The following is a 144,179-nucleotide window of genomic DNA, read 5'->3' as shown; positions in this document are numbered from 1 at the left end:
TACCTGTACTTGATCCCAAATAAGATATAATTACCCCTTACTGGGGCAGAACAGCCCTATTGGGTTTATTTCATGGTTAAATGATTCCCTTTTCTCTGTAATAATAAAACAGTACCTGTACTTGATCCCAAATAAGATATAATTACCCCTTATTGGGGGCAGAACAGCCCTTTTGGGTTTATTTAATGGTTAAATGATTCCCTTTTCTCTGTAATAATAAAACAGTACCTGTACTTGATCCCAAATAAGATATAATTACCCCTTATTGGGGGCAGAACAGCCCTTTTGGGTTTATTTAATGGTTAAATGATTCCCTTTTCTCTGTAATAATAAAACAGTACCTGTACTTGATCCCAACTAAGATATAATTACCCCTTACTGGGGCAGAACAGCCCTATTGGGTTTATTTCATGGTTAAATGATTCCCTTTTCTCTGTAATAATAAAACAGTACCTGTACTTGATCCCAACTAAGATATAATTACCCCTTATTGGGGCAGAACAGCCCTATTGGGTTTATTTAATGGTTAAATGATTCCCTTTTCTCTGTAATAATAAAACAGTACCTGTACTTGATCCCAACTAAGATATAATTACCCCTTATTGGGGCAGAACAGCCCTATTGGGTTTATTTAATGGTTAAATGATTCCCTTTTCTCTGTAATAATAAAACAGTACCTGTACTTGATCCCAAATAAGATATAATTACCCCTTATTGGGGGCAGAACAGCCCTTTTGGGTTTATTTAATGGTTAAATGATTCCCTTTTCTCTGTAATAATAAAACAGTACCTGTACTTGATCCCAACTAAGATATAATTACCCCTTACTGGGGCAGAACAGCCCTATTGGGTTTATTTCATGGTTAAATGATTCCCTTTTCTCTGTAATAATAAAACAGTACCTGTACTTGATCCCAACTAAGATATAATTACCCCTTATTGGGGCAGAACAGCCCTATTGGGTTTATTTAATGGTTAAATGATTCCCTTTTCTCTGTAATAATAAAACAGTACCTGTACTTTATCCCAACTAAGATATAATTACCCCTTATTGGGGCAGAACAGCCCTATTGGGTTTATTTCATGGTTAAATGATTCCCTTTTCTCTGTAATAATAAAACAGTACCTGTACTTGATCCCAACTAAGATATAATTACCCCTTATTGGGGGCAGAACAGCCCTATTGGGTTTATTCAATAGTTAAATGATTTTTAGCAGACTTAAGTTATGGAGATCCAAATTACCCCTTATCCAGAAAACCCTAGGTCCCGCCATTCTGGATAACTGGTCCTATACCTGTAAAGGAGAGAGAAAGTCAAAGTTTTTAGACCCTTAAAAACGTTCCACTCATGGTGGTTGAAACACATGCCGCCATCATGTTTAGGTTTATGTATAGAAATGAGCTACCATGGTTGGAGGAAAAGCTCAGTAACCTCGAGAGATGTCTGATATTTTTGGACACCTCTCTATTTGGGTATCTCTCTAGCTACCATGGCTAGAGGCAGTGACCTTGAGAGACACAGGGTGGGGGTAAAAGTAGGGGTACATTAGAAGTCATGAAGATGAAGTTGCTTGTCTACAGGAAATAGCAATTCATACAATGCTAGCATGGAATTCTGAAGGAAAGTGTCACAAATGTAGTCAGTAGGAAGATCTGCAGTGGCACCATGGATATGTTGAACTTTGCATTAGAAACTTTAGGGCAGGGTTTCAACTTCAATTTCAACTTAACTGACCATCAAGCTGGGCTTCCATGAATATCCAGAAAAGCCACCAGGCATTCTGCTCAAATCTCACCTTAGCTAACCATCAAGTTGGGCTTCCATCAGTGTCCAGAACAGCCACCAAGGGTTCTACCCAAACCTCACCTTACCTAACCATCAAGTTGGGCTTCCATCAGTGTCCAGAACAGCCACCAGGCATTCTGCTCAAATCTCACCTTAACTGAGCATGAAGCTGGGCTTCCATGAGTATCTAAAAGAGCTAATGAAATCTCACCTAAACTGACCATCAAGTTGGGCTTCCATGAGTATCTAAAAGAGCCACCAGGCATTCTAATCAAATCTAACCTTAACTGACCATCAAGTTGGGCTTCCATGAGTATCTAATAGAGCCACCAGGCATTCTAATCAAATCTCACCTTAACTGACCATCAAGTTGGGCTTCCATGAGTATCTAAAAGAGCCACCAGGCATTCTAATCAAATCTCACCTTAACTGACCATCAAGTTGGGCTTCCATGAGTATCTAATAGAGCCACCAGGCATTCTAATCAAATCTCACCTTAACTGACCATCAAGTTGGGCTTCCATGAGTATCTAAAAGAGCCACCAGGCATTCTAATCAAATCTCACCTTAACTGACCATCAAGTTGGGCTTCCATGAGTATCTAAAAGAGCCACCAGGCATTCTAATCAAATCTCACCTTAACTGACCATCAAGTTGGGCTTCCATGAGTATCTAAAAGAGCCACCAGGCATTCTAATCAAATCTCACCTTAACTGACCATCAAGTTGGGCTTCCATGAGTATCTAAAAGAGCCACCAGGCATTCTAATCAAATCTCACCTTAACTGACCATCAAGTTGGGCTTCCATGAGTATCTAAAAGAGCCACCAGGCATTCTAATCAAATCTAACCTTAACTGACCATCAAGTTGGGCTTCCATGAGTATCTAAAAGAGCCACCAGGCATTCTAATCAAATCTCACCTTAACTGACCATCAAGTTGGGCTTCCATGAGTATCTAAAAGAGCCACCAGGCATTCTAATCAAATCTAACCTTAACTGACCATCAAGTTGGGCTTCCATGAGTATCTAAAAGAGCCACCAGGCATTCTAATCAAATCTCACCTTAACTGACCATCAAGTTGGGCTTCCATGAGTATCTAAAAGAGCCACCAGGCATTCTAATCAAATCTAACCTTAACTGACCATCAAGTTGGGCTTCCATGAGTATCTAATAGAGCCACCAGGCATTCTAATCAAATCTCACCTTAACTGACCATCAAGTTGGGCTTCCATGAGTATCTAAAAGAGCCACCAGGCATTCTAATCAAATCTCACCTTAACTGACCATCAAGTTGGGCTTCCATGAGTATCTAAAAGAGCCACCAGGCATTCTAATCAAATCTCACCTTAACTGACCATCAAGTTGGGCTTCCATGAGTATCTAAAAGAGCCACCAGGCATTCTAATCAAATCTCACCTTAACTGACCATCAAGTTGGGCTTCCATGAGTATCTAAAAGAGCCACCAGGCATTCTAATCAAATCTAACCTTAACTGACCATCAAGTTGGGCTTCCATGAGTATCTAAAAGAGCCACCAGGCATTCTAATCAAATCTCACCTTAACTGACCATCAAGTTGGGCTTCCATGAGTATCTAAAAGAGCCACCAGGCATTCTAATCAAATCTAACCTTAACTGACCATCAAGTTGGGCTTCCTTGAGTTTCTAAAAGAGCGACCAGGCATTCTACTTGAATCTCACCTTAACCACTAACCATTAAGCTGGACTTCCATCAGTGTTCAGAAGAGCCACCAGGCATTCTACTCAAATTTCATCCTAAATAAACATTGTTGAGTATCCAGAATAGCCTACCAAGCTTTCTACTCAAATCTCACCTCAGATGGCCTTTAGGCTGCTATCACGTTTGCCTTGAAACCAGTGACCAGTAAATAATAATTGGTTGCTATGCGTTACTAGACCTGGCATGACTTTTGCTCCATCATTTCTTTTACCTTTATGTCTGTTATCTTTTCATTTTGAATTTTGTACGTGCAAATGTCATCATGAATGCATCCACGTTGTATCCATTCATTTGTATTGGTAATGATTATATTTCATAACACCTATGATGAATTAAGATGAAATATTCCCTTGACTTCAAAAGATAATGCGAGTTCCACGCAAACAAGCCTTGTACAGGGAACTACGTTACAATGGTAAGTAACAATCAGAGTGCAAAGAAGCAGAAAGGGAGCAGATGGAAAACAGGAGGAAAGCAGCTGGAAGTGTGTTTGTCTTAGAACTGTTATAACAGCCTGCACACAAATACAGCCCCGGCACCGCAGAGATAAAAATAAAACATAAATATTTAAAAGGCTACTGGTGAAAGGGACAACACAAACGGAAATGCTGCCTCTCCATAGTCCAACAAGCAAGTCTTAGAAAGTCAATTATTGATAATATACTAGTCCTTTACTATGGTACAGGTATGGGACCCATTATACAGAATGCTGGGGTTTTCCGGATAAGGGGTCTTTCTGTAATTCGGCTCTTCTACCTTAGGACTATTCTGCCCCCAATAAGGGGTAATTTTATCTTAGTTGGGATCAAGTACAGGTACTGTTTTATTATTACAGAGAAAAGGGAATCATTTAACCATTAAATAAACCCAATAGGGCTGTTCTGCCCCCAATAAGGGGTAATTATATCTTAGTTGGGATCAAGTACAGGTACTGTTTTATTATTACAGAGAAAAGGGAATCATTTAACCATGAAATAAACCCAATAGGGCTGTTCTGCCCCCAATAAGGGGTAATTATATCTTAGTTGGGATCAAGTACAGGTACTGTTTTATTATTACAGAGAAAAGGGAATCATTTAACCATTAAATAAACCCAATAGGGCTGTTCTGCCCCAATAAGGGGTAATTATATCTTAGTTGGGATCAAGTACAGGTACTGTTTTATTATTACAGAGAAAAGGGAATCATTTAACCATTAAATAAAGCCAATAGGACTGTTCTGCCCCAATAAGGGGTAATTATATCTTAGTTGGGATCAAGTACAAGGTACTGTTTTATTATTAGAGAGAAAAAGGAAATAATTTATTTATAATTATTTGTTTAAAATTAAGTCTATGGGAGCTGGCCTTTCCGTAATTCAGAACTTTCTGGATAATGGGTTTCCGGATAAGGGGTCCCATACCTGTATATGGTTTGTCAAAGGGCAGCAATAGCTAGTTGGGTTATCCCGTATGCCACTATTATTCTATATGATATGCCATTGCCTGTAGCAGATAGTTGGTCCATTATGCCTGTCTTTAAAATGCTCTGTGATATATCAAAGCATTGGTTCATCATTTGTTCCTTTATTATGTCCTCTGGTAGCCCAATGCCTTCCAACAGCTGATTGGCTAATCATGTACACCTTTATTATTTCCTATGGTATGCCAATGCCCTACAATAGTTAGTTGAATAGCATATGTTTGTAGAGTGTAAGCTCTTTTGGGCAGGGCTCCCTTCCCCTCCTGTATCGGTTACTGATTGCTTTATATGTTACTCTGTATGTCCAATGTATGTAACCCACTTATTGTACAGCGCTGCGGAATATGTTGGCGCTTTATAAATAAATGTTAATAGTAATAATAATAATAATAATATGTTGGATCTGGCCCTTCAAGGTATTTTTATGGCCCCTGTCTACTGATGGAATCCATGGCCTGCTGTGTATTACATCATCATTTCGATAAGGTTCATGAACATGTAAAAGGGTGCAAGAGTAAACCTCGTTTCGTACGATATTTGGTGCGTGTATGGCAAGTCGGCGAGTCAACCAATATCATAGGAAGCTGCTGATATCGGTCGACTCGCCGATCAGGCGGGTTAAAAGATCTTGATCGGGCACCATAGAAGGCGCCTGATCAAAATCTGCCTTCAGGGCTGAATCGGCAGAAGGAGGTAGAAATCCTATTGTTTCTACCTCCTTGTCTGCCGTTTCAGCCCTGAACGTTAGGGTGGATTGGAGCAATCTTTGGTGGGACCGATGGTCGCACGAAAGATCAAAATTCAGCACGTGTGTGGCCACCTTAAGAACCGTAGTGCCCGTAGAACTGTCATTTTGGATGAAAAATCCAGTGCTCAGTGCAGAGGGTCGCTATAGAACATGCCCGGGCCGGCAATAAGGATAGGGCCCCAATGCAGGTTGCATGTCCCGTCAGTCCCTACCTTGTGTGTTCCAGTAAAAGTAGTATGGGGGTGAGGGGGTTCCTATGTGCCTTCTTCCATCCGACTTTCTTGGATTCCAACTCAATGAGGGCTGGATCCAAAGAGCTTATGCTCTTGCAGATGAGGCCCATTGTATATCCGCTAATTGGCCCACTGTATGGGGAAAGTTAGATAGCGCTTCTCTGTTGCCTTGATATTCTTATGGACTACAACTGCTAGCTGGTTTATCTACTGAGGGATACATACTAGACATATTAGACTGACCTCTCTCATTAACAGAAACAAATTACTGGGACTTATCTGTTTCAAATGATTTGAAGTGAAAAGGAGAATGAGAGAACGAGGGAGAAATATTAAACCTCAAGCCAAATTGTGCCCTGATTTTTAGCAAAGTGAAACAAGATTGAACACATTTCTAAGCTTTGTATCATTTCACCATTTACTGCATAAAGATAAAGAAGGAAATGCATAAGCGAATGCTTTTTAGATAACCCAGCCAGACACAAAAGAGAAAAACAAGGATATTGGCATTTGTGGTTTAGTGACTCAAAAGTCTGGATCATCAGGTTCAACAGCACATTATCTCCATCACACAAAGGAAAATGATCTTGTTATTTGTGAAGGATAGAAAAGAAAGGAGAGAATCATCACTGCATTAAATAAAATGGGCCACTGAAATATCCTGTGTAACAGTGTGCCTAATATTTATGTCATTGTAAAGGTAGCGATGGTGCCATAATAAGGTAATAGTGGGCCCCGAGCACAATCATTTTAGAACCCTCAAACATGATCTCTGGTCCTCTATTCTACTGGGTCCCAGCACATCCACAATGCCTTCTCCCCTGTTTCCATGCTCCTGTCCCTGTCTCTTTGGTTGGGATCAAACCCATCTTAACTCACTTACCTGCTGATGGTGGTCAGGCAAACCTGGGACCTTCTGCAATAGTATTCAGAGAAACTAGTCAAAGTCGTATATTGCTTCCACCTAAACGGGTCCAAGGAATATGTTCTTGTGGATTCAACTTGGAAATATATCAGCACACATATAAGTTAAAACCATAAACCTTATCTAAAATAAAAGATAAAAGGCCACCTATAGACTATGTAAACTTGACAACCTTCATGACATTGGAGGTATAACGAATTGCCAAGTTCTTCAGTTCTCCACCCAAGAACTCTTTAACAAGACCCTAGTAATGCTGCTTCCCCATATCAGGAACAAATCCAAGACTTGTTCCTTTAAAATCTCTAAAATCTCTAAAGTTCCACTCAGAACAAAGGAACCCATATATTTTCCAGTTGTCTGTAGAGAAAATCACTTGGGTCTCCTATTGCCTTTACATGACTGGCGTGCTATCATGGTGCAAAGGCAAATTTATAGGACACTTAGTGTTTCTCAGCTGAGTGGCTTCCACTGTACACAAAAGGGTTCTACGCCTATTTTCAGTGACCTAGACATGTTTCTCACCAACCATTTGAATGTTGCTCTCAGTGCCCCCAAACCAGGGAGTTATTTTTGAATTCCTGACTTGGGGGCAAGTTTTGGTTGAATAAAAACAAGATTTCCTACCAAATAAAGCCCCTGTAAGCTGATAGTGTGCATAGAGGCTGCCTAATAGCCAATCACAGCCCTTATTTGGCTCCTCCATGAACTTTTATGGTGCTTGTGTTGCTCTCCAAGTCTTTTTAGATTTGACTGTGACAGTAAGAAACGTTGGGGGCCCCTGTTCTACGTTGAGGGCCTGCATAGGCCTTTATAATGATTGGTGGTCTAAGGTCCAAAGATCAAATAATCCCAATTTGGCCCAGCAAGTGAGTGGCCATCATTAAAAGACACAAAAAGTAACTGAAAAATTATCCAGCTGATCCAAGCGAGTGGATCTTGATCTGATTTAGCCACCCAAGTGGTTGCCCAAGTTGGGCTTACCTACCAGCTATTGATTGGGACAGGTCTGATTCTGGCAAATGCCAGAGGGGCTGCTGTAAGATGCAATAGGCAGTCACTATTTATTGGGCTGCTGGGGGGCTGATTTGACCTCTGTTTGGAATTCCAGTCAAGGCTTGGATTGAGAGTAAACTACTGGCTCGTTCACTAGTGGCTGATCCGGCAGCCAATGCCACTCCGCGTATGACCAGTTTAAAATTACAAAAGAACAGGTAGGACAGATATTAACAGAAGCAGGACGTATGTTGAACACGGGTGTATATCCAACAATCCAGCTACAATCCTCAGTGTTGCTGGGAATAACAGTTCAGCAGCTGAAGGGCCAGAGGTTAGATATCAAAGATACAGATATTCCGGTGTGCTCGGTTATAATGAGTTATTGAATCCCAAAAGACCTGCCAAAACACAACAGGGAAAAGTGCTTTTAGCCAAGCACACCGTGCATAGGAAGGGGTCTCCGGGCATCTAGCGCTTAACAAATACTAATTACATGGCCTAGACATCTTGCCATTGATGTGCAGCACGGGTCACACATACAATACAACATGGCTTCCCGTAGAGTTAAAGGGTTTGTTACACAGACGTCGCATGTATTCCAGCATGAGTCACGTATACATTTTTTTCCATGCCTCTGTTCTCTGTAAAATAACAACAATACAAAAGGCGAGTGGAAAGAAAAGCCAAACGCGTTGCTCCTTGTAGTCTCGATAATTGGGATCAGAGCCCTATATCCAGGTGACAGAAAGAAAACGGTCCCCTGCCAAGCACACCGTCGCCATTGTACAGTGGGCCAGTCAAAGAAACTGACCCATAGGGCATCTTGATCTTAGCCCGCGGTGATGGTAATGATGGGAAATAGAATCTTCAGTGGCCAAGTATGGCACAATACAAACAAGAAGAAACTTGCCTTGTACAATATACTTTTTAAGTTGAGACAACCGCTCCGCTCTATGCCGATCAAAAAAAAAAAAAACCAAGTTGGTCAGAAGTGGAACAATTAAGTTTTATCAGACTATCTATGCCCGTCGCGTTCTTTATGCTTGACTTGGCTTAAAGGCCACATTCTATTAAAGACGCTGAGGACTTAAGTCATGTGGAGTGGGCTCATTTAAAATTCCTCTAGGAGATAAATGACCAGTTCTTTAAGCCCTTCCATTCGTTTCATCAGGTTCACCAATTAAAGCAAAAAGCTTTGATGGGCCATAATAGAATGGACAGGCTTCTTGGGATGCGTGTGGAATTCAAAGAACCGCTGAACACAAAGTCACAGTTCATCGCTATAAACTCCCAAACGGTGGAAACTGACCCACTGTTTTACATGAAAGACCCGGAACATGTAAAAACATTTATCTCTTCATCTTATACATATATATATTTTCTTTTACATTTGTTTCCGAAACCCGTTAGATAAAAGTACCAGGGCACTCCGGCCCCGCACTATTTAAGAATGCCGCCACATCTTAAGGCCCCCTCGCGGCTCTAAGAATGTGACCTTACGGAGGTGGGACTCTATTCGTAAAAGCACCGCGTGTTCTCCTGATTGATAATCGGCCCCATTGTGTAATGTCATAAAAATACAGAAGCACAACAGGGCACAGAAGTCACACAATTATATTTCTCAGATGTGATGGGAAGCAAGAAATCAATGTTCAATTTGAGGGCAATAATATGCTCCCCAGAGTTTATTGTTGCTTTTATACAATTGTTTTTTTTTTTTTTAATCTATCTTTCACCTTCTATCCCTGAAAGCTTTTTTGAAGCTGAAATTCAATCACCGAATGACTTGATTGGGGGGGGGAAATTGTTTATGATGTTATGGCGCTCTAATGGATTTTTTAGTCCTTATTGTCATTATTTCAGAGAAATTAGGACGTACGCTGGATATAGGGTTTCCTAATGGATCAGGCACGGCAACAACAAACACCACTGGAAGAAGGGCCCCGACGGCATCAAAACTTTCACAATTGCCGTTAGTTTGATATCCAATCTTCCCAAATGTGTAAATAACATTCTTGTCCTTTCATGCATTATTCTTCAATTGCTCCTTGCCGGTTCCCCCTCCCGCGGTGAAGGCTGCAAATTAAATTAGAATCCTCTCTTGACCTTTGTTTTAATACCGTCATTGGTAAGGAATATTTAGCCAAACAATGATAATACAATAAAAGGGATAGCTGTAGAGCCGTAGAACAGTTTTGTAGGGAGAGGAGTATTATTATTAATATTATTGGTGACTGTATTATTTTTATAAACACTGCCTACATAGCTCAAAGTTATTTAATGAGAACGTAATTATCCGCATCAGTTTCTGCCTATGGAGCTTACAAGCTAATTTCCGTATCCCATACATATTAATACACAATTAGGGTAAGCCCAAACTGGACCATTTTGGTGGAGCCCCCCAGTCTGGCTGGCAGGTTATGGGACTCTGGGTAACTGTGCCTATGTCTTCCTCTCTCCTACTGATGGAACTCAATGGACTGTTCCATGGACCCCAAGAATTTAATGACACACTGTAACCCCCAGCATTTGGCAATGTGGCCCTTAAGCATTTCATAGCATACTGTGACCCCTCCCCAAGCATTTCATAACACACTGTGGTCCCCAAACTTTCCATACAGATACAGTAACATTCCACCACCCCAAGCTCTGCATAGACTAAGGGCTCTGGCGCCCGCGACAAATCTCCCTTGTTGCGGGCGACTAATCTCCCTCGTGTGCCAGAGCCCTAAAGCTGGTCATGCATTATAAGGTCTGTTTATCTGGGGAGGTCACCAAACAAGCAGATTTCTCTCCAATATACTCACTTAAGGTGGGTGATATTGGACTGATCCAATCATTTGGCCTTAGGGCCAAACAATTCAATCACAATGACAGGGATACGGGCCATCACGGTCCTTGAACCAACAGGAAAATCAAACCTGCCTGATTGACACCTGGGCAAACTGCAGCTAGATATCAGTTGGGTAGGCCCATCGGAGGGCCCCATACATGGGCAGATAAGCTACGGAATCATTCTGAAGGGGCTGAATCAACGGCTTAGATCTACCCATCTAAGGCCATCTTTAAGCATCAGTTCCAGGCCTTTCCTACCAAGCGGCTGTGGGTGTGGTTTATATATTAATGGATGTCACATACTCATCTCGAGTGACAAACACTGTGAAGGGGGCAGAATATACTGGGAAGTATGCCACTATGTGGGGTCCCTGCCATGTGTGCCAAGTCCAATAGGCTGAATCGGCATAAAACCACCCTTGTGCACCACTCTGCCCCCCCCCCAAGCTAATGACTGCACCGCAGCTGCTTTATCTACACAGATGGCAGCCCATAGACCAGCAATAAAACAGGTGAGAAGTGGTAATTTATGTGAAAAAAAGCCATAGGAAGAAGACGAGGACAAACGTTGGCAGTGGGAGGAGAAACGTAGATATAGGCCCTCACAGAGGTTACATAGTTTCAAAAACAATTAAAAACAGATACTTTTTGCACTACTTTAATATAAATTACCAGAAAACCTTGCTAGCACCAGGCAGCCTCTTGGTTGCTCCTCCAGGCTGTGATTGGCCACCCACATCCTACTGTGCTTCTGGGAAGGTACCATTAGAACATCCTCACCATTCGTTTATAACACAGACAGCAGCCAGAAAGGACCCATGGGAATCTCCAATAAAACAATAGGTGTCATTTTTTTAAAGTTCATGATCCTTTTTAGCCCAGATTGATATAAGGCACCATGTATAATTAATTATTGTCCTGCTCTGTGCTTTCATTGGGTGCCCAACGACTCTCCCCACTTACTATTAAAGTAAATGAGCAGCAATCTGGCATTGAGTGGCTACAGCTTGACCCCCACAAGGAGCAGCAATGCCATTTGGGCCCTAAAGGTCCCCATACATGGGCCGATAGTAGTTGCCGATTTGGCAGCTTATCGGCCCGTGTAGGGCAGAACCGAGGCCGACCGATATCTGGCCTGAAATTGGACAGATATCAATTGGCCAGGTTAGAAAATCCAGTCAGATCGAGGACCGCATCGGCTCGTTGATGCGGTCCCTGAACCGACTGCCCCATTACCGCCCACATAATCCGATTGAATTATTTTTTTTTCACCTAAATGCTCCTCGATATCGCCCACCCGTAGGTGGGGATATCGGGTGAAGATCCGCTCGACATCGCCTAGTGTATGGCCACCTTAAGGCTGATGGGATATGGACATTTTGACTGCTTCTGTGCTCAAGCAGAAAACAATGCCCATGACTGCTACATATACAGATGTATAGAAAAGGCTTTAACCAGAGTTGGGTCAAGAAGTACTGCTGCCCAATGAAATATTGCTTGGCCAGACACCCTAAACTGCCCCCTAATCAGTTCACATGCCCCCCCAACACCCCTCGTCTGCTCAACCCACATGAAATCTCCCCTCTCACACCCCCCCTCCTCTATTTTCCTCCCACCCTGAGGCACATACCTTATCTGTCTACCCATAGTTCTGCTCATCACTCTCCAACTCTGAGCAGTGGTCTGTCTGTGACCACCAATGACTCCCAAAGGGAGAGCATCTTTCATACACCCTTATAGGAAAGGGGAATTACCCCTTGCTTACTGCCCCTAAGCCTATGGGAAATGGCACATGGGGCAGTAAGCATTTGCTTAGCGTTCTATGGCACCGGCTTTTTGGGTAATAGGAAATGTGTTACTCTGCATTCAGGCAATGAGCTAGAAACTAATACATGAAGGAGGTGGAATGAATACATTTCTATATTATCCAAACTGGCTACAACGCAATATAAATGTGTTTTTTTAATAGGACAATGTTTTCAGGTGTAAATATCGCTTTAAACTGGATCACCGGCCTGGAAAATAAAATAAAAAAACCTGAAATAAAGTAGAAAAATAATGAATTAAATGCAAGATGCCCCTGTTTGTCTTATGAAACCGTGTCTCCTTCTTGTCAGGTAGTTTTTTCTGGGGATTATGTGCATTAAATCTAATCCGGCCTTCAATCTTGTTCTACATAAACAATCTCAGGCTGAGCAAGATAAGGAGCATTTTTCATCAGACGCATTGTCACTGGTTCTTACGCACAGCTCCTTCCCTAAGTCCAAACAGAGCAGAATGCCAGGTACCAGCAATTAATTCTCACTTGCCGTGTATTTCCGAGGGTTTGTTTGACAACTCCAACGACTTCAGGTCTCACTTCATTCTTAAAAGCATATGGCTGTCATGGCTTTATTTTGTAGACATTTCTATAGCACTTTGTTATTTAGGGTCATGTTACGCCTTGGCCATTGCCACACACAGCACTTTTCAGATGGTGAATTTCCAAAATGGCCCTTGACTGCCGGCGGCTTCCATTGAATGGGGAATGGACATATGAACATATGCTTTGGTGAGGCCATAGAAGCCAAATTGCCTATAATGAACCATAAATCTTATATTTTACCATTCTCATAGCAAAACTAGATGACTGGCCCAGTTAGGGATAGTGTCATAAATATAAATGATATAAAAAGAAAGATTAATGCCTTCTTTGAGCTTATTGCTAGCAGCTTTGCCATAAAGCAAGACGCGACTGCGGCTGGTTTCATAGAAATAAAAGTACAGGTTTCCTGGCAGGAGAGAAGGAGTCAGGAAATAGGCAAGAGGTGGGGCCCAGTGGCCTGGAGAACATTAACTGACATATATATATCAGTAAATATTGTTATATTGTTATATTGTTTACATCCTTTCCCTTGAGCCGCCATTTAGTGATGGGCTGTGTGCTCCCTCAGAGATCAGCTGACAGGAAGTAATGCAGCTCTAACTGTAACAGGAAGTAGTGTGGGAGCAAAAGGCAGAACTCTGTCCATTCATTGGCTGATGGGGCCTAGCATGTATGTGTGCCTTGGCTTGTTTGTGTGCACTGTGAATTGTATTATCCCAGGGGCGGCCCTTAGTACATAAAATGACAGTTTTCTATTTAGGATTACCCAATGGCACATACTACTAAAAAAGTATATTTTTATGAAAATGGTTTATTTAGCTGAAGCAGGATTTATATATGAGCTGTTTTATGTGATATATTTTTATAGAGACCTACATTGTTTAGGGTTTTGTATGAGTTCAACAGCAGTGTGGTGTGGGCCTCCGGTTTATTTAATACTAAGTGCGATACAAGTTTCCTAGAATTGTGACGGTGGTGTGTGTCATCCGGCCAAGTATCCCAAGAGGCCACAGGACACAGCGTTACATGTGGGAGTCGGAATAATGCTCCTTGTATCAATGGGTTGCCCAGCAATAGAATGAGACTCGTTTTTATAGGCCTTATGGCGTATCAGATGGCGTAACAGAGCTATAGAATTATTACTGCTATGTACTTAACTAAGCATAGCTGCAATAAAATATAAAGACTATGACATAAAGCAATGAACGTACATTACTGACTAATAATCAGCCAGAGATAAAAGCCTTTGCCCTGCAGATAAGAATGGGAATGAATAGGTGCATATACTGGGCGTGAAATGATCGGCAGGTGCAGTCGGTATCTCAGTGGCCTCGCTAAAGAGGGTCCGTAATGTGCCAAATGGGTATAATCAATGCATGTTATAGACAGTTACACTTATATGGCTACCTTCACCTGAAAGCACCTGAATAGTTCCAAAGCCCGGCTGCTGTATGAGCCCCCAGCCACCCCATGCAATCTCCCTTGAGCAGAACAATGGAGTGAAGGAGGCCCAAACCTGGATCCTGTTGTATTGATGGAAACCACCAGGGTTTTCAGCTCTAATCACTGGTTCCTTGGCAGGAATTGGGGGCTTCTCCACCAGTAGAGAACAGGGTCGGACTGGGCTGGCTGGGAAAAAACCCCACGGCCCCGCTGACCACCCCTTTCCAATCACTATATTACAGTATGACGGAAAGTGGTCACCAAACCTATGGGCCAATAATACACTCATGCTAATATGCAATACTAGATACATAGGCTTCTGCCTAGTAATTCAAATAGGAAGTGTAGGGATTTAAATCCATAGGGGCTATTAACTCTATGGGTCCCTACACATACTTATATGTGTATATAAATTATACCATTTTTATTAAAATATATAAAATGATATAAAAGCAGAGATATTCCAGTAGTCACACACATTATATCTATAAAGGGTTGGCAATGTAATGCTGCCCCTCCTAACTTGTTTTATTATGATACTGGGCCTTCTGGTCGCAGGCAGGGGCATCACATGGGGCGGGGAAATGGGTAGAGTGGGTGGGGAAATAAGTGGAAAATGGGCGGATCTGGCCTTATAAGGGTAATCCATTAACGGAAAAGGGTCAGGGAAGGGAGGGATTTGTAGGGTTTAAGAAATTTATAACTGGTGGGGTCAGTCAAATACTAGCTGGGTAGTAACCCTAGATGGAAGGACAACTCATTGCCTCCCTCTGAAGGAAATGCTCAAAAATTCAGGCCCAGACTGGCAATCTGTGTGCTCTGGCAAATGCCAAAGGGGCTGCTGTAAGGTGCCATAGGCAGTCACTATTCATTTGGGCCTATGGGGGGCTGTTTGGGCCTCTGTGTAACTAAAATGCAAGGGCCTATTTTAAATCTCAGTCCTGACCAGTATTAAGGCCCCCATACACGGGCCGATTCTAGCTGCCAACATCGACCCCTTAGACAGTTTGGCAGCTAATCGGCCCATGTATGGGCACTACCGACGGGCCTGCCCTGAAATCGCCCAGATCTCGATCGGGCAGGTTAAAAAATCTAGTCGGCTCGTTGATGCGGTCCCCGGACCAACTTTGCCTATACCCGTCGTTATATTTTGATCGTTTGGCCCCAGAGCCAAACGATCGAATTAGCCTGGATTCTCCCGATATCGCCCCCCCCCCTTCCCGTAGGTGGGGATATTGGGAGAAGATCTGCTCGCTTGGTGACATTGCCAAGCAAGCAGATCTGAAGGTGTATGGGCACCTTTATGGTGAAGCTACTTAGTAGCAGCTACTTGTCACGGCTATTAAACGCCAGAATATCCCCTGCCATAGACAATACTGAGAATTGCCTCTGCTAAAACACACGTAGAGACAATTATCAGTGAATGAACAGCATTGTCTATTTTTGTAGCTGCTACTAGTAGCTCTGTGTGTCTTCTCCCCATAGGGAGCTGCTGGAATTTGTTTCATGTGCAAGGCAGGGTGCAAAGTGCAAAAAGTATGGCAGATAGTGCACCTCCCCTGCACATAATAATATCTACTATGATTGTCAGTTGTTTTTAAGCACATACAGACCCCCCCACACAGCTTTAGGAAAGAAACACAAGACCAAAAACTGAAGTATTCCAATAGGCAAAAGATTTTAATTGTAGGGACTCTGCCCAATGTAAAAGTTAAGCCATAATGGGGCAAATAAGCAGATAATGAATAAGAGTTATGTTTCTCAAATGATACGGCGCAAGCTCCGCGCTGCTCATTATGGATTAAATGTGTGTCTAATGCTTGTTTAGAAGAATCTCCATTTGTGCATGGACCATTGACCACCCCAGCTGGAAACCCTGGGCGATGACTGGTGGAAGCGAATAGGTTAATTGCCGGCCCGCTGGGAGGCTGAGGCTGAGGAAGGGGAAGATCCATTTGATGTGGATTGTTTCTGCCGCTAAATGAGAATTTCTTTGTGGAGAGCTCATTCGGAACATGCTGGAAGGGCATTAGTTCACAGTCACTTTCCGTGGAATTACCAGATCTGCTCGGGAAGCCTTCATTAGGATATTAAACAAGACTTAATAAGGGAAAGTGATTTGCATGGCTGATAATCGTGCGCATTAATCAAGCCAGCTTGTGGCTCCTAATGCAATATGTTTCATGTTCCGCCGAAAAGCCTCTTTAATTCTGCCGGGGCTTCTTACAAAAGGGAAACGTTACGTTCAGAAAGCCATTTTGAAAATGATTTACTTAGCAAAGATCCCCATAAATAATGTCGAAGTCACTTTTCAGATTTGTGCATCAGTGTAATTAATGCTGGAGGGTTTGCGTTACGGATAGGGGAGCAGATGTGTTCCCATTAGCGGACTTACTCGCCACTTACGCTAATACGCCGGCAAGTTTGGGAACCAAATGACTGCACTTTGCTTATTATTCAGATCACGGTTTTTAGGTTAAGATCTAGTTTTTTTTATTGAAGGTCTATTTGTGACTGGGTATTTAAAAATAACAGCCGGCATTTAAAGGATTGCCAGTCACAAGAGGGAATACGGAAGGAAATCTGTGCCAATGAGGCTTTGCTCAGGGCTTACCCAGAGGACTTATTGGCATTGTGTCGGGGATCAAATTCCCATATTGATACAGGCCAATACAGTAGACATCATCATCATCATCACAGTGACATCATTGCTTTATTATTACAGGTATAGGACCCGTTATCCAGGGGTAATTATATCTTAGTTGGGATCAAGTACAGGTACTGTTTTATTATTACAGAGAAAAGGGAATCATTTAACCATTAAATAAACCCAATAGGGCTGTTCTGCCCCCAATAAGGGGTAATTATATCTTAGTTGGGATCAAGTACAGGTACTGTTTTATTATTACAGAGAAAAGGGAATCATTTAACCATTAAATAAACCCAATAGGGCTGTTCTGCCCCCAATAAGGGGTAATTATATCTTAGTTGGGATCAAGTACAGGTACTGTTTTATTATTACAGAGAAAAGGGAATCATTTAACCATTAAATAAACCCAATAGGGCTGTTCTGCCCCCAATAAGGGGTAATTATATCTTGGGATCAATTACAGGTACTGTTTTATTTCTACAGAGAAAAAGGGAATCAGTTTTAAAATTCTGAATTATTTTATTAAAATGGAGTCTATGGGAGACGGCCTTTCCGTAACTCGCTTTCTGGATAATGGGTTTCCGGATAAGGGATCCCATACCTGTACCAGTGATGTAATATTGAGTCCTCCAGTGTCAGACTGGGATGCCAGGGGCCCACCAGAAAACCTTAGACCATGGGCCCACACTCCAAATTATTTTTCATTCTCTTCTTACTCAGTCTCTATATTTTTTTTTATCTTTACATACAATAATGTATTCTTCTTTATATATTTAGTTGCTTTGTTCCCATAGCAATATAAGTAATGACCATGAATTAGGCCAAATGGCTAGAAGCAGGAGGGCCCACCGGGAATTTTCCTGGTATCCCTGTGGGCCAGTCCGACACTGGAGCCCTCCATCAGATCTGGTACCTGTGGAATATCCGCAAGGCGGTCAGGATTTGGGTGGAAAGTCCCTGATTCCCTGACCAAGTGGGTAGTCCAAAGGTACCCTGCTTGGGCACACAGCTCAAGTGGGGAAGTATTCCCGCCCTCCCACTTCCTGCTATTTCTTACTCTTGATCCGCCTCCAGAGTGACGTCACTTTTGGTCCATGGTGACATCACTTCCAGTTTTGTGGGTCACAGGGTAGGAAGGTTAGTTACCCCATTGTGGGTCTGGGAAGTGGGCATAGAAGGATGGCTGGTGAGGGTCAGGTTGTGGGTCGGGTCCAACCGAACCCATGCAGGTAATAGGTTAAAAAATTTGGTACTTGCTCACAAGGTGACATTTTTTTCCAGTGTCAAATGACAAGGAATATAGATAAAAAAGTCTGATAACCACTGATTTAGACAAACTTTCCCTATGGCCACTTGACTACCTTCCTTTTACTGCCAATAGTGTAACTAACAGGGGTGCAGGGGGTGCACATAGGGCCACACCCCACTTGGGGCCCTTGGGAGACACAGTGTTTTAATGATGTAAGGTGAAGGTATGTGCATGGGTGTTCATTTAAAGGGTGGGGGGTCGTCCAGAGGGTGGAGGTCACCCCTACAGGTGGGTGGGCCTGTGCGCTAACATGCTATTTAGACCCCTGCAGTAGAGAATACCCTCACAGATCTGAGACAGATGAGCATTGGGCAATGTTTAGAGGTGACAGCAATTGACTCTCAGGCTTCCAAAGGGTTAACCCATAGTATGTATGATATCCCAAGCCCAACCTGTAAGATTTCTTCCTAAAGGTGCCGAGAAACAGACACGGCAGGTTTATGGCAGCATTAAAATTCCGACAGGTTGTTGTGCAGCGAGTTGCATCTGCTTCTCACTCTCGCTCCCGAGCAGACGTTCTTTTCCAGCTTGGCAAAGGGAAACTAAAACCTTCTGGGGATGAGTAAGTGTGACATGTTCCACATGGTGCTGTAGTCATAGTCACCTCATATCAACAGCACCCAGCACCAAGCCTGCACCTTTAACCCCTTGCAGAGTAAATTCCAAGGATGTAAATCAACATTTGGGTTCTTATGGCTAAATAAATGCTACAATACTTTGTTTTATCATTTCTTTCATTGCTTCTATTGATATGGGAACTCTGACTTTCTGGTTTCTAAGTAGTTAATCACATAAATGTATAACCACAAACGTGTGCAGCCAGCTTGCTTTTATTTAGGGTTGGGAAACCCAAGCCCAGGAAGAGTCCCATCAGCCTATACGTATGTATGCATAATCTATAATTACAGTTATTGATGTTAGAGTCGGACCAGTGAGTCAGGGTGTCTAATGGGCCCTAGAAGCAAAGCATAAAGTTGGATGAGCTTGTTGGGTAGGAGGGATTGGTGTAGGCCAGTTATCCCAAACCAGTGGCTCGGGGACAACATGTTGCTCCCCAACCCCTTGGATGTTGCTCTCAGTGCCCCCAAACCAGGGAGTTATTTTTGAATTCCTGACTTGGGGGCAAGTTTTGGTTGAATAAAAACAAGATTTCCTACCAAATAAAGCCCTTGTAAGCTGATAGGGTGCATAGAGGCTGCCTAATAGCCAATCACAGCCCTTATTTGGCTCCTCCATGAACTTTTATGGTGCTTGTGTTGCTCCCCAAGTCTTTTTATATTTGACTGTGGCTCATGAGTAAGAAAGGCTGGGGAGCCCTGGTGTAGGCTGTGGCTGGGGTATTAGCAACATGGGGCATGTCTGGGGTGGATAAGGGGCATGGTTGTGATGATTGTGATGGTATGATAATGAACATTCCGGAAAGGAAAAGAATGAAAAAACCTAAAATGACTTAGGATGTTGGCGTGACCACAAACTTAAATCTTTTGCATTTGGATGGTGAGACTCCTCCATAAAAAAAACCCAGCCAGCAGGGGATAATTGGCTGAGGAGCACTGTGCTGCCATTCCTGCTCCCAGGAATTCCTTGAATGAGTATAATGATGCCTCAATGATGTGTCAAACCCTAAAGAAAAATGGCGGCACTGTGTTCCCTAGCTAAGAGCCTCGGTCCTTCATTTTTCTTATAGAAGGGTTCCACCATGGGCAGATTTTAGCTGCTGATATGGCTCCTTCAGTTCAGAGTCAGCATCTTATCTGCCCATGTATGGGGCCCTCCGATGGGCCTACCTGACTGATACGAGGCAGACATTGATTACAATACAAATGGGTTACTGAGGGATATTTACACATGCAAAGGAGTGCAAAAAAGGCCCCAGTATCACAGGAGAACCACAACAAAAAGAGCACTCCAAAAATAAGATAAAAACTGTAAGGTTCCTGACTGCCGTCTGTAAATTTAGTAATCCGTGGGAGCCCTCCTGCCAGGACAAAGACGTAATTACGGGAACAAGAAGGATGCAACCAAATGGTTGTGTCAATTTATTGTTAAGTGATCATCACTTTTCTAACCTTCGGTGCACACGGAACTACATAAGGGTGTGTTATAGCAAATAAGAAAAAGACTATTGTTGCTTCAAAGATGGCCTTCAAGGATGGCTAATGCGGGACAGGAATTTTAAGGAGGACACAAGGAGTAGAAGAGGCGTTAGTGCACAGATAAGATTAAGTTGTTTCTCAAGGCTTATATTTCGTAAGGTGCAAGCTGTGCCAGGGTACTATTTGGGAAAAACAACTATTATGGGATGTTCAAACCTTGCTGTTTGCTGTTACAAAATGGAGATACATTTCTAAAATGGAGTATGATATCCTAAGCATCAAAGTGTATCAAAGTATCAAAATACATGCAGATATGAATATGAGAATATAGGATATTATATCAAACCTTACAAAAACCAGCTTTATTTACCCATCATATAAAATATACAAACCCCAAGCTCCTTGGCCGTGCCCATATGGCACCTAATCATAGGCAGATATTGATCATACAGGCTCTTCATCGGCTTGTTGATGCAGTCCTTGTGCGATGGCCTGTATTCCAATGACTGTGATCCAATCATCCGGTCCCTATCGCCAGTGTCGGACTGGCCCACCAGGATACCAGGAAAACTCCCGGTGGGCCAAGGTGCCAGTGGGCCCTCCTGCTTCTAACTATTTGGCCAAATGCATGGTCATTCCCTATTTCTATGGTAAAAAAAAGATGGAAGGATAGAGAACAGAGACTTGGATAATAAAGAGGTTAAAGTAGGAGAGGAAGAATAATAGTTAGAAAGTAGGCCTATGGTCCTAGGTTTTCTGGTGGGCCCCTGGCATCTCAGTCCAACACTGCCTATCGCCCATTTCAAGGGGGGCATATCAAGAAACGATCATTTGCTGACCTTGCCAAACAAGCAGTAGGCCGGCTTTCCACCACTGCCTACCACCGATGGTGCCCTAACAAATTGCCACCTACGTGTATATGAACCTCCATATCCGAATCCCTTATAAATAAATAATTAGTGCCCCTTGATGTGAGGAATCAAGGTTGAAATAATGACTTCTTTTATTGGAGGGGGGGGGGGCTTTCTGCCTGCACAAGATGTAGAACAGATCTGCGAGCCGGGGGAACAATAAAATCTATTATTGATTAAAAGTCAACTTCATGTTTAATGCAAGACGTTCTTATGCCGACGACTCAACCAAAGATCCCCCCCCCCTTTTCTTTTGGCTCTTAAATAAAGTTTCCCGACCTTTGGAGGAACCACTCGCTCGCAGCTATGTATTAAATGCGAGGAAACGCTCCTTCCTCTGCCGCGTGAAGATTCCGCTCTCTGCCTATGAAGGAGGCACCACGGTGGTTTATGACCGTCATAAAAGGCGACAAATCCTTTTGAGGTTCAGCGACTCAGCGAATTCAGAGAAACTTTGAAATTCAAAAAGAAAAAATAATGTACGTTTGTGAAGGACACGCGTTGCTGTAGGTGATCCCGTTAATTAAAAACGATTGCCTGCTAGGAGGCCGCTCTTTACTAAAAAAAGAATGAGGGGGGGGGGATGGAAGAAGTTTTGCGAGTTTATTAGAACGCTTGAGGTATTTTCGGAAGTATTTTTCCGTACAACTTCTGAGATTTTTTAATTTTTTTTTTTGTTCCCAAGTGTTTAAGCAGATTGGACAGGGCTGTTAGGCGCTGGTATTAATTCCGACTAATTGCGTGATGTGAGAGAAGATGTTAATGAAGCCGCAAGTCTGCCAGGTGAATCTGTTGCTTGATATGATGGGCTGCTAAGTTGTAGCTTTTACTATTGACAGCTAAACATCTGCTCTATAGGCAGCGGGAGGGATTGGCCTTGGTTTAACGTTCTGCAGAGAAGAGTAAAAATGCAACTAGATTGTCAGCTCTAGCGAACCAGTCTTCTGAATGTATTTATGGTCTGTCGATACAGGTATGGGACCCATTATCCAGAAGGCTCAGGACCTGGGGTCTACTAAGTCTACTAAGAAATTATTCAAACAGTAATTAAACCCAGTAGGATGGTTCTCACTCCAATAAGGGGTAATTATATCTTAGTTGGGATCAAGTACAGGTACTGTTTTATTATTACAGAGAAAAGGGAATCATTTAACCATTAAATAAACCCAATAGGGCTGTTCTGCCCCAATAAGGGGTAATTATATCTTAGTTGGGATCAAGTACAGGTACTGTTTTATTATTACAGAGAAAAGGGAATCATTTAACCATTAAATAAACCCAATAGGGCTGTTCTGCCCCAATAAGGGGTAATTATATCTTAGTTGGGATCAAGTACAGGTACTGTTTTATTATTACAGAGAAAAGGGAATCATTTAACCATTAAATAAACCCAATAGGGCTGTTCTGCCCCCAATAAGGGGTAATTATATCTTAGTTGGGATCAAGTACAGGTACTGTTTTATTATTACAGAGAAAAGGGAATCATTTAACCATGAAATAAACCCAATAGGGCTGTTCTGCCCCCAATAAGGGGTAATTATATCTTAGTTGGGATCAAGTACAGGTACTGTTTTATTATTACAGAGAAAAGGGAATCATTTAACCATTAAATAAACCCAATAGGGCTGTTCTGCCCCCAATAAGGGGTAATTATATCTTAGTTGGGATCAAGTACAGGTACTGTTTTATTATTACAGATCATTTTTAAAAATGTGAATTATTTTGATTAAAATGGAGTCTATGGGAGACAGGCTTTCCATAATTTGGATCTTTCAGGATAATGAGTTTCCAGATAAGGGGTCCAATACCTGTACCAGGGTTTTCTTATTGCCCAAATTCCACTTGCAACTGAGCTTCATGACCCAAAAGAGTTGGTTTAGAATTAATCATCATTTAATTATTACTCAGTAGAAAAGTTCAACTAAAGGGTGACATAGGGACCCAGTTTTGGATCTTGAACCCAAGGTTACAGGGTATCTGTCAGTGGAGGTGCAGGCTGCAGCAGTTGGGGCAAAATATAGTATTGGGACCAGGAAATGCTTTTATTAACTTAAGGAGCCAAAATTCAGATTTCTTCTGTTGCTGAGAGTGCTATTGCCCCCTCTGACACGAAAAAGCTAAGCGTGTGTGGGGGGAGGGACGGCATCAACATGGCCGCCTCAGGCAGCGCCGCTGCTACCCCTACCAGGATAAGGTTACCCTCAGTTACCTCATTTTAGGGGGACTGACCCTGTTTCAGATTCAAAATCTGAAAAATTCACCCCTTCCTCTCAAAGCTGTCCCTGGCTTTCCTCAGCCAGGGTCGGACTGGGGGGTGCAGGGCCCACCCGAAGGTGCCCCCGCCGGCCGCGTCCCTTAACCTCCCCCCACCTGCAGGGGCCACCCTAACCCCCCGCAGGGTCCCTGACCCGACTTCCTCTCCTGAGCGCGCGTAAATATAATGCGTTAGGGGAGGAACGGTCAGGCAGGGGGACGCCGGCAATGGTCAGGTCTGGGCCACCGGGGCCCACTGGAATTTTTCCTGGTGTCCCGGCGGCCCAGTCCACCCTGTCCCCAGCTGTTCCCATGGCAACAGGACCAACCCCCCAGCCAAATGCTGCTATTTCAGGACATAAGTAAAGTGATCTTCTGTCACCAGACCCTTATCCCTCCGATCCAATCTTCCCAAGCCAGCTTTTCCGTTACTAAAGGAAGGGAAATACTGTATATTAAGATTAGAATATGTGGTAATGATGCTGAAATGGAGTGGCCAACAAGTGGGCGTGGCAATTAAAAATTTGTGTGGTGAGCTGTGTGCACTGCAACCCCTTCTTGTCTCTGGTACTCGGGTAGCCTTACGCCAGAAGGGAGCCCCTGGGGCCAAATGAATTATAACAACGGTAATGGACGCAGTCGGTTCGGGGTCCGCATCAACGAGCCCATGCAGTCCCCGATCCGACTACATTTTTTAACCTGCCTGATCGATATCTGGCCGATTTCAGGCTAGATGTCGGTCGGGCAGGCCCATCATTAGTGCCCATACATGGGCCAATTAGCTGCCAAATTGGTCTAAGGGACTATCAGCAGCTAGAATTGGCCCGTGTACCTTTAAGAATCAATTTTGGTTGTTGCCTACTGAGCATGCTCAGTTCTTCTCAGGTTCCCAAATATACCCTCCAGTCTAGCACCCAAAAAAGGAACGGCACTGCCAGTTTCCATAGAAACTCTGCTCTAGCTGTGCACTTTGCTGGAGAAACATGGTTTTTTCTCCTAACCTCCTGTCCTGAGCTCACCTTAACCATTACAGTACTCAATCCAAGCAGGACTTTTTATCAAAGTAAGTTCTGCCTGTGTAAGCCTGCATTCTTCATTGCATGAACTTTACAGTGTACTGTTTGCAGATGTAAATGTCACTGAGGGTGTGTCAAAGGGAAAGTGACTGCCGGGTGAAAACTGCTACTTGTTTTAGGAAAATAATCTATGCAGTACAAATGGTTTGGGTGGGGGAGATGTGCCCAACTTTTATACATGATAAATGTAGGGTTTACATGTTTTTCCACCTTGCACCATGGCGGAAGACTTTAAAAGTTGATTCAATCATAAACTTAGTCCTGGAATAACTTGTCTAATTTCATGGCAATCAGTCGGGCTCAGGGTGGGATCCCTCTATGGCGTAAATGCCTCATTAGAGCCCCCAGCACAGTGTTTTAGATATCATTCATTGCAAGAACAGTTCCGCCATCCCAATTCCATTCTGAAATGTCACCTTTATAAACCCAACTTCAGTCAAGGGAAAGGCATTGACTAAAGCAGAATGGCGTCTCGTACAAACCGCGACGTTATTAGCGACAAGTATAAATGGCGCTGCGAGAGCTGTAATTAACCTCCCATCCGAGACCTCCCACTTTATCTCTCTCTGCATTCTTCTGCTGAAAAGCCACCGGCGTCTCGTGTAACTCTCTTTCTGCTGTTGACGGGCGAGGTGATTATTCCCCCATTCATCAGAATTTCTAACTGTTATTGATATTCGCGCAGGGAATTATAGGCTAGGATACGGTTAAATAAAGGGGTTCCTAATTTTTGATAGCAGGTTTTGATAGCAAAGTTACCATTTAAGGCCGCGGCGGATTCGTTCCACTTGGGGATATTCATTTCTTCATTGCGGAATTCAAAGGAAGGTGGGGCGTCTCTTGAGAGATAGACAGGACTTTTGTTGGAGAGATGCATAAAGTACGTGATTATGGTGTCTGTTAAGGTGGAATGCTAAAAAAAAAAATCAAAATACGTGGTAAATCCAGAAAAGCGGAAGGCTTAGGTTGATGGTAGGTTCAGTGGGGTCTGGCAATGCCTATCAGAACAGATAATTATGTTTAAATTTTATTAATATTTTATATTATAACTTGGAAGTGGCCTGAACTGGAAGTAAACTGTAGCCAATCAGAGCATTAGATTATTCCCAGGGCAAAAGCTTGCTTGCTTCACAAACCCTACTATAGTTTATATAAATACCCCGCTGTGTAGCCCCGGGGGCAGCCGTTCCTGCACTGGTACAGCTGGGGTGTTTGCTACAGAAACCCTACTATAGTTTATATAAATACCCCGCTGTGTAGCCCCGGGGGCAGCCATTCCTGCACTGGTACAGCTGGGGTGTTTGCTACAGAAACCCTACTATAGTTTATATAAATACCCCGCTGTGTAGCCCCGGGGGCAGCCATTCCTGCACTGGTACAGCTGGGGTGTTTGCTACAGAAACCCTACTATAGTTTATATAAATACCCCGCTGTGTAGCCCCGGGGGCAGCCGTTCCTGCACTGGTACAGCTGGGGTGTTTGCTACAGAAACCCTACTATAGTTTATATAAATACCCCACTGTGTAGCCCCGGGGGCAGCCATTCCTGCACCGGTACAGTTGGGGTGTTTTTTACAGAAACCCTACTATAGTTTATATAAATAAACTGTGTTTTAGTTATTTTTATAGAGAGAGAGAGGCAGTAGGTACTGACCCCCCAGGCACATTATATACAGTGAGAAGCCGTCTGTATTTACAAAACCAGCACATTATATGCAGAGAGATGCAGTGGGTACTGAGGCAGATATTCACAACAACAACAAAAAATATATAAAAGCACAAATTAGCTTTTTCAGGGGGAAAGTGTGACTTTAGGACTGGAGCAGGGGTGATAGAGATATTATCAGTTACACGTCCCCATTGCTATGGTGGAATCACATTCAGATTCTGCAGAGCAACAAATATGATGATTGGACATCACACTCAGCACAATGGGGACTTGTGTCAACTCCACTTCCTATTCTATCACTTCCCCGGGAACTCTGGTGTCTTTTAGTTAGAAAAACGGAGTTGGCAAAAATCTTTGCTCTACAGATGAAAATGTTCCTGCAGCTCTTAAAAAATGTAAAAAAAAAATAATAATAATTTATTTTTTCCAAAGTGCTTTGTGGTTTGACACAAACTTGGCAGGGCGCACGAAACGCGCAGCAGGTGCTACAGAGAATGGAGGGCGCGAAAATAGATTTCCATTCTACAGACTTGTTACGTCTGATTGCAACAAGGCGAGGACTGCGCTGCTCTCAAGCACTTTCACGTTTGCCCAATTAAAAATAAATGCATTTAATTTTGTGCTTCATTTTGTTATAGACACAGACTGGGGGCCTCGTTATAGTCTTATAAAACAGGGAACTCCTGTCTGCCAATCGGATATATTTCCAGGTCAAAATGTAGTGGGACACGTTTCGTTTATATCATTACTTATAGGTTTAAAAACAAGTGCAAGAGCTCCCTTCTTAGTTCTCATTGTAAAAACACTGGGATCTGCTTGTGCTCTGTTCCTGCCTGTATCCACTGGAGCTCACTAAATTATACATTTGAGAGACGTGCAAGGTACAGGGCAAGTAGTGAGCTAGAGGGAGGGCATGTCTATCTGCCTCCAGAAACTCACCCAGAGCCAGGCCAAAGTGACAGGGCGCCCTAGGCAACCCAGCTGGCTACCTCGGTGGGGGAACCAGGGCACAGACCAGGGCTAGGCGAAGGAAGAGGTACAGTACATGCCCAGAGTGTCCCCCCATCATTGAGCCCTAGACATCTGCCTCTTCTACCTACCCCTAGTTTCAGCCCTGTGCTCAACCATGAATACAGGGCTGCAAAACACACAGAGCTTTTATTTATATTTATATCCCTGTGCTCCATTTTGGAGGTGCAAGTCAGGGTTCAAAGTGCAAAAAACACGGTGAATTGCTCCATTTTTCTTTGCACTTTGCTCATAATAAATGACAATAGTTCTGGAGCCTAACATCTTCCAGCTCAATAATGTAGGCGTAGTACAAAGGGATACCAGAACTGATTTATGGTATCTCTCGGGTGAAAACCTAGGCCAGTGATCCCCAACCAGTGACTCGGAAGTAACATGTTGCTCCCCACCCCCTTGGATGTTGCTCCCAGTGGCCACACAAAGTAGGTGCCATTTTTACATTTCTGGCTTGGAGACAAGTTTTGGAAGCCCAGAGACACAGTTTTACCCCAAGCAGAGCCTTCTGCAGGCCAGTAGGCCCCATGGGGCTACCAAATAGCCAATCACAGCCTTTATTTTGCATGATTGTGTTGCTCTCCAACTCTTTTTAAAGTTGAATGTGGCTCAGAGGACAAAAAGGTTGGGGAGCCCTGCCCTAGGGCATTGTACCTGCAATAAAGAGTTTCAATTAGGATCTTGTTTGGCTGTATAGGCACCCAATGGCATCACAAGGACTGCAAGACCACAGCCCATTCTAGCTTCTTGTAATGTGATTATAAACACAATTGGCTCCTTGTGGGAGATGTAAAAGAACTACCAATAGTGCCTAGGCAAGGGTAAAACTGCAGGTAAAGTCAGCAATGCTTTTAGATTGGAAATAATACCTGTAGTCCCTACTATTCCCATTAGATTGGGAAAAAAGTGTATGAGTACTTTTGCAATTTACTTTCATTTTCTGTTTTAGTGGTTTCTTGTTACCACACTAAGGGGCACATTTACTAATCCACGAATCTGAATCCCGAATGGGAAAAAAATCGGATTGGAAACGAAAATTTTGCGACTTTTTCGTCGCCGTTGTGTTTTTTTCGTATGTCCCGTGTTTTTTTCATCGCCATCACGACTTTATCGTATTTTGCGTGACTTTTTCGTCGCCGGCGCGATATTTGCGTATTGAGCAATTGTAAACGGTGGAAAAAGCAATCCGATTTTTTTTGCGGCAGCGACGAAAAAGTCACGGAAAATATACGATAAAGTCGTAACGGCGACAAAAAAATCGCGGGACATACGAAAAAGACGCGACGGCGACGAAAAAGTCGCAAAAATACCAATCATGCCCTTAGGGGCAGATTTACTAATCCACGAACGGACCGGAAGCGTCCGAACGCGTTTTTCCGTAATGATCGGTATTTTGCAATTTTTTCGTATGTCCCGCGATTTTTTCGTCGCCGTTACGACTTTATCGTTTATTTTCCTCGACTTTTTCGTCGTCGTCGCGAAAAATCCGGATAGCTTTTTCCGCCGTTTACAATTGCGCAATACGAAAAAATTGTCACGACGGTGATGAAAAAGTCGCGCAAAATACGAAAAACCCGTGACAGCGACGAAAAAGTCGCAACATTTTCGTTTCCAATCCGATTTTTTCCCATTCGGGATTCGGATTCGTGGATTAGTAAATGAGCCCCTTAGACTGCCCAGAGATAGGATCTATAGGGAGCTCCAATAAAGCGGCCATTTTTACAGATAATATTAATCTTTAGCCCAAAGTGAAACCAGCCCTGTATATTATTCATAATTCACGGTTTTTTAATGTATCCTATACTGTATGTCTCCTTTAAAGCAGATATGTTGTTCCTGAGGGCTAATGCATGCCTGAACGCTGACGGTTAAGATTCTCCTCTCAGTCAGAGGAACCATTGCCAAGATTTGCGGCACATCTTATCCGTGTATACATAGAGCTTCTCTCTGCATGGCACTTGTCACAACATGAATGGCGCCCCCTCCCCTCGCCAAGGCTCTGCGCTAGTCCCAATCTTCATAACAACATTTGCTGTGTAGGACTTCGCCACTCTTCATTCCTTCTTGGGTTCCAAGCTGGCACGGGCGTTTGGACGCGGTGCCATTCTCCAGGCAAATCTTCAAGCTCCACAGAATTATTCAGCTTTGGCACTCGAGCGCTTGGCAATTTGAAACTCATGAAGGCTAAATTGGTTCTAAAAACCTTCCAATAACAATTCTCATAAGAGTATTTATCGTATTAACTTTGCTGACTTTTAAACGCTCCGGTCCCTTCATTATCGGGTTATTAATTAATAGCCGCTGAGGGCATGGAAAGACTCCCTTTCATTGGCTGGCAGGGGTTTGTTTTAGAAGATAACCTCTACAAAGATGCCATCATGCCCATAAGTATACTTTAATATTTCCAAATTTCGCTGGAACCCCTGCTCCCAAAGCCTCCCTGGCCATTTATCTCAAGATAATTTCAGCTGTATCCCCGCCAGTGATTTGATATGCTACTAAACTTCACATTATTTGATAACGCAAGAAAATTGCTTCTCTCGTATAAATACGGTCTCAAGAAAACACTTCAGGAGCCAAAGCTTAATGGTAACTTCTCTGCTAGTAATGGACCATATAAAATGATTTGTCTGATTGAGTAGCGACTGCAGGAAGCGGATGGCGGGGAAAGATAAGCCATCATGTTAATTACCTTTGATTGTTTCCAAGGCGTAAACAAAAACATCTCAATTCAGCTTAATTATAGCGGCATGTTGATATAGACACTATTGTTGGTAATATACAACATACTGCACCCAAGGGCATACAAGAGTTTTGAAGGTTTTGGTCAAGCACAAAACTGGGGTGCGGCCCCCCAGTCTTTATCCATCCCAAGGAAAGACTCTTTCCAGCTTTCAAATGGGGGGTCACTGACCCCGGCAGCAAAAAACTTTTGCTCAGTGAGTCTCCAATTTTATTGTTATTGTTACTTTTTATTATTTATCTTTCTATTTAGGCCCTCCCCTATTCATATTTAGGGATGTAGCGAACCTCAAAAAAAAAGTTCGCGAACGCGTTCGCGAACTTATGCCAAAAAGCGCAAATATTCGCGAACTTTGCGAACCCCATAGACTTCAATGGGAAGGCGAACTTTAAAACCTAGAAAAGACATTTCTGGCCAGAAAACTGATTTTAAAGTTGTTTAAACGGTGCCACGACCTGGGCAGTGACATGCAGGAGGGGGATCAAGGGCAAAAATTTCTCTGAAAAATACTTTGTTGACACAGCGTTGCGTAAAAACGGGCAGACCTAGCGGAAATACGCGGCGTTTTTTGCTATTTCGCGCTATTAGCACCATGGAAACGGGATTTGCTTACACCAGTACTAGGCTGAAAAACGCCATGTGTGGTTGTGCGGCATTTTTAGGCTGAGAAAAAACGCAGCGGAAAAAAAAACGCGGCAAACCCAAATTTTCGCGAACTTCCGAACTTGCGAACACCCGATGTTCGCGCGAATTAGTTCGCCGGCGAACAGTTTGCTACATCTCTATTCATATTCCTGTCTCTCTTTCAAACCTCTGCATGTTGCTAGGTTAAACTGGACCCTAGCAACCAGATGGATGCTGAACTTTCAAACTGGTGATAAACCCCTTTAAGGTGACCGGAGAAGCCCAGACCAAATAAAAACCACCATAAGCTTTTATTTCATCCCAGCCAGAAATATACTTCTATGGAGATCTGCAGCAGCCTATTTAATACAATTTACTCCAGAGAGAATTTCCACCAAATGCCAAGGGCACAAGCGTTTGGTTGAGGCCTTTATTTTTTGGGGGACAACTTTTATTAACAACATCCTTGCAATGGAAGGATAAAGGGATTATTTAATGAATGTTTCCAGGTCTAAGAAAGCCTAATGGATGCTCCAAAATGTTCTCTTGGGATTGTTAAAGGGTGGTTCATCTTCAGGTTATTTTTAGTATATAGAATGGCCTATGTTTCAGCAATGTCTTCATTATTTATTTGTTATCGTTTCTGAATTATTTGCCTTCTTCTATTTCCAGCTCTCAAATGGGGGTCACTGACCCCAGAAGTGAAAAAAAACTATTGCTCTGTGAAGCTACAATTTTATGGTTATTGTTACTTTTATAAATTATCTTTCTATTCAGGCCCTCCTTTATTCATATGTCTGTCTCTCTTTCAAACCACTGCCTGGTTGCTATGTTAAATTAGACCCCAGCAACCAGATAGCAGCTTAAATACCAAAATGGAGAGCTGCTGAACAGAACAGGGTAAATAAATAAAAAAAAAAAAAACCTCAAATAATGAAAAAGAGCAATGGTCTGCAAATAGCACTCTGTAAATTAATCGTTAATTGAAGTACAGTCCTGAGTGTTGTTTTGGAATTGCCATGGGAATTCCAGGTACTTTCTATAAACTGTCACGGCAAGAATTGTACCTAATTTGTGCCAAAAAGAGGGCACATAAATCTATGAAAAACAGTTTACAGACTGATATTTAGTGGTTTATTTAGATAAAAGTAACTTGCCTGTTTCATGGGGCAGGAAATGAACTAGCGCCTCAGTGGAATCTTTTGTCTGTCCGCACCAGTCTTATTGTATTTGGGAATATACGTCACACGTTGGACTAGATTCTACCCAAAGGGCTTATCCACTCACAGCGGCCATTTGTATACCTGCTCCCACCTTCCTTCCTATAAGGAAACTCATCCTATTGTCTTTCATTCCCCAGATCTCCAACTTCAAAGCATGACCTTGTGCCCAGGCCTTCTTCTTTCCCAAGCGAGTTTCCATGTCACCGGAGTGAGCTGCCAAGCTAATAAATATATAAATACTGTATATAAGTGATACCATACATACACATACACACACACATACACTGACGGCATGCAATAAAAGAATATGAATTATCCTACCGTAACAAGGTTCTTCTATGTACGTACTAGAATTCTGTATATTAAAGGAGAAGGAACAAAATGTACTTTACCCCCCCCCCCCCCAATGATTAGAATCACTTACCTGATACCTTGGCCAGGGCCCCTGTTAGAAAACTGCCCGACTTCTGTGCGACACCACAGAGCCATCTTCTCTTCTTTGCGTTGGGTGCACAGGGGAGATAGACTAAAAGTCAAATGTGTCAACCCAGGGCCAAAGAAGAAGAAAGAAGCAGGAAAGGGAAATCACTCCGAGTGCTCGCACAGATACTAGTACCCCGGGATAGTGCAGTTTTTTGCTAATAGTAGAACCAGCCCGGGGTATCAAGTAAGTGATTATATACACTGGTTGGTATTTACCCTTTGACAGCCCCAGTGATTTCAAATTGCACCTATGTCAACATAAATGAATCATTGAATGAATTCAAATGCTGCTAAATACTTGTCTCAAAAACATTTTAGTACAAAAATAAACACAGCAAAAGGTCCAATATGGCCAAACCAGGCGCGTCCATATACAGTGGCATAGCTAGAAGTTACCAGGAGAATATTTTTGGATCACCTGTAACGTTTGGGAAGATGGCAGATGTAGATGTATGACCCACCACCAACAATCTTAATTTGAAAATTAAGGGAGAAGAGAGGCTGGGGGGGTCTACTATACAGCAGCCCCATGGTGTGGCAGATGTTTGCTGATATGTAATTAACCATGGCACATTAGTCAAGACTCAACTGGGCCCTCTACGCTCTTGGGCCTCCTAGGAGTGAACAGAAAGGAGAATATTATTCTTTATTACACAAAAGTGATACTCGGAGGTCTCTTACCTATAAGACTTGTCTGTTCAACTTATAATACCCTTGGGTAATGGCTCATCATCACATGGTCACTGGCTGGCAGCCATTGTTGATCAAGTGGGTCAGTTACACCTTTCCTGAATAATATCTGACTGGGGCTCATTCAAATATTGAACAAGTCAGGTGGAACTGGCAGACAATCAAATTGGACTGCTGAAGAGTTTATAGGTTGGAGGGTCTGAACAAGTTCCTCCATGTGTTTTGGTTGTTGATCAGATGGTTCCCTTTAGTTGGCCAAATCTGGTAAAGATCCACTGTTTGGAGACTAGGCCAAAGAGCTCACCTACCTGCATAAAGCCATCTTTAGCAACTTCATCTCCCCGTGCCTTTCATACCAAAAAGGCTACAGGAACTGCAGGAATCATTTAAATATATATTTATCCCATAATCCATTAGTCAATTACTGTCAATAAAAATCTCCTACAGACAGGGAAGTCGAGGAAGGCTGGACTGATTAGTTGTACATATACAGTGTTACAAGCCCTTCTCTTTTCTACAAAGGAATTTCTCTCTTCCTATGAAGAGCACATTTTGGAATCATCTGTCCGACTGTCTTGTTGCTTCCTTTCTACAGTATATCCGAACTGAGCAGCGGGGGTCGGGGGAAATAACCTATTTGGATTTTGTCAATGACTGCTTCCTGTCCAGGCTACCTCGGCCAATCATTATATTTTTAAGGAGTCGCTTCATCTGTGCCGTGAAAGGTGCTTCCTTTGGAGAGTAAATACCTGGCGAGGTCTTTTGTTCTTCTGACTTTGGAGGAATCATCTCTGTTATCACCCCTGGCTTGGGTTGCCTGGGTCATAAATATATCCTTTCTCACAAAGCACAAAGTCCAACTTGTTGTTTTTTTTTAATGTTTTCCCAATGACCGTAAGGGTTGTGAAATGTGTTCCAGTCCCTGGTTGCTCACTAATCTGTCATTGCTGATTGTGAAGATCTTCCTTCTGCAGATGCACCTTTGTTGGCGGAAAAAGGGTCACCCTGAGAATGTTCCCAGAAGAAAAGTAAAAACATTTGACTCATCCGGCCAAACACTTCTCCGCTCTGTTATTTCAAAGCTAACAATTTATTTAAGGATGAAGGGAGGTACAACCGTTAAACTATCAGTGCCTGGTAAACTAAAACTCTCATATTCCAACCTGTTTTTTGGAGGACTGCAAGTTGGATCAGGTGCAGTGGGGTATTAAGATGTTATGAAGGAATACTGGGCCTTTGGAAATCCTGAAATGTAGAGATAGAATAGGAAAAGGGGCAATTATTATGGGAGGTGAACTTAACTTAACGCTAAAGAAGACCCCAAGGTCCACAACAGTACCCCCATTAGTTCCTACAGCCACCCCCCCCCCCCCCCCCCACCCTTAGGTTACAGATATAGGAAACTGATGTATCAGCCACAGGTCCAAAAATATCATCAGAAATACATTTTCACCCCAAATCTCACCATAATTGACCTTAAAGTTGGGCTTTCGGGTGTATGTAGAAGAGCAAGAGGCCCTCATCCCACATCTTATTCTACCTGGCATTGAGCCCCCCAGTCACTGCTCCAAGTTCTTCTAACCTGGGGAAAGGGCATCCCAACAGTTTGGGAACCACTGTTCTGTAGCTTAATTCTTATTAATTAAGTTGTAAAACTCAGTCACTGCATTTTTTGATTAGCTCTCAGCTATAAACCAGTTTCACCCCTACTGGGGTTCTTCAGTGTGATCCCTTACTGGGGTTCTTTAGTGTGACCCCCTACTGGGGTTCTTTAGTGTGACCCCCCTACTGGGGTTCTTCAGTGTGACCCCCCTACTGGGGTTCTTTAGTGTGGCCCCCTACTGGGGTTCTTCAGTGTGACCCCCCCTACTTGGGTTCTTCAATGTGACCCCCTACTGGGGTTCTTCAGTGTGACCCCTTACTGGGTTCTTTAGTGTGGTCCCCTACTGGGATTCTTCAGTGTGACCCCCCTACTGGGATTCTTCAGTGTGACCCCCTACTGGGATTCTTCAGTGTGACCCCCCTACTGGGATTCTTCAGTGTGACCCCCCTACTGGGGTTCTTCTGTGTGACCCCCTACTGGGATTCTTCAGTGTGACCCCCCTACTGGGATTCTTCAGTGTGACCCCCTACTGGGATTCTTCAGTGTGACCCCCTACTGGGATTCTTCAGTGTGACCCCCCTACTGGGATTCTTCAGTGTGACCCCCCTACTGGGGTTCTTCAGTGTGACCCCCTACTGGAGTTCTTCAGTGTGACCCCCTACTGGAGTTCTTCAGTGTGACCCCTTACTGGGGTTCTTTAGTGTGACCCCTATTGAGGTTCTTCAGTGTGACCCCTATTGGGGTTCTTCAGTGTGACACCCTATTGAGGTTCTTCAGTGTGACCCCTACTGGGGTTCTTCAGTGTGGCAAAGAGTTTTCTCAGGATATATAGAGTCAGAGAAGTTGATAATTGCCCAGTTGAGCTTTTTTACTCGTTGGCCATTTTGTTGCTGTTACACTTGACTGTGATTTAGTAGCCACATATCTAGGGCAGCTGGTTAAAAATTGACAAGAAAATCCTAGCTCCGTGACTCCATTATCAATATATCCATTCCTGCAGCAGAAATGTGGGAAATGTGCAAATGGGTCAGTATTGGGCTTTGCCTTCTCCATTACATGGGATGATGTGTACACGGTACGTAGGAAATGAAGTCATGATGAGGAAGCGATTGGTTCTTTTGACCCCATAACTGAGTTTTTGGAGAACGTGCAAATCATTTGTTTAATTCAGATGATTATTTTTATTTGGAATTTATTCTCTCCCCTGTGATTCACAGAGAGTTCACATACTTGATAGTACTCCGTGTGGGTGGACGGAATATGTGAGTCCAGGTTTTTTAGGAGCTTGGCCTCCTTTCCGGCCGGCGTGATTCACAACCAAATCATCCTTCTTCAAGGGGCCTTCAATGAACATTTCTACAGTCGAATTCACTTATTATAAATGACTAACACTCCTGAGCACTACTACTACTACACTACCTACTATGAATATCAGAGGGACTTCAACTCCCAGAATCCATCACTTTGCAATGGAACAAGGTAAGGAAAGGGTTGCATTACACTGGGAGCCTAAAGGCAGTGGGTAGTGATGAGCGAATCTGTCCCATTTCGCTTCGCCGAAGGGCGAAAATGTTGCACGTCAAAAAAAATTTGTCACCCGCGACTATTCTTTTGCCGTGCGACTATTTATTTTGACGCAAGACTATTCTTTTGACACCCACGACTATTTATTTTGACGCAAGACTATTCTTTTGACGCCTGCGACTCTGTATTTTGACGCAAGACTATTCTTTTGACGCAAGACTATTTATTTTGACGCGAGACTATTCTTTTGACACCCACGACTATTTATTTTGACGCAAGACTATTCTTTTGACGCCTGCAACTCTGTATTTTGACGCAAGACTATTCTTTTGACACCCACGACTATTTATTTTGACGCAAGACTATTCTTTTGACGCCTGCGACTATGTATTTTGACGCAAGACTATTCTTTTGACGCAAGACTATTTATTTTGACGCGAGACTATTCTTTTGACACCCAGGACTATTTATTTTGACGCAAGACTATTCTTTTGACGCCTGCGACTATGTATTTTGACGCAAGACTATTCTTTTGACGCAAGACTATTTATTTTGACGCGAGACTATTCTTTTGACACCCACGACTATTTATTTTGACGCAAGACTATTCTTTTGACGCCTGCGACTATGTATTTTGACGCAAGACTATTCTTTTGACGCAAGACTATTTATTTTGACGCGAGACTATTCTTTTGACACCCACGACTATTTATTTTGACGCAAGACTATTCTTTTGACGCCTGCGACTATGTATTTTGACGCAAGACTATTCTTTGACGCAAGACTATTTATTTTGACGCGACTATCTTTGACGCAAGACTATTTATTTTGACGCGAGACTATTCTTTTGACACCCACGACTATTTATTTTGACGCAAGACTATTCTTTTGACGCCTGCGACTATGTATTTTGACGCAAGACTATTCTTTTGACGCAAGACTATTTATTTTGACGCGAGACTATTCTTTTGACACCCACGACTATTTATTTTGACGCAAGACTATTCTTTTGACGCCTGTGACTATGTATTTTGACGCAAGACTATTCTTTTGCCGTGCGACTATTTATTTTGACGCGAGACTATTCTTTTGACGCAAGACTATTCTTTTGCCGTGCGACTATTTATTTTGACGCAAGACTATTCTTTTGACGCCCGCGACTATTTATTTTGACATGAGACTATTCTTTTGACACCCACGACTATTTATTTTGACGCAAGACTATTCTTTTGACGCAAGACTATTTATTTTGACGCAAGACTATTCTTTTGATGCCTGCAACTATTTATTTTGACATGAGACTATTCTTTTGACGCCCGCGACTATTTATTTTGACGCAAGACTATTCTTTTGACGCCCGCGACTATTTATTTTGACATGAGACTATTCTTTTGACACCCACGACTATTTATTTTGACGCAAGACTATTCTTTTGACGCCCGCGACTATTTATTTTGACATGAGACTATTCTTTTGACACCCACGACTATTTATTTTGACGCAAGACTATTCTTTTGACGCAAGACTATTTATTTTGACGCAAGACTATTCTTTTGATGCCTGCAACTATTTATTTTGACATGAGACTATTCTTTTGACGCCCGCGACTATTTATTTTGACGCAAGACTATTCTTTTGACGCCCGCGACTATTTATTTTGACGCAAGACTATTCTTTTGACACCCACGACTATTTATTTTGTCGCAAGACTATTCTTTTGACGCCCGCGACTATTTATTTTGACGCAAGACTATTCTTCTGACTCCCGTGACTATTCTTTTGACGTGGGCGACAATTTTTGTACACGCAGCAAATTTTTTCCGTTTCGCAAAACAATCCGCCAATGGTGAAACGCGGAAATTCGCAGCGAATCCATGCCTGCCAAAACATTTCGCTCATCACTAGCGGTGGGAAACTGGTCCCAATGAGCACAGAGATAAACTTACATTGTTTCCTTTCAGTCTGTGGAATCAGGTATATCTGTGTAACTAGTCCGTAACTAGTCCGTAACTAGTCTGTAACTAGTCCAAGTGAGGACAATAATTTAATTTATAATATGTGCATGTTTATTTTGTGCACCTATTACATATAGGTGACTGAATTAAGCCTTAATGTGCCAGAAGACCTGCAGAGAAGGCTCCTATCAGTTAATACCCTGCTGAGCTATGTAACTGTGAAGGTACCTTTATTGAGTTACCCCTATGCAATAAACAGACATTTAATAAGCTAATCATATTTGTAGAGTAAAACAAAGGACAATGTTAGTTACCCTTTTATGATTAGGACATAGTAGGGGGGGTATCACTGTGTAATGAAATGACGGATTTCCAAAGTGACTGGTACAGTTGTCAATCAATTCCAGCCACTACATCTGAACCATGGCTGAAGTTGAGTCAATAAGCAGTGGCCAAAAGTCTCCAAAATGGAGCCACTACCAGTCATATCAACGGCACAAATGATGACAAACTGCATGGAGGTTTGGAATTGAAACTTGGCAATCAACCAGCATTTACCATTACAGCAAAAAATACCAATACATCTATGAAGGCTTGTTTTTGAATATGTGATGTCGTTTTTGCTTTTCTTGGATGTGGGGAATATGTTCCCTAATCCGGTCTTTGCTGCACGCTCTGTCATTCCTCTCTGGCCGTTCAGTTGGAGTTTTCAGAAATGCAATTTGAAAGCAACTACTGGCAGTGATATGTGGGCTAGAGATGGGCAAGAAATACAACTCTGAGGCACTGCCAAGTCCTAGCCAAGCCAAGAAGTAGATGAGCCAGATCAAACATTCAGTGATTACAGATCAGTTGAGTAAAATACTGCATTGCAGAAGCCCCCACTGCAGATCGGAGGGGGGAAAGACTTTTAACACTTTCTGTACCACTTCGGCACCTTGGCCATGTTAAAAAGACGTCAAGCATTGAGCATCGTCTCGCTCTCCATCAGTAGCGGCTGTCTTTGCAGCTAATATGGTTGTTATTCTGATAATCTCAGTGTAGTGCAATGATATTCACTGATGGTCTCTGCCCTTGGAATGCTGAGGTTTGTATGCCAGGAGTCTCTGGGGGTTGAAGATCAATACTCTAGTGCAGAGGTTTCTGGACTTTCTGGTGTTCAAGTCCTCCTTTTGTAGCCAGTTATTTTCTCAGCACATGTTTTAGCTCATAATAATATTATATACTGTATAAATACGCTATATGCTATAGCTAAAGGGAATCCTGAATCAGGACTATGCAGCTGTTTAGGATTTTGTATGTCCCCCCCCCCAACACTGACCACTGCTGGCTTAGAGAAAAGTAGGGATGCAGCGAACCCACTTTTTTGGGATCGTCCGAACCCCCGAACCCACACTGAAGGATTCGGCCGAATCCCAAACCGAATCTGGAAGGGGTAAAAAAAAATTTCACTTGGCAATTTAACCCTTTCTGAATGCTAATCCCTAGAGAAAAGTGCCTACAGGTATCTAACTTATAAAGATGATGAACCAGTATGGATCCTGAGTTACTTAAACAACTAGGGCCGGTTTTAGGCTAGGTCAATAAAAGGGCATTTGCCATGTCCCCCCACCTCCACCCAGCATGAAAGTACCCCTGGGGGTCAGGGAAAAAAAGAATATATATAAAAAGCAACTGATATTGTTGATATTTTCTGTATCTGCATCATGGAGGTCCTTGAGCCCTAAAGCTGCCCAATACGTTGGTTACCAAGGCTAGAAGAAGTATAAGAACCTATGGGAGAGGGGTGATTAGTAAGTCATGTTTGGGGAGAGCAAGCGTAATGGAGGCTGCTCAGTACAGGGTCGGACTGGGCTGCCGGGACACCGGGAAAAATCCCGGTGGGCCCCAGCGGCCCAGTCTGACCTTTGCCGGCGCTCCCCCTACTGACTGTTCCTCCCCTGACGCGTTCAATTTATACGTGCTCGGGGAGGACGTCAGGCGGGGGCCCTGCGGGGGGGGTTAGGGGGGCCCCTGGGGGGGTTAGGGGATGCGGCTGGGGCACCTGCAGGGCCCCTGGGGCAGGAGCCCCGGTGGGCCCTGCACCCCCCAGTCCGACACTGGCTCAGTATGACTTTAGGGGGTGTTGGGATGGAAGCTGGGGCAATTGGAGGCAAATGTATGTACTGGCTGAGCAGTATCTCATTCACAGCTGCCTGGCCTACACTCATAGCCCCTCACTAACTGACAAGGGGACAAGTCTCAGCCCTAGGCCTACTCATAGCTTATATCTATCATTTAACAAAAGAAGAAGAGCTATATCATTATATGTAGTTTCATTTCCCTGTAGGGTTTGTGTCCCCATTGAGTAAAAGTAAATGGCTCTTTAAAAATAAAAAATTGCTGAGGTCATGTGACCAATCTTTCCGACACAAGACGGCTGTTTTTGTTATTTTAAAACAGTGATCCCCAACCCCTTGGATGTTGTTCCCAGTGCCAGGGAGTTATTTTTGAATTCCTGACTTGGGGGCAAGTTTTGGTTGAATAAAAACAAGATTTCCTACCAAATAAAGCCCCCTGTAAGCTGATAGGGTGCATAGAGGCTGCCTAATAGCCAATCACAGCCCTTATTTGGCTCCTCCATGAACTTTTATGGTGCTTGTGTTGCTCTCCAAGTCTTTTTACATTTGACTGTGGCTCCCGAGTAAGAAAGGTTGGGGATCCCTGGTCTAAACAAACCAGTCAGCAGTTCCCAGTCCTCAGATGCCTTGATAACCAAGTATAAAGGGTTGGGTTGCTATAGTAAAAATGATGCTTGATGCCAATTTTACTCATAGGGTTTTTTTTCCAGAATAGGTAAACAATAACCTTTGGAGGTCCTTGCACTGAACCCTGGAGGCAGACTGCCCCCAACCTGGGGGTACCAATTACTACACCCTGCCCCTTGCTCAATGGGGGTCCCAATAAATCAGCCAATCAATCCACATCTATGTAAGGCTGACTCTCTTTACCTGCAAATCTTTTCCCCAGTACCCCAAGCCATAGAATTCCCTTGGAAATATCCAAATTTTGCAACAGAAAACGACATTTCTTATTGAACTAATAATATACTGAATATCACTGACTGACAGGGGACTCTGGGAGGTGTAGGCCATCAAAATCAAGTAAGCCTTTGGTTCCAAATGTCCTATTTATCTCTAACTCCCAACTTAAAGGTCAGGTTCCGCTAAAATAAGCATTTATTCTGCTGTCATTTTAAAGAACAACATCAGTGTTTAGCTGAAGTCTATTCTTAACATAACATACGGTATATTACCAGCTAAGAAGTTAACAGACCTCCTCCTCATATCTTCTAGATTATATAGACTGTAAGCTCTACGGGGCAGGGACCTCCATCCTTTTGTGTCTTTGGCTCTTACCCTCCCATATAGATTGTAAGCTCTACAGGGCAGGGACCTCCATCCTCTTGTGTCTTTGGCTCTTACCCTCCCATATAGATTGTAAGCTCTACGGGGCAGGGACCTCCATCCTCTTGTGCCTTTGGCTCTTACCCTCCCATATAGATTGTAAGCTCTACGGGGCAGGGACCTCCATCCTCTTGTGTCTTTGGCTCTTACCCTCCCATATAGATTGTAAGCTCTACGGGGCAGGGACCTCCATCCTCTTGTGTCTTTGGCTCTTACCCTCCCATATAGATTGTAAGCTCTACGGGGCAGGGACTTCCATCCTCTTGTGTCTTTGGCTCTTACCCTCCCATATAGATTGTAAGCTCTACGGGGCAGGGACCTCCATCCTCTTGTGTCTTTGACTCTTAACTTATTGCAACTGTATCTTGTATTTATTTGTATTTATTGTTATACTGTGTATTTATCTATTATTATCTTAATAACCCCCTGTTTGTATTAATGTATTCTACTGTACAGCGCTGCGTACATAAGTAGCACTTTATAAATAAACATATACATGCATACATCTTCTCATATCATGGACAATCCCATGGTCCCTGCCCTCGCTGTTCGGTTCCTATCACGCCACTAGGTGACACTGTATGATAATAAGAAATCAGACAGAATTCCAGTTTAGTGACAGATGTTGCCTGCTCTATAATTTGCTTTAAAGCTTTTTCTTCTGTCATTATTTGAATTTTTTTTATAGAACGCCAACATCATTTGCGCACCTTACAAAGATTATACATCAGTCACATCTTGTGGATTTTCAGTCGTGAGGGCCCTTTGACTGTCTTGTAAAGAATAAATCCTGTTCAAGTCTAGGCATGTAGACCCTTGTTCAACCCACAACAAGCATTTTTATCTGCCCAAACCTGCTGCCCAATCCAACCTGCAAAAGATTTATCCACAACCAGACCCGCTATCCGACAGACAACCAGAGATCCTCATAAAGCCAGAAGCAGCATCATCCAAGGAAAGGTGGGACGTAAGACTTGAGACCCTCACCTGCATTTCATACCAGCAACCAGTACAGGTATCGGACCCCTTATCTGGAAACCCATTATCCAGAAAGTTCAGAATTAGGGAAAGGCCATCTCCCATAGACTCAATTTTAATCAAATGATTCACATTTTTAAAAATGGTTTCCTTTTTCTCTGTAATAATAAAACAGTACCTGTACTTGATCCCAACTAAGATATAATTACCCCTTATTGGGGCAGAACAGCCCTATTGGGTTTATTTAATGGTTAAATGATTCCCTTTTCTCTGTAATAATAAAACAGTACCTGTACTTGATCCCAACTAAGATATAATTACCCCTTATTGGGGGCAGAACAGTCCTATTGGGTTTATTTAATGGTTAAATGATTCCCTTTTCTCTGTAATAATAAAACAGTACCTGTACATGATCCCAACTAAGATATAATTACCCCTTATTGGGGGCAGAACAGCCCTATTGGGTTTATTTAATGGTTAAATGATTCCCTTTTCTCTGTAATAATAAAACAGTACCTGTACTTGATCCCAACTAAGATATAATTACCCCTTATTGGGGGCAGAACAGCCCTATTGGGTTTATTTAATGGTTAAATGATTCCCTTTTCTCTGTAATAATAAAACAGTACCTGTACTTGATCCCAACTAAGATATAATTACCCCTTATTGGGGGCAAAACAGCCATATAGGGTTTATTTAATGGTTAAATGATTCCCTTTTCTCTGTAATAATAAAACAGTACCTGTACTTGATCCCAACTAAGATATAATTACCCCTTATTGGGGGCAAAACAGCCCTATTGGGTTTATTTAATGGTTAAATGATTCCCTTTTCTCTGTAATAATAAAACAGTACCTGTACTTGATCCCAACTAAGATATAATTACCCCTTATTGGGGGCAGAACAGCCCTATTGGGTTTATTTAATGGTTAAATGATTCCCTTTTCTCTGTAATAATAAAACAGTACCTGTACTTGATCCCAACTAAGATATAATTACCCCTTATTGGGGCAGAACAGCCCTATTGGGTTTATTTCATGGTTAAATGATTCCCTTTTCTCTGTAATAATAAAACAGTACCTGTACTTGATCCCAACTAAGATATAATTAATCCTTATTGGAGCCAAAACAATCCTATTGGGTTTAATTACTGTTTAAATAATTTTTTTAGCAGACTTAAGGTAGGAGATCTGAATTACGGAAAGACCCCTTATCCGGAAAACCCAAGTCCCGAGGATTCTGGATAACGGGTCCCATACCTGTACTCCATTTACCAACCTGCTGCAGGAGTAGAACATCAAGGGAGTCAGTAGCAGTTTGCTGGGTGCCAGGCCTAAAATATGTCAGTATGTCAGGTTTTTGAAGGTTCCCATAAAGCAAGGACTAAATAAATAAATGCCCTATCCCATGAATGTCTTATTGTTGTCTTTGCTTTTCCATTGTAAGAGTTTCCTAACCTGAGGCCTTTACAAGCATCACACCATAAACTTTATTAGCTGTTTATGGGACTGAACCCAGCTTGTTTACATTGAGTAAATGTACAATTCCGGACCCCATATATTCTGTATTTCTTGATGCCTGTGTCTGAATGTAGGTTTCTGCCTGCAGAATTGCTGGTTGCTCCTAGGAACAGGGAAAGCCCAGCACTCCATGAACAAGCACCAAGGAGGACTCAAACCAAAGCCAAAGGTTCAATGTAAAAAAAGAAATTACCCATTACCCATAATGCAGCATTTCCCCCATAATTCCAGTGTCATTGCAGCTGTGTTCTGTGTATCCAGGGTCGGACTGGGCCGCCGGGACACTGGGAAAAGTCCCGGTGGGCACCAACGGCCCAGAACCGAAAAGTCCTGGTGGGCCCCTGCCCAACCATTCCTCCACTGATGCCTTAAACTTACACACTCTCTGGGGAGGACGTCGAGTGGGGGGACCCTGCGGGGGGGGTTAGGGGATGCAGCCGGTGGGGGCACCTGAAGGGCCCCTGGGGCGAGAGCCCGGGTGGACCCTGCATTCCCCAGCCCGACCCTGTGTGTATCTGTAGTGACACAGAATTCCATCATTTCTGGTGTTCAGTGTTTAAAATGGCCTGAAAGTGTGATTGTTTGGGCTCGTATGTGCTTGGCACAACCTGGTGTGGGAACCCTGGAATTCAGGGAGGAAGCAGCTCCAAGGATTTTACAGGGTCAGTAGGTGCATTTGTGCGCAAATCAGCAGATAACACAGGACAAACACAATGGTATTTGGTATAATTATATCAAAGCACAAGATGTGCATTTGGAAACAAGTACATTTAATGAACAGTCTTGAGACTCTATAGCAGGGATCCCCAACCTTTTATACCTGTGAGCCGCAATTAAATGGAAAAAGTCTTGGGGAGCAACACAAGCATGGAAAAGGTTCCTGGGGGTGCCAATAAGAGCTATAATTGGCTACTTACTAGCCTCTATGTGGACTAGCAGCCTATAGAAGGCTCTGTTTGGCATTATACTTGGGTTTTATGCAACCAAAACTTACCTCCTTACCAGAAATTCTGCTTTGAGGCTACGGGGAGCAACATCCAAGGGGTTTGGGAGCAACATGTTGAGCCACTGGTTGGGGATCACTGCTCTATAGCATTGGTGTTTAGATTTCCTTCTTCTTGAACCTTCTATATATACAGTATATATATATAATATACTTAATCATGCCTCACAAAATAAACTACTTAAGGATGTTTTATGGACATGTAAACTATGGACATTAAATATAAATAAATAAATTTAAATAAAAACACTTGTTTTTATATTCACAGAGCCCATATTTCCTGATTGATGGCAATCCACTCCCCCGGGCTGTAGGTTTGGGGCATAACAGCCAAAACCAATGTTTCTAGTGGTCAGTGTTCTCTATACAGTACCCCTGTGGTTTATTATTTTTCTTGTTTGCTCAAATATTTGGCACACTATTTAGAAAGCAGGATATTTATATTGGAGTATATAGGTATCTTTTGCTGGGAAGTCATTGGCCTTGGGACCAAAGGATCAGATAAGCCTGATTTTGCCCAATGAAATTAACTATCAAGACTTTGTTTAAAGGTGGCTGAACACCCCTGAGCTAAAAAGGACACAAAAAGTACAGGATAATTGGCTTATCATATCCCTATATTTTACAGTAGGGGGCACTTTATTCCCTATATATTATAAGGAACTCCTCGGGGGCTTATAATATCCCTATATGTTACAATAGGGGGTACTTTATTCACTATATATTATAAGGAACTCCTCAGTGACTTATAATATCCCTATATGTTACAATAGGGGGTACTTTATTCACTATATATTATAAGGAACTCCTCAGTGACTTATAATATCCCTATATGTTACAATAGGGGGTACTTTATTCCCTATATATTATAAGGAACACCTCTGTAACTTATAATATCCCTATATGTTACAATAGGGGGTACTTTATTCACTATATATTATAAGGAACTCCTCTGTAACTTATAATATCCCTATATGTTACAATAGGGGGTACTTTATTCACTATATATTATAAGGAACTCCTCTGTAACTTATAATATCCCTATATGTTACAATAGGGGGTACTTTATTCAGTATATATTATAAGGAACTCCTCGGGGGCTTATAATATCCCTATATGTTACAATAGGGGGTACTTTATTCACTATATATTATAAGGAACTCCTCGGGGGCTTATAATATCCCTATATGTTACAATAGGGGGTACTTTATTCACTATATATTATAAGGAACTCCTCAGGGGCTTATAATATCCCTATATGTTACAATAGGGGGCACTTTATTCACTATATATTATAAGGAACTCCTCGGGGGCTTATAATATCCCTATATGTTACAATAGGGGGTACTTTATTCCCTATATATTATAAGGAACTCCTCGGGGGCTTATAATATCCCTATATTTTACAGTAGGGGGTACTTTATTCCCTATATATTAGGGATGCACCAAATCCAGAGTTTGGGATTCGGCCAAGATTTTGGTCATGTGAACAAAGAAGTAAAATACATTTTTACACACGTGCTTCTATATAACCCTTCCATGGCCCAGTTTGCACATGCAAATTCGGATTCGGTTCGGTATTCGGCCAAATCTTTTATGTAAGATTCGGGGTTTGGTCGAACCCAAAAATAGTGGATTCGGTACATTCCTAATATATATATATGTAGGAGTTACATCAGTGAATCAAATACAAACATAATGCACTAATTAAAAATAAGCCGTTGTTTTCTCAAGACTGATAACTTTATGGCGGTGCCAACCCAGCAGGATCCCCGAGCCATCGACTCGTGTTCTGAGCTGCTCAGAAGGAACAGTTGCCTCGCTGGTAGTCATGGGCAATTAAATCTTCCGCTCTCGTAGAAATAATTCTCAGCAGCTGAAGACAACAGCCACAATCTGGTGCGTCGCCGTCCCTCTTAGAACCCCGCACATGCTTATTTTCCTAGGTTTATTTTTAACCCTTCACCTGCTCGATTGGCTCGTCGGGTCCAAGAGAGAAATGCACAAGCGAGCAGAACGTAATTATCAATGGGCAGGCTGAGCAGAACGCTTGCCAGATTTGCCTACTATTATAATTGTATTTACGGATGAATTCTGATTCCTTCCAATGTTCTTCGCTGGAACCGGTCCAACTAAAGTAAACAGAATATGCATAGTATGGCAGGGACTTCAACAACAGTAGTAACGAAGTGACTTTTTTTAATTACAGGATGGGATCTCTTTATAAATCGTCAAGATTGGGAGGATGAATAAAGTTTTTTCTTTCTAAAACTTCAACTGTGGTACATTCTGACACCGCCTCATTGCGACTTCAACATCAACCTTTTTCACTTTACCTTCAATGCTGACCAATACTCATCCAAAATATCAATCAGACTTGTTGTTAGGGTCGCTGACCCTGGCATAAATGGGCTGTGAGGTGTAACAGCTCAAATTCCAAGTCAACTGCAACAAAGAAATTCAAAAACCACAAAAAATGAAGTCCTGACTGGCAATTGTTTTAGAACAGTGATCCCCAACCAGTGGCTCCTGAGTAACATGTTGCTCCCCAACCCCTTTGATGTTGCTCCCATTGGCCTCAACGTAGGTGGCCATTTTAAATTTCTTGGAGACAAGTTTTGGAAGCCCAGAGACACAGTTTTACTCCAAGTAGAACCTCCTGCAGGCCAGCAGGCCACATGGGGCTACCGAATAGCCAATCACAGCCCTTATTTGGCCCCCAAAGAACTTTTTCATGCTTGTGTGGCTCCCCAACACTTTTTACATCTGAGTGTGGCTCACGAGTAAAGAAGGGGATCCCTGGTCTACATCCTACTAACAGTTAATATTAATAGTGAAGAGTTGGCAGGTTATTATTGTAGCGTCAGCCTTGACGAGGGCCCTTTGGCCTCCCCGAAGCACATTCATGTCCCCTGCAGTAATGCATTTCTTTCAAGATGTCTTCCTGTTTGTCTCTTCTAAGTGGGAAGCCTCTCCCTCAGCGGAGTCACTCAGCGTGGCTGCCAAACAGATTTCTGTTGTGCGTTTTTTTTACGAGCATTCCAGATAATGTCTTTTTGTGGGGTACAGTGAATCACCTTTCCCTCCTTCCTTCCCATTGCTCATCCCTCTTGCTTGCCCAAACGATTTAACCCTTCGTCTCGGGCTTTCAGCTGCTTTTGGAGAAAAAAAAAGAAAGAAATCGTTTTCTTTGTCTTCTTCATCCGCTTGACAGTCTCATTTTCCTAAAATACCTGGCACCCTGTTTTCCATAACATTGTTCCCCATGTTTCAGGAAAGCATAATTTGAGGAGGCAGCAGAAATACAGTTCCAGGGGCCAGAAGGTGACTTCCTTTCTCACCTGATCTTTATCCGTCATGACTGTTAATTGCTTTTTTTTTTCTTCACTTTCTCAAGCATTGCAACTCCCTTCCTCCCGCACAGGAAGGAGGATTCAATTTCTCTTCTATAAAGCTTTCCGGCGAATCCCCAGATCTTCGGACACCGCTCGCCCCTTGCGCCACCTGTTGTCTCTCTCATGTTTTCTGGCCTTTTGGCCTGACAGTTGCGCCAGTATCTAAGTATTCATTGGTAAAGGCCCACAAAACTCTTTTCAATTCACTTTGGTGCAAGTCTAACAGGTGCATGCACAATGAATATCCTTGCGAAGTGCATAGGGGGGTTATTAACTTTTAGGGGCCCATTTATCATTAATCTGCATTAATGGTACCAAAGCATATCAGTCAGAAAAATAAATATTGATCTTTTTCCTAACAATTGCTGTCTAAATTTCTTAATGAAATTTGCATTGGGGAATAAGGATTCAGAAGGGTGTTAGTACTCTCCTGATTGTCCTAAAAAAAGGCTTCTAAATGGGTACTAAACCCTGCAGCCCTGCACTGCGCAACCAAACGTTACTCAGCTGTTGTTGGACTACAAATCCCAGAACAATGTAACATACAATGAAGGGTGAGGCATGCTGGGAGCTGTAGTCCAGCAACATCAGGGTTGTATTCTTAAAGCAGTATCGCACAATAAAACCTTTCCAAAACATCCCCAAAATCTCCACAGCCTGCGACTGCATTAAAATGCAAGAAATCCTCCAATGAGAATCCCAGCTGATCTGTATAAATCTGGCTCCATGTTCTCTGTTCCTACAAATGGAGTTGGAAACATTAAACACAGTTTCCCAGAATTGAACAAGTCTGTCCCTTTATCCACATGTCTGATTCCAGTGTCATAAAATGAATGGAAAAAATGACATAATTATCTCTATATAGCAGCACAATACTGGGAATCAGCATTCTCACTGGTCAATAGTTTTGCATCTATAATGAAGTTTTTGATCCGTAGAATTCATTGGTGAGTTTTCTTGCATCTATAATTATGTTTTTTGGCAACTTCTATAGCAAAACTCGGGGGCGCAGTGGGACAGCATTATGGTAGGTTTACAACCCCTTTAAATAGGGGATAAGATGGAACTGCTGGAAGTGCTTCCAGTGCCATTGGGGGGGGGGGGGGGCAGTTCCGAGATAGGTTGGAGACAGACCAACCAATTGTGGGAGGCAAAATAAGTAACTGGCAGAGGTGGTAGCTGGGGAGATAGCGACCCCCACCCAGCAGGGGGGCAGCAAGCAGGTAGAAGACAAGGTGCAAGTATTGCCTCAGATTGCATACTAATTGGCCCAGCTTTGGATATAGGTAGGGACTGCCTAAAATATCTGCCAATGCAACATATTAGGGCTCATTCACATCCGCAATCACACTGGGCAACTTGCATCAAAATGAACTCTTTGCACTTCTATATAGTTACACTTGCCGACCCTTGGTCCTTCCTGCCTTCCATTTTGGATTGGGCGCCGCTCCGCCTATTGACGCAGGGGAACCCTGGAGCTACCACCACCTCTGCGCATAGAATACCGAGTCCATATTGGCGAATCAGACGCACGGTGCAATTGTTTTAAAAGAACATTTGTACTCACTTCTGGCAATGTTGCAAATTACAAAGCTTCCGAAGTTATAGGGATATGGAAGCACCAGTCAGTATCGCAGTGTGGAAAAAAAAACACATTATTTCCATAGCATTTTTACTATAACAGTTTGATGAATAGCAAGATATCCACGTGAATTTCTCTCCTTTTGCCTAAAAGAAGCCCTTTTTATTCTCCAACAGGATTTCATAATCAACAGAAAAAGGTGAACTGAACAAAATTTGGCAACTTTTTTTAGTCCCATCATGCACTTCCCTTGAGGGTGGATTTTCCATTTACTTTTATGCAGGAGCAATTTCATTTCCTCACATAACAGTCGCCCTTGGGACACTCTGGGCTAATGGTGCCCATACAGAGGCCGATAATCTGTTTCTGAACCATCGCTGCATTACCATTGGCTGCTCACATTTTCCAACCAGCTTGATGAATAAACTGCCCAATATGCACGGTACAATAATATAGGTCAGTGGGGGGTCCAACCAACATACAAAATTTGAAGATGTGACTTTATTGGTACATGTATGGTCAGATTAAGAACTGAGGAAGGGAAGAAGGCAGAGGCAGTGAATAAATCAGCTTCCTGCTGACTGCAAGTGTGCCCAGTCCTCTGTATGCTTACATGCAGTGCCGGACTGGGACCCCAGGGGCCCACCAGAAACCTTAGACCCTGGGCCCACTTTCTAAACTATTTTTTCTCCTTTCCTCACCCAACCTCTTTATTCTCCTAGTCTCTTTTATTTACATGCTAGCATCTATTCTTCCATCTATTTCTCCTCTTTGTTCCCATTCAGAAATAGGGAATGACCAGGAAGTAGGCCAAATGGTCAGGAGCAGGAGGGCCCACTGACACCTGGGCCCACCGGGAGTTTTCCTGGTATCCTGGTGGGCCAGTCCGACACTGCTTACACAGTCATGTGACTAGTTCCTACTTCCTTTCTAGCAAAGGGCAGCAGTGCTGTCTTGCTTTGTGGTAGGGATTTTTAAAGCACCCCCGCAGGACAGGGGTGGCCAAAACATTGATCGCAGTCGATCCCCCGTGGACTTCTGGTGGGATCTAAGCCAGGGAAATGCGGAACCACAGCGCCTTTATTGGGGATGCGTGCGTAAGCTGCACCGCGTATGTACGCAGGGAGGAGCCAAAGTCAATCGTTGTGCGAAAAAGTCTGGGCACCCCCCGCCCTAGGAAAACAGCCATTGTTGTTTCACAAGACAATTGTTGTTTCCCTTTATCTTTCCCTCTCAATGGCACACATGCCAGGCTACAGTTTGGTCAGCTGAATTACCCTATTAAATACTCACATACTGGCCTAACTATAATGCCTCTTGGAGATGCTTGTAGCATTGTAACCCTCTAATGGGACAATAAAAAGAAGGCAATGCTTTTATGATAACAGTATGACTTTAAAAGGGGATCCCGAGTTCCGTGCAGCAGCAGGGGGGCAGTATTTCCAGCGCACACACAGAGAGAGGGAGTCAGGTAACGGCGGTAGGACCCTGCGGCTCCGGCAGGCTGCCCAGCTGTCTCAGTGTGTGTGTGAGTGAGTGCGGCCCGGCAGGGGGGAAGCATTAATAGACTGTCCCTGGCACAGGCGCACCCCTCTCTGTCATTCTCTCTCTCTGCCCCCCTCCCGCACCATGGGACAGCCCGAGGGTCTGGAGCGGTTCGACAGCCCAGGGAAAGGCCGGGGTCTGAAGGCTACGCGTCCATTCGCGCTGGGGGAGCTGCTGTTCAGCTGCCCGGCCTACACCTACGTACTGACTGTAAACGAACGGGGAAACCACTGCGAGTTCTGCTTCGCCAGGTAACATGGGCAGCAGGGGAAGCGGCTCTGCCCGCTTATATAGAAGAAGGGCCGGCCTGGGCCCGGCGGGGGAGCCGGGGGCGCGGATATTTAAGGCGTTACGGTAGTGCCTTTCTATAGACATGTGGGTTCCGCAGTGGCGCTGGGTCCTAGTGCCTGCTTACAATCATTTGGCTGCTATTGGGTCTGGTTCTAGGTCGGTTTGTGAGAGTATTTAGTGCTGGGGTAATCCTATAAAGGTCCCCATACACGGGCCGGTTCTAGCTGCCAATATAGGTCCCTTAAGGTGCCCATACACTACATCGCCAAGCGAGTGGATCTTCACCCGATATCCACACCTACGGGTGGTCGATATCGGGCAGCAAGTAACTTGAAAAAAAAATAATCCCCAGGGCCAAACGATTGGATTACATTTGTGGTTATGGGGCAGTCGGTTCGGGGACCGCAGCCGAGCAAACGATGCGGTCCCCGATCCGGCCGGATTTTCTAACCTGGCCAATCGAGATCTGGCCAATTTCAGGCCAGATATCGGTCGGCCAGGCCGTTGTGTTCTGCCCATACACGGGCCGATTAGCTGCCAAATCGGTCCAAGGGACCGATATCGGCAGCTATAGTCGGCCCGTGTATGGGAACCTTTAGACTGATTCGGCAGCTAATCGGCCCGTGTATGGGAACTAACGACAGGCCTGCCCCACCGATATCTCGCCTGAAATCGGCCAGATATCAATCGAGCAGGTTAGAAAATCTAGTCGGATCGGGGACCGCGTCAGCTCGTTGATGCAGCCCCCGGACCGACTTTTCCTATACCCGTCGTTATAATTAGCCTGGATTCTCCTGATATCGCCCACCCGTAGGTGGGGGATATCGGGAGGCCAAGCGAGCGGATCTGAAGGTGTATGGGCACCTTAAGAGTATTAAACTATTTTGCAGCACAAATCAGGAGTAATGTCAGTGGGAATATGGGAGTTGTAGTTCAGAAAGAGCCGAGAGGCCTTACTGGTCTGATTAAATGTTCCTTTCAAAGCAGGGCCACAATTTGCAGCGATGCCTGCCCTTGGGGGACCCCTGATTGCCCTTGTCTGGGGGACCCCTGATTGCCCTTGTCTGGGGGACCCCTGATTGCCCTTGTCTGGGGGACCCCTGATTGCCCTTGTCTGGGGGACCCCTGATTGCCCTTGTTTGGGGGACCCCTGATTGCCCTTGCCTGGGGGACTCCTGGAGGCCCTTTAGCTCAGGGGTCCCCAACCACCAGGCCGTGGACCAGTGCCGGGCCATGGGCTGTGCTGAACTGGGCCACCTGATCTCCCATTGATTTTGTATTATGGTGAGCTGTATTATATTTTATAATGTAATAATATCCATAACAATAAAAATAAAGTGCATAATATAAAATGTAATAATGACATTTACATTATATATGTACTAATTAAATTATATACTATAAATTAGTTGTGGGCCCCCCCCCCCCCCCCCCCCCCCCAACCTTGGTCCTTCGAAAAATTGTCTTGCTTGAAACTGGGCCATGGTGCAAAAAAGGTTGGGGGCCATTGCTTTAGCTCCTATAGGCCATGTTACTCTTGAAACATTGTAGCTGAAATCGGTTCTCCTTCTGGTCTGTTAATCAGCTGGCTTCTGCTACATTGTCTATGAAATCATAAGAATGACGATAACAGTCACTGATCCCCGACGACAAAGTAGAATTTTTAGTTGCAGGCCAGAAAAAAAGTCAAGAATAGGAAAGGACTAGTAATTGGGGGGAGAAAAAATCATAAATAATAAAAATGAAGACCAATTGAAAGTTGCTAAATAAGTTGAATGAAAGGTTTCAGCTCTAGGCTTTAGCGGTGATTGGTTGTTGAGAGTTGCAGTTCAACTATAACTGTACTGGCACATGTTAAACCCTAATGTGACCTATGGAGTCATGCAGAAGTACTGGGAGCAGCTGGGTGCTGCTGGTTCCCATGTGTCCAACTGACATAACGCTAGTGGGCTATTTTAAGCCACTCGCAGTTAATTGCTCTGCGCCCATATGAGTCCCAGGGTGGAGCTGTCCAACAGGTGTTGGTTTAACAGTGTTGTACTGATCAGAAAGCAGCCAATCAGGGCTTTGCTTTCACTGTCAACCAAAAAAATATGGGTCCACTCCCATTATTAGTATGATTAAATATTGCTGTTAGATCCTTGTACTTTAGCAATTCATCCAATTGCATTCTGCATGGCAGCATAGAAACCAGTGCAGTCTGCAGCATGAACTAGTTGAACTGAATTGGACACCGGCCCATACGAAGACGCTTCAGATGAATTTTTTTAACAGGCCCCGGCACAACAGGCTGCGCTGGACGCGCAGCCTGTTGTGCCGGGGCCTGTTGAAAAAATTCATCTGACGCGTCCGATGTAAGTCACTAGCCATGCCTGTGTCTATACTGGCCAGAAGAGCTGCCGTTGCTGAACCCAAGGCAGCTTTGATTTGGGAGTCAGAATGTATAAAGGGAAGGATGGCCTCTGGGGAATAGAAACACTGGGAGTGGCAACAGCTGAAGCCGCAAATAAAGCAACGGGGACACCTGGAAAATCATGTAAAGGAATGGCAAAAATATATATATATAGTGTATAAAGTACCCACTATTGTAACATATAGGGATATTATAAGTCCCCGAGGAGTTCCTTATAATATATAGTGAATAAAGTACCCCCTATTGTAACATATAGGGATATTATAAGTCCCCGAGGGGTTCCTTATAATATATAGTGAATAAAGTACCCCCTATTGTAACATATAGGGATATTATAAGTCCCCGAGGAGTTCCTTATAATATATAGTGAATAAAGTACCCCCTATTGTAACATATAGGGATATTATAAGTCCCCGAGGAGTTCCTTATAATATATAGTGAATAAAGTACCCCCTATTGTAACATATAGGGATATTATAAGTCCCCGAGGAGTTCCTTATAATATATAGTGAATAAAGTACCCCCTATTGTAACATATAGGGATATTATAAGTCCCCGAGGAGTTCCTTATAATATATAGTGAATAAAGTGCCCCCTATTGTAACATATAGGGATATTATAAGTCCCCGAGGAGTTCCATGACTATATAAAAGCACGAGGCCGAAGGCCAAGAGCTTTTATGCAGGTCATGGAACTCCGAGGTGACTTCTAATATCCTCATATTTTACAACAGGGGGTACTTTATTTATTATAATATACAAATTGTAGTGAGTCATGTGACAGAAATGACATCACTAAGCTCCGATTATAACTGTATAATATACAGTTTGGTCATTTCCCTATGGGACCAAACTGTAAATTATATCCTTAAAACGATGCTAAGTGATGTCATCAGTTATAATTGGAGCTTAGTGATGTAATTTCTGTCACGTGACTCACTACAACTTGTATATTATAATAACTAAATTACCCCCTGTTGTAAAATATGAGAATATTAGAAGTCATCTCTGAGTTCCATGACCTTTATGCTTTTATATAGTCATGGAACTCCTTGGTGACTTATAATATGCCTATATTTTACAATAGGGGGCACTTTATTCACTATATAATTTACAGTTTGGTCCCATAGAGAAATGACCAAACTGTGTAATTATATATAATATATATATATACATACATTTATGTTCCCATAGCCAGTTAATGGGGGCACATTTTGAAATCTATGTGGGTTTCTAGCCAGATGTTTTTGATTGGTCTAAAGAGTGGGTCGGCTGGTGGTGAGAATGGGCGGGGCTAGGGGCTGTAGAGTGATATGCTAAGTTAAAGGCCGCTCCCATACAGCTGTCTGGGGACTGAACAGCTGATGGTTATAAACATATCAGCAGGCAGAATGGGGCCCCATGTAGCTTGTGCTTTCTTTTTCCCCCTTTCTTACATCTTGGGACCCTCCGCCCATTTATAGAGTATCTCAATGGGCAGATTTGTACCTGGGCAGCAACCCATAGCAACCAATCAGTTGCTATGGGTTACTGCCTAGGTGTAAATTTGCCCGATTATTTTATAATTGCGCCTGAGAAACTTTCCTCTTTCCATCCTTCTATTGGTTAATGGACAGCAGCAGGGAAGTATGTTGCTTTACTGTAAAACAGTGCATATAGTAACTTTATATCTTTTTATTCATGTTAAGGAAACGTAGGCAACCCAGGTCATCCACCTATTGGATGCAGTGCTTTTTTTTTTTGGGGGGGGGGGGAGCTTCAGAACCATCATTGCAGATGTGAGTGGCAGGCAGAGCAATCGGTGGCACTGCTGCAAAATACTGCTCCAGTAGCAACTGCTGGCTGCTAAATAATGTGCTGCTACTGCCAGACCACTGATGTACATGAAGACCCCCATAGCAACTAGCAGGGGGGGGGGGGAATACTGCCTACATTGTATCTAGGTGACTGCCTCTCTTCTGTTGGCCCTTTAGGTCTAGTAACCCTTGGCAACCAGTAAACAATACCTGCAGATTCACTCATAGAAGTTTAAGTGCAGTCTGATCACGTGATTCATTTAAAGACCCGAGATCCACTTTCCTGGGCTATTTCTTATCTTTGCTGTGCCTCGGATAACAAAGGCGCCGAGGTGGCAGAATATTTCCCATCGCTGCTGACACAAACCAGACGTCCCCGCAGGAATCTGGGAAGGCTGTACTGCCATTGCTGATAATGCCTTTAGATATGGGGTATGGGAACTGCTCAGGGAATGCTGCCTGCCCTGTTTGGAACTGCATGGGTATTTCTGGGATGTTAATGCCAGCTGGGTACTTTAGAGAGTAGAGAGTTCCTTGGATGGCACAGCCTGTGTGATTGGTGCCCTAAAGGGGTTGGGGTTGGAGCTTCCTCGATCTAGTGACTTAATTAATGTAAGACCTTCTGGTCTTATATGGTCTTATAAAAACTTCAAGTCCCAGAATCCATCAATTCAGCGATGTTGGGGTTGAAAAACTCTGCCAGCCTAAGGGGGTGGGGAAATGGTCCCTGCGAGTCACAGGCAGACAATCATGGTTTCCTCTGAGGAGATGATATTTATGTGTGTCAGTGTTTATGCACTTTTTCTTTGTAAGCCCAACTGAATGAGCTGATGTTACACAGAGGGTATATTTTCCCTGTAAGGGTGAAGACACACGGAGCTACTTAGTAGCAGCTACTTGTCACGGCTACTAAACGCCAGAAAATCCCCTGCCATAGACAATACTGAGAACTGCCTCTGCTAAAACACACAGAGACAATTATCAGTAAATGATCAGCATTGTCTGTTTTAGTAGCCACGACAATCAGCTGCTACTAAGGGATCCTAAGGGATGCATACATTTGGAAGGCTGCAGATCTGGCATCTCTCCCTTAATGACTTATCTGTAAGACTAAATTCAATTTCTTGCCTTTTTGCTCATTTGCTCTTTCTCATTGTAGGAAGGAAGGTTTATCGAAATGCGGCAAGTGCAAGCAAGCCTTTTACTGCAACGTGGACTGCCAGGTACCACTGTGACTTACAGGGACACTCACACATTCTTCCAAAATTGACAGTATTGTTTTTAGGGATGCACTGAATCCACCATCTGATCCCCAAATCCTTCTGACAATAAAGTCACATGATTTCGAGGATTTGGATTCGATTCAGCCAGAGGCATGGATTCCACCGAATCCGAAACATGCTGAAAAAGGCTGAATTTTGGCCCAATCCGGAACCAAACCCAGGATTCAGTGCGTCCCAAATTGTTTTTATTATTCACGTTTAGGGGTATATTTGGCTTCTCAGCCCCAGCCCAGGCTTGTTGCCACTGCTTTATAAACAATTACAGCCTTGCCCCACCCTCACGTTAGCATGTATTCAGAAAGTACTGTGGAGAGATGTCAAAAGTATTTGACATTTTTGCCTAAGTGCCCTGTCACTTTAAGGGGAAAGAATATTCTGCTTATGTACAGTGTGTATTTCCACTTATTAATTGGCTGTAATTAGATTAAAATATTGTAACACAAGCTGCCACAATGCTTAGCTCAAAGGGGTGTTCTCATTGGACAAATCAGCACCCTATGTACTGCAACAGGGGAGCAATGGTTTGCAAACCAAATCACAGAAACCCCTAATATCCCTATCACTGTAATCTGTCCCTTCAAAAAGTAGGAATAAATACCATTTTTATATGCTGAAATCCAGCTGCAAAACAGTTATTTTCTTTCTGCATCATTTGAAATCCTGGCAGGGGAGGAGGGACTAAAACACTGATGTTACAAATTGTAACAACTTCTCCACAGCTTACAGACAGCATGCAGGAACTACATAACCCACAATGCATTGCACTGGGATGTTCCTTTCCTTATTGGCATCACGTGTGCAGGGAATTGTGGGATTGGGAGGATGCAGGCTGAAGGCAGGTGACTACTGTTACATTTTATTTGAGTCACAAAGTAGCCAGCCAGATCAGCAGGGGAACAGGGGGCGGGGCTTAGGGAACTGTTCCAAACCATATTATTACATTAAAAATCATAAAAAGGCTGCATATTTATTAACTGATGTATACTGCAAAGTTAGCTAAAACATACAAGACAATTATCAGTAAATGATCAGCACTGTCTATATTTGTAGCTGCTACTAGTAGCTCCGTGTGTCTTCACCCTTAGGTGATTTCCCCCTTGGCTTTCCTTTCACGAGTGGGGCTCATTTCTATATGGAGCAGCTGCACCTTTACATAGTTACATAGGGTTGAAAAAAGACCAGTGTCCATCAAGTTCAACCCATCCAAGTAAACCCAGCACCCCTAACCCACACCTACCAATCTATACACTCACATACATAAACTATAAATACAACCACTAGTACTAACTGTAGATATTAGTATCAATGTTGGGGACTAGCCATAGAGCCGGGCATAGCTTTAGCTGGATCAGCCACAACACCAGCACGGTACCAAGCAGTCATACAGCTCTTACTGTATATGGCTCGGACAAGGCCCTGCCTACACTTCATAGAACGACTGAGGCTACTGTTCCCAGCATGCTCAGCTAGCCCCCAGGAAGCACTTATAGTTCTGAGAAGCTGGAGGTTGATAGGTTAAATTATTCCAGACCTTGCGCCTCATTTACACTGAGATCCCTTAGCTGAAATGCCGAGTCCTCCTCATATCCATATCCGATTAGAAATGCCGGTCACTCTATACGGCTCAGTGCGAGCCTGCCGCAGGGTAGGATTTAATTAGCCGTGCCTTGGGGGGGATATCATTGTCCTGCATTGTGCTGCTCTGTATCTTCTTCTTCACAATTAAAACTTTTTGAAGTTCTTTTCTTAAAGGGACAGGTGTGTTTAAAACTCCACGTGGGTATTCTCACTGCATCTGTAGGGTCGGCCCATAGAACTTTAGTAAGGCTCCATTATTAGTGATAGAAGCATTGTGCTCATTCTATGCACCCACACACCCCACTGGGGGCACAGCAATACCTAAAGTGGCCCTGTCGCCCCAGAACTTTCTATTTCACATATCAGTTTTATTCTTTGTATTGATGGAGTAACCAAAAATGCCAGAAACTCCTGTTCCACCAGCCATTGGCTTTAAAGGAGTGGTTCACCTTTAAATTAGCTCTGAATATGTTATAAAAAGGCCAGTTCTAAGCATCTTTTCAATTACTCTTCATTATTTGGTTTTCATAGTTTTTGAGTTATTTGCCTCCTTTTAACTCTTTCAAATGGGGGTCACTGACCCCTGAGCCAAAAAACTATTGCGCCTACAGTTTAATTGTTATTGTTACTTTATATTATTTATTTTTCTGTTCAGGCCCTCTCCTATTCATATATCAGTCTTTCATTTGAGCAACTTCCTGGTTGCTAAGGTCATTTGGATCCTAGCAACCAAATAGCTGCTGAAACTCCAAGCTGGAGAGCAGCTGAACAAAAACTGAAATAATTAGAAAACTACAAATAATAAAAAATGAAGACCAATTGCAAAAGCCACCGCCTGTCTTCACATTGGCTTTTATTGCAGTCATCTGAAATCTTCTGGGTATTTAAAGAAAGATTTAAAAAAGTTTGCCCAGGAGCAGTAACCCATAGCAACCAATCAGCAAGTAACTTTACTGTTCACTTGTTTAAAAGCAAACATTTTATTGGTTGCTATGGGTTACTGCTCCTGGGCAAATCTAGTGCCTTTTATTACTTATGGCAGATAGTGATGTAGAGATTTAGACAGTGGGGATGGAATATTATGGGCCAATGGGGATGTGGATGAGGTAACCTCCATAGCAACCACTGAAACAGCGACCCCTAGGGGGCTTCAGGTGTCTCTCTGACATGGGAGTATCCGTGTTTCTGGGGCACTGCATAGCATGTATAATCCCCCTTAATGTGACATAATGGATACTGTTTGTAACACGCATATCACACGCATGTGTCATTGAAAAATGATCTGCAGAGGAATCCGCATTCATAGGAGAGAGATCCTATTACACAGCAATATCTAACAAATCTCTGGGAGTCATAAGCATAACATGCAGGTTGTGTTTGTTACGCGGGTGCCATCTTTATGTCATCCTTTTTCTAAAGGAAACATATTTTACTTGACCTTTGTATCCAGGCAAGCCAAGTGCATCCTCCTTCCCATGGCCACGCTCATGTTTTTCCTCTTCTCTACCCAACCAGAAAGGAGACTGGCCCATGCACAAGTTGGAATGTTCGGCGATGTGTACTTACGGGCAGAACTGGTGCCCCTCGGAAACCGTCAGGCTTACCGCGAGGATACTGGCCAAACAGGTGAGCCCCCCCGCACATGCGCATGGAAGCAGCTGTGTGTGTATTTATAAACAAAGGTTTATAAGAAACCAATACAATGGTAACACAAACCATCTGTATAGAACAGCAGAGATTCACTTGCTCTTCTTTGTTTAAAGGGGAAATAGACCCCATGTATATGTAGGGTTTGTGCACACCCCTGGCTGCTGTATTGCTTGTCTAAAGGTCCCCATACGTGGGCCGATTCAGCAGCTAATCGGCCCATGTATGGGGACTACCGATGGGCCTGAAATCGGCCAGATCTCGATTGGGCAGGTTAGAAAACCTAGTCGGATCAGGGACGGCATCGACTCGTTGATGCGGACCGACTTTGCCTATACCCTGGGGCCAAACGATCGAATTAGCCTAAATTCACCCGATATCGCCCACCTATAGGTGGGGATATCGGGAGAAGATCCGCTCGCTTGGCGACATCGACTATCCCTTACTTACTGCATCCATGGTAGGGTAGTGTTCCCTGGAGACTGCTTCCCTCTGACACCATCCAAGGCGTGGGCCCAGGCCTTCAACCTGGGTGGTTTAAAGCTGAGGTCGCCAAACGAGTGAATCTCTCCATGGATATGCCCACCCAAGGTAGATGATATAGGATTAATCCGATCATTGGGCTCTTGGGCCAAACCATCAAATTACAGTGGGGGGAATAGGACCTGTCAGAGTGAGGACCACATCAATAAGCTGATGCGGCCCCTGATCCTGATCATTTGGCATGGGGCAATTTTTGGCCAGATATCGGTTGGTAGGCCCATCAGGGGGGCCCCATACACAGGCAGATAAGCTGGGCTATTAGTAGCAGCTACTTTTTCAAGGCTACTAAACTCCAGAAAATCCCCTGCCATAGACAATACTGAGAATTGCCTCTGCTAAAACACATGTAGAGACCGTTATCAGTAAATGATCAGCATTGTCTGTTTTAGTAGCCACGACAAGTAGCTGCTACTAGTAGCTCCGTATGTCTTCACCCTTAAGGGCAGAGGTACACAGGGAGGTGAGTCGCAAAAAAACAAATCTTCGTTGTCACGGAATGCCATCCCACCGGCTAGAATGTATATCACTGGAGGGATGGCATATGCATCGCAGCAATATCCTACAGTCACCCGAAGTTTCCTCTCCAGACTACTTTGGGCGACTGCGGGACATTGCAGCAACGCGTATGCCACCGGCGATTTACATTCTAGCTAGTGGGATGGCATTGCGGGGAGATTAGTCACCTGTGACAACGAAGATTTTGGGGTGACCAAACCCCCCCCCCTCCCCCCATCCCGTGTACCACTGCCCTAAGGACATGAATCAGCAGCTTAAATCTGCCCATGTATTTAGGTGTATGACTACCCCCCCCCAGCAAGTAGATGTTAGAATATTGGGAATTGCCCCTCCATAGACTTTAGTGGTAACTGCTTGCACTCTACCAGTGCGTTATTAGGTGATTATAAATCGAAATTGCTTACTAAACGTAACACTGACTAATTCCATGCAATAAAACACCCACCAATTCTCCAGAACTTTTTGTCAGCTGTGGGTGCCAGCTCTGTGCCCACTGTGCTTGTTAGAGCTCATTCCTACAATCTGGCATTTCCGGCTGGCCTGAATCCCCCCTCCTCCCCCCCCCAGTTCATTTGCCCTTGTAACCAAATAGATACGTTGGATAAAGCGATGAGATTCCCTTTGCTAAATAACCGCGGGCAAGCTGCACGACGGCCTCTAAATGAGATTCTTCTCCAGGAGTCAGACGCGCTAAAAAGGAAACTGCATTCACCTTCCAAAAAAATTAGCCAAACACTAACACCAATTAAGCCTCTCTCCCAGCTCGTTGCAGATCTGTAATTAAAAGGCAGTCGCAAATTACAGTCAAGGTCGCCGCTGTAGGAGAAGTTAAGTGCGGCGGGCGCCATTGATATCCCAGTTCAGCGCCCGAGACGTCTCTTAATTCAATTTTCTTTGAAGCGCGGTCAGATAGCGTTGGGCGCTGGGAGTTGTATTTAACAAAGGGATTGATTTAACCTGCGCCAGTTCTAGCGAAAAAAAAACCCAACAGACAAAGCCAAGGCCGTATAATAAATAGGCAGTTATTAGGAATAAATACAGTATAGACAGATTTAATATGCAGAGGAAGGTTTCATGGGCAGGGACCACCTGCAAAGCCGCGTTTAATGACCAGCGTTACACGGAATAGGCCCCAGGGCGATGTTGGAGCTCTGCGTTTTTGCATTTACATTTAAAAAGAGTTTTTTTACATAAAGGCCACTCATTCTTAGTACTGAAAATGGCAGTTTTCTATTTAGGATTACCCAATAGCACATACTACTGCTTTGCCTTCCTCCGGATCAACTGGCAGTTAGGCAGGTTATATATAGGCATTATGGCTGGACGTGATGGACGTATGTCTTTTTTCAACCTAACTTACTATGTTACTATGTATTCTAATACTGGCTTCTGGCAACGTAATGTGTTGCAAACAGGTCCCGGCCTTGGTAAGGTATGGTTAGATATGGTAGCTGCTCATAACGGCACAGGGGGCATTTTCCAGGTTAGTGGGCAGGCATCAGAACGTTCACTGTCGCCCCCTATTCATTTCTAGGGGAATTGCCTACTATGGGATGTGGCTGCAGGCGTTTCCCATAGGAAGGAATGGGGGATGGTACCGAGGGGGGGGGTATTTAACGCCAGCCTGCTGAGCTGGAAGACTACATACAAACACTGACTGATGCAGGAGGTAAAGAGGACCCTGTGCAATGGAGCTTACACTCTGAAAAAGGTTAGTGTAGAGTGCCATCTTTGTAACGCCCATCTCTTTATTCCGTAGAAAACCCAGACAGAGAGGACGGCATCGGAAAGGTTCCTATCGGTTAAAGATTTTGAATCCCGTATGTATTTTTTATTTAATATTTGTCCAATTGACTGATATTGATAAACAGACTGACCTTCTACTGAGTCTGCACTTGGAACTAGGAAGTAGTGTGGGAGCAAAGGCAGAACTCTGCCCATTCATTGGCTGATGGGGCCTAGCATGTATGTGTGCCTTGGCTTGTTTGTGTGCACTGTGAATCCTATGATCCCAGGGGGCGGCCCTTAATTCTTAAAATGGCAATTGCCTATTTAGGATTACCCAATGGCACATACTACTAAAAGAGTATATTTATATGAAAATGGTTTATTTAGATGGAGCAGGGTTTTACATATGAGCTGGTTTATGCAATATATTTTACATTGTTTGGGGGTATAGTTTTTACAACAGGGATGTCCAGCTGTTTCTATATATTTGACCAAATATCTGAGACTAATATAATATGGCCTTTAAATATTTAAGTCAAGTTGCCATTAGAAGAAGCCTATGGAGCCATAGGGAAGAATTATAAAGGCCGCCAGTCCTCTAGTTACGCAGCAGAAACCAGAAGGGGTGTGGCCAAATGCTATTATCCGCTGTCACTGGGTGTGGCCTGCTGATTGCAGTCTGTCATGGCAGAGAGCAAGCTGAACAGTAACAGCACCGACCCTAAGGGTTTGCTCAGGGATGTGCTTAGATAAAGCATGATATAGCATAGTAAGGGGGCTCTTCGTGAAGTTTTTAATCTTAACCAAATATTTGTGAGTGCAAACTAAATGCCTTCTTTTTATTGCTCCTTCCCGGCAGACCTCAGCAAGCTCGACAACGAGAAGCTCGAGTTAATCCAGAACGACATTGCTGCCTTGCACCGTTTCTACTCCAAGAATTTGCACTATTCCGACAACGCGGCGCAAGTGTTCCTCTTTGCACAGGTAAGTGCCAGGCCTCCTCATTGGCTAGAAAGAAGGGCTCCATTTAGCAGAGAGAACAGGGACCCACCCCCTAGTCAGATATTCCACAACACGTTACTAGGCCGATCATTTATAGGGTACATTTAGTAATGTCGCCCTCATCATCATTAGCAATAATTAATATATGGTAGGAAGTCCGAAGGAATAATTCTCATTTTTGGTGTTGCTGGTCCTTTAAAGGGTGGGGCTTGGTGACATATACCAGCCCCGCCCTCTTAGTTGAGCCCTCAGTTGTGTTGCCAGTATGCTTGGCACAAGAAATCTTTGGAATATGAACTGAATGAATGGGAATCTGCAGGGGTTAAACATATCCTTCATTCCACGGTTTCTCTTCCCTTGGGAGCTCTCTAGTGCACCAATGGTTAAACTATAGCCCTCCCTCTGCTGCTGAACTACATCTCTCTACATCTTGCAGGGACCTTGCCCATGGTTAAAAGGGCTTTGCCGATGCTATAACAGACAATTTTCTTCCTTTAGGTCAACTGCAACGGCTTCACCATTGAAGATGAAGAACTCTCCCATTTGGGATCCGCCATATTCCCAGAGTACGCTCTTCTCCCTCTTCTTTCCTATGTTCTTGTCATCATTGTTTTATTGTAACTGTGTAGCAGTGTTCTGTATCTGTGAGCAGTGGGGTTAATTGCGGCTGTTTGCTTTCCTGCAGTGTTGCACTAATGAATCACAGCTGCTGCCCCAATGTGATCGTCACTTACAAGGGAACGGTGGCCGAAGTCAGAGCCGTGCAAGAGATACACGCCGGAGATGAGGTAAAAATAAACTGCAGTATATGAGCCTCGTGCCCGGTAGGAGCCTGTGCATGTCAAGTGTCGCATTCCTACAGGATCCAATGAATGGCGTGTGGATGTTCAACTTGGCTTTGAAATGCTGGGAGTTGCTTCTCCATAGACTTTCATGGTAATGGACTGGACCCTGGCAGTGCATTGTGGGTGGGGTGATAAGAGCCAGAGTAGCACCCTTATCAAAGGATGAAATAAAGCTCACTGTAGCTCTCTATACCCTCACATGGGCACACTGATCAAAAGATGGAGGAACTTTTATCCCTGTAATGGTAATCTCTGTTTTTGTCATCCTTTGATAAGTTTACCCCAGAGTGCAATCAGTGCTTTGAATCTCCACTCATTGGTCTGTTGATGGCTGTGACACGAGGGCACAAACCTCCAGCCTTCTGTGTCAGGGCCGTTGTAATGGGATCCCCAGTTTTATACTTTGTAACAGGAGGGCCCATTCATTCTAAAACTATATTCGATATTCCTTTTTCTATTCAACCTTAGACTGTCCTGTGATTCCACCTACTGGTTCCCTACAGTAACTACAATCAGCTGGAACACTAAACCGCAATTTGCACCCTCAGTCTCCCAATCAGACAAACCACACATAACATATATATTATATATATACGTAGTATGAGATATATATATATTGGATGATTTATTGAACAAGCATAGTATCCAAGGCTATTGTTATACTAAAATCTACAGTTAGTATTAATGTTGGTATATATGGTTGAGTCAGTATGGGTTTATGTATGTGAGTGGATAGATAGGTCAGTGTGGGTCTGTATGTGAGTGGATAGATAGGTCAGTGTGGGTCTGTATGTGAGTGGATAGATAGGTCAGTATGGGTCTGTATGTGAGTGGATATATAGGTCAGTGTGGGTCTGTATGTGAGTGGATAGGTCAGTGTGGGTCTGTATGTGAGTGGATAGGTCAGTGTGGGTCTGTATGTGAGTGGATAGGTCAGTGTGGGTCTGTATGTGAGTGGATAGATAGGGCAGTATGGGTCTGTATGTGAGTGGATAGATACGTCAGTGTGGGTCTGTATGTGAGTGGATATATAGGTCAGTATGGGTCTGTATGTGAGTGGATAGGTCAGTGTGGGTCTGTATGTGAGTGGATAGATAGGGCAGTATGGGTCTGTATGTGAGTGGATAGATACGTCAGTGTGGGTCTGTATGTGAGTGGATATATAGGTCAGTATGGGTCTGTATGTGAGTGGATAGATAGGTCAGTGTGGGTCTGTATGTGAGTGGATAGGTCAGTGTGGGTCTGTATGTGAGTGGATAGGTCAGTGTGGGTCTGTATGTGAGTGGATAGGTCAGTGTGGGTCTGTATGTGAGTGGATAGATAGGGCAGTATGGGTCTGTATGTGAGTGGATAGATACGTCAGTGTGGGTCTGTATGTGAGTGGATATATAGGTCAGTATGGGTCTGTATGTGAGTGGATAGGTCAGTGTGGGTCTGTATGTGAGTGGATAGATAGGGCAGTATGGGTCTGTATGTGAGTGGATAGATACGTCAGTGTGGGTCTGTATGTGAGTGGATATATAGGTCAGTATGGGTCTGTATGTGAGTGGATAGGTCAGTATGGGTCTGTATGTGAGTGGATAGATAGGTCAGTGTGGGTCTGTATGTGAGTGGATAGATAGGTCAGTATGGGTCTGTATGTGAGTGGATAGATAGGTCAGTATGGGTCTGTATGTGAGTGGATAGATAGGGCAGTGTGGGTCTGTATGTGAGTGGATAGATAGGTCAGTGTGGGTCTGTATGTGAGTGGATAGATAGGTCAGTATGGGTCTGTATGTGAGTGGATAGATAGGTCAGTGTGGGTCTGTATGTGAGTGGATAGGTCAGTGTGGGTCTGTATGTGAGTGGATAGGTCAGTGTGGGTCTGTATGTGAGTGGATAGATAGGTCAGTGTGGGTCTGTATGTGCTGGGTTTACTTGGATGGGTTGAGCTTGATGGACACAACCTCCTCTTATAAGCAGCCATTATGGTTGTCAAATAGCTGGCATGTCACTGCTATCTTTTGATTGTTCCTTCTGAAACAATTTTCCCCCTTTGCCTGTGTATAACACACCAATTTTTATTTTTTTTCCCCAGGTTTTCACCAGTTACATCGACCTGCTCTACCCCACAGAAGATCGAAACGACAGACTGATTGACTCCTATTTCTTTAACTGCGACTGCAGAGAGTGCTCTACTAAACAGAAGGTACAGAGGGGGCTTCCTGAGAAACATATTTCTACATTCCCTGCATTCCTCAGGCAACATAGGGAATAACAGGCATGATCCTGTAGGGTACATACATGATGATGATAATAATAATAGTAATAATACATGTCCTTTTAACATATAGAAAAGGAAAATGGGCCACTGCATACTGAGATAATGGGAAGGGCAATCTGCTAAAATACCTTCTTTTCCTCCCACATTTGCTGTAAAGAACCAAGGAGTATAAACAAATGGGGAGAGGAATAAAGGTCCCTTAGACCGATTTGGCAGCTAATCTGCCCGTGTATGGGCACTACCGACGGGCCTGCACGACCGATATCTGGCCTGAAATCGTCAAGATATTGATTGGGCGGGTTAAAAAAATCTAGTCGGATCGGGGACCGCATCGGCTTGTTGGCGCAGTCCCTGTACCGACTTTGCCTATACCTGTCATTATAATTTAGCCTGGATTCTCCCGATATCACCCACCTGTACGACATTGCCAAGCGAGCGGATCTGAAGGTGTATGGGCACCTTAAAAGGTGCAAACTGTACTACTGGTCTAATCACCTACAGCAGTGCTGTCCAACTGGCGGCCCGCGACCCCCCTCTGTGTGGCCCCCCACCTGTCTGGCTGCTTTGATGGTTTACCCTTGTATAAACTTTAAATGGTATCAGTACTGAGATTAACTGCCCCCCCTGCATGGTTCTCACCTCAGATTCAGGCTGTAATCCCCCTGTATTGTTTAAACATGTAATCCCCTGTACTGTTCACACCTTTTAATCTATGCATTCTTTACCCCCTGCAGTGTTCACACCTCAGGCTCAGGCTGTAATCATCCACATTGTTCAACTGTTCACACCTCAGGTCTGTGTGTAGGCAGCATAGGGTAGGCAGAGTATGGCACATAGGCAGCATGGGGCAGGGAGGGTATGGCACAAACAGGCAGCATACGACAGGGAGGGTCTTGAACACACAGGCAGGGTAGGGCAGAGTGTGGCACACACAGGCAGCATATGGCAGGTAGAGTATGGCACACAGGCAGGGTAGGGCAGAGTATGGCACACACAGGCAGCATATGGCAGACACAGGCATCATGGGGCAGGCAGAGTATGGCACACACAGGTAGCGTAGAGCAGGCAGAGTGCTACCCTATGCTGCCTGTGGGAGGTGAACCTGGCAGGGGTTTGTTCTGGGAGTTTGTTAGCAGTTGGAAATAGCCAGTAAATGTTCCCTAAGGTGTGTAATTATGTACTAGGGGTTGCTGTGCTATCCACAGGGGAAGAGTCATATGGATTTTAGGGTGTGTCTTAATATGACATAATATAATTCTTTCACATATGAATGATGGTTGATATCCCTGCAGTGAGGACCAAGCATTTGGGTTTTTGCTGCACTACCACCATTGTGATAAAATGGGTGTGGTTTGAAGTGGGTGTGGTTTAAAAGGGGGAGTGGCTTCCATTAGCGGCCCTCCAACATGTATGCGCGAGAAATTCCGGCCCTCGGCACCGCAGAAGTTGGACAGCACTGACCTACAGCAAGCAATATGCAGGTAGCATTTACAGGTCACCTGTTCAAAAGCAGACATCTGATTGGTTGCTATGGGTTGTTGCATCTGGGCAAATTTATGCCTTTTATTACATATGGGGGAAGAGTGTTTCACTTTTCCACAATGTTTAATAAGAATGGATATATATTAGTAGCTGTGGTTGGTTCATTCAGAAACCCTTTGGTGCTGTGGTTTTTAAACTTTTAGGGTTCAAGCTCCCCTCTAGAGGTTGCATTTGGTTGGAGTCCTCTTTATCCAGGTTAAATATGTATATAAAATCTTTTGTTCACCCCTAACGTCACTCTAATTTGATCAGGCTGGGGTTCTGGGAGTCTGTAGGAGAGCACGATTTCTCCCAGAATCTCACCTTAATTGTCCTTCAGGCTGGGCCCACTAGGGGGAGCTGCTAATACACTTTGCTGTTGTGTCCTGTTGTTATCAAGCTGCTCTTCATCCTCCCCCTTTCCTAAATGTAACCCCCTTATTCTTTTCTTTACAGGATCCGGCAAAATTGGAAATCCGAAAACTGAGCGACCCTCCGAGCCCTCAAGTTGTGCGAGACATGATCAAATACGCACGCAACGTCGTCGAGGAGTTCCGGAGAGCGAAGCACTATAAGAATATCCTTTTCCCAATGTGTTCTACACTGCAGTGTTTATAACGAACCCTCTGTCATTAGAGAGTCAGTAATTACAGTGACACAAGGAATAATGCCAACGCCCCACCCCAAGTCAAATTTAGATTGAGGGACCGGAACGTCTCTAGATTTGTCTTAAAGGGGAAGTTCACTTTTACATAACTTTCAGTATTTGCAATTGGTTTTTTGTGGTTTTTGAATTATTTAGCTTTCTGTTCAGCGGTTCTACAGCACTGTCAGCAGCTAGTTGCTATGGTCCTGATTACCCTAGTAACCAGGCAATGGTTTGAATGTGAGACTGTAATATGAACAGTAGAGGGTCTGAATAGAAAGATAAGTATGTATATTTTTATTTATAAAGTGCTACTTATGTACGCAGCGCTGTACAGTAGAATACATTAATACAAACAGGGGGTTATTAAGATAATAATAGATAAATACACAGTATAACAATAAACACAAGATACAGTTGCAATAAGTTAAGAGTCAAAGACACAAGAGGATGGAGGTCCCTGCCCCGTAGAGCTTACAATCTATATGGGAGGGTAAGAGTCAAAGACACAAGAGGATGGAGGTCCCTGCCCCGTAGAGCTTACAATCTATATGGGAGGGTAAGAGTCAAAGACACAAGAGGATGGAGGTCCCTGCCCCGTAGAGCTTACAGTCTATATGGGAGGGTAAGAGCCAAAGACACAAGAGGATGGAGGTCCCTGCCCCATAGAGCTTACAGTCTATATGGGAGGGTAAGAGCCAAAGACACAAGAGGATGGAGGTCCCTGCCCCGTAGAGCTTACAATCTATATGGGAGGGTAAGAGCCAAAGGCACAAGAGGATGGAGGTCCCTGCCCCGTAGAGCTTACAATCTATATGGGAGGGTAAGAGCCAAAGACACAAGAGGATGGAGGTCCCTGCCCCGTAGAGCTTACAATCTATATGGGAGGGTAAGAGTCAAATACACAAGAGGATGGAGGTCCCTGCCCCGTAGAGCTTACAATCTATATGGGAGGGTAAGAGCCAAAGACACAAGAGGATGGAGGTCCCTGCCCCGTAGAGCTTACAATCTATATGGGAGGGTAAGAGTCAAATACACAAGAGGATGGAGGGTCCCTGTCCCATAGAGCTTACAATCTATATGGGAGGGTAAGAGCCAAAGACACAAGAGGATGGAGGTCCCTGCCCCATAGAGCTGACAATCTATATGGGAGGGTAAGAGCCAAAGACACAAGAGGATGGAGGTCCCTGCCCCATAGAGCTGACAATCTATATAAGTAATTTATAAATATAAGTAATAAAAAGTAACAATAATACAAAATTGTAGCATCGCAGAGCAATAGTTTTTTGGCTGCCGGGGTCCGTGACCCCCATCGGGCAGCTAGTAAGAGGTTGAAGAAGATGACTAATATTTCAAAAAATAAAGACCAAGTGAAAAGTTGCTAGGAATAGGGGACTCTCTAACGGACTAAATGTTACTTTTAAAGGTAAACAACCCCTTTATGTACAACTCCTAGTATTCTCTTTATGGCTCAGCAAACCACACCCCTTAAGCACTAGACTACACCACATCCATCTTGGGTTACGGAACTGTAGGGCTCTAGGAAGTAATAACAAAACATGTGACCTGTTTCACAGTGGTAGAACAGGGACGGCTAAAAATAGCAGAAATTTCATTAAAAATTCATCCACCTTTAGACAAATAATGGAAAAATAAAGAGCGAAGCTGCAGTGTCCCTTTACTGTATTTATTTCCCTTAACTATTGCACCTCCCAGTGAGCTGCTGGAGATCTGCGAGCTGAGTCTGGAGAAGATGGGCTCCGTGTTTGAGGACAGCAATGTGTACATGCTGCATATGATGTACCAAGCCATGGGGGTCTGCCTCTACATGCAGGACTGGGAAGGGGCCTTGAAGTATGGAGAGAAAATTATCAAACCATACAGGTAATTTGAGATGAAGGCTGACCTTATTGGCTGGAGGGGCTGGGCATTAGTGTGCCTGTTTGTTTGTAAACATAGCTTCTGGGTCTCTCTTGTCTCAACGTCCAGGTGTGTCTTCTTCCATAGACTCTCTCAGGTCAGATTGTGGCCATCAGAAGGCTACAGAGGCAGTCTGATTGAATGTATTATAGTGTATCTGGCGCAGGAGTCAGGCACGTGCAGCCCTCTAAGGAATTGTTAGGATCTCCAGCCTTTCCAAGTGACCCATAGACTTCTTGGAATGGTCATTAAAGGGGAAGGAAAGGCTAGTAAAGAGTTAATCTCAAGCTGCAGGCATACCTACAGTTCTGTAAATAGTGCCCTTAAGTCTCCCCATATTTCTCCCATTCAGAAGCCAAACAGGAAGAAAAAACTCTGAGCTGTGTAAAGAAACTTCCCATAATGCCTCACTCCTGCACCGACACCCAGACCAAGTGAACATGCTCAGTTAGTAAGACTATGAATCAGCTTCCTGCTGATTGGCTCAGATCCACATTCCTAAGGGGGGGGGGAGTAGGAGAGTGGAGAGAGCAGAGAGCTGCGTGTCTCTGGCAGAGAAAAACGGACACAACTAATCTTTTTACAGAGAAGTCAGTGCAGTGTTTCTGTAAATGCTTATGGCTGTATTTACATCGACCTTTCTGATAAAGCTTACCGTATATACTCGAGTATAAGCCGAGTTTTTCAGCACCAATAATGTGCTGAAATAGGCACCCTCGGCTTATACTCGAGTATGTATGCTGGCTCACACCACCCCGCCCCCCCACTTGGAACTATGTTCTGCCCCCGAGCGTGCCATCGCTCGCACCCCTCCTCCCCCTGGCAGTTCATTCTGCGCAAAAGAAAAATAAAAGCAATATCACCTCGCATCGTTGTCACCAGACGCATCCTTCTCCAACCGGCGCGACACGTCTGCGTGCTGGGGCAGCGCACGGGGGAAGTGGTGCGCACGGCGCGACAAAGGGATGCGCCGGATGGGGAGTCAAGGCTTGTGCCTATGTGACGTTCGTGCTGGGGCTGCACACACACGTCGCCGGTTGGAGACTGATGCATCGGGGGTGACCGAGGATGTGAGGTGATATTGCTTTTATTTGTATTTTGCGCATAACGGCCAGGGGGAGGGGGGAGGTGCTAACGATGGCACGCTCTCACATACGCCCCACCAACAATGGTGTCTCTGCTAATGCCTTCAGCACTCACTTCACCTCCTGTCAGTGGGTTCTTCTGTCTGCCAATCAGAACTGTGCCCACCCCAACTTGGCATGTACCTACCCCTACTGCTGGCCAAATGGCTGGTAAAAACGGAGCCATGGCTTATTCTGCACAGAGAGCCTTATTGTGCCCATTGTGTACTGATCAATATGACTAGGAGCTGCCATACTGCTCTGTTGTCAGTGTCGATGCCCAGGGATGTACCCAGGGGCAGACAGGACAGCAAACAGCAGTTATTTACCCCAAATCCGACCCTCCCCATATCCAGTCTGATACCCAACCAGTGGTGCTAACCCCAGAACAGAAAATGTGTTTATTAATATGGTAGTCATGTAAGCACTTGTGAGTGTCCTTTTATTAAATAATTTGATTATTGAAACTTGGCAGTAGCGGCTGTATTTCCCACCCTAGGCTTATACTCGAGTCAATACGTTTTTCCAGTTTTCTTAGGTAAAATTATGTACCTCGGCTTATATTCGGATCGGCTTATACTCGAGTATATACGGTACTTGGTTTTTACCTTTCTTTCTCCTTTAATGTATTTTTTTTTTCTTCTTCCAGTAAGCACTATCCCCCATATTCCCTTAACGTGGCCTCCATGTGGCTGAAGCTGGGCCGCCTGTATATGGGCCTGGAAAAGAAAGCTATTGGGACAAAGGCTCTGAAAAAGGTAAAAATGCCTTCTGCTTAAATTCATATGGACATAAATAACTGTCTACAGTAGTACAGGATGGGCTGTCTCTAGGGTAGTGTATTATGGGTTCTCTCTAGGGCATTTAGATAAATACTAGTAAACATCAGTAATGCTCCAATACAAAAAGCAAAGGGTTTCTGGGGAATAAATGCCAAATTTTCATCACATTGCCCCCTCCCCACCCCCATTCAGCCTTCCCATTCTTATGTTTACATGCATGTCAAACATGGACTTACCGAGGAACAAGGCCTCTGTGTGTTTATCTGCTCTTTAACATTTATTTGTTCTTCTTCCCCCTTAGGCCATAGCTATAATGGACATAGCCCACGGACCTGATCATCATTATATAGCAGAGATCAAAAAGGAATTGGAGCTGTGAGGCACAGATTCTATGCAAGTCCCTTCATAAATGCTTCGGGGAATGGGGATCCAGGACACCGAGACACCACTATCAACTCCTCTGTCTTTCATGATGGGCTGAGAATCATGGGAGTTTTAGTCCAAGGACTACAAGGCTTGACCTCAGTTCCCTGATGGCAACGCTGTGCCTACAGGGGCATTCAGCCTCTTTAGTTGGACTGAAACTCTTAGGGGAACTCTTTGTTCAAGAAAAGTTGGTGGCCTACAGACTAGGGATGGTCCTGGAGTCCTTCTGCGTTATGCAATGAAGCCCAATGGGTTTCTTTTTCATGTGTTTGCTTGTAAAACTCTTAATATTTCTACCACCGCTCACTTGGCCTTTATCCTGAATGAAAGGGCCGTTCTGTATATTTCTCTGAATTCCTTCACCTCGACCGGAGCTGGGATGCCAAACAGGGTTTCCAGAGGAGCCGCCCATAACTTTCACGTCAATTGATTTCTGAGCTTGGTTTACGGTTTGATTGAAACCCGGACGCGGGTTTTACTTTTTATTTAATGCCGTGTTTTTCCGTTGCCTACGAATGGAATGCAACCAAAGTTTGCCTGCTAATTTTATCACCGAGATTGCTGTTTTACACTGCAGTGTGATAATAAAAAACAAAAAACCCCACCGCTGTGGTGTCTCTGTTTGTCTAGGTGACCAAAACCTTCATCTGTTGTACTGGGAGACCAGTAGCCCCATTGTCCCGCCCCTAATGGTTGAATGGTTTCTGCACCAATGAAGGTCAAGGGCAGTCCAGATTTTTTAAAGTTTTTAAAAAGAAAACATAATTTCAAGCAATTTGCAATATATGGCAATTACAAACTCAAATCCAGGATTCGGGATTCGGCCTTTTTCAGCAGGATTTGGCCAAATCCATGATTCTGGATGAACCAAATCGTTAAAATCATGTGACTTTTTGTCACATAAACACGGAAACTGAAACATTTTTGGACATGGTTGTCTTTGTCCCTTCGTTATACTAATTGGTATATACACATCCAAATTTGGATTCAGTTCGGTATTCGGACGAATCTTTCGCAAAGGATTTGGGGTTCAGCCGGATCCTAAAGTAGTAGATTCACTGCATCTCTACAAAATATGCAGCCTTTTCATGATTTGTAATGTAATAATATGGTTTGTAACAGTTCCCTAAGCCCCGCCCCCTGCTGATCCAGCTGACTACTTTGTGACTCAAATAAAATGTAACAGTAGTCCTCAGCCTGCCTTCAGCCTGCATCCTCCCAATCCCACAATTCCCTGCACACCTGATGTCAATAAGCAAAGGAACATCCCAGTGCAATGCATTGTGGGTTATGTAGTTCCTGCATGCTGTCTGTAAGCTGTGGAGAAGTTGTTACAATTTGTAACATCAGTGTTTTAGTCCCTCCTCCCCTGCCAGGATTTCAAATGATGCAGAAAGAGAAGAACTGTTTTGCAGCTGGATTTCAGCATATAAAAATGGTATTTATTCCTACTTTTTGAAGGAACAGATTACAGTGATAGGGATATTAGGGGTTTCTGGTTTGGGTGGGGCTCTTTAACACATTTTGGTTCGGAAGCCGGAGTTCCCCTTTAACATTGCAGTGGGCACCATGAAAAATCCAGCCTCGTTGTGCTGACACATAGCTGCTACGGGACATATCGCCATATCTGTTCTGTTTTAATAGCAAAACCATTAAAAAGAAACTTTTCTAATAGAAACAAATCTTATGTGAAAGGTTTTTATTGAGAAAAAAGGCAGCTGAGTGTTACAGAACTTTATGAACGCAAATATATACATACAAGTTCCCGTAAAAAATATATATAAAATATTACTTTTTTTTTTTTTTTATTTTCAACATCTCAAAGATGTACAAACCATTAAATGTGATGTGAGAATGCAATATTATACATCTGATGTTTGAGTAACAGCTTATATATATATATATATATATATATATATATATATACACAGAATTACTGTCGGAAAGCACAGTGCAAAAATACTGTCCAAAGTAGTCACATTATTACAGCCACGGGGAAAGGTTTGGGCACCTGTGATAAAACTGGATTTTTCCAAGAAACTGTAATTAAATGTAGAGAGGAGAGAACTTTCAGAAGGAGCCAGCGCTACACATTAGAACTGCTTTCAGCTAACCTATTGTTTCTCCTACTCCCATGTAACTGGAGGAGTCCCAAGCCGGACTTGGATTTCTTACTATTGAGTGCTATTCTGATACCTACTGGGAGCTGCTATCTTGCTCCCTTCCCATTGTTCTGCTGATCGGCTGCTGGGGGTGATGGGGGGGGATATCACTCCAACTTGCAGCGCAGCAGTAAAGTGTGCCTGAGTCTGAGCTTTCAGAAGGAGCCAGCGCTACACATTAGAACTGCTTTCAGCTAACCTATTGTTTCTCCTACTCCCATGTAACTGGAGGAGTCCCAAGCCGGACTTGGATTTCTTACTACTGAGTGCTATTCTGATACCTACTGGGAGCTGCTATCTTGCTCCCTTCCCATTTTTCTGCTGATCGGCTGCTGGGGGTGAGAGGGGGGGGGGATATCACTCCAACTTGCAGCGCAGCAGTAAAGTGTGACTGAAGTTTATCAGAGCACAGGTCACAAAGCTGTGGCACCCTGGGAAATGAAGAATATGGCTAGCCTCATGTGACATTTTAAAATCACATATAAAAAAATCTGTACGCGTTTTTGAAAAACAGATTACAATACAGGATTGTGCCGGAGAAGCTCTATTAACTGATGCGGTTTTTGTAATTGGCCCCCACACAAAGGATTTGTCCAAATACTGAAACAGAATCTCAGCCCTTATTAAAATGTGAGATTAGAGCTCACCACAGAAAAATTCACCCACTTCCTATGGGATTTTTAAAAGTGTATTTATTAAGAGTCCACCATTAGATAAATATGTTTCTAGGAATCCCGCAGGAATGAATAGAAAGCGGGGAAGTTTTTCTGTGGTAACATTTTGCTAAATTTGCCCCCTATATAAAATGTGAACAAAACAGGTTCTGAGAAACCAGTAACTGCATTAACTCTGGGACAATTTTAGATGCAGGTATGTAAAATACCGTATATACTCGAGTATAAGCCGATCCGAATATAAGCCGAGGTACCTAATTTTACCTAAGAAAACTGGAAAAACGTATTGACTCGAGTATGAGCCTAGGGTGGGAAATGCAGCCGCTACTGCTAAGTTTCAATAATCAAAATAAATACCCATTAAATTACATTAATTGAGGCATCAGTGGGGTATATGTTTTTCAATATATATTTAAAAAAAAAAAACGTAAACTAGCTCTGTAAACAAATAGGCACTGGAGGGTCTGGTTGCGGGGGGCCTAATTTAAACACAAAGGAGAGAGGGTGCTAGTATGGAGGGACCCATGGCACCCCACTCGAGTATAAGCCGAGGGCGACTTTTTCAGCGCATTTTGGGTGCTTAAAAACTAGGCTTATACTCTAGTATATACAGTAAGCCCATCCCTACTTTTTTTACATATAGAGAACAATACACATACACAAGTCTCTTAGTCCTTTGATTAGAACCTAGGGGCGATAAGGTGGTGATGGGTTCAAGTCAGGGGGCAGGCCCGTGGGGTTGGGGGCAGGGCTATAACATCACATGGTTGCTACTGGGTCAATATTTGCACGTTTCACAACTCTGAAACCCATATAGGATGTTCTGAACCAGACAGACCCTGACAGAGCCCCTCGGCAACCCTGATACAAAGATATTTCACTGTGCTTACTTTCAAGGGGTTTATATTTTGTACGTGCCGCATTGACTTTCATATTATTTTTTTTATTATGTTAAAAGCAGCAGATAAATAGGAATGATGCAAACGAGTTGTGTGTTTAACTGGGTGCCTTGAAACTGTCCCTTTGTCGAAAAATACAGTTTTAACAGATTCGCCCTAATCTTTGCACATAACTGTATGTAGGAAATACAAATTATCTAAGCATATTTACTGATGCCAATGGAAATCTATCACAAAAAAATTCCCACAGATGAATAATAATAAGACTTCTACCATACGGTTAAGCATTGGCCCAATCAGATGAGTTACGTACAAGTAGCGCTACTAAGGGGTGCATACCCTCAGGCAAACTGGGGGTGTTACAGGAGTGCTCACAGCTCCATCTCTTATAGTGGTGCCATTTATTAACTCCATAGAGCAGCTATTGACCAGAGTCCCTTCACTAACAAGCAACTGTAGCCTAGGGAATGCCGCCTGCAGCATTTCCCACCAATTAGTGCTGCATCCATAGGAGAACCCTCCAAGGAGTCTTGGAACTTCCCACGATGAGACCCACCCATGAGTCGTGGAATTTTCCATGCAATTTATGTTGTACTGTTTAGTGTTAATAAGCAGATAGAAGCCAGGAAGTGCCTTCAGGAAAGCAGAAATAAACATAAACCTCACGGAAAGTAAAAAATATTTGATGGCAAGACATTACTAAATCTACGTGATGGCACACAGGGTGTGATTAGGGGAGGAAAGGTAGAATCACTGGTGGGGGGCCAAGTTGTTATGCACTCCAGTTATTTTTGTCATTTACTTCTGACTCTGGCCCGGCACTACTACAAAAGTGCCCCAATGGCCACTGTGTATGTGCATGAAGAGCACAGAAACTGGAGCAAAGGATGCTGGGAGACCAGTAGAGTTGTCACCTGTCTGGTATTCTACTGGCCTGACCAGTGCAAATGATGCTTTATCCCAATGTTATTATCAGGGAAGAAAGATATAGGAATGTTGGTATTTTTATCCAGAAAAGGTGGTAAGCCTGGGTACCGGAAGTGTGTGGGCAAGGCCCTGAGAAGGAAGTGCCCTGGGCCGCTGCATTATCACAAGAAGAGGAGCATCGGGATGGGGTCTAAAGTAACTGACTGAAACCATTAGGGGTTTGCCCCACAACTTTATACCCCCGGTAATTCTACTGTTCTGTGTGCTTTAAATTGCCGTTACCTGCCCCAGATCCCCTCCCATTTACTGCTCGTCGCTACTTGCATTTATATCCCCTGTCAGCGACTGACGGCAAATGTAACAGAGTTTTGTGATTTATTTCCTTGCTGAAGCACATTAGGGCTATCAGGGAAACTACCTTGCCGTTGGGACCTGCAGGAATTGTTTACATGTTTATCCCACCATTTTGTGTGTCACCTGACAGGAAATAATGCAGGTTCTAACTGTTACGACATTTTGTGTGTCACTCCCTGATCACCGGACAGGAAATAATGCAGGTTCTAACTGTTACGCCATTTTGTGTGTCACTCCCTGATCACCTGACAGGAAATAATGCAGGTTCTAACAGTTACGCCATTTTGTGTGTCACCTGACAGGAAATAATGCAGGTTCTAACTGTTACGCCATTTTGTGTGTCACTCACTGATCACCTGACAGGAAATAATGCAGGTTCTAACTGTTACGCCATTTTGTGTGTCACTCCCTGATCACCTGACAGGAAATAATGCAGGTTCTAACAGTTACGCCATTTTGTGTGTCACCTGACAGGAAATAATGCAGGTTCTAACTGTTACGCCATTTTGTGTGTCACTCACTGATCACCTGACAGGAAATAATGCAGGTTCTAACTGTAACGCCATTTTGTGTGTCACTCACTGATCACCTGACAGGAAATAATGCAGGTTCTAACTGTAACACCATTTTGTGTGTCACTCACTGATCACCTGACAGGAAATAATGCAGGTTCTAACTGTTACGCCATTTTGTGTGTCACTCACTGATCACCTGACAGGAAATAATGCAGGTTCTAACTGTAACACCATTTTGTGTGTCACTCACTGATCACCTGACAGGAAATAATGCAGGTTCTAACTGTAACGCCATTTTGTGTGTCACTCACTGATCACCTGACAGGAAATAATGCAGGTTCTAACTGTTACACCATTTTGTGTGTCACTCACTGATCACCTGACAGGAAATAATGCAGGTTCTAACTGTAACACCATTTTGTGTCACTCACTGATCACCTGACAGGAAATAATGCAGGTTCTAACTGTTACGCCATTTTGTGTGTCACTCACTGATCACCTGACAGGAAATAATGCAGGTTCTAACTGTAACGCCATTTTGTGTGTCACTCACTGATCACCTGACAGGAAATAATGCAGGTTCTAACTGTTATGCCATTTTGTGTGTCACTCAATGATCACCTGACAGGAAATAATGCAGGTTCTAACTGTAACGCCATTTTGTGTGTCACTCAATGATCACCTGACAGGAAATAATGCAGGTTCTGGATTTGCTGAAAAAACATTTTTATTTATATCTGCAATCTTTCACTTTAACAGTTGGTCAACTGTTGCTACAACACAACTTCCAGCTAGGGTTGCCATCTTTGCCAACATGCGTGATGACGCTGGCACCGTGCGTCGCTGACATCATCACACAAACTGCCAACCTCATCACATGATGAAACTTTCTGGTCGTGTGATGATACCAGGGGGCGGAGTTATTGTGTCAACCGGATGCAATTCAAAGGGTTTATGCCCCGTTTTCAAAATGGCAGAAGATTTTGACCCGGACAGCCTTTTGAAAACCAGACTGTTTGGGTCAGGACAGGTGGCAATCCTACCCAGCAGCCTCTGCTAAACACCTCATGGGATGCAAGCTTTATTAAAGGAGCTATAGACCCTCAACATATGGCATGGCTAATGCTGATGTGCAGTGGCCCATTGCAGCCAATCAGATATTTGCTTTCATTTTCTGATAGTAAACTGATCAGAACTGCTAGCTGGTTGCTATGGGTAACCACACTGGTGCAATTTAATGTTGGGGGAAGGGGGGCATGATATCCATTGCACAAGGAGTACTGGTTTTGAGTAACAAAATAATACATTTACAAAAAACCTCTTTAGCTTTATTTTGTGTGGTAAATTGAATGCATTTTTTATCCTACAACTGCTCGGCTACCACCATCATGTAAAATAGCCCCACTCACCACTGGGGAAAGAGGCCAACTTGCAACCTGTCACCAACCTAGGCAAGGAACACTCAAACTACCTTCCGCCAACGTACAACTCCCAGCATGCACTGACAGTTGATTTCTTTTGGTTTGCTTTATTAAGCCGTTATTAGCCTAAGCAGCCATTGTCTCACTATGAGGCTTACTTATCACCTCCCAGAGCTTTCCTATTGTGTTATAACCACCTTATGTGTAGTAAGAAACTGTTAAGGTGGCCATACACGTTAAGATCTGCTCGCTTGGTGAGGTTGCCAAGCAAGTGGATGTTCTCCCGATATCCCCACCTAAGGGTGGGCCAAATTATCGAATAAAACGACGGCAATGGGCGCAGTCGGTTCGGGTCCCCGATGAGGTCCCCGATCCGACTAAATTTTTTAACCTGCCCGATCAAGATCTGCTCGATTTCAGGCCAGATGTTGGTCAGGCAGGCCTGTTGTTGGTGCCCCTACACGGGCTGATAAGCTGCCGAATCGGTCTAAGGGACCAATATCGGCAGCTATAATTGGCCTGTGTATGGGGACCTTTAGTGGGCATGGTATGGGCTGAAACCACACCAGAACCGGAACTAGGTTTTCCTATAGCCTGTACCATATGCCTTTACCGGCTTACATATGCCCCTGTACAATTCTGATCTTAAAGGGATGTGATGGACTTAAATAATATTTTTCTTGCATTTACAAGCACATAATAGTTTCCCAGGAACGAAACACACAATAATTAAATATGTATAAAGGTGCACAGAGAACAGAGGAATTGCATAGTTCTTGGCCGCTCGTGAAGCCATGCTGCACAATGTGACGTAAAACAAAACTATGAGCATTAGGGTGCAGTTATACAGGCCGGGGAACTCCAAGGTGACTTCTATTTTAAAGTAAGGGGTACATTTTCATTTAAATACACCCTTCCCATGTCACATGACACACGTGACATCACAACGTGCCTATTATAACCAATGACATCACTAAGCACCGCTTATAAAAAAAATATATTTTACAGTTTATTCACGGCTCATCCTATAGAAATAGTGAATATAAATAGATTTCTCAAAGGCATACTACCAGGCAGGAGAAGTGGAGCTTTGCTTGTTTTGCTTAGTGTTTGAGAGCTTGTTATGTAAAAAAAAACAAAAAGACATGTTTAAATTCAGAATTAAAAAAAGCTAGTGTACACAATGCAGCAGTAAGCAGATTCATTTCATCTGAACATAAATTACTAAAATTCAAGAAAAATAAATAATTTTTTTTACAAATAAAAAAAAAAATTACAATAATTTCAGGAGACTCACAGACAGGGGGCGCTGTGTGTGTTTGTGCCGCTCTAACATGAGAAGAGGAGGAGTCTCCGGGCAGCGTTCAGTCCTGCCCACGAGGAGTCGTGCCGTGACGGCATTTGCCCGTTCCCTGGGCAGAGTTCCCCCCCCACCATTCCACATTCTATCAGATGAGTCTGGAACTTTTCAGGAAGTAAATGAGAACTTGGTAGACAAATGTGTACTGAGCGATGGTTTGGATCATGAACATGCGCTGCTCTCTCAGGTGCCTCAGCATCGCCGGGATCTCAATGTTCTGCCAGAACAGGAGGGAAACAGAACACATCTGGGTCATTCAAAATCCACATTTTCCTATTTATTTTGGTATTATAAAGCATAAATAGATGTACCACCCCCCCACCACCCCTTTTTAGGCACAATAGTTCAAATGATTTAATGAGCTCTGTATAAACAACCTCTTCCTAACACTGCAGCCTCTTTCATATAAGGAGCAGCTCAATATTCAGTGGGCAGGTAACTTGTTTGACACCTAAATAGATGTACCACTCCCCCCCACCCCTTTTTAGGCAGGATAGTTCAAATAATTTAATGAGCTCTGTATAAACAACCTCTTCCTAACACTGCAGCCTCTTTCATATAAGGAGCAGCTCATTATTCAGTGGGCAGGTAACTTGACCACCTACTTGTGTTGGGGTTTACAACTTTTGTTATAAAATATACCGACCAGATGGGAAAAGGGAATGGGATGGCATCAGGAAATGGGTTGTGGCCATAGCTTGAAGGGGAAGATTGGACAGGGATTTTGTTGCTCATGCAGGGTTATGGGGGGAGGGAGCAGGGCAATAAAAGACAATCTGTAAACCAGCTAGGCCAGTGAAATAGTGGGCAGGTGGAATTCTAAAGGTGGCTATACACGGGCCGATTCTAGTTGCCGATAGTTGACCGATTCGGCAGCTAATTGGCCCGTGTAGGGGCACTAACGACGGGCCTGCCCAACCAATATCTGGCCTGAAATCGGGCAGATATTGATCGGACACGTTAAAAAATTTAGTTGGATCGGGGACCGCATCGGCTCGTTGATGTGGTCCCAGAACCGACTGGGCCTATTACCGTCGTTCTAATTCGATTGTTTGGCCCCAGTGAAATATCAAAAATATTTTTTTGTCCAAAAAGGGAGGAAATACAGAGGTTTCTACCACTCACCTGAGCCATGTACATACCCACAATCCCATGCAGCATTTTCATTTCTTACATAGAAATAAATCAGACCCAGCCATTACCTCATTGTTTTCTAAGCAGCGAATCATCAGCTCTGTGAGCACAACCACCCCTGTCCTTCCAACTCCGGCACTGCAGTGTACTACAACGGGGGGGTTACAGAGGCTGCTGGGATTGGCATGGCGGCGCACTGAGCGAATCTCTTCTAGATAGGCTGGGAAACAAGATAGAGAAAGGAAAAATAAATACCAGTCTCAGTGCCGAAGGGCAAAATGGCGAATGATTCACAAAGTCTTACACAAGAAGCCTTGCATTTCATCTGGGCAGCCATGATCCGGCCAATCCGTAAACTGAAGGTGCCACACTGTCCTCTCTTGACCAGTTAAGAGATGCTTGACCTTTAAACCCGTGGTTGCATAGCAACCGGAATCCGTGCGGAAGTTGGTGGTCACTTTGAACTTTCCGTACGTTTCGGAGTTGTGTTTGGTTCCCAGCTTAGGCCAATACCGGTGACTCTTTGCTCTTCCCTCTTCCTGTGGGTTAAAAAATATATAGGAAATTACTTTATCTATCCGCTATGTTTATTGGGCAGTAAATTCATATAAACCAGGGGGGTAACTATAGATTAAGGTGCAACTATGGGGGCCGGGGGGAGGTACAGACTTGCAGTTTTAATATATGTTTATGAATAAATACCTTATAAGCAAAGGCTGTTGGGGGGGAGGTCTAGGTTTGCCCAGGGAGAGGCCCAGTAACATCTAGTACATCCCACCTCCAGCTATTCTATGGGACAGGTTTGAAAATCTCCCCAGGCTAGGACCATATTGGTACGTTTGTGTGTTCCTTACTTTATAGGTTGCTGTAGGCTCAAAGAATGATCTTACTATAAAAGATAAGTCTGATTTGGCCCATTCAATAGGCAAAAATCTGCTCCTTTGCCCGATTTAACCTTTGCCTATTTGGCCAGCTTTAGAAGTAATCCTGCAGTTAAACTAAGCATGCATTCTACAACTTGCCCACCAGAGGTCTCTGTTTAGCCTAAAGGTGAACTCCAGCTCCAGAACCAACATTTGTTACAGAGCCCCACACAACACAGAAACCCCTAGTATACCCATCACTGTAATCTGTTCCTTAAAAAAGTAGGAATAAATACCATTTTTATATGCTGAAATCCAGCTGCAAAACAGTTCTTCTCTTTCTGTATCATTTGAAATCCTGGCAGGGGAGGAGGGACTAAAACTGATGTTACAAATTGTAACAACTTCCCCACAGCTTACAGACAGCATGCAGGAACTACATAACCCACAATGCATTGCTCTGTGATGTTCCTTTGCTTATTGACATCATGTGTGTAGAGAATTGTGGGATTGGGAGGAGGCAAGCTGAAGGCAGGCTGAAGGCAGGCGACTACTGTTACATTTTTATGAGTCTCAAAGTAGCCAGATCCACAGGAGACTAGGGGGCGGGGCTTAGGGAACTGTTACAAACCATATTATTACATTAAAAATCATGAAAAGGCTGCATATTTTTTATCTGATGTAGTTGCTTGAAATGATGTTTACTTCTCAAAAAGCTTCACTTGTGTTTGGGTGACGTTCCCCAAGTGCAAGGTTTGCTCCAGTTCTAGTATCCCAGAGCGACCCATTGGCAAGCAGCATTTGCTGGACTATTTATAAATGCAAGCATTTGATTGGATGTTAGAGGTTACCATACCTAGAGCAAACTGTGGGTATTAACTGCATTAATATACACACAGTGCCAATAAGGCCAATAAGTCGGTGTGTGTGTAGCGGGAGCTCCCATACTGACACTAAGCAGAGCTCAAGTGACTGATATTGTGTTTCCCTGCTGAACACAGCGGGCCCAGAGCTGGGGGAAACAATGGCCTGTTGCACTTGGCACAGGATGAAACATTATATAAGAAAGGAAAGTTGCAGAAGAATAACAAGCGCTGGTGCCGTCACACCCGATAAGGATGCTGGAATGCGAGGCTGGTTGGGACGTGGAGGGAACATGGGATCACTGCACAAAGGACACAATGAAACATGGTGCTTTTGGCTTGCATGGAATGATGCCTGTTGTTTTTGGCAGAGCTTGTGGAAGGCAAATCCTTGCGACAGAATAACAATGGTTACTGCACTTGTTTTTCACATCAACCAGCGCTTAAAGGGGAACCGAAATCCTGAATTTGATTGCCTTTGCCAGAGATGACTGCTCAATGCACTAACTGGTGGTGAAGGGTTTTTGATTCGATGCTCACCCTACGGATGTGTGCCATGCATACTCTTTGGCCCTGAAGAGCAGGTCCGCACGTATACATAGGTTGTGTTGAGTGGCCTGTGGGCTGCTGGCCATAGAAAACTACACAGAAAAACTACACAGCAGCCGGCTACCATTCCGTTCATCACAGAAGGCAGCATTGTGGGAACTGACTGTTTCAGTGCTACACAGAGGTAGGACCAACAGTGCAGAAAAATAGCAAAATACTTATATACTGATCCAAATAAGAATTCCATTTACAAATAACATGAAAAAAAAATTTATATTTAGGTTTCGCAGGCCCTTTAAAGGGATACTGACCCTATCTGAAAAACAAATGACCTAGTATGTCAGTTCAATCCCAGGAGAATGTATGTCTTCTACAAAAAGCTTACTTTTAGGTGGTACATCTACCTGAACTTCATGGTCCGACTCAGTACATCAGACTGAGGATTCTACCATCTCTCCTCTATGTAGATTAGCAGCAACCTGACCCCCTAAGAGCCGAGCCAGGTATTTTACACCACTGACATACCAATAGTTTTTTAAATATGATTAGTATCCCTTTAAAATATATCAACTTTATTCCGGTCTTTACCCCTGAATAGTTTATGCCAAATCGTTTCTCAATTTCTTTTTGTTCTTTTGTGATGGAACAGACTTTGTTCTACTGGACATAAGTGCCATCATTTATATTAACAGGAGAAGAAAGATAAACAGATACATCATTACATTCCTGATTTCCCAGATTCTGTAAAGGTGCCCATGGCCAAGCTTACAATAAAATGCCATTCTAATCTCTGTTTCCTTTCCTTAATCCTCCTTATTTTTTCCCAAAGCTCTCCTGCCAATCTGACATCCCCTCTTTATCAAAGATTTAGCATGATGCATGGTCTATTAAACATGGGAAGTCAAGCTTGACCCACACAGCCCTGCTATTATGGAAACCTACCTCATCAGCGTTGACCATGGCAATGACATTCACCCCCTGCTCCCACACCATCTGCCAGAAGTCGTGAAAGGTGTGGGGCAGCGGGCCTTGGGTAGCTATGTAATGCCAGTCTTTCCCACTCACAGTGACCTGGAATGGAAGAGTCAGATCCGTCAAAGGCAGAAACATAATAAGCTACCAAATGACATGTAATACCTTTACTGAGCCCAAAATTACTCCCAGTGAAAACTGTTGGCGAGTGAATGGATTCTGGTTGGGCTTCGGGTTGATGCTGGGTCCCTCAAGTCATAAGGACCTGTGCCTGTCTACTAGCTGTCCATTGTGGGTTTCCATTAGCATTCCATTGATGAATGAGGTCTATAATATTAGGGTGGCACACTGCCATGCCATCCTCTATTTTCTATAGATTGTTCTGTAGAATCATTGACATTGGGCCCTTTCAGCAGAATCATAACATAACAATTTGTGCAGTGCAACCTGAATCTGTAACAGCGGCTGTAATTAGGAGCTCGTTATTATTACCTTTATATGGGAAGCGTTGATGTAACCCGTGGGGTTTTCTTTGGTTGGGACAAGCTCGACTCTATTCTCTTCGTAAGGAATATCCTCGCAGATACGGTTGCGTTCTAGATTTTCTGGCAACACTGCAGTAGTAAAAACACCCTCTGGCTTTCTCTTTGGAATTTGCTCGTATTCAGTAAACACCATTCCCTCCTCCAGTCTCCATCTCAAGGTCTTGCACTGCAGAGAAACCACACGGTGCTACATTAGGACTTACCCATAACACCAGGGACCTATAAAGAGGCAAAATTATGTTTTCCCTCAAGTTAATGCACTTTCTTATGCAAGATAGCACTTTATTTGCTTTAATAGCCACTGCCTACAGTTACACAGCTTGTTATCCACAAAAACCACAAATCTCTATTTAGCATGCCCCCAGCACACTACCATGTAGTGAATAAAATAGCATTTATGTTATTTCTAGCAGGATAAAACCCAGTGCTGGAATAATGTCCATACAGAATGGGTTCACTGAGATCGGAGTAAAAGAACCTGACTGGTCTACACTGTCCTGGCCTTAACCCAACTCCTGCGCAGGATGAACAGGAACACCAAGTAAAAGCCAGGCTTAATCCTAAAACATCAGTGCCCAACCTCTTACAATCCCACCAACAAAAGTCCAACATATCTGTTGGAAAGCTTCCCAGATGAGTAGAAGCTGTTACAGCAGCAAAGGGAGGAGCAACTTCAAATTTATACCCTTGGTTTATGAGCTGTTCGCATACTTTTTGCCATATAGTTATTACCATTGGTTGTTAACTTTCCATAACCCACACTAATAAAAGTAAACTTGAAATATTAACTCTGGACCTGCCCATAAATAAAAGCCTCAAGGTCAAGACATTTTGGCTATACTGCCCAATTATCAGGGGGCCTTTCAACCCATCATCCTTCAACACTATTGGATAGATGGTTAGTCATATTGATGCACTGGCTCTTCTTCAGGAAGATGGCAATACACATGTATGGCCACTCATATGCTATCTGTCCCATTGGTAGGATACCGGAGAGTGTTGGCTGGTACATGGCCATCATTAATGGAAGCCCTTATTATGTTCCAAGTGACCAATCCAGGCAAACTGTGCAGCAATGTGCTGCAGACCAAGTAGAAGTCCTAGATCCTCAGCCAATCATTGAAGTTGAAGCTGCTTACAAGCAGATGACCATAAGTTTATCATCTCAGTGCTAGAAGGACCCACAGCTGGCAAACAATGGCACCTTTATGCACAAAATAGAAAAAGAAAGCTAATAAATGAGCTTGGGCTGAGAATAATCTTACCCTCTCATCCATTTGTATCAAAGCTGTGTCATCCTGCCTGTCCTCTGGCCTAGCAATGCGAGAAACAGAGAGTCCATTCAGCGCTGCCATCATCAAGGGTCTCTTCTGGGCTTCCAGCGCTGCCATCTCTTGCTTCTCTAAATTCTTTTGGCAAGAAAAGACATGTTTTTCGTCTGCATCAGTTATGCCAGCAAATAGTGGAATGTTTTTAATCTCCAGAACAACGGCCGCCAAGCCAAAGAATGCTGATCATTCCATTTGCTACTTTAAAAATAAAAGCTCGGCCTTGTATTTCCAACAGCCCCGCAGCAGATAAGAAAGGGTGTCCTTCTGCTAAGTGGATAAAGAGTTGCAGAATTTATTATAAAAATAACCTTAAAGGGCCGCTGGGGATGTAGTTGATACACTGGGGGGGGGGGGGGGATGTTGTTTTTGTACCAAGCATAGGGTTGCTGTATATGTTCCTGCTAACTGCAGCTCATATATTAGCCCCCTGTTCACCTCTACTCATTGCCTTCAATGAAGCCCACCTCCAATTGCACTGTTATAGGGACCTGGAAATGAAGTGGAGGCTATAAACGGATAAAAATGTAGGGATGCTGATCACAAAAGCAAGTACAGCAATCCTATGCCTTAGCACTAAAATCCTTTTTCTTGTTTAATATGTTATAGGATGGCTGATTCTTAGCAACTTTTCAAATGGTCTTCATTTTTTACTTCTTTTAGTTTTTGAATTATTTGATTTATTTATTTGACTTCCTCTTCAGCCTCTTTCCTGCTTTCAAATGGGGTCACTGACCCCATCAGCCAAATAAATGATTGTTTTGTGAGGCTACAATTTTATTGTTATTGTTACTTTTTATTACTAATCTTTCTATTCAGGCCCTCTCCTATTCATATTCCAGTCTTTCATAGTTAGTTACATAGAGCTGAAAAAGTCCATCAAGTTCAACCCTTCCAAGTAAACCTGGTTGCTAGGGTAATATGGACCCTAACAACCAGATAGCTGCTGAAATCCCAAAATGGAGAGCTGCTGAACAATTTAAATATGACAATATAAAAAAAGAAGACCAATTGCAAATTGTTTCAGAATAACAATCTCTACATGGCACTAAAAGTTAATTTTAAGGTGGACTACCCCTTTTCAATTGCCCTTTTAATGGTTTAAGGTATTAAAAGACAGCAATCCTTATGCCTTAGCACTGAAATCCTTTTTCTTTTTTAATATGTTATAGGATGGCTGATTCTTAGCAACTTTTCAAATGGTCTTCATTTTTTACTTCTTTTAGTTTTTGAATTATTTGATTTAATTATCTGCCTCTTTCCTGCTTTCAAATGGGGGTCACTGACCCCATCAGCCAAAAAAAATGATTGTTTTGTGAGGCTACAATTTTATTGTTATCGTTACTTTTTATTACTTATCTTTCTATTCAGTCCCTCTCCCATTTATATTCCAGTCTTTCATAGTTAGTTACAGAGGGTTGAAAAATAACCAGTCCATCAAGTTCAACGCTTCCAAGTAAACCTGAGTTCTAGGGTAATTTGGACCCTAGCAACCAGATAGCTGCTGAAATCCCAACATGAAGAGCAGCTGAACAATTCAAATATGACAATATAAAAAAAAGAAGAAGACCATTTGCAAATTGTTTCAGAATAACAATCTCTACATGACACTGAAAGTTAATTTTAAGGTGGACCACCCCTTTTCAATTGCCCTTTTGATGGTTTAACGTATTAAAAGATTAACCCTTCCACCCCATCTGTTCTGTCAGTGTATGACATGTTAAAGGTCTGTTTAATGTGGACCAGTGCAGTCCACATTATGTATTTAGTCAATATTATCATAAATTCCAACCTGTGGGTCTACAAGTACAAGTCACTCCCTTCCTGGTACTAAAAGCTGTACTAGAGGTTGAATATCTCTATGCTCTATGTCCTGTCCTGGAAGAGCCTACAAACCACTGTATTTTTGGTGGCTACAGAGAGCCCTAATGTTTCAGCCCATCTTTTCTAGCCTGGGTGGATTCAAACCACTTCTAACACATCCATACTCCCTACATTCCTTCACGGATACTTTTCCTAGGAGATTGTAACTCATCTATAGTTGATGGGAAAGCCCATAGTTACAAAAAACATCTATAATCCAATGTCTTTGTGTACAGAATCATGCCGAGGACTCTACATGCAACTAAAGATGGTAATAATCTGCAAGCACAGCCCTTAATTAGCCATAAATCTCTGCAAACCTTACTACTCACCCTCATCATTATTTCTCTTTCCACAATCACATCCTCAATGGAAAACATTTCAGACACCGGCCGTTCCTTCACCGGTTCTTTCTTGATCCTCTCTTTCACACATGTAAGGTCGGGTTCGGAAATAGAAGGCCCGAGGGAGGAGCCATTCATAGCTGCCGGTTCAGTTTTAGAGATACAGGCAGCCTGGCATGGCCTCTGGCTCATTGCTTTGGCTCTGGCTATAACAGAGGAAATATTTGAGGATTCGTGCCTCAGTGCTCCATTGCTAATACTTTTCCTAGGACCTGGATACTCTGGAGGTGGCTTCTTTGGAATCCGAGCCAATGCCGCTTGTAACTGAGCACTATAAGCCATTCCTTGGAGGGGTGATGTCGGAGATACAGATTTGTGGGGTTCTTCTTCCTCCTCGCTCTCACTACTAAGTATTAACATGGTGGCATCTGAAATGTTCTTCTTATGGTGGTACATTGGGAGCTGCTGAACCTCATGTGCTTTTTGCATGGATTCCTCTGTGGGGACCTGCTCCCGTAGCGTGTTTCTACGTGGAAGATGGGCATTCATTGTCTTTAAGGCCATGGCTTCCATTCCACGTACCATGTTTGTAATGACTTCAAAGCTGTGGCACTTGTTCACCGACGGGTGAGGTTTAACCATCATTAAGGGCTCGCTGACCTCTTGGAGAGACTGGTGCACTACAGGCGCGCTGTCCTCTTGGAATGTTTTAACCGACTGTTGAACTTTTCTGGTCACTAAATCAGGGCTGCTGCCGCTGACGCGTTTCTGCCGATGACTTGCTAAATCAGGGGTGCTGCTGGCAGGACGTGTAGGGGGATAGGGAGGTGGGGGCCTTGATAAGAAGTTCTTTAGCATAAGGGCTGCAGACTGAACAGCCTGCGGTGGTACATTTGCCAGTTCTGGTGTGCTGACCGTGTGGGAAATAGCTTTCGCTTGATTCGATGTCACCTTGGTTGGGTTTATTTGTTCAATGGGATTGATAAGGACATTGGTATAGGCTGTCTGAGGTACATATGGTGGGACATAGGCATGCCTCTCCTGAATTTCAGGTTGACTGTACACCAAGTTTTCCCGGTGCCTGTAAGCATGTGTATTGCCAATGTTAAGGTTTCTTAATGACTGACTTTGGCAATCCATGGGAATTATCCCTCTGTTCATTTGCCTCATTACAGTCTCATAGTCTGGCGTTGGGCGGTAGGAAGGCGCTATTATGGCGCTATGTCTGTAACTGGGGATATAGTCAGCCCTCATGATGTCGTTGCTTTGGATGCTCAGACTGGAGGACATGGGAGAAGCCTGAATGAAATTCTGTGAACGGTTCAAGGAGTTTATGCTGTGAGCACTGGAATCACTTCCGTTTACTAATGTGCCATTAATGAAATTAGGGTCCAGATACCGATCTAAACTGGTCTGGGACCTGTAATTAAATGCATCCTCGTTCATGTGGAAAATGTTGTCTGAAAGGAAAAGGGTTATAAGTTCAATACACGGTAGGATTACAAAGAGAGTTTTAAAAAAAATGAACATTAAGAGAGTTTTAAAAAAAAAAAAAACGAACATAAAAAGTAAAATGTAACTGCAATAGCAGAGAGATGGGGGAAGAGACATATGTGTAGCAGAGAGATGGGGAAAGAGACATATGTGTAGCAGAGAGATGGGGAAAGAGACATATGTGTAGCATAGAGTTGGGGAGAGAGACAGATATGTGTAGCAGAGAGATGGGGAGAGAGACATATGTGTAGCAGAGAGATGGGGAAAGAGACATATGTGTAGCAGAGAGATGGGGAAAGAGACATATGTGTAGCATAGAGTTGGGGAGAGAGACAGATATGTGTAGCAGAGAGATGGGGAAAGAGACATATGTGTAGCAGAGAGATGGGGAAAGAGACATATGTGTAGCATAGAGTTGGGGAGAGAGACAGATATGTGTAGCAGAGAGATGGGGAGAGAGCTAGAGAGGCATGTGAAGAGAAACTGTGAAGTGGGAAGAGAAGCAGAGACATGAAGAGACAAAGGCCTGAGACAGACACAGGGAGCAACATGGAGATGCCAAGTTAGAGACAGTGAAACAATGAAAAAAGATAAGAAAATGTAGTAAATATTTGAAGTGAGAGATATAAGTTAGAGCTATATAGAGAGTGTTGGGAGCAGGAGAGTTGAGGGGAAGAGATGGAAGACTTGCTTTCTGAAGCTCCATATTCTTCTATACCTCCTTTATCAGTTACATCTGAATGAAGATTATTTGGGGCGACATTTGGGTGGAACACATGCTAGGCCGAGGTTTGCAGACTCTTGATACAAACCCCATCACAAATTTTAACAATCCATTTGGATAAATGGAACTTAAGTGACCATACCCGGGAAGATTTGTTCCTTTGGCGAAGTTGCCAAACGAGCGGATCTTCTCCCGATATGCCAACCCTAGGGCCAAACAATTGAATACAATGGCAGGCATAGTCGCTATCAGAGAGGATATCGAGGTGCCCATACGTGGGCAGATAGGCTACCGAATCGGTCTGAAATCTGTCCGTGTATGACCAGAAACTTGTGGCACAGTGCTTCCGATCCTGGGAGAATCCCTGCCATAAAGCGAGACAGGCTTCTGTTGTTTGCCAGAAAGCAAACAGACACCGTCAGGTAATTAACAGGATCAATAACTTTTTATATTCAATTGATTGACACCTCTGCCTTCCTGTCTGGTAAAAGTATCAATGTATCATTATCGTAATATATACATATATCATACCTTCAGAGATATAAGTCTCCCCACCATGAATGTGCCTGGGTGGCAGGATCGTCTGCTGCCTTGACTACAAAAACATAAGGAAAAGAGAGAAGCGAATGAGCCAAGAACTGCATGTTTAGTCTTCCCATCACTTGCACGTCAGTAATGTTTATACGTACCATGGAGGATCTGTTCCAATTGGGCTGGCGCCTCACTGCTGGTGGAGACGATGACTGTCTGTTAACGTAAGCACAGTAAGGATTTATTGTAATATAATAATGGAATAAATGTTACAATCAATTTCTTTATACAGGGAACTCTGAGTATCACTCATGTATTATAAGGGATAATGTACCCCCTACTGTAAATGATAAGGATATTAGCAGTCACTGAGGGGTTCTGTGCCCATATAAAGGCACAAGGCTGCAGGCTGAGTTATACAGGGAACTCTGAGTATCACTCATGTATTATAAGGGATAATGTACCCCCTACTGTAAATGATAAGGATATTTAGCAGTCACTGGGTTGGCAAGCAGGGGGTGGTTAAATTCTGGGTTGCCCCCTTAATGATAGGATTAGAGTCACTGAGGGCTTGCAGGTTGAGTTATAACAAGGCAATTCTAGGGATAATGTACCCCCTACTGTAAATGATAAGGATATTAGAAGTCACTGAGGGTTCTGTGCCCATATAAAGGCACAAGGCTGCAGGCTGAGTTATACAGGGGACTCTGAGTATCACTCATGTATTATAAGGGATAATGTACCCCCTACTGTAAATGATAAGGATATTAGCAGTCACTGAGGGGTTCTGTGCCCATATAAAGGCACAAGGCTGCAGGCTGAGTTATACAGGGGACTCTGAGTATCACTCATGTATTATAAGGGATAATGTACCCCCTACTGTAAATGATAAGGATATTAGCAGTCACTGAGGGGTTCTGTGCCCATATAAAGGCACAAGGCTGCAGGCTGAGTTATACAGGGAACTCTGAGTATCACTCATGTATTATAAGGGATAATGTACCCCCTACTGTAAATGATAAGGATATTAGAAGTCACTACAGGGTTTTGTGACCATATAAAGTGTGAAGCATTAGTTAATGCTTGGGGTAAATAATATTTTAAAAAAGTGGGCGCATCATTAATTATAATACACATGACTCGAGTTAGGTCACTGCCTATATATTAACGATATAAATTACAGTAAGGAAATGTTAAATGTATAGTGCATATTACTGTTATAGGGCAGAAAAGCACTTGAGTGCTGCCGCTTGTGGTTCATAGTGGGACTAGTGGAACTGGGATTTTGGCCACTGCTCTCACTGTGCAATTCAGGAGCTGCAGGGAATGGCTACACTAGTCAGATCCATAGCCAGGGGGAATTAGGCCCACCATTATCACCTCTGAACTTACTCGGTGCAGATTTTGTTATCTTTATAAAACTTGTGCCTGGCGGCAAACAGCCGGGTTATGTATTTACTGTTTTCAATGTCGTCCTGTGGAGACAAAAGAGGAATGAGCAGGCCCCATACGATACCAGGAGCTGGTTGAGAAAACAAGAAAACATTCAACAAACATGGGGGGGGGGGCCGAGGCCCCAAAGAAAATGCAAACAAGGGAAAGAACGCAGCTTTTCTTACAGACGTCTGTCAGGACTAGTCTGTATTTTCCTAAGGAGATCATTGTCCGCACCGATGTGCCTGCGCTTGCCCGCTCATGGCTGCCGCATACCACAGGCGCAGAACAAAGGCAGCTATTCCTTGGCTGCGTGAGAGAGAAGGTGATTTATGGCAGCCATGGCAAAGCCTAAGAGCACTATGGGAAATCTAATGGAGTAAAGTGGGGGGGGGGGGCACCATTAATACTGGGTGGAATCCCTTGTCACTTTTAATTTGGTGGGGCACAATCAAGATGCATTTTGATTATATGCTTTGTTTAGAAAATAGGACCCCTGTAATGCATTCTGTACTTTAGAAAACACACAGCTACACAGTGTTGGACTGAGCCTCCTAGGGCCCAACAAAGTACCTCACATCCAGGGCCCACTCTGCAGAGCAAGGCCCTGCCCAAGGCAATACTACTTGGTCCAGCGTCCTGCCAGCCACTGGGACCTGCAAACCCCCCACCATGGCCAACCCCCTTTGGCTGTTACTTGTTTGCTAACTTGACCCTCTTGTTGGTCTGTCTGTCCGGAACTGCATCCCCCTTTAGTGTGCCTGTGCCTACCCCTTGATTTATAGTGGAGATAAAGGACTAATGAGAAGTCTCCCAGACTGGGGCTTCCACTGGGTTGGCAACTGCTGGAACGCCCCACAGGCACCATTAGGTTTTGTTCCAATAGTGTTATGTAGTTTTGATGGCCTTACTGTAATAATCATATTATTTCCCCACTTCTGAGACATGCCCATCTCAGTGCATTGTGCCTGAGTCTGAGCTTTCAGCCAGCGCTACACATTAGAACTGCTTTCAGCTAACCTATTGTTTCTCCTACTCCCATGTAACTGGAGGAGTCCCAAGCCGGACTTGGATTTCTTACTATTGAGTGCTATTCTGATACCTACTGGGAGCTGCTATCTTGCTCCCTTCCCATTGTTCTGTTGATCGGTTGCTGGGAGGGGGGGGGGATATCACTCCAACTTGCAGCGCAGCAGTAAAGTGTGACTGAAGTTTTTCAGAGCACAGGTCACATTACTGTGGCACCCTGGGAAATGAAGAATATGGCTAGCCTCATGTGAAATTTCAAAATTATGAAAAAAATCTTTTTGATGCAGGTTTCTGCTGGAGAAGCTCTATTAACTGATGCCATGTTTTGCCATGACAATATTCCTTTAAATCCCAGCATCCTCCTTTTGCTTCATGGGACAGAAAAAGATGGGATTTGGGAAGAAAGGGGAACACAAACCACGTAAGACAACCTATGAGAGTAGGAGGGTTTTGTGCAGACAAAAGCCATAAAGCGATTGACCTACCGTACTAAAGACCACCACCTCTTCCTTTCTGTTCAGTTCTAGGACAATTGCAGACTTGTTGTGGGTGATGTTCCCAATGTCACTCCACCTGGAGACAAAAGCCTCAGTCAGGCCTGCCAAAATACACATTCTGACATTCCACAGCCGAGCCAGGCCTACCTCTGCCCATTAGCCCAGCACTGCACTTGGCACGGAACGTGGGAGACTCGGTTAACAAGGTGCCTCTGAAGAGCTACTAAGCTTTTATTTTAGAACGATCTGGACCCAAAGCCTCCCTTTGATTACCGAAAATATGAACCCATTTTTCATATAGTTTAAAAAATATTTAATGGGAGATGTCGTAAAAGCGGTAACATTTATACCAGGTCTAGTAACCCATAGCAACCAACCAGCCAGTAACATTACCCGGCCGGCAACACACTTTACTGTATAATGCTGAATTACTGTACACATTTACAAAAGCAATAGCAACAATGAATGCAAATCACCATTTTTTTTTACCCACAATGCATCACTAAACTCTCAGGCTGTACCTGTAAGTGGCTGTGGCTTGTCGGCAGTTATTTCTTATGAAGATCCCCATGAAAGAAATACAAAGATTTATATCGTTTCCGTGATTGTCCTGTGTGGCAAAGATGCAAAATCATTAAAGATGCATTATAAAGTGTTACTGAGTATGATATATATGCCTCTATATATAGTGTATGATATATATATGCCTCTATATATAGTGTATGATATATATGCCTCTATATATAGTGTATGATATATATGCCTCTATATATAGTGTATGATATATATATGCCTCTATATATAGTGTATGATATATATATGCCTCTATATATAGTGTATGATATATATATGCCTCTATATATAGTGTATGATATATATATGCCTCTATATATAGTGTATGATATATATGCCTCTATATATAGTGTATGATATATATGCCTCTATATATAGTGTATGATATATATATGCCTCTATATATAGTGTATGATATATATATGCCTCTATATATAGTGTATGATATATATATGCCTCTATATATAGTTTATGATATATATGCCTCTTTTTATTATTATTTATATATTTATATAGAGGTATATATATCATACACAGCTTTATATATAGAGGCATATATAAGCTATCAATAACGCCCATGTCATGTTACACAGGCACACATATATATCATATACTGCTTTATATAAAGGGGTGGTTCAACTTTAAGTTAACTTTTAGTATGTTATAGAATGGCCAATTCTAAGCACTTTTAAATCAGCCTTCATTATTTATTTGTTATAGTTTTTTTTTTTAATTATTTGCCTTCTTCTTCCAACTCTTTGCAGTTGTTAAATGGGGGTCACTGATCCCGGCAGCCAAAAAACTATTGCTCTGTGAGGCTTTCTTTTCTATCCAGCCCCTCTCCTATTCATATACCAGTCTCTCAACCAAACCACTCCCTGGTTGCTAAGGACCCTAGCAACCAAATAGCTGCTGAAACTCCAAACTGGAGCGCTCCTGAACTGAAAGTGAAATAACTAAGAAACTACAAATAATAAAAAATGAAGACCAACTGCAAACTGTCTCACAATATTACTCTCTACATCATACTAAAAAGTTAACTCAAAGGTGAACACAATGAAGGTGTAGAATGAAACAATTCCTTTATCTAAACCTTACCTTCATATGAAAGCTTTCCTGGCCATACCCATCCATATGTTCCGCTTCTTTTAAGTACAAGATCTCAGCCTCGGCTGACGGGATGCCACTAAAAATAGTGGAAATAAAATAAATCAACAAATAAGATTCCAGCCCACCCACGAGAGAACCAGAGGCCTGCCTCGCACACAAAAAGGGAAAGAAACCTGCTGGCAATGTGCCAGCCCCATTTTAAGAGATGGATACAACAGATGGCAGCTTTGTTGCTCAATATTCTCTATCAGTCCTGTTAGGAGAATCCACAAGAATACACTGCATTACTGCCCATTTCAGCTGGTCACCCCCTCAGTGATACCATCACACAGTCCCTGGTCCAATAATTCAAGCCCTGTTCTTATAAGGCACAATAGGAGGGCTATGGGGAAAAATATAAAAAGCCAGCCTCCCTGATGGACAATAGAACGTCAATGTCTATAGAACACGTCTATACTCAGTCATTAAGACCTTTACAAAAGCAAGGGGAAGTACATACAAAAGGAAATGTCTTTATACAGGTATGGGATCTAATATCCGGAAATCCGTTATCCAGAAAGTTCCAAATTACAGAATGGCCATCTCCCATAGACTCCATTATAAGCAAATAATTTTAATTTTTGAAAATGATTTCCTTTTTCTCTGTAATAATAAAACAGTACCTTGTACTTGATCCCAACTAAGATATAATTACCCCTTATTGGGGGCAGAACAGCCCTATTGGGTTTATTTAATGGTTAAATGATTCCCTTTTCTCTGTAATAATAAAACAGTACCTGTACTTGATCCCAACTTAGATATAATTACCCCTTATTGGGGGCAGAACAGCCCTATTGGGTTTATTTAATGGTTAAATGATTCCCTTTTCTCTGTAATAATAAAACAGTACCTGTACTTGATCCCAACTAAGAAATAATTACCCCTTATTGGGGGCAGAACAGCCCTATTGGGTTTATTTAATGGGTAAATGATTCCCTTTTCTCTGTAATAATAAAACAGTACCTGTACTTGATCCCAACTTAGATATAATTACCCCTTATTGGGGGCAGAACAATCCTATTGGGTTTATTTAATGGTTAAATGATTCCCTTTTCTCTGTAATAATAAAACAGTACCTGTACTTGATCCCAACTAAGATATAATTACCCCTTATTGGGGCAGAACAGCCCTATTGGGTTTATTTAATGGTTAAATGATTCCCTTTTCTCTGTAATAATAAAACAGTACCTGTACTTGATCCCAACTAAGATATAATTACCCCTTATTGGGGCAGAACAGCCCTATTGGGTTTATTTAATGGTTAAATGATTCCCTTTTCTCTGTAATAATAAAACAGTACCTGTACTTGATCCCAACTAAGATATAATTACCCCTTATTGGGGCAGAACAGCCCTATTGGGTTTATTTAATGGTTAAATGATTCCCTTTTCTCTGTAATAATAAAACAGTACCTGTACTTGATCCCAACTAAGATATAATTGCCCCTTATTGGGGCAGAACAGCCCTATTGGGTTTATTTAATGGTTAAATGATTCCCTTTTCTCTGTAATAATAAAACAGTACCTGTACTTGATCCCAACTAAAGCTGGCCATACACGTGGCGGTCTGACGATGTTTCGTGCGACCGATGGTGGCACAAAACATCGTCAGACCGCCACACACCATTCAGGGCTGAATCGGCAGGTAAGGAGGTAGATACAATAGGATTTCTACCTCCTTCTGCCGATTCAGCGCTGAAGGGAGATTTTGGTCAGGCGCCTTCTATGGCGCCCGATCAAAATTTTCAAACTGGTCCAATCGGCCGATATCAGCAGCTTCCTGCCGACATACCATACACGCACCGAATATCGTACGAAACGAGGTTTCGTACGATATTTTCGGTGCGTGTATGGCCACCTTAAGATATAATTACCCCTTATTGGAGGCAAAACAATCCTATTGGGTTTATTCAATATTTAAATGTTTTTTTTTTTTAGCAGACTTAAGGTATGGAGATTTAAATTACAGAAACATCCCTTATCCGGAAAAACCCAGGTCTCATACCTGTATTATAAAGTATATTAATCGCTTCATACTGCTGAATCCCAAATAGAAGGACAGTAATATTTCTACCAATCAGTGTGAATCTCTGCAAATAGGAATCACCCGGATGACTTTTAGGAGCCCCCCTAAAAGTCTGTTTACGCTGCCCCTCTTGCACTCTAAGAACATCTTTGGGATTAACAAAGAAAAACAGTTTGTTACCTAAGAGCTTTGTATTCAAGAGCGACTTTATGACATAATCCTTCCAGCATAGCTTCATCTTTGGTCCATGCCTACAATCAAAAGAAACACTGTAATTAGCACCAATTAGTACTGTCAGGGACTCGTAACGCTGCATGGCGGTTATGGCATAAGAGACGGTATACACCCAAATTCGGGTTTGCGGAGACAGGAGTGGAAGAACTTGCCTGGCTGCACAGAGCCCGGAACTCAACCCAACTAAACACCTGCTGGATGGATGGGAACAAAGACGCAAGTCAAGCCTGACCCCCAATATCCAACCTTTTACGTATGGATGGAAGGAAATCCCAGGCGGTGTGGCCCTGCAACAGAAGCTACCCCGGGCGGTGTGGCCCTGCAACAGAAGCTACCCCGGGCAGTGTGGCCCTGCAATAGAAGGTACCCCGGGCGGTGTGGCCCTGCAACAGAAGCTACCCCGGGCGGTGTGGCCCTGCAATAGAAGCTACCCCGGGCGGTGTGGCCCTGCAATAGAAGCTACCACGGGCAGTGTGGCCCTGCAATAGAAGCTACCCCGGGCAGTGTGGCCCTGCAATAGATGCTACCCCAGGCAGTGTGGCCTTGCAATAGAAGCTACCCCGGGCGGTGTGGCCCTGCAGTAGAAGCTACCCCGGGCAGTGTGGCCCTGCAATAGAAGCTACCCCAGGCAGTGTGGCCCTGCAATAGAAGCTACCCCGGGTGGTGTGGCCCTGCAATAGAAGCTACCACGGGCGGTGTGGCCCTGCAATAGAAGCTACCCCAGGCAGTGTGGCCCTGCAATAGAAGCTACCCCAGGCAGTGTGGCCCTGCAATAGAAGCTACCCCGGGTGGTGTGGCCCTGCAATAGAAGCTACCCCGGGTGGTGTGGCCCTGCAATAGGAGCTACCCCGGGCAGTGTGGCCCTGCAATAGAAGCTACCCCAGGCAGTGTGGCCCTGCAATAGAAGCTACCCCAGGCAGTGTGGCCCTGCAATAGAAGCTACCCCGGGCGGTGTGGCCCTGCAATAGAAGCTACCCCGGGTGGTGTGGCCCTGCAATAGAAGCTACCACGGGCGGTGTGGCCCTGCAATAGAAGCTACCCCGGGTGGTGTGGCCCTGCAATAGAAGCTACCCCGGGTGGTGTGGCCCTGCAATAGAAGCTACCCCGGGTGGTGTGGCCCTGCAATAGAAGCTACCACGGGCGGTGTGGCCCTGCAATAGAAGCTACCACGGGCGGTGTGGCCCTGCAATAGAAGCTACCCCGGGTGGTGTGGCCCTGCAATAGGAGCTACCCCGGGCAGTGTGGCCCTGCAAATGAAGCTACCCCGGGCGGTGTGTTTTTTATCTAAAAGGAACCACTGGTTCAGTAAAAAACCTAGCACTAAATTCAATGGGAGTGCCTAGCATTTTGCCATTCTCCACTGAATGGTGGTTTTCTTGTACTTAAACTGAACCTCGAGTTATGTTTCCAGCATTTGAAACAAAGACTGGGACCCCCATCCAGTGCTCCAGTCTCCCCTAGGGTGGGCAGATCCACAGTTTGAGAACCAGTTTGATGCAGGCTTTTCATTATTTTTAATGTACTATATGGTTTGGAACAGTTCCCTAAGCCTGGCCCCCTGTTCCCCTGCTTATCTGGCTGACTACTCATATAAAATATAACAGTAGTCAACTGTCCTCAGCCTGCATCCTCCCAATCCCACTATTCCCTGCACACGTGGCGTCACTAAGCAAAGGAACATCACAGTGCAATGCATTGTGGGATATGTAGTTCCTGCATGCTGTTTGTAAGCTGCAAACAAGTTGTTACAATTTGTAACATCAGTGTTTTAGTCCCTCCTCCCCTGCCAGGATTTCATATAATACAGAAAGAGAAGAACTGTTTTGCAGCTGGATTTCAGCATATAAAAATGGTATTTATTCCTACTTTTTGAAGGAACAGATTACAGTGATAGGGATATTAGGGGTTTCTGTGTTGTCTGGGGCTCTTTAATAAATTTTGGTTCAAAAAGCAAGTTTCCCTTTAATGTACAAGACAATATAAATTCTACTTATAAATCTGACAGTAGGACCCTCGTAACTATACACCAACATCTCATCCGTACACATTCAAACCCAGCCCCCCCCCCCCCCCCCAGACATCAGGGCCGCAGATTATCTGTTTCCTGGCACATTTTACTGCTTTTTCTATAGAGAGAAAAAACATTCTTTTTTTCTTTTCCAGTTTCGGTGGTGTCGGAGACGCGTGTGAAGTGTTGCCAGACGGATTGTGCAGTAAAACAGAGAGAGAATGTAACACAACAAAGCCACAATGTGCTGGAATCCCGCAGAAAACAATCCCTGGGGCTGTGTGTTTTGTGCAAAGCCGCCCTGCCCCTGGGGAGGATCTGCAGGTTGTTGGGCCGTGCCGCAGGTATGTGTGGGCCGCACAGGCATTTATGTGAGGGACAGTAAGGTGCGTGTCTATACAAACGGGACACGCCAGGCTTCATCTGCAAACCCTTCTCTCTGGCTCAGACTTGTTCCCAAGTTCCTGCTCAGTTTATCCTGAAAGGTTTCGGCCCCATGGGGGTCATCTGCTCACAGTATCAGCCCACCCTATATGTCTAAAAGAAGGCACAAAGGGCAAATGAAAACCTGCAACCCCCCGGGCTACAACTATTCTCCCAATACAAAGGAGAGTTAGATCCCATTGGTGTTACTTTTTAAAATTCTATAGCTTGGTGTCTAAAGAAAACATCCCCATATAAAAGCACCAGGGGCGAAGGGCAAGTGCTTTTATACAGGTCATGGATCTCTAAGGTGACTTAGATACACAAATTTCAGTGAGTCATGTGATGGAAATGACATCACTAAGCACTGATTATAACGAATTACATCACTAAGCACCATTTCTAAAGATATAATTTACAGGATATTTATGGCTCGTGTATTATATACTTATTTGTGCATTTTTATATATACGCAAATATGAGCAGAGGGGATCACTATAAGATAAATAAATGACCCCTTATTTGGGACAGAACAGCCCTATTGGGTTTATTTAATGGTTAAATGATTCCCTTTTCTCTGTAATAATAAAACAGTACCTGTACTTGATCCCAACTAAGATATAATTACCCCTTATTGGGGCAGAACAGCCCTATTGGGTTTATTTCATGGTTAAATGATTCCCTTTTCTCAGTAATAATAAAACAGTACCTGTACTTGATCCCAACTAAGATATAATTACCCCTTATTGGGGGCAGAACAGTCCTATTGGGTTTATTTAATGGTTAAATGATTCCCTTTTCTCTGTAATAATAAAACAGTACCTGTACTTGATCCCAACTAAGATATAATTGCCCCTTATTGGGGCAGAACAGCCCTATTGGGTTTATTTAATGGTTAAATGATTCCCTTTTCTCTGTAATAATAAAACAGTACCTGTACTTGATCCCAACTAAGATATAAATAATCCTTATTAGAGGCAAACAATCCTATTGGGTTTGATTAATGGTTTATTGATTTTTTAGTAGACTTAAGGTATGGAGATCCAAATTATGGAAAGACCCCTTATCCGAAATACCCTTGGTCCCAAGCGTTCTGGATAATGGGTCCTATACCTGTACTGAACATATACACATCTTAAAAAAGAAGTTATCTGACTTAGATGTTTTATAGCTGAATAACACAGATGTTTAACAAATGCATTTAGAATGCTGGACATACCCCAAATGTGTACATGAGAGGGTGTAGAATGTCGCACTAGATGCTTACAGAACGCTCAGCAAAGCTTGGCTGTTATATAAGATTCCCCAACAAAGGATTCAGTATTATATCATGTCTGGTTTCCTTTAGTTGCAAACATCTATCAACTACAATGATGTTTGTATTGGAACACAATAGGGGGGGCTAAGGGGTAATGATATTAAATTATGTAGAAAACCAGAATCAAGGGTAAAGAGGGAATATGCTTAAAGCAATACTGTCATGGGTTAAACATGTTTTTTTTCAAAACCCATCAGTTAATAGAGCTTCTCCAGCAGAATCCTGCATTGTAATCTGTTTTTCAAAAGCGCAAACAGATTTATTTTATATTTAATTTTGATATTTCAAATTCTTCATGTCCCAGGGTGCTACAGCCACAAGACCTGTGCTCTGATAAACTTCAGTCGTACTTTACTGCGGCGCTGCAAGTTGGAGTGATATCCCCCCCCTCACCCCCAGCAGCCGATCAGCAGAACAATGGGAAGGGAGCAAGATAGCAGCTCCCAGTAGGTATCAGAATAGCACTCAATAGTAAGAAATCCAAGTCCGGCTTGGGACTCCTCCAGTTACATGGGAGTAGGAGAAACAATAGGTTAGCTGAAAGCAGTTCTAATGTGTAGCGCTGGCTGAAAGCTCAGACTCAGGCACAATGCACTGAGATGGCGCCTACACACCAATATTACAGCTACAAATACATTTGTTGGTACAAGAATACAATTTTTAATGGTAGAGTGAATTATTTGCTATGTAAACAGTGTAATATAGAAATAAAAAGTACCCCATAAATATCACGACAGAATCCCTTTAAGGGCAATGGACACAACTGTGCCCATTACCAGCAGAGCTAAATTAAATCTGGCTGCTTCCCAGGGATGTTCATAGGAAACACAAGGGCATTCCCGCTACAGACATTGGGGATGGAGCAGGTTTTATTCCACAATGGCACCAGTTCCCAGTGTAGCATCCATCAAACATAACCAATCTGCATCTGAACATAGGAGTTAATGAAGCTTCTCCTAGAAAAGGACCACATACCTGAGGAAATAACGTGTAATCTTTGAGAAAGTGGTACGTTCCCAGCAGGTCAAAATCCTTGATTTCCGCTGCAAAAGAGTAAAGTCAATGCTCATTACCATTACTATCGTAAAGATACAAAACCATCCAAGATTAAGATAAGCCCAAGGGCTTCCGATTGGAGTAATATGCCCGCAAATCCAGTTAAATATCCTTGGTCTGGGACACATTAACCCAAAGCAAAAGGACCCAGAAGCGCAATTTTGTCTGAAGTTTTATATTTCATTAAAAGGGATGGTTCACCCTCAATTTAATTAATGATTGTCTCAGAATATTACTGTCTGCATTATACTAACCCCCATATGTAATAAAAGGCACTAAGTTTGCCCGGGAAGCATTTACTGGTCACCTGTTTAAAAGCAATCATCTTATTGGTTGATACTGGTTATTGCTCCTGGGCAAACTTAGTGCCTTTTATTACATATGGGGGTTAGTATGATGCAGACGGTGATATTCTGAGACAACTGCAATTGGTCTTCATTTTATTTGTTTAGTTGTTTAGCTTTTTGTTTGGCAGCTCCCCAATTTGGTATTTTAGCAGCTATCAGGTTGCTATGATCTTATTTACCCTAGCAACCAGGCAGTGATCTAAATGAGAGGTTGGCATATGAAAAGATAAAGGACTGAATAGAAAAATAATTAATAAAAAGTAACAATGGAAATAAAATTGTAGCCTAAGAGAGCAATAGATTTTTGTGTGCCTATCTGAAAGCTGGAAATGGACAGAAAAGGCAGGCAAATCATTGAAAAATTATAATAAAGAGGGCCAATTGCAAAGTTGCTAGGAATAGGACATTCTATAACATACTAAAACTTACCTTGCTTAAAGGTGGTTCACCTTTAAAATGACTAAAATATTCCCAATCCCTATAAAGCAGGTTTGGGGCAGATTAAATATGTGTTTGGGAATATATGGCCAGGGATACAGTGGATTTAGGCCCAAAACAGCTCCATTTGGGTTATCATTGCTGTTGAGAGGTTTGTATCCAAACTGCTGGGCTTCAAGGTGTACCCTCCACCCCATCAAGCACAGCCATTAATATTTCCCATGTATATTTAATGATAATGCGGCTGATAAAGAGCCAAGTGAGTTTACCTCGAAGTGCTAGCCCAGCTAGCCGGAAATACTGCTCGGCAGAACCACACAGACGGCCTTCGTACACATCTTTCTTTAGCTGTAAGTAATACTGGGTCCTGCAAAACATAATGACCGATTGATGAGGAGTCCCATTAAATACATATGTATAGTAGCACTGTCCTACCTACAATTCCAAACACCCCGACACCCTTCTGCTACTAATGGGCACTGGGAATTTTACAGCTGAATCCCTGCAGGTTGGACAAAACTGTTACTGTCTCCATTTTGTCCTAATGTTGGCACCTTTCCTTATTAGGGCGAAGACACACTGGGCTACTAGTAGCAGCTACTTTTTTACGGCTACTAAATGCCAGAATCCCTTGCCATAGACTATAATGAGAATTGCCTCTGCTTAAACACACGTAGAGACAATTATCAGTAAATGATCAGCATTTTAGTAGCTGTGACAAGTAGCTGCTACTAGCAGCTCCATGTGTCTTCACCCTTAGGGTGAAGACACACAGAGTTACTAGTAGCAGCTACTTGTCGTAGTTACTAAAATAGAGGGGCTGCTGTAAGATTCCATAGACAGTCATTATTTATTGGGCTGTTGGGCCCCTGTGTACTTGGGTATATTTTGAATCCCAGTCCGAGCCTGTTATAGACACTTGACTTACACAGGAATTTCAGGTCAGTCTGGCATAAGTTCCAATCACAGCATGAATCCATACTGAATGAACAGAAAATAAAACATGTATGAAACAGTGCAAAACCCCTGCCCCAGGTCTACTAGTGCATAGCAACCAATGCTTACTTTAGGGGTTGTTTATCAGATGTGGCGTTACATGCCGCGCACTCAGCATATAGGGTACAGACGCGAAGCATAAAGGCCGGATAATATTGCATGGCATACTGTATTTCCTAAAAAGCAATTCCTACAGATTCAAGCCACTAATGTCTCTGCATCCCAAACTGGGCCTCACAATGTTGTTCCTTGGTGGGAATGCACAAACGGCACCGTCGCGCATCTGGATCCGGAGTAATGTGGCTTATTAGATTGTGTCCTGCCTGCCTGCTGCTATACTCCGTGTTTGCACTGTCCTGTAAGAGCTAGAAATGAGTTTAAATACAAACCTTGGAGAATTCCATTAGACCAACAGACTGCGACTAGCTAAATATTCCACAATGTCTACAAGGATTTTGGTGCAATGGAACACCCAGATTGCAACTGACAATCTGGGTGTGAATATAGACAGTGATTTAATTGTGGCCAAAGCAAGACACAACTAAAGCCATGAATTTCTGATTTGGGGTGAGTGCTTATTTGTGCCCTGGGTACCCCTGGAACTATAGCAGGGTGACTGTTACCCCAATGTTTCTATATATCTGTAACCTTGTTATGGGCTAAGGGGGCCCAGCCTGAAGGCCAGTTAGGGGGGGATTTGGGGTGAGTGCTTATTTGTGCCCTGGGTACCCCTGGAACTATAGCAGGGTGACTGTTACCCCAATGTTTCTATATATCTGTAACCTTGTTATGGGCTAAGGGGGCCCAGCCTGAAGGCCAGTTAGGGGGGATTTGGGGTGAGTGCTTATTTGTGCCCTGGGTACCCCTGGAACTATAGCAGGGTGACTGTTACCCCAATGTTTCTATATATCTGTAACCTTGTTATGGGCTAAGGGGGCCCAGCCTGAAGGCCAGTTAGGGGGGGATTTGGGGTGAGTGCTTATTTGTGCCCTGGGTACCCCTGGAACTATAGCAGGGTGACTGTTACCCTAATGATTCTATATATCTGTAACCTTGTTATGAGCTAAGGGGGCCAAGCCTGAAGGCCATTTAATGGAAGATACGGGATGAGTACTTATTTGTACCCATGTGATTATAGATCTAACTATAGATTATAAAGGTAATAAAGTACCCACTCAGGACATTCATGCCCATGTAATGTCATATATAAAGGTATTGAAACTGCAAGGTATCTCCTACTATCATATGTTATAACAGTGACATAACTAAGCACTGTTTGACATATTTATGAGATTATTCATGGATTGTGTATATATATGATTTAATGATTTAATGACTCTGACATGCTGGAATGTTTCTCAGCCAGTGGGTTCTTTGCTGCACAGTCTTGGAGGAGATAATGGAAGAATTCACACTAAGAAACAACTCCAAGCTGCCCACTCACAGTGAAGGAATGCCTGGTCCCTTTCCAGAGAATAAGCCGGGGCAGGTTGCGCTACATCCTTAGCTTTATCTAATGGAGCCGGTTTCCTTGTATGAGATTTCACTTAACATTGCCCAGTGCTTGCTGAGGAGAGATTAGTGGAAAGTAAATGAATGACTTTAGCAAGCCAGGTTATACCTGTGGGAGACCAATGCTACAGGCATCCCAGGAATCTGCTACAGATTACAATTTTCTGCACATTTCCGTGGGAGCTACAGGGGATCCATTATATATATAAGTGCTGCAGGGAGTTCTGATATGGAGGGGAGGATAAACGCTGACCCTTCCATTATTATTATTGTACACATTGTAACCCATCAACTGTTAGCAACTTCCATTCCCAACATTCTTTCATTAAAGTTCCATGAACTATAGTTCAGGAATAACTGGTAAAGGTAAAAAGAACAGTTTTGGCAGAGGTGTTTCTTCTAATTAAAGGCAACACAAAACAACATATTTGCTGCAGGCTTCCTAGCACTCAGTATTCTCTACTTTTAAGCAGCCTACCCTATTTATTGCTCATACAGGAGGGGCCCATCCATCTATACCAATTTCCCTCATTTCATGCCCATTGTCCACTCAGGAGAAGCCCATGCCATCCCTGCCTGCTCAGGAGTCCATCCATGCTTTTTTCCTTATCACGAGGAGCCCATTCCTACCTATTTCCCACTCAGGAAAAGTCCATGCCTGTCTATTTCTCAACCCAGAGAATCCCATCTATACGTACCTCTCTCCCTCAGGAGAAGCTTGTTCACTTGTTTAGGCCTACACCCTACTAAGGAGAAGCCCATTCATACCTATTTCCCACTCGGGAAAAACCCATGCCTGCCAATTCTCCAATCAGGAGGATCCACTGAGAAAGAGTCAATACTTCCAACTGCCTATAGCCCACTGAGGAGGAGCCAATTCCATTCTACGCCCCACTTTAAAAAAGTCCATCTCTGCTTATCGCCTACTCACAATGAACCTATCCTTGCTTATTCTCCTCTCAGAATGTGATATCCTCATTTACTTCCTAATTAAAATTACCCCCATGTTTGCCTATTTCAAATACAGGTATCGGACCTGTTATCTAGAATGCTGGGGACCTGGGGTATTCTGGATACTAAAAAATAATTTAAACATTGAGTAAACCCAATAGGGCTGTTCTGCCCCAAATAAGGGGTAATTATATCTTAGTTGGGATCAAGTACAGGTACTGTTTTATTATTACAGAGAAAAGGGAATCATTTAACCATGAAATAAACCCAATAGGGCTGTTCTGCCCCAATAAGGGGTAATTATATCTTAGTTGGGATCAAGTACAGGTACTGTTTTATTATTACAGAGAAAAGGGAATCATTTAACCATTAAATAAACCCAATAGGGCTGTTCTGCCCCCAATAAGAGGTAATTATATCTTAGTTGGGATCAAGTACAGGTACTGTTTTATTATTACAGAGAAAAGGGAATCATTTAGCCATGAAATTAACCCAATAGGGCTGTTCTGCCCCCAATAAGGGGTAATTATATCTTAGTTGGGATCAAGTACAGGTACTGTTTTATTATTACAGAGAAAAGGGAATCATTTAACCATTAAATAAACCCAATAGGGCTGTTCTGCCCCCAATAAGGGGTAATTATATCTTAGTTGGGATCAAGTACAGGTACTGTTTTATTATTACAGAGAAAAGGGAATCATTTAACCATTAAATAAACCCAATAGGGCTGTTCTGCCCCCAATAAGGGGTAATTATATCTTAGTTGGGATCAAGTACAGGTACTGTTTTATTATTACAGAGAAAAGGGAATCATTTAACCATGAAATAAACCCAATAGGACTGTTCATGTTTAGTACTTTGTTGCATATCCCTTACATGCAAAGACTTCGATCCATAGACATCACCGGTGCTGAATCCCGTCTCAGGTGGTGCCGTGCCTAAGCCTCTACTGCAGCCACCATCAGCTCCTGCTTATTCCAGGGGGCTTGTCCCTTTAAGTTTCCTCTTCCGCATATGAAGGCATGCTCAGTAATGATTTCCTTTTCTTCTAGTATTCTCATTTTCCCATCCCTTCCCAAAGTAATACTTTTGCCGTTCCTCTAGCCACTATGAAGGTATTTCTGGTTTAGCCTTACACAAGCAATCTTTGTGCCTCCGGCTGGTTGGACATGTTTGAGGGACTGTAGCACTGGAGACTCATTGGGGCAATGATGGCAGCCCCCACTACTAAGAATAAGCAGATATGATCAGCACCCAAGTGCGAATTCTGGTATTTGCCTTTTCTTGGATGAACCAAGCGTATTTTGCTGCTATTCCTGAAAGCTAAAGTGCTGACGAGGAGCTGCCTCCAGTCACAGCACGCTTCTGATGGATGGCCGGCGTGCCACAACCTGAATTCACTTTCTGCCCTTGAACTTACATTCATTATCACAAATTACAGGGAAAGGGAATATAGTTTAGCAACACAATGCATTCCTTAATAACAACCTATAATTTAATCAGGGCTAATCCAAAATACCAGAAGTATTAGTCTGTGCAAAACACCAACACACAAAAACCTCCAACATGAAAACATTATCCCTCTTCTTTCTTTTGTGCAAACTGAGCTTCGGGTCGTGTCCCATAGCTGCTCATTTTCTTTCCCATGCTGACGCGAAAATAAAACGAAAAAAAAACGGTCACAAAATGATAAAAAAAAATGCACACGGCGATTTGAATTCTTTCCAGATATTTTTATATGATGCCGGATGTGGCTTTAGCTACCCGAAAAGCACCTGTCAGCAAAATATAATTACAGCCTAAATAATAGGATCCGTGCCTAACGCTAATATAAAATGAACAATTTATTGGTCCCCAACTAGAGGGGGTAGGGGCAGGCTACAGTATTAGAGGCAAAAAGCCACAGCTGAACTGTATATTTCATTCTGCAGGCAAAGCAGTTATAGAGACACAGGTAATGTAGTTATAGAGGCACACAGCCACAGCTGAACTGTATATTTCATTCTGCAGGCAACGCAGTTATAGAGGCACAGGTAATGTAGTTATAGAGGCACACAGCCAAAATTAAACTGTATATTTCATTCTGCAGGCAATGCAGCTAGAGAGGCACACAGCCACAGCTAAACTGTATATTTTATTCTGCAGGCAATGTCGTTATAGAGGCACACAGCAACAGCTGAACTGTATATTTCCTTCTGCAGGCAATGCAGTTATAGAGGCACACAGCCATATCTAAACTGTATTATTAATTCTGCAGGCAACACAGTTATTGAGGCACACAGCCACAGCTGAACTGTATATTTCATTCTGCATGCAATGCAGCTATAGAGGCACGCAGCAACAGCTGAACTGTACATTTCATCCTGCAGGCAATGCAGCTATAGAGGCACACAGATGAACTGTATATTTCATTCTGCAGGCAATGTAGTTATAGAGGCACACAGCCACAGCTGAACTGTATATTTCATACTGCATGCAATGCAGCTATAGAGGCATGCAGCAACAGCTGAACTGTACATTTCACTCTGTAGAAAATGCACAGATAAAGGCAAACAGCCACAGCTGAACTGTATATTTCATTCTGCATACAATGCACAGATAAAGGCACAGCGGAACAACTGCACTGTGTTCATATAGGCTGGTAAATGCTATTTTATATGTGCACTGTTGCAATGTCAGCTCTGGGCAAAGCTGCGATAAATGACCCAAACACTTTAAAACCGATTCCTGAGAAAAAAAAAATCAATAAACTTACACAGTGTGCCCAATCAGTATCTATATATATATATGTATTTGCTGCAGAAAAACACTGGAATGCGAAAACTTTTTGGCTCCTTTATTATCATTTCAAAAGGTCAGCAAATTCCGAAGCTGCTCCCATAGCAGGTACTGCCTAGCAAGCCTCGGCCTGTTGCTGAAGTGATAGTGACATACCAGCGAGGTGGCTTCACTCCTGCGAGCGCGTGACGCCAGGAATGTATGGTTTCCTTTAAAGGCCCCACCCTGATGCTAATACAAGAAAATAATCCGCGAGGAGGCACGCCCAGGACACACCCCTCCCTGGGACTCGCTGCGAAGCTATAAACCTTCCTGCCCCCAACAACACTGCTGCTTTCCAGCTCTTGTACAACTACAAACTCCCACAGCTATGCCATAGTTTGCTCTGCATATTATCTCTGAGAGTCCGGCTAAGCAGGGCAATGGGCTTTGGGCATAGTGCCCCTATACAGATCGTAATGCTGGGCTTTTGTATATTACCCACAGCAATTTGCCTTACACCAGACTAAAGGTCCCCATACAAGGGCCGATCCGCTAGCTTGGCGATGTCGCCAAGCTAGCGGATCTTCTCCCGATATCCCCACCTACGGCCCTGGGGCCAAACGACAGGTATAGGAAAAGTCGGTCTGGGGACCGCATCAACAAGCCGACACGGTCCCCGATCCGACTAGATTTTTTAACCTGCCCGATTTCAGGCCAGATATCGGTCAGGCAGGCCCATCGGTAGTGCTCATACACGGGCCGATTAGCTGCCGAGTCAGTCTAAGGAGCCGATATCGGCAGCTAGAATCAGCCTGTGTATGGGGACCTTAACTAGTAATACAATGCACTGGGTTATATAGTGAATTATGTACCCCCTATTGTAAATTACAGGGATATTATAAGTCACAGAGGCTAAGGGCTGAGTACTTTTATACAGGAAGTGGCTCCTAATATCCCCATATTATACAACAGGGGGTACTTTATTTCTTATAATATACAAGTTTTAGTGAGTCACATGACAGAAATAAAACTGATGACATCCCTAAGCACAGTTTAAAAGAATATCATTTACAGTTTGGTCCCATTAGGAAATGACCAAACTGTATATTATATACATATTATGCACAACAGAAATATAATGCAAATGGATTTGTGTATATTTTGCCTGGACAGGTCAGCAGTACAGTGCATTATGGGGCTGTGTGGATATTAAAAAAAAAAAAACTAACCCATACAGACCAATCAGGGTCAGACTAGGACATCAAGAAAGTGGGCCCTATAAACCCATTCCCACTCCCTTGGAAACTGTGAGCATTCTAGGGATGCACTGAATCCAGGATTCGGTTTTGTATTCGGCCAGATGTGGCCTTTTTTGGCAGGGTTCGGTTTCTGCCGAATCCAAGGTCCTGGCCAAACTGAGTCCTAATTAGCATAATTAGCACATGCTAATTAGCATTTGGAAGGGTTAAATGTTAGGGGGAAAAAAAATTGCCACGTGTGCCGAATTTTAACTTTTCCGGATTCGGATTCAGTTTGTTATTCGGCTGGATCCGTCGGGTGGATTTGGCCAAACCCAAAAAAGTGGGTTGGGTGCATCCCTAGAGCATTCCCACCCTACCATCAGGTCTGACCTCTGGGTGGGGGGGGCCCATGGGGGGCAGAGGGGGTTCTGGATATCATTATTCTACACTGAGACTAATAACACAGTGTGCTTTATGCATATTACATCAGACAGACCAGAAGAACACTGTAACTGGATTTATGCACATTACTGGCCAATGCAACTGACTTCAAGCTGTTATACCAGGAAACCAAAAATACAGAGAAATTGGCTTTGTGCATGTTACCCGACCCAGGCCAGAAATACATTGCTATGAGCTTTATGCATATTGCATTAGACCAGAATTACATTGCAAACTGGATTTATACACATTATTTATAAATGGGACAGTAACGCAGTGCATTGGGCTTAGTGCTATTACACCAGGGTTTGTGCATTTTACCCCAACCAGACCAGAAATGACAGTGGACCTTATCCCCCATCACTTACCTGGTTGTGGGTTGCTTTAGGTAGGACACATTGGGCACATAGTACATTATGCCAAAGAAAACAAGAAACTTGTTGGCAAATTTGTCCAGTTGCTTCTTCAGTGATTTCTCGAGTTCCACCCATCGCATTTGGTTGTTCTTGCCAACGTACTGCAGCCCAAAGCAGTGAATCTAGATACGATATATTGCACAATAATCAGATTATAGATGGTCAGGCATCACACTGTAAAAACATTCAAACACAAAGTTTTATAAAAACCCAGTTTCTGGGGGTGAACCCTGTGGGAAGGGGGGTGTTTCTGTTATTTTTCTATGACTTCCCAGTGGCATTAGACATTTATTATTTCTAGGGCCTTTCTCCCACTGTCCTTTGTGCTATAAAAAAAAGAGAAGGGACATGTTTTCAAAGCCAGGGATGGTCCCTAGAATTTAGGGGCAATAGGCGACCATGCCATTAATTCCCAATACTGCCAGGAGAGAAAGAAAAACCTGCAGCCAATCAAAGCGTAAGAATGCTCAGAGCATTATGCTTGCCTATAGCCAATCAAAACATTAGAACATTTCCAGTACAGGTATAGGATCCCTAATCCGGAAACCCATTATCCAGAAAGCTCCAAATTATGGAAAGCCCGTCTCCCAAAGACTCCATTTTAATCAAATAATTCAGATTTTTAAATTGATTTCCTTTTTCTCGGTAATAATAAAACAGTATCTGTACTTGATCCCAACTAAGATATAATTACCCCTTATTGGGGGCAGAACAGCCCTATTGGGTTTATTTAATGGTTAAATGATTCCCTTTTCTCTGTAATAATAAAACAGTACCTGTACTTGATCCCAACTAAGATATAATTACCCCTTATTGGGGGCAGAACAGCCCTATTGGGTTTATTTAATGGTTAAATGATTCCCTTTTCTCTGTAATAATAAAACAGTACCTGTACTTGATCCCAACTAAGATATAATTACCCCTTATTGGGGGCAGAACAGCCCTATTGGGTTTATTTCATGGTTAAATGATTCCCTTTTCTCTGTAATAATAAAACAGTACCTGTACTTGATCCCAACTAAGATATAATTACCCCTTATTGGGGGCAGAACAGCCCTATTGGGTTTATTTCATGGTTAAATGATTCCCTTTTCTCTGTAATAATAAAACAGTACCTGTACTTGATCCCAACTAAGATATAATTACCCCTTATTGGGGGCAGAACAGCCCTATTGGGTTTATTTAATGGTTAAATGATTCCCTTTTCTCTGTAATAATAAAACAGTACCTGTACTTGATCCCAACTAAGATATAAATAATCCTTATTAGAGGCAAACAATCCTATTGGGTTTGATTAATGGTTTATTGATTTTTTAGTAGACTTAAGGTATGGGGATCCAAATTACGGACCCTTTATCCGGAATACCCTTGGTCCCAAGCATTCTGGATAATGGGTCCTATACCTGTACAATACAGAAAAGCAGCTGCTAAAGCAACACCACAAAGGCATAACGTTTACTTGCCCTTTACATACGCTACTGATTTCAGACCTGTTAAGCACATCAACGGCAAATAAAGGGTTTTGAACCTGCCGCCATGTTGATCTTTAAACTACAGCTCCCATCAGCCCCTGCCAGCTGGCTAAAGGGGAAACGGAGCATACACATACTTTAGGCCTGTGGCTCTCCAGATGTTGCTGAACTACAGTCCCAATGCTGGGAGTAGTAGCTCATTTAGTACAATTCTATATTTTGGTGAATGCTTGAGCTCTGTAGCCTTGCAGCCTGAATCCCATCCAAACACGGACAGCAGAGTGGGGGAATGAGTAGGAGCATTTCTCTTGGAATCAGATTCCGTGTGGGCAAAGTACATAACTGGGAGCTTTCTACTGACTCCACTTGGCTCTCAATTATTCAATGTAAGGGCTAATAAATATAAAAATGTGACAGGTGTTGGAGCACCAAAGGGCCCCGTAAAACCCACAAAGGGGCCACCTACTGGCACTGGTTGGTGCCATCTTTATAATGACATATTTGCTGGCAAATGGTATATACTGATGATGCTCGTGTCACATGACTCACTGAATCATATGTATTATAAGAAATAAATACCAGAATATGAATATAACACTGTACTAACACCCAAAATATAAGGCGTGTAAAACAAACAGGGCTGTCCAGCCTTCACCCCCCCCCCCCCTTGTTTCTATGACATTATGATTGTTGGGGCGACAGTTTCACTTTAAACAGACTAAAGTCTAATGCATAATAAACCATGTTCAGTTCAATGAGAAAACTCAACTATCCACTTGAAAACCCATGACATACATTCTAATGATTGAACAAGATCTGGCCCAGTAATTTTTCTATGTACCAAACTACATGTCATGTAGTCATGTATCAAGGTACAATATAACCCCTGCTGAAAAATGTACAATTAGTACAGCATCACAGAACTCCTCCTACTAATATCCTTATAATTTAGAGTAGGGGGTACATTATCCTTTAGAATTCATGAGTGATACTCAGAGTTCCCTGTATAACTCAGCCTGCAGCCTTGTGCCTTTATATGGGCACAGAACCCCTCAGTGGAGACTAATATCCTTATCATTTACAGTAGGGGGTACATTATCCCTTATAATACATGAGTGATACTCAGAGTTCCCTGTATAACTCAGCCTGCAGCCTTGTGCCTTTATATGGGGGGCACAGAACCCCTCAGTGACTGCTAATATCCTTATCATTTACAGTAGGGGGTACATTATCCCTTATAATACATGAGTGATACTCAGAGTTCCCTGTATAACTCAGCCTGCAGCCTTGTGCCTTTATATGGGCACAGAACCCCTCAGTGACTGCTAATATCCTTATCATTTACAGTAGGGGGTACATTATCCCTTATAATACATGAGTGATACTCAGAGTTCCCTGTATAACTCAGCCTGCAGCCTTGTGCCTTTATATAGTCACAGAACCCCTCAGTGACTGCTAATATCCTTATCATTTACAGTAGGGGGTACATTATCCCTTATAATACATGAGTGATACTCAGAGTTCCCTGTATAACTCAGCCTGCAGCCTTGTGCCTTTATATGGGCACAGAACCCCTCAGTGACTGCTAATATCCTTATCATTTACAGTAGGGGGTACATTATCCCTTATAATACAGGAGTGATACTCAGAGTTCCCTGTATAACTCAGCCTGCAGCCTTGTGCCTTTATATGGGCACAGAACCCCTCAGTGGAGACTAATATCCTTATCATTTACAGTAGGGGGTACAGTAGCATAAAGCAATTTACTTTTTCAGCTGATGAACAGTAACAGGATTTTCTCACCTCACACAATTCCAGTCTTTGTGCCACCGCCTCCAGACATTCTAATCCGGTGCTGTCAACTGTACGCGTGTACTCCACCTCCGAGTTATCCAGCAGTTGGATCCTCACCACAAAGCAGTTCTTGCTCAAGACATTGTAACGTTTGGTTCTCCGTAACTTCAGCCCGAAAGGCATGGCTCTTCGGCCTCACCGCTGCTTCGGTGGCAACCTCTCAGTTTTTAATTTTCCCTTTGTACCTCACTAAGCAAAAGACGCTTGTCCCCCCAGAGCGGGAATTGGTTTCCATACCCAGTACGGGTCCTACTCGGCAACCTGCCAATGGAAAAAGGCTTATTATGAAGTAGCTGTGCCAAAAAATATAGTAGAAAAGGTCCAAAAAGTCAATGGATAAACTGACAGAGACAAGAGGCTTAATCTGCCCATAAAGTTTTTTGGGGGAAGTATTAGTCCCCAGTGAGAGCTGAAAGCCCCCCGTGCTCCCACATCAATCCCAAGTGCCGTTCAGTAATGACAATTAAGACAACAGAAGCCTTTGCTGAATGCGTTTTCGTTAAAGAACCCATCCGGCAGGTTGCTATGACAATACCAAGGGGGGGGAGAAATAACCAACTACAATCATATCAGTTCAATGATCGAAAGCCATAGACAATTTATTTGAAGTCTGCTTTTACGACAGACTGGTTATTTTTAGCAAGGACCGGAACGCCGCTCCCACGCATTGAAGGTACATTCACAAGGAGTGGGTTCTTTGTTCCCTAGCAAAAATCTAAAGCTTTGATAGAAAAAAAAAGGACGTTTACGAATGCAGCGCAATGCTCACAATTTAGAAGAAAAACTGTTGTACCTCTGGTCATGTATAGCAGTCTGGTCATGTTAGCTGTAGGGCTTAGTTGACCTTTAAAAATAAAGTGATGAATTGAAAGCTTCTCTGCTATCAGTGAGTTATGATACATCACAATTCCAAATGTAAAACATATTACAAAAAAAATGAATTTATGTTCAGTATCTCTAGAACTGAAGGGAGTTATAGGTACCACCTTGTACCATTGGGGGGGGAGGGTAACTACAGGGGAGATGTCAGGTCCGACTCATATCTATCTAGGAAAATGCAAGTTGTGGCCAACAGATGCATCACCAACATTCCAATGTGTATACGAAAGTCTAATCTTTGCTCAAGAGCTTACTAGGTTCAGTGTCGTGTCCACATTAACAAAATCACAATGGAGGTACAGGCGCTAGGTGTCCATGCAATATTAGCCCTATTGGGAGGGAACAAGTTGGCCTTGCCCTGGTGAAACATTTTCTGCAGAGCATTCTCTGTATCCCTCCCAACATACCAATATCTAACCCTGTGATCCCCAACCAGTAGCTCGGGGGCAACATGTTGCTCCCCAACCCCATGGATGTTGCTCTCAATGCCCCCAAACCAGGTAGTTACCAAAGATTTACCAAATTAAGCCCCCTGTAAGCTGATAGAGGCTGCCTAATAGCCAATCACAGCCCTTATTTGGCTCCTCCATGAACTTTTATGGTGCTTGTGTTGCTCTCCAAGTCTTTTTACAATTGACTGTGTCTCAGGAGTAAGAAAGGTTGGAGACCCCTGATCTAACCCCATTCTATCTACCCATATACCTCTCCTTCCCAGAACAAGGCATTAGACATTGCCCCATTCACTTCAGAGATAGAAGGTCAAATCTATTTAGCTGATGATCCCATCTGCACATGTCATTTTAAAGGGAACATCCCCAATGTGATCCATCAGGAACCTGCTAATAAACAAGATCTGGGCCTGGAATGGCCAGTCCAGACCACTGGTTGTCACTAGACTGGTCAGTTATGTACTTATTTAGGAAAAGGGCCAGGGGATACCATACTATATTGGAGGGAAACTGAATCCCTTGGGGAAAGAAGTGCTCTGTTACTTAAGTGTTATCTCTAGAGCTCACACATGAAATGGAAATTGAAAGCATGTTGCATTAAATATAGCGGTGCTGGACCCAATGCAAACTCTTTTAGAGGAACCCTTTCCCAAACCTCCAGTTTTTAGACAGATGTGTTGAAATAACCTATAAATTGGTACTTAGACCAGACCATCTTTGTTCCTAGGTCCCCAGCAAATACTGGTTCTTTTGTACTAATTCTAGCCCTCACCCATTATACCCCCTGGTCTATCAGTGTAGACCCTGTGTCTTGGCCAAACAGTAATGATTATTAACACGGGAATGTTGGCAGGTATTTCTCTTTCTAAATGTTTAAGTTCATGAATCCTGCTAGAATCAACTGCAGGTCCATTGACCCCAAAACTTGGCAAAGAGCTGCTTGATAGTAATAATGATGATTGAGTGGAACTGCAACTGGCAGGGGTCTGCAGTAACCCTCACCTATTAATAGGAGAATCATCATACTAATCAGCTGGATATTATACTACATGTAGAGAAAGTGTCTATAAGGCTATACACATGCTGAATTTAGGGTTCTCCAACTGATTGCCCTACATATTGACTGATTTAGCCATCTATGTTGAAAGTGAGTAGGGACAGCAACTCTCCTCACTTTCTCATCTGTCAATTCCCCATCCACTATTGATGCATGGTTCAGCCCCAACCCCATAAGACAGGTGGGTTTAGGCTGAGCTCCTTCAGCTGTTGGCTGCCCTGACTTTCTGCTACTCCCTTCATCCTTCTCTGCCCTTTTGCCACCTCTTTTCACTGTTGGATGAAACTCCATGTATGGAGAGTCGTGGTTGGAATCAAACTCCAGCACTGCAAGAAAGCTTCCCATGTACAAATATAAGTTATAATTAAAGAACAAGCAAATACTCAACACAAAAAGGGGGGGGTTTATCTTCCATGGCTCTTTCGGATAAGATCTTATCCAAATGAAAAATAAGCCTTGGACTCCGTCTCAAAGCAGGAACCTTCCTTCCCAGGAAATATTGAAAGTACACAGGTCTTTCATTGCGGAGAGGCTCCTGGAGACAAACACGTACTTGTGCTGCCCACGGTGTGGGCCGAGAGAAAGGGGAGAGAGAGAGAAACTTGGCTTCTTGATCCTAATACTTAGAATTAAGATTTATGAGACTGTTGAGAAGAAGGTTCCTTTGAAGTGACTCAACCATCTTTGATTGGCTTTGCAGAACAAGAGAGCTATAAAAGGCTTGCTTTGATTCCGCTAAATGTGTTTCCCCCATCTCAGGCTCAAGAGCATATTTAGTGAAAAAAAAAAAAATCACATTTCCTTTCTATCACTTCTCCTCCCAAAGACTTGTCAGGCTCGGGCTTCAGACAGAACTTCACAGGCACCTTTCTTTGGCACTCCTTGGAAGTGACCACAAAACAGTCGCCAATATTATTATACATGGTAAATCGAGCGTAAAAAGAAGGTAAAAGTCTCCAATGCTGAACCACAGGAAGGTATAGTAATTAACTGCTAAATATCCAACGCCCAGTCAGGTGATAAGTTTGCACTAAGGATAAGAATTCAACCCAACATTCAACCCAAACGATTCTGGCTTCCTTGCCAGCCCAAAGTGGCCACAGTCTGCAATCTGAAGAGGCCTCCAGTGAAACCCCTGTATCTCCAAAACTAGACAGGGATCCCCAACCTTCTTTGTCTGTGAGCCCCATTCAAATGTAAAAAGAGTTGGGGGGGCACAACATATGCAGTACTTTTTCTATTTAGGGTTACCCAATAGCACATACTACTAAAAAAGTATATTTTTTAGGAAACTGGCTTAGGTAGATGAAGCAGGGTTTTACACATGAGCTTGTTTATTCAATATACTTTTATAGAGACCTACATTGTTTGGGGGTATAGTTTTCCTTTAAATATACACCCCCGCTTGCCGCACTGGGGCCTGTTTGCTAATCAAACACTTGCCAGCCTAACTGATCTATGAAAGTGTCACTGGCTCGGGAAGCAAATTTATTTAATTAGAGGAATCCGTGGGAGACGTAGCTGATGAATCTGATGAAGTTGATGTTGGCACACATTCATAGGAAAATTACTCATTCCCCCCCCCCCAGATAGATTTGTGTAGGAAGGTAGGATTGGTAGGTCTCTATCTTGTGGGCTGTATATATATATATATTTATATAGAGAGAGAGAGAGAGAAAGAAAGAAAGAGAGAGAGAGAGAGAACCTATTTGGGTTGGATATATACAGAAAGACATGAATTATAGCTGGCCATGCCTGGGGCCAAATTGGGCTAAACCGAATGTTAGCCTAGAGGCAATGATCAGAACATACTGCATGCCTATGGAGACATGTCGAGTAAGGACCACTTCATTAACCAATGGGATATATAAACCTGCTCAATAGATATGTGAACATTTTAAGACAGATATTGGTCAGACAGGCAGTCCCAAATACCCCATACATGTCTCAGGCAGTCCTAAATACCCCATACATGTCTCAGGCAGTCCTAAATACCCCATACATGTCTCAGGCAGTCCTAAATACCCCATACATGTCTCAGGCAGTCCCAAATACCCCATACATGTCTCAGGCAGTCCCAAATACCCCATACATGTCTCAGGCAGTCCCAAATACCGCATACATGTCTCAGGCAGTCCTAAATACCCCATACATGTCTCAGGCAGTCCTAAATACCCCATACATGTCTCAGGCAGTCCCAAATACCCCATACATGTCTCAGGCAGTCCCAAATACCCCATACATGTCTCAGGCAGTCCCAAATACCCCACACATGTCCTGATCAGCTGCCGAATTGGTCTGGAACAGATTTTATTTGCCTGTTCTTGGCCAGTTAAAGGAGAAGGAAAGGCTGAATTACTGGGGTGCCAATTTATTAGGCACCCTCCCTACAGTGATTATAATTGTTTACCTTGGACTCAAATGTGAAGACTTTTTTACGCAACTGCTAACTGGGTCCAACCCGCAGAGAGGTACTTTCCCATGAAGCACCCCCTTGTGCCCAAAGTTTGCCAAACGAGTGAACCTTCTTCCGATTTTCCCACCACCAAGTTGAACAATACTGGGCTGATTCAATCATGTGGCCATAGGGCCAACCGATTTATTTATAACGGTGAGCATAGGGGCCATTGGACCAAGGACCACTTGAACGAGCCGATGCAGATCCCAATCCGACAGAAAATCAAACCTGCCTGATCAGGATCTGCCTAATTTTAGGCCAGATATCAGTCAGGTAAGCCCATTGGCAGTGCCGAATGTGCCTGTGTATGGCCACCTTTACACAGTGCCCCAGAGGCAGCAAATACACTAAACCCCAGCCCCCCTAGCAGAATGAAGGAGAAATCATACTCTGATGCCCCCTCCCCAAGGGAACACATTGCACACAGTAAGATCCAGGTTGCAGGATTGAGATGATTGGTTGACAACTCATCGATGAGTAATTATATGACTATTTGCAGACAAGGTCGGCTCAGTGATGACTATCACTCACATGGACTGAATCTGGTAAACAGGGGGTTGCTACGGCCGTCACCACTGCATATAAACTCCTGCCTATTATAAATGTGGAGCTGGGGCCGGGGGGGCTTGGGCAGAGAGCTTTATTATAGAGCTCAGATATTTATTTATTTTTACGTCCAATTTATATAATTTTTTAAATTAAGATTTTGGAGCAAAGAAGCGGCATGAATTCAGTCTTAAGGTCCCCATACACTGTTGCCAAGCGAGCGGATCTTCTCCCGATATCCCCACCTACAGGTGGGCGATATCGGGAGAATCCAGGTTAATTTGATCGTTTGGCCCTGGGGCCAAACGATCGAATTATAATGAAGGGCATATGCAAAGTTGGTCCGGGGACCACATCAACGAGCCAATGCGGTCCCCGATCCAACTAGATTTTCTAACCTGCCCGATCGAGAGCTGGCAGATTTCAGGGCAGATATCGGTCAGGCAGGCCCGTCGGAAGTGCCCATACACGGGCCGATTAGCTGTCAAATCGGCAGCTACTATCGGCCCGTGTATGGGGACCTTAAAAGGACAATAATAGATTAAATGACTGGGGGTGCCAATAGGTACCTCCTATTTGGGGCTCATTTATAAACACTGGGCAAATTTGCACCTGGGCAGTAACCCATGGCAAATGTGTGATTTCATTGTTCAACTTGCAGCTGGCTGAAAATAGCCAATCACCGGTTGGTCGCTATGGGTTACTGCCCATAGGCCAAATTGCTTAGTTTTTATAAATGACCCCAAAACACTAACCTAGGCTAAGGCACCTCTCCTCTAAGAAAAGTAGCGGGGGCATTGTTGCCGCCCCACACTTGTGCAGAGACTACATGGGAGAGGAAAAAAGATGGTGCCGTGTTGCTCCCCATGGAAGTACCCGTACCCCATGCTGGTGCATTTTTATCACAAGGAGGGAAAGTTAGCCTTTAACACTAATAGGGGTTGTCTATAAGGAATGCTCCGCTGCCCAAAGCAGCTCAAACATACACACTCACATACTGCATTGCCCAGACCAGGGTCAAGGCTGTAATTAAGGGGGACGAGAAGGGTTTGCGGCAGCTTTTGGGGAGAGCTCTGAGGCGTAAGTTGAGCGGAAAGCACAAGTAATGCACGCCTCGCTTTGCCTGGCTGTGGAATGCGATACACCTATTTATAACACAGCTCACTGGGCTGGAAAGTTGTTGGGGCCAATCCAATTAAACCACAGGAAACGAGACGCGGCAATAAATCTGGGGGGGGGTGCCAGCATCCTTTGGCTATCTCCATAATACATGCGCAGGTGTGAGTGGCACCAGATAACCTTTCCTTTAAAATGGTTATTTACATTTGAAGCACCTGGCCCTTGGAAAAACACATTTATTACCCGTCAGTTTTAACATAAAACTTCCCTCAGTCTGGCGAGTGGGCATGCAGTTAACCCTTTCCTTGCTGAGATAAAAGACTCTTTTCTGCTTTACACTAAAAAGTGTAATAATAATCAAATTATTCTTCCTTTCTCTCCCAGAGGTTCGGTCTCACTTTATGGCTGAGATTCTAGCTATCTGTATAACAGAGCATTCTGTCACAGTGGCACAGATCCTATCTGATCCCCCCCATTGTAAGCAGCAGTCCTGCCCTGCTTTATGGCTGAGATTCTAGCTATCTGTATAACAGAGCATTCTGTCACAGTGGCACAGATCCTATCTGATCCCCCCATTGTAAGCAGCAGTCCTGCCCTGCTTTATGGCTGAGATTCTAGCTATCTGTATAACAGAGCATTCTGTCACAGTGGCACAGATCCTATCTGATCCCCCCCCCCCCCATTGTAAGCAGCAGTCCTGCCCTGCTTTATGGCTGAGATTCTAGCTATCTGTATAACAGAGCATTCTGTCACAGTGGCACAGATCCTATCTGATCCCCCCCCCCCCCCATTGTAAGCAGCAGTCCTGCCCTGCTTTATGGCTGAGATTCTAGCTATCTGTATAACAGAGCATTCTGTCACAGTGGCACAGATCCTATCTGATCCCCCCCATTGTAAGCAGCAGTCCTGCCCTGCTTTATGGCTGAGATTCTAGCTATCCTATCTATCTATCCATCTGTGTGTATGACCAGCTCAAGCGATACTAACAAGGCATTTATCAGTATCCTGTCAGTATCACTAATTATCTGAAAGGCACACATGGTTTTCCAACACAGCTCTGTGAAAACACACGGGGGTGGGGGGATAAAACAGTATTTTGGCTATAGGTCTCACTACTTCAACAGAGCCAGTTTTGTATCTGACCATTAAAGGTAATATAAACCTCCAAATTTGGCTTATATCCCATTTAAACACTGTTTTTTTTATGAAGTTACATTACTCCACACAAATCAGTTTGTGGTGTCAGTCAGGGAGGCCATCGGGCAGGCCTTACTATGTGCAAATGCGACGGATGAATACAAATACCAGGCGCTCGCTGGGCTTTTCCTTGCTATACGGATTATGCCTGCTTGTGGTATTCTGATCACATGACACGGAGCGGCTTATTGTTAGGGCCTGAGACCCCTGTATGAAAGAATGTTTATGTTCAGACATATTTCCCCTCACAATGGCACCACTGTGCGCTTCCTAAGAGACTGCCTTGGAACAGAAACACTCCCGCTCCGGCCTGCTGGAAACATGGCTTTTAATGGATAAAATCGGGCCCTTGGATAGGATTTCACAGAACATAACTATCCGTACTTCTGTTCATGAGTGGGAAGGGCCATACAGATTGCTTCAGGTATTTTATAGCCACATTTTATAGGTATTTTATAGGTATAACTGCCCTTATGAAGAAGCCCAGTGGGCAAAACACCTGTTCCCATAGTAAAGCATAGGGCACCCTTAAAGATACAAGTGCTATCATCCAGCTACCTATTGGCCACGTTGGAAAATCCCATAGGACAAGAACGGCATCAGTGTATTGGTGTGGCCTCCCCTCATGGGTTTCTATAGAGCCCTATGATTATCGGCCTGTTTTGTAAGCCTGTTTCTTAACCTTGCATCAGGGTTGTCAGATTTATTTTTCCAAGCTAGCCAAAGTCAGTTCTGAAACAAGCCCAAAACTAGCCAAAAGCCACTTTGAAAGTAGCCCAAAACTAGTCAAAAGCCACTTGGAAAGTAGCCCAAAACTAGCCAAAAGCCACTTTGAAAGTAGCCCAAAACTAGTCAAAAGCCACTTGGAAAGTAGCCCAAAACTAGCCAAAAGCCACTTTGAAAGTAGCCCAAAACTAGCCAAAAGCCACTTTGAAAGTAGCCAAAAGCCACTTTGAAAGTAGCCCAAAACTAGCCAAAAGCCACTTTGAAAGTAGCCCAAAAATAGCCCAAGAATAGCCCATCATGCGCAATGAAAAAAAAATCAAAGTACATATGGGAAAACCTGCCTTTTTAGAGCATATAATCACTTCCCATACCCTGTGCCCCCTCTCCAGTTACTGGGATGGCTGATAATTCCCTCTGTGCCCAGTCCAGCTGGGAAGTCACTACAGAAATACATTCCAAATGTTGTATTAACCCCAGACTTGATATATATATGGATGTGTTGAACTACAACTCTCAGCAGCCCTCAGATACCCTGAGAGTTATAGCTTAAGGACCAACTGCAGAACTGCCCCACATCCCAGTAGAAAGTAACAGTACAATCACATACCCTATAGAGCAGGGAGCAGGGGGTAGAACTGCCCCACATCCCAGTAGAAAGTAACAGTACAATCACATACCCTATAGAGCAGGGAGCAGGGGGTAGAACTGCCCCACATCACAGTAGAAAGTAACAGTACAATCACATACCCTATAGAGCAGGGAGCAGGGGGTAGAACTGCCCCACATCCCAGTAGAAAGTAACGGTACAATCACATACCCTATAGAGCAGGGAGCAGGGGGTAGAACTGCCCCACATCCCAGTAGAAAGTAACAGTACAATCACATACCCTATAGAGCAGGGAGCAGGGGGTAGAACTGCCCCACATCCCAGTAGAAAGTAACAGTACAATCACATACCCTATAGAGCAGGGGGTAGAACTGCCCCACATCCCAGCAGAAAGTAACGGTACAATCACATACCCTATAGAGCAGGGAGCAGGGGGTAGAACTGCCCCACATCCCAGTAGAAAGTAACAGTACAATCACATACCCTATAGAGCAGGGGGTAGAACTGCCCCACATCCCAGCAGAAAGTAACGGTACAATCACATACCCTATGGAGCAGGGAGCAGGGGGTAGAACTGCCCCACATCCCAGTAGAAAGTAACAGTACAATCACATACCCTATAGAGCAGGGAGCAGGTTGCAGAACATACATGTTAAGCCTGAAAGAGCAAAAAGGAATATAAAACGGAGCCTCTGTCTATACTGTCCAATTGCATGCTGGGTATTGTAGTTTTATATTAATCCTAGCTGTAGGCTAATTGTTAGATGCAAACTACATTACCCAGCATGCAGTGGATCAGGCACACTAGGGGGAAAAACTTTGCCTAGTTTCCAAACTACAAACCCGCCAAGGCTTTAAATTAGTAGCCCAATTTGGCGGAAAAAAGCCAACCTGGCAACCCTGCCTGCATCCCAGCATTCCATAGTATATCATCAGAGGCTAATGCATGCTGGGAGTTGTAGTTCAGTAACATCTAGGGGCACAGCTTTAAGAAAATGAAAGGTTCACATAAGTGACTGGCCAAATTTGCTCTGTGGTGCAAATGCCCCCACAGATTTAGCACCAAATGTTTTGGTTGGGGGGTAGATTAGATTAATCATCATCCAATCTGGAAATGGAAACCGCAAAATCTGAATCTGACTGAAATCTATGAAGCCCTAGCTGTGTGACCAGCTTTAGTCTGCGCTTTACGGGGACACGCCATGCTTAAGCCTTCTGCAGGATGGAATCAGCTGGGAACCCCCTACTCAAAGATAACTTAGTCTGCCCCTACAGACTTGGCATATGGAGGCAATGAGGGCTGACAAGCAGCCAATCACAGTGAGCACAGTGTTGGTGATACCCCAGCGCCTTCATCCATACAACCCTTGTCCTGCCATGACCTGAGACTGAACTTGCTCCTACGGCATGAACCCAAGCCAGCGTGGGCAAGAAGCCCCCCAAATGACCCTACTCGGAGAGGAGAAAAGGCTACTGTGCAGCTGCCGAGGTTGCCAAGCAGCGGTGCAGGGCTCAGTGGCCTCAGCAAATCACTGATAATCCATTTAGAAGACAATTGCCCCACAGTGAACTGGGAAGCTGTGTGACAGAGATCAAATGTCACCCGTGACTGCCTATCAACCCGAAATTATCTGGCAGCACGTACCCACATATGTGTATAGTCCATTAAAGGGGAACTCCAACCAAATGGGAAAAAATATATACATAAATGAAATATATATTGTGTAACTAAGGCTTTGGCAGCACAATATTGTTACTGTCCCTTTAAAAATGCCAGATGCTTGGGCCAAAGGCTAACAATGGAGCTAGCAATTTTAGTAAATGACTGAGATAACTTACACTTTCTTTCTTCTCTCGCTCCGGCTCATTGGCCTGTGCCCAGGGAAGCTTCATCCAACTGATCAGTAGGTGGGGGGGGGGTCCCCTGCACTTTCCCTCTGACTCAGTACATTCCCAGGACTCTGCCATTTCCTGCAGCGGCCACTCATTTTTGATTACCTATTGCTGTATGTTACTCATTTACAAGGCTCATTTTTTAAAGCTTTACACAAATTAAAGGGGAAGTATACCTAAAAGTATACTGTGTTTACTGTATTTATTCTCCTTATGAAGTTTCTGCACCAAGAACCTTATTGTGCAAGCAAGCAAAGGTAATATGGGTACAGCTCTATGAGACTGAATGTTATTGCTGGGTCCAAGTATAATAATGTTACGTAAGCCACTGGTGGCCCCAAATGTTTCATTTGGGGCCACCACAAAAAGTTAAATTGCCCAGGGTCGGTTCGCCATGCAGAAAACCTGAAAGCCGTACTATGCAAGATGATCTAAGGAAGTAGAATAGGCAGTACAACATGTATACCAGGTCCAGTTACCTATGGCAACTAGATCCGGTGGAAAATGTGTGACTTTTATTACTGTAACCTGTTGTAAATAGGTTGGAATAGCTCCCCCCCCCAACACTGTTTTTGGCTTTCTGTGGAGGCTACAGGTTGCATATTTGTAGTTGCCCTGTTGGACACATGTGGCTTTGTGTGAGAATTAGGGCCCCTGAACAAGCTGCAGGAATTCCCTCTCACCGGCACTTAATTCTCCCTTCCTCCAACCCCAACGGCAAGTTCCAAAAAACCACTCAGGGATGATTCAGCCATGACCTCCTCCAAACCACCCAGGGCTGATGGGGATTTGAAATCCTGCACTTTGTAAAGGAAACAATGATGGAGGCAACTGGGTTGCATGGGGCAGTTAGTGCCCCGGCCTCAGGAACGTAACCTTACCTCCCCCCTAAAAATTCCACCTCATTGTCCTCTTTGTTTGACCCCATTCATTACCTTCTATTGTTGGTTTTTTAAGGGCAAAGTAGTTTGTGGCCCTAATTGTTGCACGGGAAGAGCGCAACTGTGTCTTTCCAAGAAGCAATACAACGTGGCTATTAAGGAATTTCTTTCCCCCATAACTGTCCCGTGTTTAAATGGACAAGAATATCATAATGGGGCTAAAAATCCAAAGAGAGGCCATGTTCCTGGATATCTGACCAACTGGACACAAGTAAATGGACCCTATTCTCTGTAAATGCCGACTCAATAGCACTCCTAGTGGCCATCAGTGAGCTATGGAAGCTCCCACTCCAGCATAGAATAAAAACCCTGTAAAGCTACATACATATAAACTTAATAAACTCAGAACAATGGCAGGAAACATTCTAAAGAACAAGCTCGCTGTAACAAGCAGGGGTACAAATACACGGGTCGATCCCGATGTCGCCAAGTGAGCAGATCTTCTCCCGATATCCCCACCTACGGGTGGGCGATATCGGGAAAATCCAGGATAATTAGATCGTTTGGCCATGGGGCCAAACAATCGAATTATAACGACGGGTATAGGAAAAGTCGGTCCGGGGACCGTATCAATGAGCCGATGCGGCCCCCGATCCGACTAGATTTTCTAACCTGCCCGATGGAGATCTGGCCGATTTCAGGCCAGATATCGGTCGGCCAGGCCCATCGGTAGAGCACGGCCCCATTAGATTTCGAATCAGTCTAAGGGACCAATATCGGCAGCTAGAATCGCCCCGTGTATGGGGACCTTTACCCCTGGCAGAAATGCAGCGGGGACTCACTATCGCGGGGAAATCTGCCCCAGTGCAGTTACCTCTAGCAGCCAATTGGCAGGATTTTTTTTTTCAGATTAGTGCCCCATATGGCTACGAGTTGGTTTTAAACCAAGGCCACTAGTTACTTGGTTACAGATGGGACACAGGTAGCTGATAAAGGATCTCAAACCAGTGCAACAATAGAAAATGGAGGTCTGGCAGAGGGTGCTGGGCTCGTATCGCTAACGCTCCGTAGCTGTTAAGCATCGGCACGGGCGAATTCCTTCTTTTGTCGGAGCAGCAAACAATGGCTCACAAATGTAATTGCTGTCCAGCTGCCAAGCCGCTGTGAATAGGGCCCAGGTGTTTACATGCAATAGATAGCTGCCCTTCTGGATAGTGAGCCCCCCAGTTTTCCCTCTAGCTCCTGGGTGACTCTATGGCACAACCATACTGTCCTGCTTTATTCTATTACCCTTAATTTGTAGAGCGCCAACATATTCCATGCAGAGATTATACATTACTCCCATCGACCCCTGCCCCAAGGGAGCTTACAATCTAATGTCCCTATCGCATTCACATACTATGGTGAATTTTATCTAAAACCAATGAACCTGCCCATGGGAGAAACCCACACAGACATGAGGGGAACATACAAACTCCATGCAGATAGTGCCCTGGCTGGGATCGAACCTAGAACTCTAGCGAGAATGATTTGATTGCTAAGCACAGGGAATGGGTTCATAGGCTTTACTTGTATTTGTTATTTTTTTTACAGAGCGCTCACACGTTCCCCAATCTTCAGGCAGGGCCGAGACACACGATGCATTGTTGCCGTCTCTAACATGAGACTGTTATGGCTGCAGGCGCCTTATTTTGTCTGATCATGTGACATTCGTTCAAAACAAACACACACACACACTGTAACCTGATTTCCACTCACACACTCCCACTATGTACCACACTGAAATATCCCAGGGCTCCTCCTGTTTTGCATCTGGAAGACTAAGAAGACAGCAGTGTCATTTTAGATTGCAAGCTCCCATGAGAGCGGCCCTTGATGTTAATAATAATAATAATAATAATAATGACAGGACACTGCACTGAGCAAAGCAACATATCCCGGGAATTCTATTCCATAATAAGCTAGGATTTGCCTGTGCCATTCCATGAGAAGGCCTGGATGTTCCAATTCATTTAAAACAAGTAATTAGAAAAGTTTAAAGGGGACATTCACCTTCTGATGAACTTTTAGGGTAAATGGGGAGTAAAGAACACAACATGCAATGCCCAGGGGCCAGGTTCAGCTGCCACCTGAGGAGCAGGCCGGATGCTGCTCACCCTCATTAGCACCTACATCCTGTGCATATTATATATAGGATTAGCACTGCATTTATTCTTCCATGTGTTCTGGGGTATTGTACATGGAATTGCCACTGTATTTATCCCGCTAAGTGTTCTGGGTATATATATAAAATTGGCAATGTATTTATCCTGCCATGTGTTCCGGGTATTATAGATGGAATTGGCACTGTATTTATCCTGCTCTGGGTTCTGGGGTATTATACATGGAATTGCCACTGTATTTATCCTGCCATGTGTTCCGGGTATTATACATGGAATTGGCACTGTATTTATCCTGCCGTGTGTTCCGGGTATTATACATGGTATTGGCACTGTACTTATCCTGCCGTGTGTTCCGAGTATTATACATGGAATTGGCACTGTATTTATCCTGCCATGTGTTCCAGGTATTATACATGGAATTGGCACTGTATTTATCCTGCCATGTGTTCCGGGTATTATACATGGTATTGGCACTGTATTTATCCTGCCATGTGTTCCGGGTATTATACATGGAATTGGCACTGTATTTATCCTGCCATGTGTTCTGGGTATTATACATGGAATTGGCACTGTATTTATCCTGCCATGTGTTCTGGGTGTTATACATGGAATTGGCACTGTATTTATCCTGCCATGTGTTCTGGGTATTATACATGGAATTGGCACTGTATTTATCCTGCCATGTGTTCTGGGTATTATACATGGAATTGGCACTGTATTTATCCTGCCATATGTTCCGGGTATTATACATGGAATTGGCATTGTATTTATCCTGCCGTGTGTTCTGGGTATTATACAAGGAATTGGCACTGTATTTATTCTGCCATGTGTTCTGGGCTATTATACATGGAATTGGCACTGTAATTATCCTGCTGTGTGTTCTAGGTATTATATATGGAATTGGCACTGTACTTATCCTGCCTTGTGTTCTGGGTATTATACATGGAATTGGCACTGTATTTATTCTGCCATGTGTTCTGGGGTATTATACATGGAATTGGCACTGTATTATTCTGCCATGTATTCTGGGGTATTATACATGGAATTGGCACTGTACTTATCCTGCCTTGTGTTCTGGGTATTATACATGGAATTGGCACTGTATTTATTCTGCCATGTGTTCTGGGGTATTATACATGGAATTGGCACTGTAATTATCTTGCTGTGTTTTCTGGGGTATTATACATGGAATTGGCACAGTACTTATCCTGCTGTGTGTTCCGAGTATTATACATGGAATTGGCACTGTATTTATCCTGACATGTGTTCTGGGTATTATACATGGAATTGGCACTGTATTTATCCTGCCATGTGTTCTGGGGTATTATACATGGAATTTGCACTGTATTTATCCTGCCATGTGTTCTGGGTATTATACATGAAATTGGCAATGTATTTATCCTGCTGTGTGTTCTGGATATTTTATATGGAAATGGCACTGTATTTATCTTGCCATGTGTTCTGGGGTATTATACATGGAATTGGCACTGTATTTATTCTGCCATATGTTCTGGGGTATTATACATGGAATTGGCACTGTATTTATTCTGTCATGTGTTCTGGGGTATTATACATGGAATTGGCACTGTATTTATTCTGCCATGTGTTCTGGGTATTTTACATGGAATTGGCACTGTATTTATTCTGCCATGTGTTCTGGGGTATTATACATGGAATTGGCATTGTATTTATCCTGCCGTGTGTTCTGGGTATTATACAAGGAATTGGCACTGTATTTATTCTGCCATGTGTTCTGGGGTATTATACATGGAATTGGCACTGTAATTATCCTGCTGTGTGTTCTAGGTATTATATATGGAATTGGCACTGTACTTATCCTGCCTTGTGTTCTGGGTATTATACATGTAATTGGCACTGTATTTATTCTGCCATGTATTCTGGGGTATTATACATGGAATTGGCACTGTACTTATCCTGCCTTGTGTTCTGGGTATTATACATGGAATTGGCACTGTATTTATTCTGCCATGTGTTCTGGGGTATTATACATGGAATTGGCACTGTAATTATCCTGCTGTGTGTTCTGGGGTATTATACATGGAATTGGCACAGTACTTATCCTGCTGTGTGTTATGGGTATTTTACATGAAACTGGCACTGTATTTATCCTGCCATGTGTTCTGGGGTATTATACATGGAACTGGCACTGTATGTATCCTGCCATGTGTTCTAGGTATTATACATGGAATTGGCACTGTAGTTATCCCGCTAAGTGTTCTGGGGTATTATACATGGAACTGGCACTGTATGTATCCTGCAATGTGTTCTGGGTATTATATATGGAATTGGCACTGTATTTATCCTGTGTTTTCTGGGTATTTTACATGGAATTGGCACTGTATTTATCCTGCCATGTGTTCTGGGGTATTATAAATGGAATTGGCACTGTATTTATACTGCTGTGTTTTCTGGGTATTTTACATGGAATTGGCACTGTATTTATCCTGCCATGTGTTCTGGGGTATTATACAGGGAATTGGCACTGTATTTATCCTGCCATGTGTTCTGGGGTATTATACATGGAATTGGCACTGTATTTATCCTGCTGTGTGTTCTGGGGTATTTTCCATGAAACTGGCACTGCATCACTGGCACTCTATCTACGATGTGTTCTTGGGTATAAAACACATAATTAGTACAATATTTATTCAGCCATTTGGTATGGAGCATTATACATGGAATTGGCACTGGAACAGTATGACATAAATCTGTCTACAAAAGGTCACTCTTGCTTCTCACATTTCAATGCCTGGTTGCTAGGGTGGGTGAGAAGAGCAACTATAAAAACTGTATCAATACTTTACAGTTGCATGACAAAACACCAATTCAGAATAAACAGAAGATGAAGGCAGAGTAATTACTCTCTACAACATGGTGAAAGTTAGCCCTAAGTTAACTTTCCCTTTAAATCTAGACTTTCTTGTCTGAGGCCAAAGACTTTAAAGAGATAATGGTTATTATTATCCTTAATACATAATTCCCTCAGTCCCTGCCCCAGTGGAGCTTACAATCTAAGGTCCCTATCACATTCCCATCAGTCCCTTCCCCAGTGGAGCTTACAATCTAAGGTCCCTATCACATTCCCATCAGTTCCTGCCCCAGTGGAGCTTACAGTCTAAGGTCCCTATCACATTCCCATCAGTCCCTGCCCCAGTGGAGCTTACAGTCTAAGGTCCCTATCACATTCCCATCAATCCCTGCCCCAGGGGAGCTTACAATCTAAGGTCCCTATCCCATTCCCATCAGTCCCTGCCCCAGTGGAGCTTACAATCTAAGGTCCCTATCCCATTCCCATCAGTCCCTGCCCCAGTGAGCTTACAATCTAAGGTCCCTATCACATTCCCATCAGTCCCTGTCCCAGTGAGCTTACAATCTAAGGTCCCTATCACATTCCCATCAGTCCCTGCCCCAGTGGAGCTTACAATCTAAGGACCCTATCACATTCCCATCAGTCCCTGCCCCAGTGAGCTTACAATCTAAGGTCCCTATCACATTCCCATCAGTCCCTGCCCCAGTGGAGCTTACAATCTAAGGTCCCTATCACATTCCCATCAGCCCCTGCCCCAGTGAGCTTACAATCTAAGGTCCCTATCACATTCCCATCAGTCCCTGCCCCATGGAGCTTACAATCTAAAGATTCCTATCGTGCAGTGTCTGCTAATCAGCTGGCTGCACCTACACGGTTTCAGGAGTCTGAACCAGCAGTGCGGAGAATGTAAAGATAAACTGCAAAATCTCAGTACAGGGGGGGGGTGAAACAAGTCGTAACCGTGAAGAGGAGAGAGTGAGCGGCTGTAGAATTTGGCCAGTGCAGACTTGACTATTCGCTAACAAAGGGGACAAGGTAGATCCTTGGAATGAGGGGGCGGAGCCAAGTCTGGCAGTGTAAACACACACACACACACACACAATGCACAGATCCAAGCAGGATTCAGCATCATGGTATGAAGGAAAGAGACAAGTCCCAGCACAGCCTTTAAATCAGGCGACAAAGACGATTTAACCCTTACACGCCTGCAGGTAGAACCCAAGCTCACATTACACAGGGGGATCTGTAAACCCAAGCGACACTTTTTATTATTATTATTATTATTAACATTTATTTATAAAGCGCCAACATATCCCGCAGCGCTGTACAATAAGTGGGTTTCATACATTGGACATAGAGTAACATATAAAGCAATCAGTAACAAATACACGAGGTGAAGAGAGCCCTGCCCAACAGAGCTTACAGTCTACAAGGTGTAATTCTTTAGCAGTCATGCATAGGTTTATGGCTCCAGAGTGTAAGCCCTTCTGCCGACAGTGTCTCTGTATTTGTATTGGTGTTTATGCAGCACAAGAGCAAGTGACCGGCACATTATACTATAATCATAAGGCCGAGAAGCTCAATGCCCCATGCCATGATAATACTTTATATAGGGGGGCATCCCATAGAGACAGTCACATACACAGCAAGAGAGAGATGCATTTAGCACAGACAGACGAGCTGAATCCCTGTAGATTGTAAGCTCTTTTGGGCTCTCTTGTATTGGTTATTGGTTGCTTTATATGTTACTCCAATGTATGAAACCCACTTATTGTACAGTGCTGCGGAATATGTTGTTGCTTTATAAATAAATGTTAATGTAATAATAATAATAAAATCCTTAGGACTTACAACGGGGGGCTCAGTCTTTAGCAATGATGTGGAGCAGGACTATCCCCATGAAGACCAAAAGAATAATCTATCTCTGCTCTTGGGATCTACTGCCCTCCAGCTATAGAGATACCTACACATTTACCTGCCATGCTGGGGGGTTTGCCTGTACCCACCCCAAAATAAACACCTTATCAATACAAATCCCAGCATCCTCTAACAGGTACAACCACAGCAGCTCTCACCGAAACCTGTAAAACTGCAACTCCCTGCCCAGGGAAGCACCTGAACACTTCCAGGCTACCCACCCCCTCTCTAGATTGCAAGCTCTTGGGGGCAGCCCATTGTGCTAATATTTCTGTACAGCCCTACAGAGGGTACTGGTACTGTGTATAGAAGCCAGAGGCTGTATCAGTACTAGGGGTAATAATGTATAGAAGCCAGAGACTGTATCAGTACTAGGGGTAATAATGTATAGAAGCCAGAGGCTGTATCAGTACTAGGGGTAATAATGTATAGAAGCCAGAGGCTGTATCAGTACTAAGGGTAATAATGTATAGAAGCCAGAGGCTGTATCAGTACTAGGGGTAATAATGATTAGAAGCCAGAGGCTGTACCAGTACTAGGGGGTAATAATGTATAGAAGCCAGAGGGCTGTATCAGTACTAGGGGGTAATAATGTATAGAAGCCAGAGGCTGTATCAGTACTAGGGGTAACAATGTATAGAAGCCAGAGGCTGTATCAGTACTAGGGGTAATAATGTATAGAAGCCAGAGGCTGTATCAGTACTAGGGGTATAATGTATAGAAGCCAGAGGGCTGTATCAGTTACTAGGGGTAATAATGTATAGAAGCCAGAGGCTGTATCAGTACTAGGGGTAATAATGTATAGAAGCCAGAGGCTGTACCAGTACTAGGGGGTAAATAATGTATAGAAGCCAAGAGGGCTGTATCAGTACTAGGGGTAATAATGTATAGAAGCCAGAGGCTGTATCAGTACTAGGGGTAACAATGTATAGAAGCCAGAGGCTGTATCAGTACTAGGGTAACAATGTATAGAAGCCAGAGGCTGTATCAGTACTAGGGTAATAATGTATAAGAAGCCAGAGGCTGTAGGGGTAATAATGTATAGAAGCCAGAGGCTTATCAGTACTAGGTAATAATGTATAGAAGCCAGAGGCTTGTATCAGTACTAGGTAAAAATTATAGAAGCCAGAGGCTGACCAGTACTAGGGGTAATAATGTATAGAAGCCAGAGGCTGTATCAGTACTAGGGAATAATGGGAGGCGTAATACTAGGGGTAACAATGTATAGAGCCAGAGGCTGTATCAGTACTAGGGTAATAATGTATAGAAGCCAGAGGCTGTATCAGTACTAGGGGTAAACAATGTATAGAAGCCAAGGCGTAAGTACTAGGTAACAATGTATAGAAAGCCAGGGCTGTATCAGTACTAGGGGTATATGTAATACTAGTAAGTATAGAAGCCAGAGGCTGTATCAGTACTAGGGGTAATAATGTATAGAAGCCAGAGGCTGTATCAGTACTAGGGATAATGTATAGAAGCCAGAGGCTGTATCAGTACTAGGGTAACAATGTATAGAACCAGAGGCTGTATCAGTACTAGGGGTAACAAATGTATATGTATGCAGTTACTAGGGGTGTATAGAAGCAGAGGCTGTATCAGTACTAGGGGTAATAATGTATAGAAGCCAGAGGCGTATCAGTACTAGGGTAATAATGTATAGAAGCCAGAGGCTGTATCATACTAGGGGTAATAATGTATAGAAGCCAGAGGCTGTATCAGTACTAGGGTAACCAGAGCTGTAGGGGGTAAATGTTATATGTATCAGTACTAGGGGTAATATGTATAGAAGCCAGAGGGTGTACCAGTACTAGGGGTAATAATGTATTAGAAGCCAGAGGCTGTATCAGTACTAGGGGTAATAATGTATAGAAGCCAAGAGGCTGTTATCAGTACTAGGGGTAATAATGTATAGAAGCCAGAGGCTGTATCAGTACTAGGGGTAATAAGGTGTATAGGAAAGCCAGAGGCTGTACCAGTACTAGGGGTAATAATGTATAGAAGCCAGAGGCTGTATCAGTACTAGGGGTAATAATGTATAGAAGCCAGAGGCTGTATCAGTACTAGGGGTAATAATGTATAGAAGCCAGAGGCTGTATCAGTACTAGGGGTAATAATGTATAGAAGCCAGAGGCTGTATCAGTACTAGGGGTAATAATGTATAGAAGCCAGAGGCTGTATCAGTACTAGGGGTAATAATGTATAGAAGCCAGAGGCTGTATCAGTACTAGGGGTAATAATGTATAGAAGCCAGAGGCTGTATCAGTACTAGGGGTAATAATGTATAGAAGCCAGAGGCTGTATCAGTACTAGGGGTAATAATGTATAGAAGCCAAGAGGCTGTAGCAGTACTAGGGGTAATAATGTATAGAAGCCAGAGGCTGTATCAGTACTAGGGGTAATAATGTTATAGAAGCCAGAGGCTGTATCAGTACTAGGGTAATAATGTATAGAAGCCAGAGGCTGTATCAGTACTAGGGTAATAATGTATAAAGCCAGAGGCTGTATCAGTACTAGGGGTAATAATGTATAGAAGCCAGAGGCTGTATCAGTACTAGGGGTAATAATGTATAGAAGCCAGAGGCTGTATCAGTACTAGGGGTAATAATGTATAGAAGCCAGAGGCTGTATCAGTACTAGGGGTAATAATGTATAGAAGCCAGAGGCTGTACCAGTACTAGGGGTAATAATGTATAGAAGCCAGAGGCTGTATCAGTACTAGGGATAATAATGCAGCCAATCCCCATTGTGCACTTACCAGCATGGGCCACTGCTCATCTGTCCGGTCCGGAGATTGCGGGCAGCCAGGCTCCCAGTGAGCCCCCCTTGCCCCGGAGCAGCCGGATCCCCTAGTTCCTATAGGGAAGGATCCCTGTCCCCCTGTGCCAGTCCCTCTGTGCCAGTCCCCCTGTGCCAGTCCCCGTGTGCCAGTCCCTCTGTGCCAGTCCCTCTCCGGGCAGCAGTGCTGTAGCAGCACCAAGCGCTGGAAGTTAGGCTTCTGCACTGGGACAGAGCGGAGGGGAGAAAGTGGGAGGGGCCTGGGCTGAAGGGGAGGGGCCTGTTTTGGGGAAGGAGGAGGGTGTGCCTGGGAGAAAGTGTCTTGCTATGAAGTGTATCGGGCTCCTTCTCCCTCCTGACATCACAGGGCTGGAATCCTTGGAATGTGCAGCCAGTGGGGATGTGTCCTGGGCCTTTTTGTTTTGGTCGGATGGGAGGGGGGTGTGTGTGTTGGGGGGAGAGGCAACCCCCACCCTCCTGAATGGGGACTAAAACAAACAGCGCTAATGCAACCTGGCAAGGCTGGCTGAAAGGGTTAAACCCCCTTAGGCATGATTGGTTTGCCTGGGGCAGCTGAGTTTTGTCTTATTTTGTTTTGCAGGTGATCAGTAGCCTTCCTACCTAATGTAGGTACTGTATTGTATATATGCTAGGGTATGGGATACACATGGTATAGTATATAGGGCTGTTCCTGCTGAACTGTGCTTAGTACAGGGGAATCCCTATGCTGCCATAGTTTTATGGTATCTCTCTGTACAGGCTATGAGCAAACTTAGGGGGCTGTTCCTGCTGAATTGAGCTTAGTACAGGGGAATCCCTATGCTGCCATAGTGTTATGGTATCTCTCTGTACAGGCTATGAGCAAACTTAGGGGGCTGTTCCTGCTGAATTGAGCTTAGTACAGGGGAATCCCTATGCTGCCATAGTGTTATGGTATCTCTCTGTACAGGCTATGAGCAAACTTAGGGGGCTGTTCCTGCTGAATTGTGCTTAGTACAGGGGAATCCCTATGTTGCCATAGTTTTATGGTATCTCTCTGTACAGGCTATGAGCAAACTTAGGGGGCTGTTCCTGCTGAATTGTGCTTAGTACAGGGGAATCCCTATGTGCCATAGTTTTATGGTATCTCTCTGTACAGGCGATGGGCAGACTTAGGGGGCTGTTCCTGCTGAATTGTGCTTAGTACAGGGGAATCCCTATGGTGCCATAGTTTTATGGTATCTCTCTGTACAGGCTATGAGCAAACTTAGGGGGCTGTTCCTGCTGAATTGTGCTTAGTACAGGGGAATCCCTATGCTGCCATAGTGTTATGGTATCTCTCTGTACAGGCTATGAGCAAACTTAGGGGGCTGTTCCTGCTGAATTGTGCTTAGTACAGGGGAATCCCTATGCTGCCATAGTTTTATGGTATCTCTCTGTACAGGCTATGAGCAAACTTAGGGGACTGTTCCTGCTGAATTGTGCTTAGTACAGGGGAATCCCTATGCTGCCATAGTTTTATGGTATCTCTCTGTACAGGCTATGAGCAAACGTAGGGGGCTGTTCCTGCTGAATTGTGCTAAGTTCAGGGGTAATACCTAAGCTGGCATAGCATTCTAGTATCTCTCTGTACATCTAGAAGGCTGTTCCTGTAGAATTATGCCACATCCTTGGGCTACCTGGGCCCCTACTGCGTTCTTCTGAGTGTGCAGAACACAATAAGTAGGCTAAAGGTGGGATAGAGAAGCTTGTGGCCACCTAGCCTGGGAGACAATGGCAGAGGTAATGGTGGCCATACACTGTAAGATCCGCTTGCTTGACAAGGTTGCCAATCGAACAGATCTTATTCCGATATCCCCCTACAGGTGTACAATATCAGGCTAATTAAATTAAAATGGCTGCCATAGGTGCAATTGGATCGGCGACCACATCAGAAAAATCAAATCTGCCCAATTGAGATCTGGCCAGTTTTAAGGGCGGCCCATTGGTACCCAGATCAGCTGCCGAATCAGTCTAAAGGATTTGGAAATCGGCCGCGTATGGCCACCTTAAGTCAGTAAGGGCTGTAATTGCACCACCAGATGTATATGGTAACCTCTGCTTCCCATTCACAAACTACAGCAGCAACTACCACTGGATAAATGAAATAATGAAGGCATAGTGACCCTTAAAATTCATTGATGGGCAATATTCCCCCAAGCAGGTCCCAACGGATCCTCTAGCAAAACACTAACCGGGCACGTTGTTGTTTACCGTGCAACTTTACATTGTATTCCAGTCGGATTTCACACCAGGGGCCAATGTCAAGTCACACATGTGGCACCCCCCGCTGCCCCCCCCCGTCTCCTGTTATCCTTATAGTGAGTGCAGAGCAGCGTGGGAGGGGGCAGTAACCCTGGGACACCTGGCAGGGGCATAATGACTGGCTGCTTGCACAGGAGGTGTAGAATTTGGCGGCTTGTTGTCAGTGCCTTAGCACTCTCACGTTTAAATATACAGCACCCACTTCCGCCTGCAAAGAGCCAGCTCCACGGCAGCCCCTCAGGGACCCTGCCTTCCCCCTGGTAGATAAAACCTTGTCCCCTGGCTCCATCTCCATTAAACTCCAGCAAAGGAATTGTATGGAATAATAACAGCCGTTCCATAGCTCTTGTAGATTGTAAGCTCTTTTGGGCAGGGCCCTCTTCACCTCTTGTATCGGTTATTGATTGCTTTATATGTTACTCTGTATGTCCAATGTATGTAACCCACTTATTGTACAGCGCTGCGGAATATGTTGGCGCTTTATAAATAAATGTTAATGTAATGTAATGTAATGTAGCTTGGAGAAACCCCACAGTAACTGCTTTGTACAACAGAACCATAGGAAGGGCACCCCCTGTGCTTGTTTTGTTGAAACCTAATTGCTTGATAAATCACCCCCCCCCCATGTTTCATTTTACCTCGGCCACTGGAGGGCAGTGTTTGATTAGAGTCGTGAATGAGAACGATTAAGTGGAACAACAGGGGGGCTGCTAAGGACATATGGTATAAGGCTTTCTGTTTGTAGAATACCCTATCCAGGTATCACATGTGCAGTATACTTTATTCTTCCAGTTCAGGGGGGGTGTAGGCACTGTTTGGGGTTAACTTTTTTGGGAGGAAGGGATTCTAATGGACAAAGCAACTGATAGTCCACCCAGGGGGACAGGCAGCCGACCTCCCACTGTGGCTTTGCCCAATTAGGAAGTTCCATGAGAATCAAGTTAAACAAGTGGACAACTGTCAGGTTAAAGGTGCTATAACTTTTACCTTTAGTAGTCCAAGGTTACATTTGTCCAAGCAGCCTGCAAGAATTTAGATCCTGTTCCACAGATAGGCCTGTTAATGCTGTTCAGGAACTTCCTGCTTCTACAGACCTTCCAAAGGATATCTTCAAGTAGCATTAGAAGACCTGTACTATCTTTCCCAATCTTGACCAGCTTATTTTGGATTTTAACAATGAATATGCCTTCCCCAATTACACACAATTCTCATTATTTATTGATCATTTACATTTTTTATTGAACAAAGATGTAATAGACCTAAATAAATCTATGGTCCCTCCTTCTTTGGCTTCTCAGGGACCTTATAGACATCAGACTAAACGGGTCCTCCAAATCAAACATTTTTGCCTTTGGCCTTTCTTCTAGGTCCACCTCTGCTTTGACCTATGTCAGTTGAGCTTCAGAGGTATAGGTGGTCAAGCTCCGGGAAGCAGTTAACCATGGTTTTGATCAGTTCTTCTGCCAGAGTTTCAAAAACTTTGCTTTGATGGCTTTAAGGTGGCCATACAGGTTCAGATTTTAGTCTTCTTCCGACGAACGTTCAGATGTTGATCGTATGTTCAAATGTAACGATCTAAAACTAACACTGAAATTTTAGGATAAAGCCCTAAAAATACAAATGGGAGGATGTTCTGAACATGGAAGTTGGCAGCACCAATCGTATGAAAGTGACTTCCACTGTAAGTCCCCCAAGGATATCGTCAGATACACAATACATGCATTGATTCTTTATAGTTCTATAGTCTGTTCCAATGTTCTGCCTTCTTTCAGTAGTCATCAATGCAACACATTGGAAGATGGCTTCTGTAGGACTTGAAGAGTAACTAAATGGAGGAACCTAAGGATACAGGGTGTAGGCCTTCAAGGAAATGGACAAGTCAAAAACACCAGGAGGTGCCTACTTCTTAGGCCTCCCCTGGAGACAAAAATTCACCCCTGGCCACTAAGGTCTGAAGCAAAGTATCATGGGCCAGTTAGCTTTTAAAAGGAGAAGTCTACTGACTCAGGGTAAAATAGTTGTGATTTTCACCTCCAGGGTTGCAAATTGCCACCCTGGCTGTTTTGGACTTGTTCTTGTATGTATCTATATACAGGCATAGGACCTGTTATTCAGAATGCTCGGGACCAAGGGTATTCCGGATAAGGGGTCTTTCTGTAATCTGGATCTTTATACCTTAAGTCTACTAAGAAATCAATAAAACATTAAACCCAATAGGGCTGTTCTGCCCCAATAAGGGGTAATTATATCTTAGTTGGGATCAAGTACAGGTACTGTTTTATTATTACAGAGAAAAGGGAATCATTTAACCATGAAATAAACCCAATAGGGCTGTTCTGCCCCCAATAAGGGGTAATTATATCTTAGTTGGGATCAAGTACAGGTACTGTTTTATTACTACAGAGAAAAGGGAATCATTTAACCATGAAATAAACCCAATAGGACTGTTCTGCCCCCAATAAGGGGTAATTATATCTTAGTTGGGATCAAGTACAGGTACTGTTTTATTATTACAGAGAAAAGGGAATCATTTAACCATGAAATAA

The 144,179-nt window shown here is 43.5% G+C and overlaps 2 protein-coding genes and 1 long non-coding RNA gene across 4 annotated transcripts; 1 reads left to right on the top strand and 2 right to left on the bottom strand.

The window, feature by feature from the left end:
- Window positions 1–51,737: 51,737 nt before the first annotated feature.
- Window positions 51,738–74,762, top strand: smyd2 (SET and MYND domain containing 2). Its single transcript, XM_002934705.5, has 12 exons — window positions 51,738–52,086; window positions 57,494–57,557; window positions 60,711–60,821; window positions 63,661–63,721; window positions 64,489–64,613; window positions 65,130–65,197; window positions 65,317–65,419; window positions 67,554–67,664; window positions 69,717–69,837; window positions 71,616–71,790; window positions 73,600–73,708; window positions 74,034–74,762. Exons 1-12 carry the CDS (start codon window positions 51,920–51,922, stop codon window positions 74,109–74,111), a joined length of 1,293 nt encoding a protein of 430 aa, XP_002934751.2. The 5' UTR covers window positions 51,738–51,919; the 3' UTR covers window positions 74,112–74,762.
- A 3,472-nt stretch (window positions 74,763–78,234) lies between these two features.
- On the bottom strand, window positions 78,235–80,196 carry LOC116411107. Its single transcript, XR_004222852.1, has 2 exons — window positions 80,128–80,196; window positions 78,235–79,591 (listed from the first exon to the last, which is right to left on the bottom strand). It is a non-coding gene; the product is annotated as an uncharacterized LOC116411107 (long non-coding RNA).
- Window positions 80,197–82,090: 1,894 nt separating this feature from the next.
- ptpn14 (protein tyrosine phosphatase, non-receptor type 14) lies at window positions 82,091–139,701 on the bottom strand. 2 transcript variants are annotated; one of them, XR_004222851.1, is made up of 20 exons: window positions 139,331–139,701; window positions 117,804–118,115; window positions 114,481–114,650; window positions 106,481–106,578; window positions 105,346–105,413; window positions 100,568–100,638; window positions 98,312–98,399; window positions 97,162–97,250; window positions 96,629–96,716; window positions 95,073–95,155; window positions 93,839–93,896; window positions 93,681–93,744; window positions 90,920–92,391; window positions 88,662–88,805; window positions 87,344–87,562; window positions 86,822–86,950; window positions 83,909–84,143; window positions 83,673–83,824; window positions 82,408–82,687; window positions 82,093–82,227 (listed from the first exon to the last, which is right to left on the bottom strand). XR_004222851.1 is itself a non-coding variant. In XM_031903076.1 (19 exons), the coding sequence occupies exons 2-19, from the start codon at window positions 117,975–117,977 to the stop codon at window positions 82,559–82,561; spliced, it is 3,531 nt and encodes a 1,176-aa protein (XP_031758936.1). In that variant the 5' UTR covers window positions 117,978–118,115; window positions 139,331–139,701; the 3' UTR covers window positions 82,091–82,558. The 2 variants fall into 2 exon arrangements, 1 of the variants encoding a protein (XP_031758936.1); XM_031903076.1 differs by having other exon boundaries at window positions 82,091–82,687.
- Between the last annotated feature and the right edge of the window lie 4,478 nt (window positions 139,702–144,179).

This window comes from Xenopus tropicalis, chromosome 5 (assembly GCF_000004195.4).
Source record: "Xenopus tropicalis strain Nigerian chromosome 5, UCB_Xtro_10.0, whole genome shotgun sequence".
Taxonomy (NCBI): domain Eukaryota; kingdom Metazoa; phylum Chordata; class Amphibia; order Anura; family Pipidae; genus Xenopus; species Xenopus tropicalis.
The sequence above is the reverse complement of the archived record's forward strand: the minus strand, read 5'-3'. Positions and strand labels throughout refer to the sequence as shown.

Bases quoted from the DNA above. Each gene is read 5' to 3' on its own strand.
- smyd2 (XM_002934705.5), top strand. From the start codon at position 51,920: ATGGGACAGCCCGAGGGTCTGGAGCGGTTCGACAGCCCAGGGAAAGGC. The intron at 64,614-65,129 runs GTAAGTGCCAGG...TTCTTCCTTTAG, and splicing joins AAGTGTTCCTCTTTGCACAG to GTCAACTGCAACGGCTTCAC. The intron at 65,198-65,316 runs GTACGCTCTTCT...GCTTTCCTGCAG, and splicing joins GGATCCGCCATATTCCCAGA to TGTTGCACTAATGAATCACA.
- ptpn14 (XM_031903076.1), bottom strand. From the start codon at position 117,977: ATGCCTTTCGGGCTGAAGTTACGGAGAACCAAACGTTACAATGTCTTG. The intron at 100,639-105,345 runs GTATGTGGTCCT...TTTTGATTGTAG, and splicing joins ATTACACGTTATTTCCTCAG to GCATGGACCAAAGATGAAGC. The intron at 97,251-98,311 runs GTAAGGTTTAGA...TTTGCCACACAG, and splicing joins AGGAAAGCTTTCATATGAAG to GACAATCACGGAAACGATAT.